We start from the raw sequence: 133,728 nt of genomic DNA, 5'->3' as shown, positions 1-133,728 counted from the left end.
CCTACCAGAACAACGACTATCTACCAAACCCTTTTTTAGGTCACATTCCTTTTCACGTTACCAATGACTTTTACTTAATGGAGAAGGGAACATATAATTCATTATTTAAGGTTAAATCGAGGTTAAATTCGATATTCCAATAGGATTGCGAGATCTGTGACATACATCTAATACATGTATATATGTATGCATGCATGCATACATACATGAAATTTATAATATACTTACATACTCGACGACACCTACGTACTGGCCGAGTTTAATAAATTGTCTCCATATACAATTTCCCTTTTTGTTTTTTTATTTTTTACGAATAAAACACAACCACTTTAGCTAATGAAAAAAAAGAGTATATACTGAACAAACAATTAAAATTACCCGTGTGGAATGTGTCTATTAGTATATGATTAATATTCAGGAAAAAAAAAGAAGAAAAAACAACTCTCTGGGTTCCTGGGTTCCTGGGTTCCTGGGTTCCACGTGTTATCTTTCTTTGTTTTACCTTATTTCTATTTTCTTTTATTATTATCTTCTTCTTCTTTTTTTTTTTTGCTTGTTCCTTCTTCCTTCTTTTTATTTATTTTTATCATAGTATCCCTTTTCGATAAGTAAAACAAGTTAATGAGCATTGTATTCTATTGAAGATATCGAATGTACGAAACAATGAAGGGTACATTTGATTCATTGGACAGGATAGAAATGTTCATTTTACATAAGAATAGCTCTCGATAGTTACAATGGAAGCTAAAATTATCAATACGACCAGTTTACATGTAGATGTGTTTGTGTGTGTTGATTTCTTTAAAAAATTGTTTCATATCCTTATCAATGTAACCACATTCGAAAATTCTGTTTCATCCACCGTGTATCGTGTACTGTCGGTAATGAAGATTCATGTTATATCGATAAATATGTCTACTTTTTGTAATGTTATTATTTTTTATTGATAAGATCATTTCAATCGACATTCGTTATTATTAGGTTCTTTCATTATTATTAATGATACTTTTACTTTTGTGAAGATTGATTTGAATTTAATTTGTATGTTAAATATACTTCTTCATCATATTTTAACTTCAAAGCTCCCTTTTTTTTTTTGAATCTCATTACGATCATTAATTTTCACTTTGAAAGATTCATAAGCTCAATTAATTTCTTCCAACCTTTTGACAAAATTTGTCCTCTCAATTTGAATTTCTTTGAAAAACTTGAAAAATAATAAATTTACATTTTCATTTAATTGAAAGAAGTTCAAAGTGAGACGAACAGATGGAGCTAGTTGTCATTTTGATTAATAAATTAATTAACCAATAGAAAATAATTATCCCACTTTGTTATATACATTTGTCACCAGATGGTAGCACTATTAACATTAAACGTTGATTATAATCTTTTATAATTACCTTTTTATAAGTAATAATTAATAGCTCATAATAAAAAATAAAAAGAAAATGTTTAATAATATTACAATTATATTTTTTGTTGTTATTTAAAGATCTTACATTTCACTATGATTTAATTTAATTGTTTGGATCTCTTCGCGTATGAAAATAAATTGAATTGTATGCATCTTAAAAGGCGCCTGTTACTTAAACCCTCAGAATTAATATTCGGTCTGTTGGTAATGGGAAAAGCGACAGAAGCTGCCACTGTTTCCAACTCTCTCCCTTGTATATCTTTTAAGCTGCAATGGAATGCGTGATGCGTCACGTACATATGTATGTATGGAACCACATGTAACACGTAATCGTTTTTCATCTAACGATGGTGTCATTTCGCTCTGACATGACAGACTCACAAAAAAAAAAAGAAAAAAAAAACGAGTAGAGAATTTGAATTCCCATAAAAATTTATAAAAACTTAAATATTATACGTTATTTGTATTTTCTACATTTTTATGGAAAAAATAAATATTTATATTATATTAATTATAATTAGTATAATTATATAATTATAAATTATTATTTAGTATTTATTATATATTTATTATTATTTTATTATTATATATAATATTTAAAATTATTATTATATAAAATTAATATTATAATTAATTACAATTTTTCTCTATTAAATTAATCAAAACAATAACTTTTACTACGTGATTCAAACTTCAACTCGCATTATTATTATTTATCCTTCGTAAAACGTTCCTGAACATATAGTCTAACGAAATACCCATTTATTGATTTTTCCTTTCTTATTTGCTAGCCAATAATACTATACTTTGTAAGATATGGGGTATTTTGGAATTCACGTTGCCAGCTAGTAAATTTGAATTCTACAAGAAAGTTTACCACAAGAACGTGAAGACGATATAATCCAGGCAGATAAACGACATGCTAGCCCCTCTCCTCATACTCTCCTCCCCCTCTTCCGCGACATCTCACCACGTTGACCTTTTTCTTATCGACGTTAAACTTCCCACCCCCATGAAACTCTCTTAAGTTGTTAGAACAAACTCCTCATTAAACTTTGACGTTCTATTTTTAATTATCTTCGTGGAATAAAACGCGTTTGACAAATTATAGGTTATAAATAGATCGTTCCTTGTAACTGTGGTCTTACATCCTTCTCGTACAAAAGTTACATTATGATCATTATTTTTTTTTTTTAATAATAACATATATAGATATATTCTAATCAGAATGGTTAAGTAAGATATTATTCTAACTTAATAATGTCGGATTTTTTATAAATGTTATACAATTAACTAAATTCAAGATTATTTACGAGTCAATTCAGGATTTAATCTGGGTTCGTGTCTCGTAAATCAATTTTATTTTTATTCGTTCTCTTGGTAATTGAAGAAAGTTCAGATAAAAATGATCTCATTATTTTGGTAAAGAAAAAAAAATATAATTTCGATTTTATCATTAAAGATATATATATATATATATATATATATATATATATATATATATATATATATATATATATATATATATATAACCTCACTTTTCCCTGATGGTCTTGAAATTTTGACACAATTTTACATTCGCATACAACTAGGTTTTTATTACATTAAATTATTTATAAAATTATTAATTATTTCAAAAAAGAAAGAAAAAGATACATATGTAAGTTCAACACCATCTATTGGTCATAGATTTTGATGAATGCGCGAAAAATTTGAACATAACCTAACTTGTATCTATATGAGCCACATTTTGGCTCACATGATTTACAGTAACGCGTGGTGGGGCACATATATATGTATATTTTGTTGTTGTGCTTTATTCAAATTTCATAAATCTCTAATACATTCAAATATATATATATATATATATATATATATATATATATATATATATATATATGTATTCTTACGAACGTGGGAAAAAAAGTGTTTTGCAAACTCTTCGAAACAAACGATTTATGATAATTACGAAATTTAGTTTAATAATTATTTCCGAGATTATCAATGAGAATTTACTAATTAATCTGTTTCACAATAGCAAAAAATAAAAAAATAAAAAAGAATTACGTAGTAGTATACAACGTAGATCAAAAGTAGAACGTAATCGCAATTTTAAGCCGAACGTAATGTACGATTTCAATTATATTATAAATTATTTGATGTTAGCTAATATTTTAGGAACGTTATCGTATTCGAGAACACCTGTTACATTGTTATCAATTCTACATTCCTCAAAATATGATGTTCTTTCAACGACACGATTAATGAAAAGACACTTGTACATACTCAAACGTTTTCACAATTCTCATTATACTATTATATTTTTATCTTCATTATACACAAATGAACAAGACTATTTTTTTTTAAGATGTTACAAGAAATAGCTTACATGTTTCTATAGTTATGGTTTTTTAAGGATGAGTTTATGAACATTTAATCGAAATATTACATACATAAAATAATGAAAGGTTCAAACTACGAAAATTTAGTAATTTATTCATTAATGTCTAATTTTTTATTTTCTAGAATCAATGTGTTCGTAGTTATACCTTTTTCTATATATTAAAAATCAATATTCTATTACTCTTTTCTATCGTATCTATAATCAAGGAATGATATTTCAATTTCCTACATAACCTATTAATCTTTCGTCAATTCTTATATTACATTATAATAGTTACTTTATTTTATAGTTTAATAGATCAATATAATTATTTTATATATATTTGAATTATTATTTTTACAGAAGAAACCAGATTTTTATTAATATCTGATAATTTATATTAATTAATAATTAATATAATTATATTGGGTTAGCAATTAATTCATTCGTGGTTTTAAAAGGCCACCTATCGACAAAATTTGCAAACATTTATTTGCCAATCTAATATTATATTAATTAATTAATAAGTTACAATAATATATAATATAATTTTATTTATAATTTTATTACATATTTTAATATATATATTTATTATTAATTAAATTATTAATAATTTATATTATTAATAAATAAAAATACATATATATATATATATATATATATATATATATATATATATGTATTTTTTATATACATACATGTATATTGTAATATATTTCAATAATGTGAAATCGTATTTCATTAAAAAAAAAAAAAAAAAAAAGACAAATAAAAGAAAAAAAGAAAGAAAAATCGATGACAATGAACGGAAACCTAAAAAAAATGCGTAAGCTTGTAAATCGTTATGTTAATATCGTCCGATAGCACGGAGTTCGGTGGGGTCGTCGGGTCGTTGTGACGTCAGCGGATACGGTGACCTCGTCCAAAGGCGAGAATCGCAACAACATGCGTGTTCAAGCACGGTTCATGTTGAACGTTACGAGTTCACAGGTCGTCCTCATCATCCTCGTTGTCCTTCTCCTCCTCCTCCTTCTCCTCCTCTTTCTTCCTCTTACACCACCTCCAACCACCTACTCTTCTTACCCTCCTCTCACTTCTTCCACTCATTTTCGTTAAAAATGTTCGTCAAATCTATGTTCATCATTTATATGTATATATATATAGATATGTTTTATTTTTCTTGTAAAAGAAAATGGCGTTGGAATCCTATGAATAGAAGAAAAAAAAATATGAAAAAACATATGCGATAAGAAAATATCTCTCATATGAATTTGAACGAAATAGATTCTTCTAATCGTTGAACTTATTTGGTCGTAATGTCGCAACAGATATTTCACACACATAAATACTGTTATATAATCTTTCTCCAAAAAAAAGAGGGATAAAAATGTAAGAAGTGGATGATAACGAACGATGTTTTTGAAAAGGGGGAAAAAACATCTTCTGATTATAAAATTTAATATTCTAATGGAACAAGGACGTCCTTTTTATATAAAAAAAAAAACCGTATGCGAATAATTTTTGAACGAATTTTCTTCTCCCTCTCCATCCTCCACTACGCTAGTCAGTTATTACTTAATCAAAGTAGAAACTTTAGGTTCTCTTTTTTTTTGTTTTTGCTAAATCTCGTGAAATTTGAAAACTTTTATGGGAGATTCTTTTTTTTTTTTTTTAAACTTTCGTTAGATTATCAAAACTCGTACAGTACGGGAAATTGACTACGTAAAAAGGAGTAAAAAGATATCAATCCTAAATGATCAAATTATTTTTCGCTTGGTATGTCCTTGTTTTTTTTCTTTTTCTTCTTCTTTTTTTTTTATTGGATATAATCAAAAGATAATGTTAATTCGTACTAATATTAAGTGGACCAGAGAAAGTAATGTCGTTTTCAAACAAGTTTTTTTATTATTAACCAATAATTAAATTAATTAATCACGTTATCAACAACCTTTTTCTATCTGGTATACAAAATTTGTAAATGTCGTAACGATAAAAATCTATAATCGTTTTTTTGATTAAAATATTAATATCATAATTTAACATGCGTAGTAACGACATTACTTTTCGGTTTCCCTTAATAAAATAATTTGATGTACGTATAATATCGTTGAATTTGAAAAAAATTTTATGGAAGATAATAAAATTTTTCTTTATGTTCTTTATATATATCACGTATTGACATGTTACAATTTTGAACAAAAAATTAAGAAAATAAAAGTCAATTGATGATGACATATAATACATTGTATATATATATATATATATATATATATATATATATATATATATATATATATATATATAATACATATATGCCTATCTGCGATGAAATGTTGTACATTTGCCAATGGGAGTCTTTAAATTTTTCCCCCATAACAGATCTCATTTCTATTCGAAGATTGAAAAGAGAACGTGAGTATTGAGTGAACTTCGTGTCCCCCTTAAAAAAAAATATCGTCGACTTTACGACGCCCTAAGTTAACCTAACCTAATATAATACTTTACTTTTTTCTTTTTTCTTTATTTTCTTGTTCGTATCTCGAAAGATAGGGAATGAGAAAGAAAGAAAAATAGAAAAGAAAAAAGAGAGAAACAAACAGACAGACAGACAGACAGACTGCCAAACAGACAGATAGATAGAAAAAGAGAGAGAGAGAGAGAGAATGAAGATGGGTATCGATAAGTTTTGGTCGTAATATAAATATTCACAAGGGACATGTGCACTATTAATATATACATCTATTTACATATATTAATTTACATAAATGAATCGTATCTTAATATAATTTTATTTCACATTATACTCGTCAACGAATTACAATTATCTTGCATACTATTTCTCTTTATTAAAACTATCGATACTATTGTTTATTTGAAAAATAAATATATTTTCATGCTTACGTGTTTAATTATAATAATAATTATAATAACGTTGTTATATTTATCAGTCATATAAATAGAAATTGTGAGTTATACTCGCATATTTAAATTTATCTATTTAATTAATCTTTCAAAAGATTTAATATATAAATAATATAATATAATAAATATATATATAATATAAATAAAATATAAATAAAATATGAATATAAATTTTTATATATAAATAAAATTATATAGAATTTTGTATAAATTTATTTATATTATATATATATATATGTAATAAAAATGAGCCTATAATTTAAAGTTGGATGTTAAGTTGGGTAAATCGAGAAAAATCCACCGGTTCCCCTGTGATGACCCGTGAACCGACTTGATCTTTCATAGTTAGTTACTACTCCCTTACTCTCTTTCTCTTTCTCTACAAGTTGACTCCTGGAAACCGATAACCCGAGATATCGTGACAGACACATACGACTCGTCTCGATATCGTTCTCTCATAATAAATTACTGCTCGTGTTGCCAACCGAGTTGTGTGCTCCGGTTCGGTTTTATCGTCTTTTCCCTTTTCTTTGAATATTTTAATATTCTTTCATATTTCTCTTCTTTTCTTTCTTGAAATTTACTTTTTATTTCGTTTTTTCATAAAAAAAAGAAACGTATATATTTTGTTTAGAATAAATGCAAGAGAGAGGAAGAGAAGTAAACAAAAATGTATGTAGGTCGAAGTTGTTTAGAAATAAAAGAGAGAAAGAAAAATGCCAGTAAAGTTGAATATTGAAAGTAAAATAAGAAAATATAAATGTGATTTCATGCTTGAAAATTTTCAAAGAGATTAGAAATACCATAAGAATAATATTAGGATTTAATAAGTTTGTATACATTGTTTAATAAGATTTAAAATATTTTGAGATAGTAATTTAGTTAACTAAGTTTATTAATAATTAAATAAACTATCAAAAAGTATTTGTAAAAATTAATAAGTATTATTGTAATAGATTTAAAATATATTAAGATGGTAATTTAGTTAAATAAGTTTATTAAAAATTAAATAAATTATCAAAAAGTATTTGCAAAAATTAAAAAGTATAATTTTAAAAAATAAATGATTAAATAAATTAGTAAATTTGTAATAATAACGAAAAATTAAATTAAATTAAATTATTCCAATATAAAATTAAATTATAAAAATTCGAATAAAATAAAATTATTTCGAATATGTTCCTAAATATGGTAATAAATATATAATTATTATTATTACCATTATTATTATAAAAAAAAAAATATATATATATATATATATATATATATATATATATATATATATATATTTATATAATATAAGATAAAAAATTGTATCTTCCACAAAAATAATTTATAAAAAAATATACACACTTACAACATTCGTACATAAATAAAAATTTAAATAAATAAATAAATAAATATTAGATATCGTATTATACGAATGATAAAAAATTTGTTTTATTACTTTTTATTATTTTAATCTTTAGAAATTATTTTCAAATTTTTTATTTTTCTTTAAAATTATATTACCCCTTCTTGAAAAATAGTATTATTATATTTTAGATAAGAGGAATCTTGGAATAAACCTAATAAATTTGACAACAAAGTGATATCGAAATCAAACTGAAATGGCGTAAACACAGTTCAGCAATGTTGAGAAAGAAGAAACGATCATATTCGCGGGAAAACATTTAAAAAAAATGATCTGGTACGACGATATGTTTGTTCGACCCTAAACCTGATCCGAGAGAAATGACGCAAGATTATGTAAAACTTATGATTCAAGGGGAATTAAGGGGTTAGGGGAAAACGAGAAAGAGATATACATAACATTTCAGAGATATATACATATAAGATTTGATAGATACAAATAACAATATTATATGTAATTCTGTCTTTACTTTTTTATATGTAATCTTCAATTTTTCACACAGTGTTTTCCTTCTTTTTGTATTTTTATTACGCGGCGTAGCAATTCGACCTATCTACTCTAATTTTGAATTTAGCCACCAGATAGCATACACAAGTGCTAGAGATCCCAGTATATTTTAATTATATATTAAAAATAATAAATATATTATTTGATATATTACAATAATTAACTAATATTATTATAATATTAATAATATAATTATAATAATTATTAAATTATCTGAAAAGTTCGTGCCGATTGTCGATAGATGGCATAAAGTTTGTTTTCTGAAAAAAACCTGAGAAATTTTGACGAGACAAAATTTTTAATTTACAACGAATCGTCGTTGTTTCCCCTTGTTATTGATCAGTTTAGAAAAGAAGAAAGAATATTTTTGTGAATTGTAACGGCAGGGTATAGACTAATGAGAAAAAAGCTCGGATGACTTTATCGTCGTCCCCGGTTAGCTTTGCGCGGGTAAAACTATACCATCGTCGACCAAAGGGGATGGTACGTTGCTGACAAATATGGGTGCGCCGTGAAAAAAAGGAAAAAAAAAAGAAAAAAAAAGAAGAAAAAAAGGAGAGAAAGAGAAAGAGAGAGGGAGAGAAAGAGAAAAAAAAAGGAGAAACAGGAGGAGAAAAATACGACCTAACCGTCGATCCTTTTCTACCGTGTTACACGCATTCTGCTCTATTTCTATCTAGGCGTGGCAAATGTGTTCCTTTATGAGCCAAGTGTCAGACTTCCGGTATACGTATTACAGAAATCAGATACTTCTGCAACGACAAAACGTGCGATATATGCAGGACTTCTTAGGGACTCGAGCCATGCTTGCTATTTTTTTTTTTTGTAAAATGAACATTTCTTTAGAATTGGGGTAACTTGAAAAAAGGTATAAGACGAAAAAGCGACCTAGTGCGATAAAAATAACAAATGAACTCAAGGAAACGAAAATATGACATTGTCGTATAGATTAAAGTTAAGTTATGTTCAAAATTTTCACGCAGTTACCGAAATCTATGGTCAACAGATGGCGTTGGACTTACATGCATCTTTTTCTACTTTTTTTAATTAATTAATTATTTTATCAATAAATTAATGTAATAAAAAAATTATAAATAGTATATTTAACATAAATAGTATATTTTTTAATATAATAATATTTAATATAATATATTAATATAATAAATATATTAAATTAAATTATTTTATAATATAAAATAATACAATAAATATATTATATTATATTAATAAATACAAATATTATATTACTAAATTTTAAAAATCAAAAAAACAATATTAATAATTACATTAAAGATTGCAGATGATAAGAGAGATAAAAATAGAAAGAGAAAACAATGTTTGTAACGGTAGCACAAAATAAGAATAGATTTAGGATCTCGAGAAAAGGTTTACGATGATAAACCTAACCAAGCAAGCAACCAACCAACAAACTGCGTGACACAAAAGCGAACCACGAGACGGGGGTATGACGATGTATGGCGAGCCGCACCTAAATGCGTCCGTAAAGTACTTCTCTAAATGCGACCTTAACGACCACCGCGAAGGATAAAGAGAACGGGGAACGGCTCTTGCATGGATTCGGGCGCGGTCAATGTCGTTTAGAGATGGTGGCTATTACTATAAGTCTTTTTTCTTTTCTTTCTCTTTTTCTCACTCTCACTCTAACTCTCCCTTTTTTTCTCTTCTTTCTCTCTTTCTCTTTCTTTTTCTCAACTCTTTGATATTTTTGTCGGTAACCTACTAATATACTACGTGAACAATTTTACTACAATGTTACTTACTACGTGAACAATTTCACTACAATATTACTGTGTGAACATTTGAACAACTTTTTTTTTTAAATTCAAAAATAAATTTGTCAAAAATTTTATAAAATGTGTAATTCCATTTGAAAAAATATAAACAAATAGAAAGAAATATACAACAATTATTATAATATAATTATTATAATTATTATATATTATATTTATTAATTATATTATAAATAATATATATATTAATAAATAGATATACTATATATTTAATTATATTATATTATAACTATTATAACTAATAAAAAGAATATTATTATATATAATAATATATAATATATATATGCAAATAGTATATATTTTTTATTATTATAATATATTTATTTGCAAAAATATATGTTATATATTATATATTATATATATGCAAATATATACAATATATATAATATAATTATATATATGTGCAAATAGATATTTAAAATATTTTAATTATTGTCAAAGAATATTTGTGAAAAATTTATATAAAATATGAAATTCCATTAAAAAAGAAAAAATATTAAAAAATAAACAACAATATGCAAATTACATATTGCAAAAAAACAATCCACAACAAGGCAAATCGTATTCGTTGAATTACAATATTTTCTTAATTCACTTCTATTCATTATTATCATTTGAACTTTACTTATTAGTTCGATTGTGTTTGACTTCTTCGATGTCGGACCTTCACTCCTCCCCTCCCCCTCAGTCCAACTATTTCCTTTTCTTTATTTTTTTCCTCATTTTTATTCTTATTTGTTTTTTCTGTTCTTTTTCTTATGTTTAACGTTGAATATTTTCCTCTATCGATTGATGCATTTATACAATTGCCTTCATAACATTTACACATATTTACACACACATATAGATAATGGAACGTGAAAAATTACTCTTCCAGGGATTTATTAATAAATATAACATCGTTCTAATACTATTTTATTATTAGTCTGTTCTATGTTTATAAAACATTACTTCGATTTTTATTTCTAACGCAAAAAATCAAGAATTGTAACGAGTCACGATGGTTGGAAAAAAAAAGAAATAAAGTAAAGAAGTGATTTCTAAGTAAGCTTTATACGATTCATTTGATTTAAAAAAGAAAATAGAAAAAGAAAAAAATTTTTTAATTCATAATGAAGAATAATAGGAATAAAAAAAATGTCTAATTATCGATATAATATATTTATATATTATGGGAATGCGAGTGGTAAACATACGATATGGACTAATTAAATATTCATTAAAATGATACGTAACTAAAAATTCATTTATTCTATCCTTCGATATATTCAAAAAAGATTCATTTGCATAGGAAGTATTATTTTTTTCAATTCAAACATATTCGTAATCAATATATATACATAAATATAATTAACATCTTTTTTTTTACGTACAATTTTTTCTTTTATATAATTTACCAATGTTTTTTTTTAAATTGAATATCCATGTGTGTTTATAATTAAACATTTATTTTATTTTATTTTATTTTATTTTATTATAATTAAACATTTATTTTATTTTGTTTTGTTTTATATTCTATTTTTTTTTGCAAAATCATGTTAAAAATTGGACATACAAAAATTTTACGCGATAAGAACGCCATTGTCTTTTGTCTACTCCGAAGGGACGTACCTACGCCCTTTCTCATCCTTCGAAACAGAATGGACTTTTTCATTAGTGTAATTAACTTTAGAAATATAAATAACGTATCGTGAGATATTAATCTGAAATGAATTCTATTTTATCCATTATACCGATCATTATGTAATCAAAAGAATTTTCTCGAATAAATATCATTTTTAAATATTTTAATCTATTTGTGAGTCTTAAAATATCAAGTTCCTCCACCCTATTTCTGTTATTTCGAAATTTCTTTAGAGATTACACCGCATTGATAATGCAAGTTACAATTTTTGGAATATAGAACATGAGAAAATATAGGGTCGACAGGGTCATAGTAAATGATAAGATTAATAGTAACATTGGTTGTGTAAGCAAGATGATTGTGTAAATGATACCAATAGTATGGAGAACCGAAAGAAATTTCATTTTATATAATAGTAATTACATATTATTATAATAATTAAATTATTATAATTATTTAATTATTATATAATTTTATTATAATATTATAAAATATTAATAAATTTGTATATAGTAATATTATATAAGTAATATAATAATATTATAACTATAATTCTAAAAATTAATAATATTAAATATTAATTTTTATAATTATTAAGAATATATTATTAAATATATTTTTATAATAATTATATAAATAATATATTATTTTATGCATATATATTTTATATTTTATGCATATTATTAATTATAATTAATAATATTATGCACTCTTTAATATTAACATTTACCTATTAATTTTTAATAAATTAAATTTTAATAAAAAGAAAAAGAAAATATGAAAATGTCATATCATAATCTTGCAACGATGTTCTTCTTAATTAATCTTATTTTGATTATAATATCAATGTGGTTATTTTCATTCTATGATAATAAAACTATAAGAAAATAGAATACGATATTATTCTAATTTAGAATTTATAATACGATCAAAATGTAGCATGCGCTTAAAATATTAAGTAACCACAAATTTGTTGACTCATCAGCTCATTATTGATGGATACAGTATTATCGTAATATTGTTGCGTTGGAAGGAACGAATCAAAGTATCAATAGGAACCTACGTGGCAATTGAAGCTGATTGGTTGAAATAGTTCGGTATAAACCAATTACGTATGCCATGCAAAGGCGCGCACTACACTTCTTATTGAACGCATGTATAAATAGTATAAATATACTATTTTATACATCAACAATAATTTATATTAGAATGAATTTTAAGAGATGAATTTATTTAGAAATAATAATTAAAAAATTCAATATAAAAATGTATTTTTGTAAAAACAAATAATCAACAAGTTCATTCCGTTATTTCTTTTTTTAACGCTAGATAAACCAGAACAGACGTTTTGACTGCTCGGGCCATTTCAATTGAAAATTTCTACTTCATGTAACATTTGATTTCTGTAAATAATTAAACGTTTTGTTATTTAAAAATGTCTATAAATCCATTTATCCATTAAAATTATTATTGTTAAACATTTTTTGTTATTTTTTAAGAGTAAATAAAGACTGGAAGTCTCAAAAAGCATTTTTTTATACACTAGTCATTTTGACTAGTGTGATAGAAATAAGTATACTGAAAATAGTGGTATATCTAGTGTTAAATTTTATCTATTTCTTCATTAACTCCCTGATTTGACTTTTAAATATATTCAATCAGTATTCCATTTTCTTAAAGACATTCTGTGTACGATATAGTTTTGGTCTAAGTAACTTTTCAATATTCAGAGTCAATAAAGTAGTATCTTAGAATGTATTACTTTATGCTTTGCTACCTGCATTCTCTGACCTCGGTTGCACGTTTTTTTTCCAACATCTTTTTATCTATTTTTTGTATGCATGTATATAGTAAAGTAAACATTACCTGTATTATCTATTTTTTTCATATTTTACTATTTTTACATTCATTCGCAGGTAAGTAAAAAATGCTTCTATTGTTTTCCCAATTAATTTTTAAATAAATGAAAAACATGATTTTAATATTCGTATATGAAAATCATATTACTTTTGTAATGTGTATCTTTAGCTAATAATATTTGTTAATGCTATTTTTTTTGTAGTTTTGCATAATTTTGCAACATTTACTACGAAAATATAACATAGAATAAGTAAGAATAGAGAAAGGTAAATGTTCCTACTTCGTAACGCCATCTGGTGAGTAAATGATGATAATACTAATTCAAATTCGTTTACGATTTTTCCAATCTAAAGGATCGTATTCATGGACATGAAAATTATTTTTGAATTATCTTATTAAAAGATTTTATAAAATTAATTGAAACATTTGATTAAACGTTGTAAAATTATCTTTTTTTTTGTTTAATCCTTTTGACACGAACATTATCTTTTTTCTATTTATTAAAAAAAAGAAACATCTAGTATCAATTAAATGAATGTATAAGAAAATAATCATAAGTTTTGATTTATTGAATAGAATTAAATGAAACTTCTTGTATCAATAAATTAAATTATATATAATGAGTATTTTTTTTAACAATAGTCACGTTAATACTTATTTATAATTTACATCTTACGAGATTTCGTGAATATCGAATAATTACAAAACGTGTGTTAGTATCTAAAAATAAATAAAATGAAATAATTTCTCGGTGAAGAGCAATTTGCGCATTTTATCGTTCTGTGATCATCAATCGTCATACTAAAGATCTCTTGTGTGGAATTTCAAGCGGTGGCGCTAAAAAAAGGGTGGAAGGTTAGGATGGGGAGAGGGGATCGGACAAGAGGGGTGGTGTCGACAACACGTCTTGGTTTCGTGCACGACACGATCAATGCGAAATGAGTCTCTCGGTTCGCGTGGCTGACTGGTTGGCTGTCTGCCTTTTTGGTATCGCGATCCGAGAAATTTTTCTTCGTACGTGCGTGAGGCTTCGATGACATGGTTCGTACCGGAAATACGTTTTACGAGACGATTCGTTTTCCCTCCATCGACCGTTAAACCTTAATAGAGGGACAATTAACGGTAAAGCGAGGAGTTATTCCGATTAATTACTGCGTCGGTGATGCCGCTGCGTGGAGGACGCAGTCATCGTCCGATCTCGCCACCTGCACCATCGTCGGTTTCGTCCTCGTCGTTTACGCCCACTTTCTATCTCTCTCTTTCTCTCTTTCTTTCTGTATTTCATGATCGCGCCCTACTCGCGTTGCTGCGGTCGTCGCAAGAGAACGTTATCCCCCCTCGATGAACTTTACCAACTCCCTCCACGTTGCGAACAAGTCTAAGGAACGCGGTAACCCGTTGCTCTTCGGCACCAGGGCAACGCGAATAATATCCCCACTTAACCCGTTCTACCCACCACTATCAATCTTATCGGCTTATCGCTAACCCGATTGGCTATTCGTGACTGCAACGCGCGCAGCAACGGCGACTCAACCAGAATCTCCCCGGTAATTTCCACGCAGTTCAGTTCACATCGTTCCTTTTATCGGGTTGGTTCTGTTCGCGTGTGCATTTTCACATCCAACCTGTTCTTCTTCTTTTTTTTTTCAAATTCATATTATAAAATGTAACGAGATTGTTCGTTTAGATTACATCGTGTTTCATTTTCTTTTGCATTTTTTTTTCTATTAATATTAACGCGGTAGATGTAACTGTTGATTAATTTCTTTTTTTTTTTAGTTTTTTAATTTTCGAGAACAACCTTTTTTTTTGAAATACGTTTTAAAAAATTTGTCATGTTCTTCTACCATTTGGGAATCCGGTCGACCTCGTCCATATATTTCCATGACGGACCTTCTTGTCACGTAAGTGTTGTTACATCGAGAGAGGAAGAAAATCGACCTTCGTACTCATGCAACTTTTTCCCCCCCGTCCTTCGTCCCTCTCTCTCTCTCTCTGAACTTTTTTTTTCTCTTTTTCATTTTATCTTGTTTGCACGTATAGAACTCGCGCGCGTGCGTTCTCTCCCTCCTTTCTCTTCTCTAGCACCTTACCTCGGACGACCACCCCACCAACACCACCACCTCCACTATTACCACCACAACCATCCCACTACCACCCAGAATCACCATCTTCTACTTAACTTCTTTACTCCTTCTCCCTTCTCTTCTTCGTCTTACCACCCATTCTCTCTCCCCACCCTTCTTGTCTTTAACCCTTTCCCCTTCTACCTCGTCCTTTTTCTCCTCGATCATGTCCACGCTTCCGGCTGACAGTGCGGTTTTTGAGCCGTGCGAATTAGGGGTATGTTCCTTCTTTCTCTCCCGCAAGTTTCTCAGTGAACATCGCGAGCACTTGTCGGCCACACCAAATATGGTAGGAAGTCTCGAATTGTGTGTAACTATCTATGGAAAAGATTCTCCTTCTCATATTTAAACGCCCTTTTATATATATATCTTTTTAAATGGCTGTTCACGTTAATCGTTTTCGCGGATCATTTCCTATCTTGCCCCATACCCTGAGAATACTTTTGAAGATCATCGATCGAGAGATACTGCGGGTATGGTGATGTATTTTCATTTTAATTGGAAGCCAATTATGGGTAAGCAACAAAATAATATTATTTGTAATAATATACTTGTAATATCTAATATCTTATAATACATTAACGGTCTTTACCCTCCAAGCGCATCCGCTCAGTATCCGTTCAAACCGGATTTTACCGCCCCCTTCGTCCGGCGACTGGCAAATTCGTGCGTTCCTTATTTTAATAAAATGCAAGACATTCAACAAAAATTTCCTCGTTCCTGATAACGACTAAATATAATAATACCCCCTAATAGTTCGAATTGGAACATTATGTAACCCGCGCGATTTGAACATGGACGCCACGTGTCCGCCTCGCTTCTGAGAGCATTGTACTTCCGATAGTCGCTAAGCGACCAAGAAGGTAGGATGGGAATAAAAAGAAAAGGAAAAAGGAGATAGGATAGGGATGGGTATGAGTAAGGGTAAGGGTAAGGGTAAAGGATTGATGGAAAAAAAAGCTTTCCGGTTTTCTACCTTGACGCGTTTATTTATTAATTTTTTTTTGTATCTCTGCTCTCATTTTTACTTTTCTTTTTTTCTATAGCAACCCGTTCGCGCTTACTTTTTTTAAATTCTTTTTTTGCAATATCTACCAACGTAATGGCAGCTATCGGACGGGTTAACGTGAAGGGAACCAACACGAAACGACACAAGACGGGTATATGGGCGGGTGTCGTCGCTGCGGCGGACACGCCCATTGGTTCGTTTTGGTCGTTGCGACCGGCCATACGTTTCTCCGCGTGCTCGATCAAATTGAATTCCGTCTCTCTCTCTCTCTCTTATTTGCTGTTTTTCTTTTTCTATTTATCTCTGTCTCTCTTTTTCACTTGCATGCACGGTGGTGGTTTTCTGAGGTAGTAGCCTCGCTTTTCTCGTCACGCCATATTTGGCGCTCGCAAACGGTGTTCCGTTCTTATCCCTCTCTTTCTCCTTCGCACACTCCGTTTCTCGTTCCATGAGCCATTTCGCTCTCATGATACCTTATTCTCACAAGCAGAACGGTGGGCACACACGCGCGCGCCCGTTTGTTCGCTTGCTTGCTATTCGATGGTAGTCAAATTGGTTGGTAGCTATTATTGGACTTTGTACGCATCCTCCTCTTCTTCTTTACTGAACTGACGATGACGATGAATCCGAGGACGAGGACGAGGACGTCGACGACGACGACGATGCGGCGGCAGCGTGGCGCGAAGCGTGGCTCTTGCGCGTGAAAGTTCGTGTCGATGTGGCTTACCCGTTGGTGGCGGGAAAGAGAGGAAGGTCGTGGGACACCAAGGGAGAGCGGGAACCGGGCATTCGAAATTTATCGTGCGCGTTCGGCATGGTTCGTTGTCCCCCGTACTCCACCCCTCAAACGACATCACCCGATTGCAGACGATCAACGCTCTCCTCCTCGTCGTCGTCGTCATCGTCATCGTTCACTTGCGACCCGCAAAGCGCGCGCGGATGCGCGCCACGCCGTTGCATGGCGCCCGCATGCGTGCGTGCAATGCGTGCGTACGTTTGCGCGCGTTCATACGAACCATAGAAAAAAAGACCTGCGCGCGTAACGAGCGTAACTGCAAGAAATAAAAACCGAGAAAAATCGAACAAGGTTTAAAAGGTAGGATGGGTGGAAGATTGCTCGCGTGCCCAAGAAACCTCGGCATTTTCCAAAAGGATTGATGGTTCACTCGACATTTGCATAAATATATGTATATATACGTTATACAAGTATTATGTTTTATATATATATATATATATAGCGAGCAATAAATTAACAAGCCCCCGACATTGGAATGTGCGCAAACTAGCCTAGCTAGCTAGCTAACTTTTCGTTTTTCTCTTTTTCATGTCTATAATCTCTTGATGATCGCGAACGCGATGAGGATAGGTTTATTTTAAAATCCATTCAACCAAGTAAAGAATTACAACACGAAATGTTGAAAAAGAGGAGCCCTGCCTTATCTTATTCTGCGTTTCAGACATCCTCGGACGTATAGAAAGAGAGAGAAAGATAGAGAGAGAAGGCCATCGGATATATAGATGGGTAACACACACGGAACGTGTTCTCCTTCTCGACACATCAGGAAATAACTGGCGGTCGCATTGGTGGAAGGTTTGGGGCAGACGCAAGACGGGTTCCGCTCAATTTTCTTCTTTTGCGTCGTTGCTGTATCGATGCATGTCTTCTCTCTCTCTCTCTCTCTCTCTCTCTCTCTCTCTCTCTCTCTCTCTCTCTCTCTCTCTCTATCATGCCTTTGAACTTTGAACAAACGAACAAGAAAGGCTTCTTTACGTTTTGCTGCATCGGATATACAACATATATATACATGTATATATAGGTACATAGTAACATCTCTTTCGTTCGCTCGTTATCTCTCAATGAACTCTTGAAAAGTCATAGCTTGACGATGAATGTATATTTACGATTCGCATTTACCTATATGTTTCTCTTCTTCCCCTACCCCCACCTTTCTCTTCCTATCCAGTAAAATGTAAGAAAATTTTCCAAAGATACAAAGAGGTAGATTTATCTCTTTTTCGATAGGAGGAGGAGGAAACACAGCTGCAAGATATTTTTGTCGAATACTATATTAACAATAAGAACATGGTTGGTTACATGTAACCAATCCATACAATTTGATCGTTTCGTTAAAACACTAGATGCGCATTCCTCATCCTACGCAAGTTCTTTCGATCTATTTCACAACCTGCTTGTTGCTGGCGCTAAGAAAAGAATATTAAAACGTTTGCCACACGATGATTCAGGTTGTTTGTCTTGTTTGCTAGACCTTAACATACCTAGATACTGATTTTTTTTTCTTTGTAACAAAAAAACTTAATTTCATATTTCACTCTTGTATTTTGCATTGCAAATGTCTTCCCTTGCTTGCCAACCAAACCTCGCTGCATTTTATCAAAAAGTGTATTATTTTCTTCTTTGATAAATCCAAAAAATACAAAATAAAAATGAAGCACAATGGACGAAAGGATTTCAAGTAAATATAATATAATATATACCTTTTTGACTACCAACGAGAATCCGTTTTATTCTGAAGATACTCAAGAGAGATAGCATCCATTTAGTAAAACAGGGTTGTATAAAACAAAAAACGTTTCGTCCTTCGATTATTTTATTCCTAAAAACTTACTGTGACGACTTTATACTATCTTCATCGTTATTTATATTTATTTTTTCTTTAGTTTTTTTATTTTTCTATTTCTTATCTTTTATCTTTTATCTGTTTCATCGGCATAGCAACCAAATCAAGCATGTTGTGTATTAATTTTATCATTAATATTTGTATGTAGGAAACTATCGAAAATTAGTGAGGGTGGGAGGAGGGAAGAAGAAAAAAATAATTAAAAATTTATTTATTAAGTTAGCAACTAAGAGTCATTGCTGATTTTAACACTAGTCATTTTGACTGGTCAAATTCCAAATTTCAACTTCATGTAACATTTGATTTCTGTAAATAATTAAGCGTTTTGTTATTTAAAAATATCTATAAATCCATTTATCTATTAAAATTATTATTGTTCAACATTTTTTGTTATTTTTTTAAGAGTAAATAAAGACTGGAAGACTCTCAAAACTCTTTTTTTTTATACACCAGTCATTTTGACTAGTGTGGTAGAAATAAATATATTGAAAATGGTGGTATATTTAGTGTTAAAAAGCCACCTATCGACAAAATCCGATATCATTTACTTGCCAACCCTATAGTATGGCAAGTTATCTCTCTCTCTCTCTCTCTCTCTCTCTCTCTCTTTGAGAAACGGATGGAAGTTACGGGAGAACGTAATAAGTTTAGATTTAATTTTACTAAGGTCGCGGGAGCGTTCTATTGGACACGTTCGCAAGCAAGAACTGAATAACTATGCACGCAAGTTTATGCGTTAGAAGAGAATGACGTTATTAAAATATGGCGTGAAAATATATCGCAATAATATTTCATCTTCCTTATACTCAAGTTTGTCTTACGATGACGATGAAGATGAACATGAACTCTGTTCTAAAAACGTATTTAAATTCTTCGATTATAGAGTCATGGGATGAAGGGTAGAAGAGGAGGAAAACCGTTAACCCATTAACGAAGAAGAGTCTCTCTTATAAATCAGAGTTCGTTCGCAAAAAAAAAATAAAAACGAACGAGAGAGTCCCACTTCCGTGACTATAGACACTACACCACTACTACTTCAAATTTATATTGGGTTGGCAATTAAGTGATTGCGGATTGAATGAAAATTCCAAATTTTTGCTTAAAAAAATATAAACTTTGGTTTATAAGTATAAATTATAATGTCATGTTCATAAAATTTCTGATCTTTGCTATCAAAAAACTGAATGAGGTGTAAAACAAAATCCTCAATGACTTAGTTACCAACCCAATACTCTGTTTCGTATTTCGAGTAGAATAGGTGGAAGTAAAAATGTTAAAAGAAAGGGTGGGGGGTGTATAGAAAATATCTATTACAATAATATTTTTCATTCCCTTTTTTTTTAAGTTCGCGGGAACACAATGCAAGTGATTTTAAGTTAGTCATTGGTCGTGAGTTTAGGGTTCCTTTACAAGCAGCGAATTTTCGACGATTATTCGTCGTCGTTGTCGGGGACTTCAAACTTTTTTTGTCCTTTTTCCACGAATAAGAAGGAAGAAAAAAAGGGTGAGACGAAACAAAACGAAACGAAACGAAACGAAACGAGACGGGACGGGACGCGACGCGACGCGACACCGGGTGCCAGTACGAGTATCTTTTCCCGTGAAAGGAGGTCTGAGATACGCCGGCCATCTTTGGAGAGCAGATTAAGCCTCGTTATGGATATTAGTCTTTGCCGATTTGCATAAAGGCGGAGATGTTGATACGTAACGAGTATAATCGTATGATAACGAACGTGAAAAAGAATCGATGAAACCAACTTACTCGGGAAATGAACTTTTATTTTACTATATTTTATTTTACTAAACTTCTTTTTCTTCTACTTCTTTTTTATTTTTCTTTCTCACTCTTCTCTATTTATTTATATTTATTCATCCATTTCCATTTATAAGGACTGTTAAGTTTCAAAGATTAAAAAGAAATTGCAGATCCTGTATATAAAACGAGAGTGAGGAGTAGGGGAAATGAAAAGTAGTGGTGGTGGGGGATCGTTTTACTAGTATAATACAAAACGATCGAAGAATTCTTTTTCTATCTTGTTCTAACCTCATTGATTTCAACTCAGTTTCCTTCATCATTATTAGTAGTCGTATAAAACGATTTTCAACGTTCATTGGAGGATCTTTTCTCTTTCTCTCTCTCTCTCTCTTCCTCTCCTCCTCTTTCGTTTTCTTCTTCTTCTTTTTCCCCCTCTATTACGCTCAATAATTCATTCCAGTTTTCTTGTTGCTCTTTTAATTCGCACCGCTTCGTTCGATAATTAGGATCTCTTCTCGTTTAAATTTACGATCATCATCATCATCTCTCTCTATCTCTCTCTTTCTCTCTTTCTATGATAGAGAGAAATTGCGTCCCACCGATAATATTTTATAGGTAAAATCGTTTTGCTTGAACATTTTTCTTCTTCTTTTTTTCTTTTTTTTTCTTCGTATCCATGAGGAGGAGGTGGAGGAGTGAGGGGAGTTGGGAGGATACGCGTTTCTCTTCGAAGACGACGACGGTCATCGTCGTCGTTTCTCTGGAAACATTTTCTCAAACAAATTTTTCTACCAATATCGAAGAGAAGAAGAAGAAGAAGAACCTCGATGAGAGGAGAGTTCGCTTCGCAAAACCGGTTACGTTGAAACTTACAAGAGAAGAAGAAGAAGAAGAAGAAGAAGGACGTGCAAACTCATTTCGAGGACGGTTTCGAAGCTACGCGAAATAAAAAAAAATAAAAAAAGAGGTCGTGGGTCTGTCTCCTCGTTTCGATTCGAATTGAAATTTCGAAAAGTTCAATCTTTACTTTGAAAATACATTTTACGAGGTGAAGAAATATGTTCACAAAAAGAAGAAGAAGAAGAAGTACCATACTATACCATAACCATAAGTTTTACGGTTTTCTCAAAGTAAAAAAGGGTAGAAGTATCGACATTGTTATCGACAGAATTTTGGAAAAATAAAAATATAAGAAAAGGGGTTATAGGGTTATATAAATTAATTATATAATTTTAAATATTAATTATATAAATTTAGGGTTAGGGGTTAGCATTGACATTATTACCGACGGAGTTTTGAAAAAAAAAGATAAAATAAAAAAGGGGTTATAGGGTTATATAAAATAATTATATATATATTAATTATATAAATTTAGGATTAGGAGTTATATAAATAAGATAAAAAACTATCTATAACATCAATAATCGATTAACCATAAAACCAATTCAAAAGAAAATCAAACTTTTATGTATGTGGGGTTCTACCAATTCAACATTTTACTCTAAAACAGTCAAATTAGATCAATGTTGTAATCAATATTGCATGTTAACTATTTTAAAGTAAAATGAAACAAAAAACAATAGGGGGAAGTGGAATACATAGATAAATTTAAAATTGAATGATATCTATCTATCTCTTTTTATCTACTTCTTATCTTTCTCTCTATCTCTCTCTTTCTATCTTCTTCTTCTTCTTTTGATTTAGTTGCCTTCTTAGACTCACAGATACATTTCATCTAAAGAAGCTCCCGTGGTATGTGCCTTCTCGACAAAACGAATGACTCAATTAAGTGTTCCGGCCATTAAACATTTATAAATAAACATATGAACTGACGAAGACCTAGGAGAGAGAGAGAGCCTAAGCATCGTTATCGCCTAATTGCAACGCGTTAGTACTGCTTTTCACGTTAAGTAAACTCAGTCTTAACACACTCACACACATATTGCATTTACTAAGTAAAATTCTGTTCATCGGTTGAACAAACATTAATGAATACAAATTTCGATGGTTAGTAGTCACGCGAGAGTAACAGGATCTCGGAGATAAAAATAATAAGAGAAAATATAAATAAGAATAAGAATTAGGAGCCATTTTTCTGATTAACGTAGTAAAATTCTTGTATGAAAGATTTAAATATCAGCAGGAGAGGAGGAATGTTCACGAATTATCCTAAAACTCGTTAACCCTTCGACTGCCATGTTGAAATCATATTTGCCTAGGACGCCATGGTATTATTTTTATTATTCAAAGAATATAATTGCAAAATAATAATAAATTGATGTTAATAAAAAATTGTAATTATTCAGTAGGGCAATTTTTATTTCTTAGTATAAGAAATATAAGTATAATAGAATAATATTAAATATATATAATAAAATAATACTAAGTATTTATAAATAAAATAAAATAATACTAAGTAATATAATAAAATAATATAAGTATCTTCTATATATCGGTCTTATTCTAATACACTAACTTTCAATTTTCATTTAATTTTTTTACAATTCTTAAAATTTCATACACTTTAGTCTCCAATGACACCACTGTGGTATCTCAGAAGAAACCGTGACCAACATAGCAGTCAAAGTGTTAAATTCTTTCTATTCACGTTTACCTATAATTAGAATTATTTATTTTTTTATTCATTTATTTATTTTTCAACTTACCCGTTATAGCATTTGCTATTTCACTCTCAATATACTTGTTGAAGAAGAAGAAGTTGCATTGAGACTCGTTAGGAATGTGAAAAATTTCGCTAAGTTCTGTAACTATCATGAAGTATAAAAGAAAGGATTCCCTTCTCACACCTGTTTTATATTCCACACGGTTGACTTTCGACACACGTCTGCTTCGTTAAAAGGAAGAAATAAAGAAGAAGAAGAAGAAGAAGAAGAAGAAGAAGAAGAAGAAAAAAAGATTCATAACGTTATTTATCGACTGAAAATAAAAAAGATAAAAGATCAAGGGTAGGGGTAGGAGGTAGGAATGGGGGAAGAGAAAAAAAAGAACCCAAGAAAAGACGGCAAACGACCTTAGACTTGCAGGTACCTACTTACATACACACACACACACACATATATGTATATATACATACTACTTCTTAACCCTCTAGCAGATACGAAGATATTTTAGGATCTGCAGTTTACTGATCCCCAGCGTCAATAGCAACGATAATAACTCTACGTGTAAACGGAAGCCGCCGGTTGGTGGATAAAACTTGGAATTGTCAAGTCTGAATAAAGAAATAAAAATAGAAATAGAAAAAAGGGAAATAGGAGAATAGAAACATAGATATATATATATATGTTTCTATATGTTCTATAGAACAAAATAACTCTTTCTTTTTTTTATACAATAAATAAAACAACACACACACACACATGTTTTTAACCAAATAATATTTCAGTAGCACCACCATGACTTAAGTAGATGGTGAATCGAGTTTCTTCTTGAGAATTCATTTTATGTTTTTTTTTTTTTAATTAATGACTTGACTATCCACCAAAATCCGCTTAGGAAGGAAGGGTAGAGGAGGGGGAAGGTTTCACAGCTGGTCTTCTTTTAAATCGACGAACCCATTCCACCTTTAATTTTGTTGAATTCTTAACGGCCATAAAATTTTTCTATGGGAAACATTTTTGGAAGATCGTATTGTGTTGTGTTGTTGTTGTTAGTAGCATATAAATATCATTTGAAATCTTTTCTGAAATATTATTTCTCGGATTAGTCGGTTTATATTTTTGTTTTTATTTTTTTTTACTTTTCTTTCCTTTTCTTATTTTGGTAACGGGTTAGTTTTCGAACGGTTCACAAAACGGGGATTGATTTCATTTTATCGTTGAGTTCTTCAATATTATTTTGTATTTAATAAATAAAAGTTTCGTTTTCTTTTCTTTTTTTTATGTTTATACATAAATAATATTTTAATAGCATTGATAAATATCATTTATAATAAATGATATTCATTTTTGTTTATTTTGAAAAAATATTATTTTACACGGATTTAAAAAAAATGATCTCATAGATCGTTTTTCTTTACATGTATGACGTATGACTTTATGAATAATAATTATTTATGTCTTTTTTTTTATTGTTATTTTGTTGTTGTTATATAACCACAATGATATCAATACAGTAAAAATAAAATTAATCGAAATTGTTTTGTAAAAAGATTTCTTTTTTTTCATAAACTTACGCGTTATATGTATATATACATGGGGTAATATATTACATAATAATATATATATATATATATTATGTAAAATAATATAATATAATATAATAGTATATATTAAATAGTAAATATAATAATAAATAGTATACATATATTACATATATACTATTAAATTACTATATATATTTATATAGTAATATTATATATAGTAATATACATATAAATAGTATTATAATAGTATATATATATATATATATATATATATATATATATTATTACTATTATATATATATATAGTATATATATATATACTATTTGATTACGTTGCACATAAGTATACAAGTTAGAGTGTTACTACTTATGTTAAATAATAAAATGCGTATTCACGTTATGGAAAACATATTGCACTGTGTTTGCATATCTAATAACTATGAATCGTTAATGCATCTTAATATTCTTATACGATGACAATGAGGATTACAAGGTGAAGAAATAATACAAGTAGGATTTTCATTAAGCAGTCTGTTCGCATTTTTGTTGTTGTTGCTGTTGTGTTGTTGTTGGTTAGTTGAATAAGTAATATGTATTTGTTGTTTCTATATTAATGCAAGAGTGCGAGAAAGACAAAAAATGATTATGATAGAGTTTATATAAATATGCGTTTGTTCATAAATAATATACACTACTTGATTTGTCCTTCGTATTTCAAGTACCTTAAGTAACGATCTTAAGACAATAATTCAATAATAAATAATAAATATATATATTATACAGTAGGAATCATTTAAGTATGCAAATCACTTGAGATCATCACCTTTACTCTCTACCTTCACTCTCTCACCACTTCTACTTCCCTTTCCCCTTCTCCCTTTAATTTAAAATTAAAATACATTTATTCTTTTTTGTTTTTTTTTCTTTGTCACGCTTTCATTCTATATAGATACACGACGTTAGTAACGTGCAACGAAAATAAACCGAGTGGTAATGGTGAATCGGTAAAGGAAAAGGGTGGATGGAGGGGATGAATAATAACGATTGGTCGTACGACATTTGACACGTGTCGAATTTGAAAACAAAATGAAGTTATTATATATATATATATATATATATATATATATATATAAATATAATATTTTCTTATTATATATATATATATATATATATAAATATAATATTTTCTTATTATATATATATAATAACTTCTTTTTAAAATAATAAATATAAAATTTATAAAATAATAAATAATAATAAATAATAATAATAAGATAATAATTAATAATAATAATATAAATATTAATATTAATATTTCATATATATATATATATTTTTTTATTATATTATTTGATAAATTTGTGATATATATATATATAATAATATAATATATTAATATAATATATTATTTAAATATATTCTTTATATATATTATTATTATTTATATATTTTATTTATAAAATATAATTTTTATAAATAATAGAATGATAATATTTTAATTTATACAATATTAAAATGAGAATTGAAACGAAAGTTTTCTAAAGAAACGAAACTTAACCTAAAATTTTGAAAATCTTTTTTTCTATATCTTTTTGCTTGTCCTTCTCTCCAGGGATTATGACAAGGTCCTCTTGTCACTTACGTGATAGATATCTCTCGTTATAAAGGTACCAACCTAACCGTCGTTTTGCCATATTGAAAACATGATTCAACTTGATTCGACGTATATAAAAGGTATATACAACTAACAAGAACTCGTTATGTACAAACTTAACTCTAAGGTTATTTTTATGTTTTAGGTTTTTCTTTTCTTTTTTGCTATTTTTTTTTCTTGTTACAATATATTCCATAAAAAGTGAATCGTTGTAGTAAATTGACCATAGAAGGTAATAAAAGGACATAGAGCAAGTTTAGTTCATTTCTACAACGAACTTTTGTAGAATATTATCGACGCCATTTGTTAAAACATTTTGAGAACCATGAAGTTTTTTTATTATTATTATTATTTAAAAAAATCATTCAAAAAAAAATGGTTACAAGATATGCAGGGTGATGCTATAGTGGTGACCCCTTAAAAATTAGCAAATTTTTTTTTGTTTCCATTAGAATCTAACTTAACCTAACTTTTTTTTTAACTCTCACGCCATTCTTATCTACGATTAATGAAAAAAACAAAAAAACAAAAAACCACAGACGCGCGTGTCTTCTTGCTTATAATCTATTGCGTCCAACGATCTAAAGTACGAAGTCTTGAAAGTATTAAAAGCATCGGGTTATCGTTCTAGTCATGAACTTTGCAAAAGATAATCGGTATCGAGAGAAAGAGAGAGAGAGAGAGAGAGAGAGAAAACGAATGCTCGTATCTATCAACGCGAGTATAAAAATAATTCTATAGTATATATATATATATATATATGAAGTTATATACGCCATTATATTCAGATTGCTCACGACTGTTTTTCAACTCGTACCTTCGAAACTTTTAAAAACAAATTCTCTTCATACAATATCATTTATTTTTGTTTTTACATCCTTCTTTCTCTAATTTGTCTATCTACAATCCCTAACCCACATATTTATATTTATATTTATATTTATATTTATATTTATATTTATATTTATATATTTATATTTTTATATATTTTATTTTATATATTTTATTTTATATATATAATATATATAATATATATACTACGCCATTATATTACTCCATTATACTACGCCATTATACTACGCCAATATACTACGTCAATATCATTTCTTTTTATTTTTACATCCTTCTTTCTCTAATTTTTCTATCTACAATCCTTAACACACATATTTATATTTACATATTTTATTTTTACAGAAAATAAAAAGAACTGGATATGAAGAAATAAAACAAAACCGAGAGAACGAAAAAGAAATAAATGGCGACGATTCGTCGTTGATAAGGATAATAAAATAAAAAAAAAACGAAATTGGAAAACCTGATGGCAAAGAAAGTAAAGACGAGTATTTACGCAGGTGAATGAACGACGACGAGGACGGGTTGTGATCGAGCGAAATGTGTAAGGGCTAAGGCGAACCACGACGACTAAACCGGGTGGTGGTTGGTGTCCCCAGTGAATGTCCTTGGATAAAAGGTGTCATCGTACGGAGTATCTGTTCACATCTTACCGGGCAGCATTGGATTGCAGTTGAATTTTCTAATACTGTCAGGTAAAGATGTCGTCAGGATTCCGAAATCAACATATGCCACAACTACATAATCCTAAACTATTACTACTATTACAACTATGTTTATCAACTACGATACCAACACAAGGTGTACACAAGGATAAGAAGAAGGATAATAATGAGAGTCGAACGAGTAAATGTTCTTTTAAAAGAACTTTTTATCCATGGCGGATCTTATATGCTGTTAAGACATACGATGGATAATATTACATTTTATTACGACATAAGTTCGTAATTTTTTAAATAATTTTTTTTTAACACTAAGCCTATACCGATACCTATTTCTATCTTGAGTGGTCAAATGACCGCTTTTAACAAAATGTATGTATATATTGGGTTGGCAAGAAAGTAATTTCAACTTGCACCAATAGATAGATGTTTGTTTCGTTATTTTTTCTGTTAATATTAGAATTTTTTTCTTTTAAGATTTGGTAGTTGACACTTTTAGGTTTTCCGTGTAATTTTATTTACAACTGTTAATTTAGAAACAATTGAGTTTTATTTCACACTAGAAAACCGAAATTACTTTCTTGCCAACCCAATATATGTATCTTCATGCAGAATGAGATTTTAGCGGTTCAAATATTGAATATATTATATTTTCTTTTATTTAAAAAAATTAATGTAATTAATTGTATATTTCTCATGCGTTTTCAATGCATTTTTTTTTACAAAATTACATGTGAAATATGCAGCCATTTTACCACACATTGTTGCTGTAGGTTTAGTGTTAAGTAAGCGATCATAACTTTTTTTGTGTTATATATTTACATATATAAATATACAGATAAATATAAGTATATATGTAGAGATATGTATGGTAAATGGTAATACGATAATTCTTATCCGTACAACATATATATTGAACCACGGAAAGTTCTTTTCGTATATTTTCCAGGTAGAAATGATGATTGCTTTTAGGATCACATAAATTTTAGTATAATATTAATTGAATCTGCCAATAATTCGAATACATTTAAAAACCGTACATATAGAATAATAATTAAAAACAAAATTGTAATATTTGTTTATTCTGTCAAAAATTATTAACACATTCGCGACCGCTGACGTAAATTCACGTCTTTTCAAGTTCTATTCCTAGTTGCCGCTGACGTGATTCACGTTATTTTAAATTTTGAAAGTTTTATAAAAATAAATTTATATATTTATGTAAATTTTATAATATAAATATATGGTATTTTGCGCTTATGGACGGGAACCATGGCGAGATTTGGTATTTGCGGCAATGAACTTCCGAGTTCCTAATGCCAATTAATAATAATAATAATAATAATAATAATAATAATAATAATAATAATAATAATAATAATAATAATAATAAAATATATAATATTTAATTTTTAATATATAATATTAATTTAAATATATAATATTTAATATTTATATACTTAGTATATAATATTTATAATAATATATAATATTTAAATAATTATATTTTATTATATATTATTATATTTTATTATTTAAATATAAATTTAAATAATTCATTATTTTTGCCGATACTCAGTATTAAAAAAGGAAAAAATATGCCGGCAGCGAATGTGTTAACTGTGTTTTGAAAAATGAATGAAAATAAAAAAGAAAATAATTCGATTATATGATACAAATTAAAAATTATAATATATTATTCTTATTTTCTTTAATATTATATACTATTACTACTACTACTACCATACCTGATGGTTAAATAATTCATTTACAAACGGGGCAAGAAAATTATTGAAATTAAATTTATCAGCATTTAATTAGTTTTTATCCAATTAAAAATTTTATCGTCAATGATAATGCGGAAGATATGACATGATGTGCGGTGGATGAAAAAAAGGGAATGTAACGTTTAAATATGCATCATGTATATATATATGTATATATATATACCTGTAAGTAAGTTCTCCCCGCTTGAAGAAAGATGCGTTCGTGTAGATTCAAAAGTACCTTCTTACTTTTCATTTTTTTTTTCTTTTTAGAAAGAAACCTGTATATACTGAGGGGCCGTCTCCCTTCGACAAATGCGATCGCATCGACGATCTTCGAAAACGTCGCGACATCGAGAGGTGCATCGTAATGAGCTCCTCGCGCCTTTACCTGTTTACTTGTGTCTCTATGCATATATATACAGTATATGTGTATGTATTTGCTGTATATAACATTTTCTGCTCTCCCGTGACAACATAATCCCCGTCTCAAGTTAAACGTATCTGTGTATGGTGTATATGTGTGGTGATGATATGAGAGTACTGAAGAAAATGTTCAGAACGAGGAAAAGAAGATCCAAGCGGAAGTCCAACATATATATATAATCTTTTTCTCTCAATTTACCCTTCTCATTTATCATTTGTAATGTATTTATAAATAAAATTCTATTTTTATCTCTTTATATATATTTTTTCTTTTTCTCTCTATCTTTTTTGTATTTCTCTTGTAACATATAGTACCGGTTTACTGTAAATATTTTCCCTCAAGTTTTTATAGCAAAAAGTCTCCTTGAAAAAAAGGATTGAAAGTTTCTCTCTCTTTCTCTATCTCTCTTTGGAATTTCGTGAACCGACAACAGCGCGATACGCGTATTTTCGGTTGATCGTGGTGGCTCGCGTGATTCTTGTTGCAGTGGCGGGGGTTTTCAAGAAAGAAGAAAAGAGAAAGATAGAAGATGGCGGGCGGTAAAGTGAGGGGTCGGGGAGAATCAGCAGCTTCGAGAGAGGAAAAGAACGAGGACGATAAATAAGGTGGTCGCTGTCTGCAGGCGCGCCAAGCACTATGTGCGCACGTTCATACATATATATATATATATATATATATATATATATATATATATATATATATATATGTATACAATATATGTATTCATGTAGATACATCTCTAAAGGGGACACATATAAGTTTTAACATATGTACATTGCTATATACACACGTATACATTTGTATGAATGTATATAATATACATGTAAGATATACTAGGTACCTACAGCATGCTCGTTCGCTCGCTCACATGCTGAGGAAGAGAAAGAGAAAGAAAAGAAAGACAATCTTGCAAGCCGAACGAAACGTTTTCTGCACACAGAAAACCCAAGCAACAAGGCAGCAGCAGGAGGGTTCTACAATCCTGCTGTATAGTTGTGTTGCTTCGGTAGGAGGTAGAGAAACTCTGCAAAAGCTCTCTTCTCTTCTCTCTCCTACACAGAGTCATGTTGTATAGTAGTCTTCTTGCTTGTATGATGCCTCGAAGCTTGCCTTCGGAACGGCAAGGAACGAGTAGGCGCGTCAGGAATGTAACGCCTCAAAAACGATGCCACGATCGTCGTAAAGCATTGCGTGGGTCCGCCTTGCGACGTGAAAATGAATACGCCAGTTAGTATAGTAAAATTAAGAATGATCGAAAAATAGATGATGGAAATTGCGAAAGAAATTGCATGGCTACGTTTGATTCTATCTTTTTTTCTTTCTCTTTCTTTAGCGCGGGCTTTTTACATTGTTTTTCTTTTATATTCATTTGTTTCTTTTTCTTTCTTTCTTTTTAAGAAGACATTAAGAACCAGTTTAAACACTAGCAATAAATTGTAGAAATTGTTTGTCACTAATTGCTAATAATTTATTCTATTTCTCTTTATCAGTTTTGTTTTTTTATGTAATGTTTTTTGGGGAAGAAAAATATGAGAACGCGTAAAATGATATTTCGCACTATTTTGCAATTCATTTGTTGTACACTATGAAGAAGTTATGTTCGTACGTTAGCAAGGTGTATTTTATATTTATCTATCTGCTGTTATAAATTGGGTTATATCATTAAAATAGAGAAAAATGATATATATATATATACGGTAGCTAAATGATGAGTGTATGATAAGAGAGCGATAAAGGTAGAGGTAAATAGGTATGAGATATTTCGAAGTTAACTTCTGTATCAATGTTTGCTACACTTTTTATCATTATTTAAGTGTTATTTTTTTACTTTTTTCAGATATTTGAAATTATTTTTTGCGAACGTCTTTAACTTGTTTTTTTCTTTTTTATGTAATATGCAATAATATATTTACAGGTCTCTGTTTTGTGATGATTGTATTTTTATTTTCACTTCTTCAAAGAATAAATATTTTCATAATAAATAATATCAATTATTTATTCTTAATATTAATTGTTGTTTCATTTTATCACTTGACTTTTTATTATCACTTTTCACGTTATTGTTTTGAGACTTTTACTTTCTATACAAAAATTTTGTATATAAGATTTTAAATAAAAATAAGCTAACTAAATCAGTATTGTTATTCTTCTTTAAACAAAAAATTATATTACATTAAAATATTATTTAATTGTATTAAATCGAGTATTGCAGTAGCTAGCATTAGTTTTTTTTTGACTAGTAGCCAATATTTGGAATATCATAATAAAACTTGAGATTTACCATTTTGCAAGTTTAAACTCCATTAATATCAAAATCTTGCTCTTAATTAACATATCATAATTAGAGAGATGATAATACCTATTAAATATAAATACATACACTGTAATTACAATCTTTTGTTATACAAAAATATGATATTTAACTATATAATATTTCTTTTCTTCTAATGATTTTTTATATTTACATGAAAATTAGTCCAGTGAAATAAACTTAGATCTATATTCGTGTTTGTTATTTTAATCTTTCTTTTTTTTTAGTCATTTTCAATTTGTTTAAAAATATTTCAATGCAAATATTCATTATAATTCGTTTCATCGTGAATTTTAATTGAATTTCTACTGTACTTACATTAGAATTAGAATCAAACTATGTACGCGGCAGCTTTTTGGCCAATCTTTTCTCTACAAATAGGACATTGATCAACAATACCATTCGCACAATCTTCGCATAAACAGACATGCCCACATGGTAATAAAATTATTTCTCGAGGATTTGATCGGCAAACAACACACAATTGATCTTCTCTAAGATCCGAATCTCTTACGAATTGTCGTCTCTGTCTACGAGATTCTGCAAGACTTTCTCTCAATTGTTCAGCTGATCTTCTTTCTTGTCTAGTTTTCCAAAAACGTCGAGCTACCACACCACTAAGTAATATTATAATTGCACCAAATATGAAGCACAACCATCTAAAAGATAAATATTATTTCATTTATTATTACTTTAATTCATGTTTCATTAATAAATATAAAATGAAACTTACTTATACGTTCTTTTACGTTCATCTAGCCTTTTAAGTAAGGAAGTAATAGACATAGTTGTTAAGTAAAATGGAGAACCATCGGTTGGAGGTTGTAATATTAATGAATTTTGTTTATTTACTAATGAAATTTCTCCAATTCCTGTTATAACAACACCTTCACGAAGCATTTCTTCTGTACTTTGTAAACCACGTTGACGTACTCCTATAAGTAAGATTTAATTATTACCAAAATTTGTTAATACTTTAAATTAGATGAGTAAAAATAATAAAACTCACCCGTGAAAAAACCCCATAAATGATCAGAGAAAGAAGATACATTAGGTTCAAAATAATCTGAAATTACATCCATGTCTAAAATATCTGCTGATAATGGATCATGAACTTCTACTTTATACCGGCTATTTTGCAAGACAAATGGTATTGTATTGTATATCTTTTGCATTGTGCGTTCTTGGTTGGACCTATATAATAGATAATATAATTGTTATAGTTTCTTTGAGTAAAAAATAATACATATTAAAATAAAGTATCTTATACAATATTATTAATTGTTTTATATGATTACTCTCTAATTAAATAATACTATACCAAAAGCCTGCTGTAGTTCTGGCGACCACATGTTCCTTGATACTAAGTTTTTGTAAAACTCCAGTTATGTCTTTTCTGTTAATACTATGCAGTGGTTTGCCCAAAGACTTGACTGTACCCCTGACAGCAATGTATCCTATTCTGTTGTCAGGAGAATTACTTACAGCTTCTTCCAAAGATGAACCTACTTCATAGAAATCTGCTTTCTATAACAAATTATTTTAAGTAAGTTTATATCAAATTAAATTATGTTTATAGAAATAGATTTTGCAACAAAGAACTATATAGATGACTTTGACATAATAATGAATGTAATTTCAAATGTAAAAGATTAAAATGTATTTTAATGTAAATAATAATTACCTTTACAGCAGTAATAGCATTTTTGCAATACAAATACTGTTTCAAACAAATACCAAAAATGATACTATCAATACCGAGTGTTATTAGTTCACCCACATACTCCATGGTTAGGTTAGATTTTTAAAACTCAACATCAAATCTTGATCCATGTATAAATTATTTCCATTCTTCTTATACAAATCTATTTGACGTTAGACCATTTATAACTTGTATTATAATTAGACATCAAAGATAAAACATTACGTTTATTTTATTTTAAAACGTTCAATTGAATTTATAGTTAATGTGATCGAATCATAAGCAACTACCAATGGTGCTTCGTAAAAATGCATATAAATATATAACCTATAAACGTATGTCCAACCGCACGGTTTATAATTTTGATGATAACATTGGATAACACCTTTGCAGCCAATGGTAAAACAATTTTAGTTTTATCAACTAATAGTGGTTTAACAGTGACATTCTAAAGATGATATAATGTTAATTAGTGTTGAAAAAGATTATTGACATTTCTGTGTACTTTGTAAGGCGCAATATCCAATGAAACAAAGATTCGAAATGCATATATTTAATGATTTTATATCGCATTTTGGAAATATAAAATGTTGGCAATGAAAAGATTACATTTCTTTTAATTGTGAATGCAATGTAACAAATAGTGCACAGGATTCAAATGCGATGAAGTTGTCAATCACGGATTAATGAATGTTGTGCCGAAATTAACAATTAATAGATGTATGTAATTTTTATTTTTATTATTAGAATTTCTGTTATATTATTTAAAGGTAAATATTGATGACAATTTATTAACAATGCATTGTTATTTATGTTTCAGATTATTTCTAAATTTTCATTTTACATTGAATTACATTTACGCAGGACAAACATGTGGGAAGAAGGATTTAAAACTGTTATACTGCCAACATTATCTACTATGTTAGTTTTTGTATTAGTTATTAATTTTTTTAGACGTATTACAGAAGAGACATATATTCATATAAGAGATGTTACTCAAGAACATAATTGGAAACCCATAAGAAAAGTAACTAAGGTATATAATATAATATAATATTTATATTATAAATCAACTTTACACAACAAAATTGTTTAATAGTAATGAAAATATTTAAGTGTATATTTCTTAAAAATTTGATTTCTATTGTAGGCATATTACTGCAGTATTTGTGAAAGTTTATTATTAAATATCAATGGTTTGTTATGTGATTCATGTGGAGTATGTGCAGATCTTGGATGTGTCAAAACAGCAAATAAAATACTTCGTTGTAAAGCTATTACTATGGAAAATGATGAACAATTGTTACACCATTGGATTAAAGGTATAATTGTTTTCATTATAAGAAAGTATTATTTGTGTTGCTACTGACACTACTAAAGAGTATTTCTTTATAATAATCATAATCATAAATATTTTTCATTTCCTGATAAATAAAAGGTAATTTACCAGTAGTAGCAATGTGTGCTATTTGTAATGAAGAATGTGACACAGAACTCGGCCTTATGGATTGGTGGTGTTGTTGGTGTCAAAGAAGTGTTCATGATTCTTGTAAACTTTCAATATCTGAGGTAGAATTTGCAAATATGTATCTTTGTATTTATTTATTTTTTTGTTAAACACGAATTTCTCATTAAATAATTTTATATCGTAGGTATGTGACTTTGGTAGATTTAGATTAATGATAATTCCACCTCAAAGCTTAAAAGCTATAAGTAAGCGCAGAAGAATGAGACGCAAATTAGTACTGCATTCAGTTATAAAACCTGATTGGAATGGTTGGAATCCTCTTATTGTTGTTGGTAACTAACTAATGTAGTTATAAACATTTGTATTGTTGCATCTTATTGCTTTGTACTAAATTGTTTGGTCACTAATCTTATTGAATAAAATAAAAGATATGTAATATATAATGTTATTTTATAGGAAACAGGAAATCTGGTAATAATGATGGGGAAGAAATTTTATCATTGTTTAGAGGATTATTAAATCCTGCACAAGTTATGGATTTAGCAGAGCAAGATCCAACCGCAATATTTATGTGGTGTCGTCTACTTGGAAATACTCCCTGTACAGTTCTTGTTGCAGGTGGTGATGGAACTATTGCTTGGTTGCTTAATATTATTCATAAATTACAATTAAAGGTAAATTTAGTAAACTTATAATAAATCAGTCAAAATTCAAAAAATATTATTTTATCTAGCCAGTTCCAGCCGTTGCAATACTTCCTTTAGGAACAGGAAATGATTTGTCGAGAGTATTGGGATGGGGCAAGGAGCATGATTCTAATTTAGATCCTAGTGAAATTTTACAAAAGATACAACTTGCTGAAAAGGTCAACTTTGATAGGTGATTTGAGTGATTATATTTTAATTATATATTTTAACTCTTTGCACTATAATTTATTTTTTAACTCTGATCATGAATTAAACAAAAATATATCAGCGATGATTTTATAATGCGAAGAGTTCATTTTATATTTATTTTATTTTAAATGTCTATTATATATAGATGGGCTGTAACAGTTAAACCACAAAATGGATCTGCAGGATCGCAACAAAATCTTTTTATGTATAATTATCTAAGCGTAGGAGTGGACGCTCAAGTAACATTAGATTTTCATCGCACAAGGCAAAGTCGTTTTTATTTATTCAGTCATAGAATTTTTAATAAGGTATCATATTTAATTTATTGCAAACTTTTGATTATTATAAGTGTATAGATAAGAATTTTATAGCTATGTACTTTTTACAGTTATTATATATATGTTTTGGTACACAACAAGTTATGGAAAGAGAATGCAAAAATCTTGACAAGAATTTAGAAGTTTATTTAAATGATGAAAGAGTAGATTTACCTTCCATAGAAAGCATAGTTATACTTAACATTCCATCATGGGCTGCTGGTGTTGACCTCTGGAATATAGGATTGGAAGGTTCTCCTCCTTTAGCTACTTTTTTGCTTGCGTTCTCTCTTTTTCATTATTAAACAAATCTCATAAAATTGATTAGGTGGACAAAACGAAGTAGGAGTGCAAAAAATTGATGATAAAAAATTAGAGGTTTGCGCTCTTTACTCATCTTTTCACATGGCTCAATTACAAGTTGGTTATTCTCAACCACATCGATTGGGACAAGCTAGTGTTGTCAAAGTACAGTATAATTTATACATATTTATTATTTAATTTCGTTTAATTGAAGAGTTAATAAGTCAAAATACTTTGTTATGCGTATTTAGGTGAAATTATTGAAATCATGTGCCATACAAATCGATGGTGAACCATGGTATCAAAATCCTTGTGAGTTAACCATTACTTTCTGCAATCAAGCTTTGATGTTGGAGAACAAACTGTAAGCTTACTCTTTTACATGCATTACGGGTATAAAGATGCATTTAGTTACATATATGTAAAAATCAGTATTTAATTGATATTTCAAGTAAATGTTCAAAAAATGTATTAAAAGAAATCTAGTTGACAATATTTTAAGAAATAATTTAAAACATATTGTTAAATATTAATGTTTGGAATGCATTTCTTGAATGATGATGCATTTCTTGAAAGATGATATAAATGTGTTGACAAATAGGTTATAAAATATTAATAAATGTATATAATGAAGAAAAATTAATTATCGATTTATTATTTATCCAAGAATTTATAGATCCCTAGATTTATTTTTACAATTTTTGATCATTTAAATAGAAATACCTATATGTATACAGTTACTGTAGTTTAAAAAGATAAAATTGAGATGAAGCGTCATCTATAAGTTAGATACAAAAAAGTAACAATATGACATATCAAGATTCTATTTGATTTATCTTATACAAGTATAATAGAAACAAAAAAGCTAGTGGCGCCATCTTCAATATGATTGTTTCGTATGTTTAGTGTTTCGCTGTCATTATACATGGGTTGTCAACATTATCTTGCAAACTTGGCGAGAATGAATAATTTAAAGAGTGAACATTGCATTAATACATATTGATATGGATCTTGTTGCAATATGCAATGTCTGAAAAAAAGGTTAAATGTTTAACATGGTTAATTTTACTGAAAGCTATGTTTAGCTTTCAAGGATAACGAGACTGTATTTAGAGCATTACATTTTGTAAGTACAATATTATTTCGTTTAAATATACTAATAAATATAAATAACGTTAAAAATAATAATACAAATGATGAATAATGTTATTAATTATTTCTTAGCCTTAGACTTCAAGTTACATCATTACTTCATTTCTATCAGCACAATGATTAGAAAAACATTTCTTGTTATATTATGTATAACAAGTTTCTTTTACATTTTTTTCGTTCTACGTAAATTGATATATTTCCTTTCCAATTCTAATGAACATCAGAAAACTCAACTTGTGTCCACCGAAGGTAAATTGATATAAAAGATGATTGTCAATATTTAATAAAGTAAACTGATGAGACTATCAAGTAATATGTATATAAATCTATTTACAGATGGAAATCTAAATTTGTCTACGTTATGGTCATTATTAATAGATTCATGTTTATTAAGTCTTTTCATATTGCAACATTCGCTTATGGCTAATGACACTGTGAAAAATTTCTTGAAAAAGTTATACATTGATGAAATAGAAAGAAGTTTGTATAATACGTGCAGCGCAGCTGTTCTTTCCTTTTTACTGGACAATTGGCAAATAATACCATGGATAAATATTTGGAATATTGATATATCTAATAATAATATATTATGGTCGATATTTACACTTATACATATCTTTGGTTGGTTTGTCATATACAGCGGATGCTTAACAATGGACATTTCAGAATTGATCGGTTTCAGACAAGTTTATTATAAGATTACAGCAAGGCCTAGTCCTATGAGTACAAAATCTAAAGAATTACGACGATATTATTCACATATGAGACATCCCAGTTTCATTGGTTTTCTTATAATTTTATGGATACATCCATTTATGAGGTAAAATTAATATTGCTATAATGTCACAGGTAATATTATCATATCTTGTTTATAATTCAAATTTATTTATAATAATTTCAATGTTTTATAGTCTTGACAGATTTCTACTGGCTTCGATACTTACTATTTATATGCTATTAAGATGGTCTATAGATAAAGAAGATTATCAGTATCATGCTCATGTATTAAGATGTAAACAAAGAGAATTTATTTTCTAATATTCTTATATACTAAAACAAAACATGAGCAAGTGCCTTAAAAACGCTTTAATTTAATAAAAGTAGATCTAATATTAACTTTATGTTAAGTATATATATGTATTAACTATCGTACTAACTATGTCTGTGTATATTTATATTTATTTATTATAAAACAAAAACAAGTAAATTAAATAATTACTTTAATTAAAAGAAAAAAATAATTGTTATTTTATTAGAATATTAAATTAGAACTGTAATGAATCTCATAGATAATTAGTTTGGTATTTCGATTAGTAATGCTGTTCCTTTCAATATCCAATATGATTGTTGTTGTACCGATGGAAGTAATAGAGGTAAAACAAAGTTTGTACTATGACCTGTTGTAGATAAAACTCCTGCACGTAGACTAGTTTTGTATAATGGACAAATGTATCTTAAATCTTGTTCAGGTAATTGTAAAACTGGATTCACATGTGTAACTGGAAGCGAAGGATACATTTCACCTATAATAATTATTATAACATGGAATTAGAATTCATTAAACTAACATTTTTAATTCTTATTACTAGTTACCTATATTTGCATCGACTAAAATTTTGAATTGAAAATCCCATCTACCAGCATCAATAAATAAACCATGTATAAATACTCCATCTTGTGGAACTTCTAAGCCCTTATATGCTTCTGGTACCTGTAAAGTAGAAACTTAAGTATTTATATAACAGCACATATGTATATCTACTTCTTTATTTGCTTCTTTATGTGCAGTTTCGATATCTTCTTGATCTAGAACAACGTCAGTGACTTGAAAATCCAATTTTAATTGATCAATTGGAGTATTATACTTCCTTGCATAAGTTTGTAATATGCCAGTTATGAAACCTTGTGGAAATGATAGTCCAGATATCCAAAAAGACAATGGCGTAGAATGTAATAACCACATCTATTCATAAAAAGAAAATTGAAAATGTGTTGTAGGCTATTTAAATGGGCGTTGATAAAAATCTACTTCTATGAAATCAATACGAAGTTCCAAGTTCCTTGTCCAACTTCCTAGGGTTTTTAAAGATGGATATACATTAACGTTGTGCCACAATTGCGGTACCTAATTTTAATAATTTATTTTTATTTATATACTTTTAATATTTGTAAATATTTACATTTATTTAATTATCAACATTTACTTGATTATTTATTAAAGCAGTAAAGACAGTTTCAAGTTCTTCTGACATAACAACAAATCCTTTAATAGCTCGTTGTAAATTTTCCATCGAGGCATGTATTTTTGCTAAAAGTTTATTATATCTATCTACTTCTTGTAAAAGAACGGTAGTAAAGGATGGTATTCTACCTTTTGCATCTACCTACAAATTAGAAATATTGTAAAAGTATTTAAATATTTTATTTATATATTATGATAAAATTTGATTTTAATTTACTGTAAAATGTGAAGAGTGACACAATTGAGAATCTATGTTTAAATGTATTCTATCCATAATCATATCTGCCATTTCATATGCTATATCTGTTGTAGATTTAATATCTGATACCATACTTTCTTTAGGTTCTGCTTCCAATATAGTATTTATAATAAATTGAGTCTCGTTCAGCTATAGTTCATTTTAAAGTAGTCAATTGAATAATATATTATATATATACATATTGATAGAATTATTTTAGTAAATTAATTGCATTCTTACCTGGTAGGCTATATTTGCATTCTCATGCATCCCAAAAATTTCAGAATCTTCAACAATTGGAAAAATATCAATAAAATCAATGTATTCTTTAAGTTTTTCATATTTTGGACAATAGTATATACCAGATGCTGAATAAATATAATCTGAAAATATATTTAAATCGAACATTAATAATTTTATATAACATAATTTAAGTATTTTTCTTCAATAATAAATATTTACCAATATCTAAAGTTTTAGGGGAGAAAAATATATTTAAAATAGTTTTTAAAAGACGAAGATCCCAAAAATCTGTTACTCTTCCTCCATATGTAATCTCAGCTAAAAAATATATATTTAATATATTTTAATTATTCAATATCAATATTATGATTATACAAAAAATTCACCTGTGATATATGTTAACGCATCCCATGGTATTGTACCACTTTCACAAAAAATTTGCAAGTTTAATAAACAACATTCTCGATCACTATCACTAAATTCGTAAAGTATATTCCAACCTAAGGGACCGAATTTTTTTCTTTCTTGAATAATTCCATGGAAGAAACATATACCAAATATCATTCTACGCCAACTTTCATTCAGAACTATATATAAACATTAAACAAAAAAAAATATATATAATAAATCAAATAACATTACTGTCCTTTGTTCATAGTATGTGTATTTTATAAGTCCAATGGGACGAGACATGTGTTATCAACTTTAATGTCCAAAATTTATCACCTTATCTTACGTTACACTTTAAATATTTAATAGTATAAGTGCTTTTACTGTAAAACTAATGAGATACTTTTTTACTGGTCTACAAAAGATATAAAGTCTTACCATTATCCTCGAAAAAATCCTCATGTAAATCTAAAAGTGCCCTTTTGAGATTAGCTTTCAATCCTTTTGGTGGTTCATTTGTAACTTTAACTGTATTTTGTAAAATAGAAACTGGAAAGGCAGTGCTCGGCATTGAGCTTAAAAATAGTCGAAAATCTTTATGCAATTCATTGTCAGGTATTTCAGATATATCAGCAACAATTTTTTCCAAATTGATCAACCACGAAACAGCCAAGTGACAATTTTGTAAAAATACCCATCTGCCTTCGTTCATGCCATTTTTAATTAATTTTTCAGCGATAGGACCTTGACCTTGTCCTAATGATATGGAATCGAATCTATCGAAGTATTCTATTTCTATAGCGAATCTTTGAAAAGCACTGAAGGGATCGGATCCGGTAGTGAGTACAAATATTAATGGTATTTTGTTAGATGTGTCTGGAAAACTTGTAAAACGAATAGAAATTATTATATATATTATGTAATTTGTTAATTATGACAATGGAATGAGTTAAAACATAATGTAAAAATTGATTTTATAAATATTCGTAAATTAAAATCAATTTTTGTAATTTTTTGATTTATTTCAGTGTCATAATTATTGGCATATTTAGATTGATGTGGGTCAATAAATTTGAATAAAAATGTTAACACATTTTATCCGTACAGTGAATGGAGACTTGCTGCTGGTGATTCTACGAATTTGGGACCAAGATGTTTCGATACGTAAGCAGTAAATCCAAAGATAAGACATTCTTCTTTAAGACACTTTAATAACATCAATTTTTCAATATCACTTAATAAATTATTCCAATCGTAGGTCGCTTTAATCACATTTTTGGGATTTACATTAATTTCCTATAGATAAAGTATATTAAATTAATTTGTATTTATGTAAAATAAGTAATATATATTACCTCTTCTAAATAATCGAGTTTCAAGTTGATCTTTTTTAATACATCTTTTAAAATATTAGCAAATTTTTCCGAAGTACTAACAAGATAATTAACATTGTTCCACATAATATCCGTCAATGTTGGACAATCCGGTTTTTTATTCTATTAAAAAAATATATATATATATCTAATTTTGATCATATTTTTTATCGTTCTTATATTAATCAACTTACAACTTTGATGTGAGTTCCTCCACGTAAAATAAAATTCCACTCTGATTGATTGATAATTCCTGCGTCTAATTGTATCGCTATGTTCATCATAAGACTAAATATTAATTTGTGTTTTTCAAAAAGACCACGAGCAACGTTTGTATAAATTGCAATGGTGATATTTTTGTTCAATACAATAAGACGTTCTTGAAGTGTCGTAGTTTTTTCGCTACTTTCAATCACAGAATTAAATATCTAAAAATGAATAATATAAATTGTCAAGATTTATCTATAAAAAAAAAAAATAAATAAATAATATTCTATGTAGACGTTATATTGAAAATATTAAAACCTGATTAAAATATTTTAACGAGAATTGATACATAGGATCAATATCAGTTAAATCGGCAACAACAAAGTACAAAACAGAACCACGATTTGCAACACTTTGATATTTGTTACGTTCAATCGATATTTGTTCTTCCGTAGCTTCAGTTTCGATCAATCGCGTAGCAATAATTGCTGAAGTTTCTTTGCTTTCGTTAAGAGTTTCTATAAGATCTTCATTATCTAAAATATCATCACCTGATCCATAAAGTAACGTTAGTATTTTATCCTCGATACTTTGCAATTGTCCTTTATCCGAATTGATTTTAGCAATCAATTCGTTTCGAATTTCTTCAAGATCGGGTCTTTCAAGTCGTACAACGTCACTGTTAACATTTAAATATTTCTCTTTTAAAATTTATATTATTCATTTTTAAAATTGTATTAAAATAATATTATGAATTATTAAATAGAACAGTACTAACGCTAGTAATTGTTCCTGAAGACCGTGAGAAGTAACAGTAAAATTAACTATTGTCACTTTAATACAAATTTCTGGTAAATAATGTGGATTAGCAAGTTTCGTTGTTATGTATAATCGAAAATTTTTATCATATTCAATATCGCTATCACCCAACCTTATCAAAGTTCTTCCACCCTATAATAAAATATATATAATTAATAATTACTAATGCAAACAAATTTATAGATAACGAACTTATATATCTATATGTATCTACCTGTACATATAATTGTCTAAGCAAAACAGGTTCTAAACTTGGATCTAAAGTTTCAGTGACTTCCTCTAATAATACAGGTGCTCCAATTCTTATACATGCTTCTAAAATTCTCATGAAATTATGATCCGTTAATTTGCATATTTTTATATCATTTTCCTTTTCCATATTTCGTATCCATCTATTAGCCTAATAATAAAAAAATACAAAATACAGTAAGTGTTCCTTTAAAATTGAACACAGTTAAGTTTACTGTATTTTTATTTAAAAATTATTGCTATGTCATTTTTGGGATGAAATAAATTTAATTATTATACAATAATTATATATTTAATAAGTTTTATTTGAATATTTAGTAATAGTTATATTTATATTATATTTATATTTATTATATAAATAGTAAATAATAAATATAAATAGTTATAAATAGTTATATTTATATATAATATATAATATATATAATTATAAAAAGATGAATTACATATATAATGAAAAGTGATTAAATTTATTACTATTCAAGAATATTAAAACAAATGTATTTTAATTTAAACAAAGGAAAATATTAATACAGTACAGTACTGTGTTCGATTTATCTTAATTAATTGTTAATTAATCGAAAGAAATGTATATTGTAATCTAAAAACGTGTATTTACCTTTCGATGTACCATCCTCTTCAAAATTCATCGTTAGACTAGCACGTTGTCATCTGTGAAAGTTTTTTTATTTACTGTTGTTTATATGACTGTTCATATAAGGAAATTCTATGAATTATGAATACTATCACAGTTATAAGCATGTGTAACGTTTAGAAAGTCATATAAACAACATTTAACATAAGAATTTTCATAGAAGTCAACGGACCAGTCTGAAGGTGAATTTCGAGGAGGACGGTACTCCGAACATATACACGGTACTTTTAAACATTAATACACATTTCTTTCATTTAATTAACAATTATTTTGATACTCTAATACATTCTTTTTATATTACAACACAATTTGACTCTCGTAGTCATCACTGCGCATGAGCAATAAAATAATTACATTAGATTGTAAAAAAAGGTAAAATTAGACCTTTATAATCTTAAATTCTATTAATTAGGTGAATTATATATGCACATGCGCAACGTTCCGAAAGTCATATAAACAACATTGAATAAGTGCAGTTTCATAGATGATCACTTGTCAGTCTGAAAGTGAATCTCGAAGAGGACGGTACGTCAAATTTATATTACGTATATTTAGATAACAATACACATTTCTTTTAATTAATTATTAATTAATAAAAGTATCAAATCGTAATTGTTTATTCGAAGTATATATAATTATTATAAATTGTTTCTACATTTTTAAATATTGATATACATTACCTGTTCTTGTGGATCAATCATAAGAGGCCATCTATTAGCTTGCATAACAATAATAGCATTTTCAGTACTAATTTTATCCCTCGGTAATCCATGAACATTCCATAAACGAATTTCATAAGGATCGGCAAGTATGTTGATCAAATTATAATTCGTAGTTGTTTTTATTTTTAAATCGTTACACCTTGATATCCACGTTTCCATTAATTCTTCTCTGTATATGTTTGTAAATGCACCGAGATAAGCCAATGCACCGGATGCGATCAAAGTATCACCAGTTATGTTTAATATTTGTTTATCAAATTCCTTTGAAAAGAAATAATTTTAATTAACACGAATGAAAAGTTACGAAAAAATGTTACATTTAACAAATTTGATATAAATATTTTAATTATATTTTTGTTTGTTTGTTTGTTTGTTACCTCGGTCATGGTTTGCCATCTTTGTTTTTCATCTCTAAGAGCTGAAGTTAATCTCCCAGATCTATTCAATCTAGCTTCAGCAAGTGTCATTTCATTTTCCAAATAATTTAAATTATCAACAGCAGCATCATATTGTTTTTGCAATAATTGTATTTTTCTTTCAACATCTGCCAATTCTTTTTGTTTCTTAGCCAACAGACTCTCAATCGTCCATAATTCATTTTGAGCTTCCTTCAATCTGAATGAAAAAAATGAAATAGTAACATTAATTACAAAATGAAATTGTAAATGTAATTCTCATAACTAACCTATTTCGTTTAGGTTCAACCACTCTATAAATTTTGGCATAACTGTCCATTGCTCTTACCCATACACACATCGATTTACATACTTTACTTTGTTTTTCAACAAGTTCTGGCTTAAAATCTGGATGATTTACATATTTTTGTAAATTTTCTAATAATTTGTCACTAATTTCATCTTTAGGATATGCAATTAATCGATCCAGAAAATGTAGGTCACTTAAAACTAATTTAGCTGTGGGCCAATCAGTTCTATTTAACAAAAAATATCAACAACTATTAACTTTTCTTTGTGTAATCATTTATATAATAATGAATAAATATAAATATTATACTTTTCTCCTAATAATAAATTGACAGCTTCCATGACAAAACGAACCAGACGTGGTGGTTGATTGAAAACTCTGATCTCGTTAATGTCATTTTTGTTAAGTGCTTTTAATGCTTGTTCAGCTTCTTCTAAAGCTGGTATCACAGCTTCCAGGTCTTGTCTAGCATCAACTTCTAATGCTGCAGTTTCTTCAGCTTTTATCTGTTATAATTAAGAGTATCATATTTAATTTAAAACAAATAAATTCATTGATATATGTTTCCATAATTATGAAAGTGGTCTAATTGTAAATCATATTTCTGTAAATGAATTTTATATAATATTGAAATAATAAACACTGATGATTTTGATGATCTGATAATTCATTTTTGACAATATCGTGAAAATTTAAGTAGTTTAAAATAATGTTGTGTGAAGTAACCGATAATTTCATTTTTTATTTTGATTTAGACTACTTTCATAATTATGGGCACATATATGTTCGAATTTGATTTCATTCAAATAGAATAATTTTAATTCATACTTTAGCAGAAGCTTCGTCAGCTATTACAATTCGTTTAACTTTGTCACATTCAATTTGTTCCTTTGCTATTATTTTCACTAATTGCGACACTTCCTCAGTACTTATTTTAAGTTTTGGTGCAAGTACTATTAATTGTTCTTTCATTACACTTACCATTTCCTTAGTCTCGTTTAATTTCTAAGATAAATTAAATAATATGATATAAATATATAATGTGTCTTTTTTTTATAGATACATACATTCAAACCATTCATAATTTTTTTCTTTAACGTTAAAATTTCTTGTTTCTTTTTGTGCAACGTTTTTTCATAAAGTTTCAATAATTCCAAGTAACTACTTGGTGTCGTATAATATCTTCGACGCATTTCCAAAAAATATCGAGTTGTTGCATCTTCCACCATCTGTATAATATTGTATAAATATATAAAACAATATTGTATATAATAATATATGTAAATATTAGCACATTGTTAATTGATAATTAATATTAATACGTTGAGCGCTACGCGAATTCTTAGGGAAATCCCCGTACAAATTCTTAGGGAAATCCCCGTCAGCCACAGGCGTTACTTTGTATTGAAAAAACAGTTGAACGTGTCAGTCACTGGTGACAGACTTGGCCTAAAATTTTTTGTTAGTGTCAGTCAGCCGATGACTAATGTTCAAATTCTTCCGTTTAGGCCACGTCCATCATAGGTGACTGACAAATTCAATTGTTTTTTCAATACAAAGTAACGCCCGTGGCCTGACGGGGATTTCCCTAAGAATTCACGTGACATTCAACGTGTTAACACCTGTATATTTGTGATCTGTCAATTTATTAAATTAATTATAATAATTTGTATTAAACTATTGAATACCTCGTGCATCAAAACACAAATTGAACAAAGTGATGACAAAGTTTCTTCATTATCAGGTACTATTTTTATTATAGAACTTTCTGCAACAGAAAGAAGAGCGTCTCTCGGCCATTTTGTGAACCAATCAATCGTGCAACAATTAACCAACGAAGGAAACATACGACAACGTCGTCTATAGGAAAATTTTTAATAAATTTTGATTAACAATAAAATTGTGTAAGTATAATTAATATGTTTATGAGATAGTTACCTGAATGCATCACCAATAGGACTCATGCAAATCATAAGATGTAAAAAGTTTCTAACTCTTTCGATAAAAAATTGATAAATGGCGTCTCTGTCACTCTCATTGATACCATTTTGTTTAGCTGCAGGTCTTGTTGCTATTATTACTTTTTCTAATTCGTCTGCTTCATATAAATTTGGAACCTCACCTGTGTAACATTAATTAATTAAAATTTTACATATATATATATATATATATGTATTTATTTTTAAATCATAAATTAATGTATATCGTAGAAAATATTTAGAATATTTTTTTAAATATTTTTCATTTAATTTGTAATATTGTATTATTTATAAATTTAATTTTATTTTTTATATATTATATATATATATATATATATATATATATATTTTAATTTAATTTTAATTTAATTTTGTATTTATATTAAATTTAAATTTATATTTAATATATAAATATAAATATTGTAATATTTATATATTTAAACGAGTATTTTTAGTTTTTTTTTGTTTATATCTAATTACTAGTAATTACCAGTATTTAGGGTGTTATTAATATCTTCCAAAAATTCTTCCAATACTATCTGAGTATCCGTGAATATAAATGTTGTATGTTGTCCTTCTGTTCCTGGTTTAAAATAAAATTTACGAAGATCTTCGAACCATGAATTTTTATCATAATTACGTGTAACTTCGATTTGATGACACCTAACAAAATGAAACAAGAAAATAATTTTTTTGTTCATATATTCATCAGATAAAGCATAGATTTTTAAAAATATGATTTTACTGATAAAAATTTAAATAAGATGCTAATCTCGTTAAACTTTGTTTTCCCATTCCACCCATTCCAACCAATAATCCATTACCCCTTTCCGATCTAAGAATTCTTGCAAGTCTACAAACGTGTTCTATGGCATCCATGAAGAATATTATTCCAATTTCTTGTCCTATACTTAATGAATAATCATCCAAATAATCCTATGAAAAAACGATATTGTTTATCATATATATTATTTAAAAAAAATATACAAAATGATTTTTATCGTATCAAAAATAAATTGAATATGAACAACAACAACTTTTTTCTAAACCTGCAAAACCGATTTGATTTTATTCATGTCTGTAATTTCTTCATAAATTCGTTGTTCCACTGGTACACCATAAGAAATAAAATCACCAAAGAGTAATATTGGAGGTTTTTCTATAAGTTTTTCATCAGGAGGTAATGGTACAACTTGATCACCAAATGTATTGAGACAAATATTTGACAAAAGTCGATAAAAATAATTTTTGTCTTCCAGATTTATCAATCTGTCATGAAACACACGTAGACATTCGTGATAAAATAATCTACAATAATAATAATAATAATCATAATAAATATATGTATATATTTTTTTATCTTCAAAAATAATTATACAAAATAATATACAAAAATACCTTAACATTTGTTTAGGTTCTCTGATAACGGACGGATTGACCTGCATCATACCTTGCACGCATTTTGATAAATCACGTAAGTTAAAAATGTAATGATTTTTTTCTGGTGTTGGTAAAAGATCAATAGAAATTTTTTTATAAACTTCTACGGTAGCATTTATTATTTTATCACCTAGATCAATTATTGGTTCTACAAAATCACTGAGAAATCCTCTCATGATTGATCTTTAAATGAAAATGAAATTAATTTGGAATGATTTTGTTATTCGATAAAAATACACAGATATAGTTAATTATGAGAGTGAACTGATCGAAGTTTAAAAATTGAACAAATTGATATAATAATTTTGTTTTTTTTTTAGTAATAGAAAAAATTGTAATATAAAATAAAATAAAATATAAAATTGTAATTTTTAGACTTTGTTCATCATCGTTAATTATTGTCACATCTGTAAGATCATACTTTTGACAATATATACTAACTTAAATATAGCTCTGAGAGATTCTTCAGTAGGTGATGGTATAAATAACATTGCAAAGTGTCTTACGAATCTCTGTGTAAGAGGATTTCTACCACCCCCAGGTGGTGCACAAGCAGCCGTAATTACAACGTCTTCTATATCCTTCCAAAATAATTTCTCACGGTCGTACATACCACCATAATCTAAAATTTGTCTATACTTTGACCCATAATTATATAATTTAAATATAACACGATCAAAATTTATTTATTAATATTAATAAGAATTAAAATATAAAATTACCGTAATAATTCGATAGGTGGTTGAGAACCGTAAGTATCCAATTTAGGCATATTAACATCATCGACAAAAATGCAAACTCTTTTTCCAATGGGTGCACCTAAAAGTGCTTTCTTTCTTCTTTCTAATTTAAGTTCGATTATTTCCTGTGTACGTCCACTATTAGTTTGGGCAGAAAAAATCAATGTTATTGGTACCCAAAGACTAGTTTCTTGAAGTGTGTTTAACACAATTTTCGTTATTATCGATTTTCCTACTCCTGTTTTAAATAAAAAAAGTTTTTTTTTTTTATTAAAATCGAACAATATTATATTTTATAAAAGTTACAAAATTAATTTAGAATATATTTAAAATATAATATTTTATAAAAAAGAAAACAAAATTAATTTAAAATAAATTTCTAAAATTAATTTATAATATAAATTAAATTAGATTATAATTTATTAATATTTTATTATAAAATATAAAAACCTGTTAAACACAATTAATTCATAATATATTTAAAATACAATATTTTATAAAAAACAAAAATTAATTTAAAATAAATTTCTAAAATTAATTTTTAATATAATTTAAATTATATTATAATTTTAGAAACATTTAAAATATTTTATTATAAAATATTAACCTGTAGCACCGGTAAATAAAACTGGCATATTAATCATAATAAGTTTTTGCATTATATAACCATATCTAATAGTATTAATAGTTGGTACAATAATATCAAAAAATGGTACTTCTGGGTCATATGTGAATACTGGCGTTATTTTAACCCATAAATCTAATCTACGTATTTGCATGTTCATATAAAGATTCCATAAATCAGCTGCTGGTAATCTGTGTAAATAAAAATACTAAATTTCAATCTTCAAAATTATTTCTAATGTAAAAAATTAAAAATGTTATATTCAACCGTGCATCTGGATGCATATCAAATTGTTCTTTAATAAAAACTTCGAAAAATTCGCGATAAGCATCAACGATATTTCCACCAATCGACCATAAAAGTGAAAAAATGAAAGATTGGGTGATAAATGTTTTTATTCTTGATCTTTCCGTTGTTTTATCAATAGCATTTGGTTCGAGTATTATACTTTCCATTATACCACAAGCCATATTGGCTTTACTGATATCAACCTAATAAAACAGATAACAAATTTTAATGAAATATTTAAAACAATGAAAATGAAAATGAAATTTAATGAAAAATTAAATAATAATAATTATTTAAAATATACTTGTGCAATGGCATGATCGCAATTTCTTTTGAAAAAGATCAATCCATTTTCGAAATATCCTTCGAAAAGATCAATTATTAATTTTTTATATTCCAACGTGAATGTTTCATCAGGTAACTTTTGTACCCATGTTTTTACAAGTGGCAACCATTTTAATTCGGCAGGATCAACGTAAACCATTCCTACATTTAAAAAAATATATTATGTTAAATTGTACTTCAGGGTATTTTACAATTTACATTATTATAAAAAAAATATTATATATATATACATTTATATTTTATATTTATTAAATTATTTATTTTATATTTATTTTATATTTATTAAATTATTTATTTTATATTTATTTTATATTTATTTTATATTTATTAATTACATAATTATATTAAATATTATTATTTTAATATATTAATATGTTATTCTTTTATATTAAATTTAATATATTATATTAAATTATAATATATATACACATACCACATCGACTAACAGTTGCTGGTGAAGCTTGTGCAAGATCCATAACTTCAAAAATCATGTGAACATATGGTGTAAACTTAATTCTCTCAGAATTAGCTAAACACAACATTTTATTATCATCCAAAACCGTATTCATATTTTCAATCCAAATAGCATCGACAGGACCATCGCATACAACCCATTGGTGATCCTCAGTTTGAAACTACATAGAAAAATTATTAGAACAATTATTTTTCATCCAATTACGAAACTTAGGTATAATTGATAATCTTCATTTGAATTTACTAACAGAACATGCATGACGTATTATAACACCTAATAAACCATCACGCCATTCATTAGTCAATGTATCCACTTCCCCATATAATTCACCAATGGTAACTGCTTTTGGATTAAGTCTGTACATATGTACAGGTTGATAATATTGTCCTTCAACACCCATTTCATGAAGACGTGTATAAGTTTTACATAAAGTCTGAAATATTCATTTGAAATATAATTTATAAATATATTTACATTAAATTGTAATTTAATTTATATTTTTACATTAAGAACAGTAGATTTGCCAGATCCAGTTGGTCCTACCAACATTACACCATGCCTGACCACCATAGTTTCATGCAACTGAATAGCTTTTTTTATGGTACATTGTTCTGGTTGTTTACCACTATCTACCAACGTCTTGTTAATAATTAATTCATATTTTTTTAACATCGTTTTTATATATCAATAATAAATAGTTAATGTGTTAAATGGTTTTATTTTATTGTTATTACCGTAATTGCTGTTTCTTCGAAAATACCATAATCTTCTATGGGTATTATGATATCTGGAAAAAGATCACTGACAATACCTTGAAATAATTTTGCATCTTCGCTCAAAAATTTTGGAATGTTACTGTCACGTAATGCTTTTATTAAAACAACGTCTTCAGATTTATCAGGATTATTACGTTTTAATGATCCTGCCATTACTAAGACACTTTTGACAGCTCTTTAAAAAAATTATATTTGTTAAAAGTAGAAATAAATATTAATATACAGGGTGATTGACCAGTTCTTGCTACCTGAATTGCCGGCCTGAATTTTTCATGCAACTTTTTGTTTAGCCACTTTTCTGCTACTGTCACACTTTCGGTGCTATTTAGGTGGCAAGTTCTGGTGAATCACCCTATATAGTATTTATATTATTGTCAAAATATTTTTATTATATTTTATTTAATTCATACCTCATTCCAAAATCATAATGATCTTGTTGAGACAATTGTTCACTACATAATGTATACATAAGTGTCATTTTTTTGGACAACACATTGGACATTTCAAATCCTTCTGAATATAACGTTACTTCTGCAATTAATTCTGTAAAACAATATTTTAATTTATTAAATCAACAATTTAGTTATGTTAAATTATTAATACTCGCTAGAATAATTAAAGTCAAGCAACATTGACCATGTTAATATTATGGTGAACTGTAAAGTAATGTCGTTTTCTAACCTCAAATTCAAACAAATACATTTTTGTCTAACAAGTTTATATTTTTAATTAATAATGTAATCACCATCCTTTGTTATCAACAACCTTTTTTCATCTAGTATCCAAAATTTTTAGTACCAAATTGATCAAAATCAATCAATTTTTGATAAAAATATAAAAAATGGGACATTTGTAGAAACGACATTATTTTAATAAAATGGATGAATGACTTGTTCGAAAAAAACAAAATATATGTTAATTTTATTTATCATATTTATCCTATTTAATTATAAATTATAAATGATTATTATATTTTTACTATAATCAGGAACCATCATTGCAAATGGTCGGAACAATGATTTTAAATTGTCTGGTAATTCAGTACGTCCAGCGTATCCAGGATTCATAGTAATGAAAGTTGAACATGACATAACTAATTTGATCATACGACCTTCGAACATGAATCTGTATAATAAATAAAAATATATATATATATACTCATATTTACTTTTTGTTAAAAAAAAAAAAAACACTCACTCAGTAGCTCTGATGAGTTTTGCATTTCTTATAGTAATTAATTGTTGAGCTATTACTGAAAGTACTTCGATATCAATTCGATTAAATTCATCGAAGCAACACCATGCACCAGATGTTGCTAATCCAGAAAAAAATCTACCCATAATCTAATAATATAAATAATATACAATAACAAATTATATTTAAAATAATAGCAAATAATTTGGTACTGAATTTTATGATACTTTGTAATCCAATCCTTCAGAACAATTAAAAACAACGCATTGTACAGCAAAAGCTTTTGCAAGATCTTTAGTAGTTTCTGTTTTACCAGTACCAGCTGGTCCAGCTGGAGCACCACCTAAATAAAACAAGCATGTTTAACACGTTCCCTGCCAAACCATTTTTGCCCAACTTGTGATACAGGCAATTAGATTTTCAGCGCATTGAATGAATATGTTAACATGTACCATTTATGGTACACGTGGCCTAATGGTCAAGTTTAACGTGTACCATAAATAATACATGTGGCATAGAAAGTGTTAATCAAAAATATTGATAATAAATTATTCCATAAATTTACCTAAATCTAATTGTAATGCACCCATTAAACAAAGATAACAATTATCAGTTAATGGCGTTATGACGAGTCTTCTTTGTGCACCAAGATATTCATAACCATACAAATATTCCGAAATACTCATTTTTGCTAAACAATTATCAATTTCATCGTCCCAATAATAACGTAATACTTTAACCCAATCAAAACTTGTACTGTAATATTAATATTTTAATTATTATTATATATATTAGCTCGAGTCATAAATAACTTCCGTTTTTTATGAGACAAAGAATGGCGTTTCTGCGACTGATAAGTGCAAGACACCTTTCATGGAGTTTTTTTTTGCACTCAATTGGATTTTGGTCTAATACTACCTTTAAAAGGTTCGTCAAAGTCGGAAATACGTCCTGCACTCGGTTCATCTTTTAAGATCGTATCTCCAGAATGGAATTTTACAAACCAATTTCTGACTGCCCTATCAGTTATCAGTTCTGCACTGTATACACTGCATATTTTTTCAGTTGCCACTTTAGTGCTATTGTCTTGTTTCAATTCCTAAAGCATTACATGTCGAATATGCACTTTTTACTATCCATTTCAGTGGTTAAGAAAAACGGTTAAATGTAACATTGACTGCATAAAAAAGTTAACAGAAGACTAACTGAATCCTCATCTATATAGTGATATTGAAAATCCGTTTGTTTCGGTAACTTATAGTAGGTAAATACGAAAAATAGATTCTACATAGCCGCATCGGAAGTTACTTATGACTCGACCTAATATTATTACTTTAATTCTAATTGTTTAAATATATTAAAAGTCTTACGTAGAATCAATTTTATTTTCAACCAAAATGTTGATAATATCACGAGCGTGTACGTCAATGGTAATTAAATTAATTATAACCTCGCGTATTAATTTTGGTAATTCACCTCTAACCATAGCTGCTAGTTGATTCAGGTCCTATAAGTTCATTAAACGATCAATTAATTATTAATTAAAAATAATGTTAAAATAAATAATCAAATAACTTCTATGATTTCTATGATACTTAACTGAATAACACTTTTGTTGAAATGATTGTATCGAATTAAAAATATTATTTTTCGAATCCAAAATAAGGTGAACGTTACGAGCCCATAATATTTGTGATACAGTTAGTACAATCTGATTTAGGTAGTTAGGAGAGAAGGATGATTATAAAAAATCAAAAAAATATTAGGGATACCAAAAAGTAATTAAAATTTCTTCGATGAATACACTCACATTTAATTTGTGCTAATAAAAAATCGAAAGACTTTTTAAAAAGGGAATTAAACAATTTCTTTTATGTAAGGCAAAAAGTGTTAGAAAATGATGAACAAATTTTTGGTTGATTAGCATTTCAAATTTCTTTAATAAATAAATATTTTTCGCAAGCAAAAAAAAATTTTTGATTACTTTTTGGTTCCCCCAATATATTTCAATATTCAATTTCATTTTATTACGATATGATAATAATTTATTTTATATTTAGTACACACCTGTGATGGATGAGCAAAAAGAAACAATTCTCTTCCTCGTGATTCTAAATCAATGATGGCTAATTTCATTCTTTTTCTTAAAGTTATGAACATTGATTCTTCCACTTTACCAAGCCAATCTTCTACGTTTCCTCTTGCTCGTAAGCCCCTACCAAGAGCAACCTTTTCACCCTCGGGTGATATCATAGCAATAATATCATTGGTAACAACTGTTGATATTACTTCACCTTGTTCATTTTCTTTCGTAGTTATTGCAAATTCCAAACGATGTATAGCATCGAAACATTTTTGCAAATGTACTTGAACGGCATGAGGATTTTTTGTCTATATATATATTTTGTTTGTTTGCATTCATTTTGAATTAGGTTCAATTCTAATTCGCAATGTTGGTTTTATATTTGTTACCTGTGCCAATATTTCCAATAATTCGTCGTTCGATAAGAAAAAAATCGTGGAAATGCAATACGTTTGGTTTCTAAATATGCTTCTAAACATTTCATTACTTGATCAAGATTATTATTGTTTTCATTTAGTTGTTCTAATATACCAGGTTGTGTACAAACTTCCATTGCTAGTGGCATCTGAAAATATTATATACGAATATGTATATTGACCTTTTGTACTCGAGCCGGCGCCGATACGGCGCCTGGCTGATTTGAAGTCTTTTATTACTATATCTGCTTATTTACTGTTAAATTTTAATATTTGTATACGTTTGTTTGTTTATAAATGACTTTAAATACATGCAAAATGTATCCCTAATTTAGTCGAAATCGTCTCGAGTTGTTGGTTAGTGCAAGTGAAAAAGGTGTTGAATGCAAGGCGTTGATAAATGCAACAAAATAGTTAACAATTTTTTGAAATATGATTTTTTGATTTTGTTTTATAATAAATTGATAATTACTTTAGCTGTACGTCTCATTATATCTTTCCAAGATCTGTCAACTTGTAAAAATAATTTAGCTTCGATAGGTAATTGTCTTTGAATGTCAGGTGCTGAAAATATTGCTTCTAAATATAACCATTGTTGTTGACAATATTGCCATGCATCCTGTTGGAGAAAAATATTATTATTTTCAAGATAATATCAATTATTATTGTATTTATTTATTTTGTACCAGAGTCGTTGTAAAAAGATTCAATTTTTCCATCCAATCATCAACTTTCGGTTTTATCGGACCAACGTGTCGAGATGCTGCTATTGTTTGTATATTAATATTACTTTCATCCAAGGCCAATTGAATTTCTTCCAAACCTCCTAATATAAAAACATCTTTTGCATCTTTATAAGGTAAAATAATAAACTCTAAATTTGTCCATAAATCTTCAACTTTGCTTATCATTCCTTCCAAATTAGCTTCTGAACTAGCAGCAGCTGCAATTTCCATGAATTCATTTGGATAAAGAAATGCTCCAAGATTTTCCAATAAATTCCAAGTTAATGGTTCGTCAGGTTTAAATCTATAATTCAACATTCCTTCGATTTTAATCCAATGACGTTTTTTCAAAAATGGATTACGTAAATATCCCAATATCGGTAATTTATTTTTAATCAATTCCACGTCTTCTTTCAATTTTGGTAAAACGTTGTTAGAAGGTAAACCTTTTTCCATTTGAACGATATTTTTTAAAATTTGCATAGTTAAACTTGTAATATCTTCTACATTAAGGGTATCAAAGTCAGCAAATTGCCATTGTTCAACTGCATTTGCCCAGGATGTAACACTGTCCCAAAGTAAAGTACGCAATCTTAATTCATTTTTTACCAAATCAATCATTTCAAATCTCGTAACTTCGACCTACAATAAAACTGTCTTGTATCATGTGAAATAAACAAATTATACTTTAAATAATTCTATTTCAAGTTTTAATATACTTTAAATGCTTTTTGATGTGATCGATATTCATCTGCAGTTGCAACACATGAATTCAATCGTTCAGTTAAATCCTTCAATGTTTCTAAACATTCATCTACATTACTTTCAGCTTCCAATAACCACGTTTGCTGCAATTTCAATGATCATTAATAATATAATAATAATTTTACATTGAATAACGTTAATATATTTTTACCATAACTTCGTCATTTATTTCAGATACTTTATTTGTCAATGATACAATATCTTTTTGAAGTTGTGCATTAAACTTTGCTATTAATTTTCCTCGTTCTTCCAATTTCTTATCAACTTCTAAACGCAATGTTGTAAAATGTACGCTTATACCCTAAAACAAAAAAAGAATAATAAATTATTCGTTAAATATTTTTCTTTATTTCATTTTGTTTACCAAATAATTTGCTATATCATCAGGTGGCACGTTTATTTGAAATTCTTCCATGGTATCGTACAATTCTTTAACATAATCAAGTACACTTTCCATCATATCAACTTCGTGTTGTGCTTTATCAACGAATTGTATATAAGAAACAAAATCATCAGTTGTTATTGGCTCGGATTGTAAATAATTCAATGATTCGATTGCTTTACTCAATAAATCATTCACTCTACTTTTACCAATTCTATAAAAAAACAATTTATAAAATGTAACATTTGCAAAAATGTTACCAAAATAAATATTTTATATTACCCTGGCATAACAACTTCAATAACAACCCTTTTACTTTTAGGTGCTTGTGCAACTGCTTCTTTAAAACGTTCCAATCTAATATAAAAAATACCTAATGGTTGATAATCAACTATTTTATTAATAATTTTCAATTCGTTTTGATAACGAAGACACCATTGACGAAAAAAATCACATCTTAGATTATCTCGAATAATATTTTCATCAAATTCAATGTCTTCTACATAAAAATCGTGTATCATTTGAAAACGTTTTGAATAACGTTTAACAGAATTAATATTATCGTTTAAAATTTTGGATAATTCTTCTTTTAATTGTTCCAATGATTTATCCATGCTCAAAACTGTAAGAATTTCTGGTGGTTCACCGCAAATCTTTTTTTCTATCTTACGATTTATCATTGGTCTTGTATTGAAAAGAAAACAATATGATTTTTAAAATAATATTAATTTTAATAATTAATGAAAAGATTTTTTTTAGTGTTTACCTGGTAAATGTGTAAAAAAATGGATCAGAAAGTAAAGGTTTGATGGCGTGTAAATTTTCTTCCCAAGTTATTCGTAAAGTTTTAAACATTTGTTGAAAAGTAAGTTCAGATGGGTCCATAATTATTCCATCCTTTAGGGATATTAATAAATCTACGATAAAATATGGTTCCTAAATAAAAATAATAAAATAAAATTCTTTATTATTATCTATTGGAATAATATTTATTTAATTTTATATTTAATTAATTATTTAATTTTAAAATAATATAATTATTATTATTAGATTATTTAGATATTAATTTATTATTATATTTTAATTAATATTATATTTATATAATAATATTTTAGATTATTTTATATAGATATTATTTTTTTTTATTTTAATTTTTTTATTTTAATACTAATTATTTATATTATTTATATATAAATTATTTATATATAATATAATAAAATTATTATAATAATTAAAGTAATACAATAGCAGAATCATTTAAAAACTTATTAAATATTTAATTTATTATAAATAATTCGATACCTGAGTACGAGGTAATGGAGATTCTAATACAACATCGATTAAATTATTTTCCAAAGATTCATCATCGGGTAAATAAATTGAATGACTTTTAAATACTTCTACAAGACTTTTGTAAGTATTATACATAAGACATTGCATCATGTTCGTTTGTATGAAATCAATGAGATGAATAAAACTGCAAAAGTATTTGAACAAAAATAAATCAAATTTATTATACATATATAATAATAATAATAATAATAATAATAATAATAATAATAATAATAATAATAAATTAATCATGTTAATAATCTACTTATGTTAAAGTATTTTTTTGTTTAATTTACCAAGAAAGACGATAACATTTGTCACGTTTCCGAGCTTGTTCGATGTAACTCATCTTCAAAACCCCATCTTTCGGCATTTTAAATTTCATTCCAGTAAACGGGACTGTAAAAAAAAATGTAAATTACAAACAAATATGTACAATTATTAATTTGTTATATAAATTATTACTTAATTTTCCAAATGCAGTTTGTTCAATTGTAATATTCGAATCGTCAGGTGTATAACCAGCTTCAAGAAGTGTTTTTAAACATGCATTATTAACAATATCCTTTGTCAAACTTCTAAATTCATCTAATTGTTTACGAATATCTTCCAATTTTCTAAACTATTTATAATTAAAATGTTATTATTAAACTTTTCTTGCTTTTTATTTTTAGAAGAAATGTAGAGATTTTTTTATTTAAATAAATTATTTACCTGCATTTCTGTAAAATCAAAGAGAGACAATTTTTCTATGACAGAAACGTCGTGAAAACTTAAATTAAAAAACACAGAACACATTGCTTTGATTTCTAACAACGCTTTGCTGAGTATCGGATCAGATATAAAAAGATTTTGTTTGATGTAATTACTAACTTTAGTAAATTTTCTAATAGATATTTGTTTTCTCCATATGTAAAAAGCTTTCCACATTCGAAAAATCACAAAAGTTCTTATCTGAAAGTACCAATAATTAATAATAAGTAATATAATTATCTACCATTAATCATCAATCTATCATATATAAACGTTAATTACGATAGTGGACTAACAATAAATAAAAAAATTAGAAAACATATATTTTATAACCTATTTTTGAAAATATAAATAAATTGTTTATAATTTAAAATAAACTGTGTGTAATTAATTTTTTCTAGTTAAATTTAAAATTATTTAAATAAATTTTAAATTTATGTTAGAGACCACTGTTAGTCACTGAGTGTCACTTATGTTGACACTCATGTGTAGATAAATTTTTAATAAAAATATTTAATATATTACTTTCATTAATTTCACGTAAAACACGTATTCTCTTTTCCATAATTCAATTGGTGTAAATGTAATATCTTCAGGACTGTATTGTGTTACACCATCTGTACTAATAGTTAAATATGCATTACCAGTTTCTTTATATTCAACGACCCTGCAATGCAATTGATTTATCATTAAAATAAAATCATTTAGAAATATAATATTTTTGTATTTAAATAAATTGAATGTATTTTTTGTTTTACTTTAAAGCATATGGTGTAAAATATTCAGATGTTTGATCAACAGCATAAACCATATAATAAAATACATGTTCAGGATCATTTTGTAATTTTTCAATCAATTCTAATTGATTTACTATAATTGGTGGTTGAGATTTTGATTTATAATATGATTCATCGATGATTAAACGTTTAGGTTTTACCTGTACTGTTTAAAAATAATTAAAATATCATTTTTCATAAAATATTTAATTATATTCACATAAATATTTGATATAATTATTAAATAACAAAATCTTACTAATACGAGTTTTAGTTTTTACATCATTTATTGTTTGCAATTGTGAAAGACTAGGTTTCAATACTCTTTTATTAATTTCTTCTTGTTGTTTAGCAAAACCTGTCTACAAAATTATATCTCGTTTTATTTTTATATTCACAATTTTTTTATTTTTTTTATTTAAATATAAAATTGAACAGAAGACTCACCAATGGTTCACGCGTTTGTTCTTTACTTTCTATTTTTTCGAGTACTTTCTTATGGGGTATGTAATATAATATTTCATCCGGATCGCTAAAGTATAACGTATTCTTTAAAAATATATATATTGATTATTATTTAAATAAAATCTAAGAACAAAAAAAATGTGATTTAAATTTAAATTATCTGATAATAATGTTTTTGTTTACCTTTTGCAAACTTTTGCTGACACTTGACAAATTCTAGAAGCAAGAAATTCGTTAATATTTTGATTTATTTTTGAATATTTTATAATTGTATCTTCATCACTGTTTTTTAAATCAGTATAAATATTCGAAATTTCGGAATCACTTATTTCTTCTTCTTCTTCTTCTTGTTTCATGTTGTTTTTTTTTTAATTATCTACTATCAAAAGTTTTTCAATATCTGTACAATAAAATTATAAAATGCAATCACTAAATATATTTATGCACTTTGAATTCATTAACAGAATTGTGCAATGAATAAATTTTTTTTTTTTTTTAAATATCGATCAAACAAATGAATTTAATTTACCTAGGAGATGATTCGAATCAATATGAAGTTAGAACAGATAATAGATAATTAGATAATATTTGATAATATAAATCTGCATTACCGACGTATACAAATTTTATCATTTTCAAAAATAAATGTAATGTATAAATGTATTTCCTTTTCTAAAAAAAAAAAATGGGTTAATTTAAAAAGAAAATAATATCAAAATTTAAATATTACCGACACGGTAGTCAAAATAAGTATCTATTGAGAATTTGATTGGTAGATGGTGTTGAGTATCAAAACTAACATAACAGACATCTCTTGAAAGTGTGATGGAAAGTTGTCATTTTATCATAACAGTGTATTTATAATTAATATTGTCAAATAAAATGTATTTCAAATTATTTCATATATTATTAAATAATTAATTTCTATTTAATTGAATTAATATTAAAATTGACATTTTTGTTTAGTTTCATTTAATAATCAGAGACATCATATAACCGATGTATCGACAAAAGAACGTGTCGTTTCTTTCGCGAATTTTTATCTTTGTGGATCGTTTTGTTAATAATAAAAACGTTAATTATACATTTTATCAATATATTTCATTTTTATATTCTATTTCAATATGAATAGCGTTATGAAAATCGACGAACGTGAACGTCAAGGAACATCTACAAGTTTGAAAAAAGAAGACACATCATTAACAGTGTTAATAACAGAACCATGTCCGGAAATAAAACCAGTAATGGACTCTAAAAGTCAACAAATTCGTATTGTTCGTGGTAATAAAAGGTTTAAAGTAGATAATACTGACTGTACAAATTGTAGTGAAAAAAAAGGTTAGTTTTCTATACTTATTATTTTACATTAGACACATATTTATTAATTATATATTTAACACATAATTAAGATTAATTTATTGTAACATTATAAAGCATTCTCTTTTGTTAAATTTTAGATTTGAAGGAAGATGACAACACAGAAGCAAAAGTTAAGTCTTTAAAGCGGTCTTGTGAACTGTGGTCAATGGAAGACAAGAATACATTTTTTAAAGCACTTAATGAATATGGCAAAGATTTTGATGCTCTACAAAACTATTTTCAATTACAAGGCAAAAGAAGAGGTCTATCTGATATTATGATTAAGAACAAAGAACAAATAAGGCATTTTTATTACCGCACATGGTTAAAGATATCAAAGCATCTTAAATTTTCAGAAGGTTAGCTTACGCTGACTAATTTTGTTATTTTCAATGCTTTATAATAAAAAAATATAAAAGTATCATTAAAAATATAGATAGAATGATATGTAAAATTACAGATGTAAAGAAAACCTCTCAAGAGTTGTATGGTCTGATAAACTATGGTGAGCTTCGAAGAAAGTTGCCCCGTATACATGAGAAGGTACATTTAAAGTTAAATGAATTAATCTATTGGGGATCAACACAAGTAAGACTTCGTGGGAAAACAATGAGGATAAAGACACCGATATGCAAAGTCTTAAGAAAATTGAATCAGTTGGAAGGTAAGTCGATATGATACACTAATCATTACCTTTATGTCGAAGCATGTTGAAGTCTAACCAATAAGAGCCTAACCAAGTAAGTATTACAAATAAATAAAAATTTAGCTATTATATTGTTTGCATGAATTAATTTAATGAAACTATGCATATAATTATAATATATGGATAATTGAATAATCTCAAAAACAACTTCCCTATGAATAAACACAAATAAATAAAGGATAAAACAAAAAATACATATACATTGAATAAAATAATGAGTAAACGTTTATGATCACCACAATTGTTTTAAAACAAACCTTATCATGCATTGAATGTGTTTGCTTTTATTAAGACTTTTTTAATTAGTATAACATCTGTGATAGTAGTCATAATATGTTTGCACTGTAGTGGATTTACATAAGGTCTGGTAGTACTTTAAATAATCTGTTGCTAATAAGTACTATATGATATTACTTTCATGTGCATATCATTTAGAATAGAAACTCTCAAAGTTAGTTGTATGTTGCATCAGTTTATAAAAATTCGATTTAGAATCCACATATGATTTGGTAGATGTTAATATGGTAATCTAACTTTTGCTATACCTTTCCTAACATATCCCTTGTTTGAATTCCTCTACATCATATGACAAAGATGGTATGTACATGCAATCCTTTATATATTCCTATAAAAAGTTACACGTATATATGTACAAATGTTAATATGGAAATGATGGGTGAGGTATCAACCATTGCTGCAACATATCCAAGTATGAATGTTCTATCACATTGGTTTGGAAGAATGAAATTCTATTAAATTTACATCCCAACAGTATGATATCGAATGATCTGCAATAGTTATTTTTATTGATATTATTTTCATTTGTGTGAAATGTCATTTAGATGTTGAAAATTAATTGGTTCACTAAAACATCATCCTTCTGTGTCTATTGTTGCAACAAATAAGAACATTCAAAACTGTAGTATATGTTTTTCAAAGGAATATGCATGTGAGAGTGATATCGTAGTTCTTGTGCAATGAACCTCATTTAAAGTATTATTAGAATTTATATAAATTTGTTTATTACATTTCAATGAAATAATAGATAAAAGGATAATAATAGTAATAATGTTTTGATAAAAAAAATAATAATAATTCACGAGTTATCATTTGATCATCAAAATCAAGAAACAAATAATAATGAAATCTTTAAAAATAAATATTTGACACCTTTACTTTTATCCTTAATCGCCGATCTATCCTAGCACCCGATCCTTATCCATGCCCAACTGCAAGTTATCCTGGAATGAAGAAAATGAAAGTAAGAAGATCATCGATTTCGTAGATTGGCAGGAAGAAATAAAGCTACCCTCTAGGGTGACCGTAGAATTAAGGCCTCGCAATAACATGGCATGGTGGAAGGTTCAGGCGTCTGCCATGAATCCAAGGGTACGTACCCTTCTCCCAATACAAAAACGTCTCTCTAGTTTGCTAATATTCTTGCAACAACGATGGCAACCTTCGAAATACAAAACTGTATCCTTTCAACTTTCTTATGTACGAGGTTTGATCGTGATTGATAGCTTCATTAATTTGAAGATAGCTTAATTATTTTTTTTTTTTTTAATGAAAATAAAGTATCCTCGGTAAATGGTAAATGAATCCTTACATGAAAAATCTTCTAGTATATCAACACTTTGAACGTAAACGTGGAGGATGCAAAAGATGTTGATCTTTTGCGCGTTGCACCATTGGAAGGTTGTAAAATTGCATTGCCTAAGGTCAATCTAGGCGAGTATTTGACAAGTAATAGTGTTAGTTTGAACTCTTACGAAAAACGTCTCGGATTGAAAAGTTCGCGAACCGAGTTGTTGGGTGCGGTACAACACTTGAAAGGTGTCAGTAAAAAAGGAATAAAGAGATGCAGATTGGACAAAAGATGTTTAGAGAGGACAACGAGCGATCAATGTACAGCAAACGATAACAATAGTGACATTGATCTTACCGATTCGGCTGGGAGTGTATACGACAAATCCGCGATTTTAAATAATGAAAAGAAAGCTTCTATAGAACAGGAAGTCGAACCAGATAGATTTCCAGGTAGAGAAACAATTGACAGGATTCGTAGAGGCTGGAATATTGAAGAAGCGAATACGATGACGATGGGTGATCTATTTCTTATGGTACTGATCAAAAAAACAAATAAACAAATTCATTTTATTCTTTCCTATAGGCTTCTTTCGTTAAATTCTTTCTATTTTTTTTTATATTGTTTTTCCTTTAACTCTTCAGTGATTTATTTCTATGATCAGATTTTAGCCACATTTGGTAATTGATAATTTTTAATTATACGTTTAAATAAAAATTAAGACAACAAGCATAATTATCAAAGAAACCACTGAAGGGTTAAATACAATTATTAAACTCGTCAAAGAAAAGCATTTTTCTAATTCACCAAACTCGACAGTTTGGACGCGAATCAAAAATAACTTTAGAATATTGGTGGGACTCGCAACAACCATGGAGAGAACACAATGCAGAAACGTCGTTAGGAGTTACGCAAGATGATAGTCTTTGTATGGCGTTACAAAAACTTTTATCTTTGGCAAAACACAATTATGGAATAAATAAAGTAAGGACATGTTCTAATCATCTCGAATATCATTCGCGATTGGAGTTAAATGAATTTAAATTAAAATGATGTTTCTATCTTCTCTTTCTTTCTCTTTTTCTTTCATTCTCTTTATATAGGTCTACGATAATGCGTCAGGAAGTAATGAGACCGTGATCTCATCGCGAGTACTTTCTAGCAAAGAATCGGCTTTTAGGAGGCCACTGATACCACAAACTTATCACAAAATCGGAGCACCTGATGCTTTTAAAACGCAACTCGATGTAAGTTTCCCTTTACCTTCTTCCTTTTGCATTAAAGTTCTATTCTCTTTCTCGTTAAATCCTCGAATCTTTGACTATTATTTTTGGTGTCTTTTTATTTTCCATCCTATTTTCATATAGAAATTTAAAACGCGTTTCTCTAAGAGAGGCAGAACAGTCAGGCAAAAGAATCTTATAGTTCAAAGGGTATTACCAATAACACTTAATGGCAACGTTCAATCGGAAAATGTGATTTTGCCTGATACACCAACGACCAGTCAAAGTAATAATAATAGTAATAATAGTAATAATAACAATAATAATAACAATCAATCGGCGGACGGCAGCGTTATACAGGATGACAAAATAACAGAGGTAGATGAGCAAAGAAATAAACATTTCTTACCTATGGATAGCATCGAACCAGAATCTAATCCGAAACCAACGAATTCTATTATAACCAGTGCTACGCAAATACTTAAAGAGGGTGAATGGTTGAATAGCGAGGTCAGTATTCATGGAATAATACTCGAAATACTTTCAAATGGTTTGAAATATATATATACTTTACTTACTTTTTATCTACAATACTTGTAATTTATTTTATCTCTTATAAAAATCATAAAAATTCGACCAAGTTCGATCGTTCGTGGCCAAGTGAAATTCGGGTAAGAAATTATGAGATTTCGATGGGTTACTTTAGAGGATCAAATTTACATTTAGTTGATTTTAAATGTCGATAACATTTACATGTCCTGAGGCTTTCTGTTTAAAAACCTTTTTTACTCTGCAAATATATATGTATATTAGTACATTAACAATTTTTCGATATACGCGAGTTAATAATATTTTTTTTTTATATAAAGAATGTTGAGATTCATTGACCAATGCAATTAAAATATACGATTACTATTTAAGGAAAAACATTTGGCGTACATATGTTTTTTTACGCGTTTACATAAAAAAAATATTATATTGTCACATTATAGTCCTCTTCCGTATCGTATGACCTTTTGTAAATTTTAAGTTTGTTCATATCTCTAAAAAAAAAAAAAAAAAAAAATACGGAAATATTGAAGGTGATCAAAATTATTACCTTTTCGTTTATGTGTCGATAATTTTGAAAATGGATTAAATTATAAAAAGAAACAAATTGACAAAATTCATTGAACGATTTATTTTATAAAATGAAAATAATTTATATTATATTAAATTTTAATTAATTTACTTTATTTATTATTTAATTTATTATATTAATAAATACTTATAATTACATTTTAATTAAATATTTAATATAATATAAATTATTTTAATTTTATAAAATAAATCATGAACTGATTATTAATTTAGTAAATTGATAATTAACGTACACGTGCGTGTGTAATACAACTAGAGACACGCGTAGAATTGATTATTGCGAGTTATGATTTTATTGAACGATTTCAGGTCGCCGATTTTTCGTTAAGTAGCTTTCTAGGACAACTAGAATCACCGTTAAAAGCCTCTCAAAGAAGTCAAGTTGAAGGACATACCGTCGAGGACGTACGACCCTCTTCAGACGTAATTACTATTGAAATGAAATAAAATGAGAACTTATGCATTTTTTATTAAAAATAAAAAACAAAATTAATTCCCATATCGGGTATCGTTTTAGGTTGTATCACATATGCAATGTTTGATGGCCGAAAACAGTGTAGATTATATGGCAAAGTTTGCTAATCTTGCATCACAAATAGCGGATGATGAACATAAAGCCCAAATATTATAAACAGAAATTTTAACAAATGGTACCTGACTTGTGACAACTTTAGTGTTATAACTAATTGATTTGATCATATTATTCTCACATTTTTTATATATATAAATATGCAGACATAAGTACATAAAAATAATTATAATTATAATTGTAGGTATATAAATATAATGTGTATATTAGACGCATATCTTATTGTAAAAGTATAATAAATGTTATTTATTCCACTTTTATATTACTTTTTTTTATATTATTGAGTTTTCTTTTTATCCTTTTTAATTATTTACAATAATTTTATATTTCTTTTTTGTATTTATTGAATGCAATAAAATATTTCTAATTGCATAACATAATTTTGATGAATATATTATACCCATTTTCAATCGTTGTTATATGGTTAGATAGTTATAATAGTGGACTAAATAAAAAAGTAACTATTAATAAAAATTTATTTTATAATATAAATAATGTAATTAATTTTTATAATTATTATTACTTTTTTAATGTAATGAAATATTCCTAATTGCATAACATAATTTTGATGAATACACTATACCAATTTTTGATCGTTGACATATAGTTCGAAAAATAATAATAATATAAGTAAATATAAAGTAATAATATAATAATATACAAATAAAATAATAAATTTAATTATTATAATAAATTATAATAAAGTATTATATTATATATAAATAATATAATCAATTATTATTATTATTATTATTTTTTTATTTCTAAGAGTTTTAAAAAGAAATAAATAATAAAAAAATGTATAAATTAATATAATTTTATTACTACTATCAATTCAATTAAAAATTGTGAATAGCATCAACTAAAGACAATTTCTTAAAGTTGTTTGATTATATAAAAAAAGAAACCTAAAATTTAAATCTACATCTCAAGGAAAATATTTAAATTTATTGATAAAAATGTATGATATTTAATAAGAATCTTTTTAGTATTTTTATTATGCTGAGTCATGATTGAGTTAAGGGTGACAAGATGTACGAGTAAGGTTTAGAGTCCGTTCCAAATAGGCTTTTCACGGGTCTCGATACATCCCGTCAACTTCTTACCTTTCACTTTGCTGGATGCTGATCTGTCCAAACGCTTCAGAACTGCTTCGCTCAGGCTCGTCAGAACTTGATATAGATCTTATTGTTAAAAGTACAAGATTTCTTGCGTGCGTTTACAATAGCATCTATACTTTATATACCTACATTTACATCTACATCTCACATACACACCCAGCCATAGATATCTCTGTGAATATACAAATGGTAAAAACAAAAATGTGTTGCTGCTTTAGATTTTTGATTCCAGTTTTAATAAAATCTAACGCATCATTCGTTTTTTTTGTTTTCGTATTTATTTTAATTTTTTATTGTGCCGTTTAGATAAGAGCAACGCGCACCCACTTTTTTTATTTCTTCTTTTTTATTATTATTATTTATTTATTTAACGTTTATCGCATATTCACAGAATCGATATTCTTTTAATAGATATTTCGGACGATCAATTTGTTATAAATTTAGATGAAAATTGGGTCACTTTAGGATTACGATATTCAATGATTATGATGCGTTCCCTTTTTATTTTTTTTTTCTTTGTCACGTTATTCGTGCGACATCGATAAAAGTGCGAATCATAATCTCAATCCATCTATCTATCTCTATCTCTTTCTCTTTCTATACAATAAATAGATTTCTGATCAAATTTACTCGAAATTAAAGGCTTTACAACTAAGTCACTTATAGCATAGTAGTTAAAAGTTTATTCGTTTGTTAAGAGAATGAGAGAGAGAGAGAGAGAGAGAGAGAGAGAGAGAGAGAGAGAGAATCCACGGAATTATTGGATACATTTTTTTTTACTCGAAAAGTTAACTTCACGTTTAAGCTTACGTTCGATGATAGGTTTTGCGATATTGAAGGATACTACCCCCCAAATCGAACAATGTCTTTAACGGGCTTCAACTTTTTTTTATCAACTTTCATTAGATTTTGTTTTATTATTATATTTTGTAAAAAGAAAAATAATCATAATAATACAAAAGACAACTAATAATTAAGAAGAACATTTTGTCTTTTAAAAGTAATGACAAAATTAATAATTAAAATAATAATAATAGTAATTAGAATAATGAGAATAACTCTTTTGAATCTTTTATATAAAAAATAATATATATATGTATTCCTAGAGATGTGGGGGTATTAGAAAAACATACAATAAAAATAACAACAACAATAAATAATAATAATAATAATAATAATAATAATAATAATAATAATAATAATTAAGAGAAGTTAAGAACAAGTTATAGATTAAGTTAATTTAATTTATTTTTGAATCTTTTATGTATAAAAATAAAAAAGTAAATAAATTCTATGATTTTATTTAGAAAATTTATAGAAAAAGGGGGATGTGAGGGAGTTTGAAGAACATACAACGAAAATAACAACAACAATAAATAATAATAATAATAATAATAATAATAATAATAATAATTAAGAGAAGTTAAGAACAAGTTATAGATTAAGTTAATTTGATTCATTTATATATATGTAAAATTTAAATATTATTTTTTAAAAACATATGTTGGTTTTTAGTTATATGATGAAATATTAATTCCTCCCTTCTACTCAACCCTTTGTTTCAAACAATGTTTTGTAAATTCATTAAAAAATAATTGAACGAAACATTTGTAAAAGTAGTGTTAATAAAATAATGAACTTTTAAGGAAAAGTTCAAAAAATATAAATTGTTGTTGGAAGTTTATTAGATTAACGTTCAAATAATGTACGTGTTTGAGAAAAATTATTGTAGAAGGTGTACAAAGAAGAATAAAAATAAAATAAAATAAAATAAAATAAAATAAAATTAAATTAAATTAAATAGAATAAAAATAAAATAGAATAAAATAAAATATTGGGCTGGCAACTAAGTAATTGCCGATTTCAGTTATAGATCTCTCTCACTCCCATTTTTATTTTTTTATTTTTTTTCTAATTTTTTTATGTCATCCTAACCTAGCTTTACAAATTCATTGCGTAGATATTTTCTTAAAGATTTTTTTACCTCAATATTAAAAAGAAATCTTTTATTTCATTGAACAAATCGGCAATTACTTACTTGCCAACCCAATAAAATAAAAATAAAATAAAAGAAACAGATTATTTTGAATAGATTTTTTATTATCTCAGTTATGATCGAAAGAAAAAGACTATGACGACGATTAACATCAGCACCAACACCAGCACCAGCATCAGCACCAGCATCAGCATCAGCTCATCTCGAATGCGTGCCAAGGTATCACGAAAAATAAAAGAAGGGATAAAATGAACGATTGAAGTAAAGAAAGACAGAAAGAAAGAAAGAAGGAAAGAAGGAACGTACGAACAAAGTGCGCGAAGCTTAGAAGGCCGATCTGCGCAAGCACAGGTGGTGCAAGTTCGAGGGTATAAAGAGCCGAAGCTCGATCTGTTAGTGCGCATTTTGTGCTTCATGTGTCCCTTATACGGATCGTATATAATTATTATTTTCATCGATTTCTGATCTAACCGGTTAGTATAATAATATTCCTTAATTTTCATAGATAAACATAGATAGATTTTATCTTTTAATCGATTTTTTAATTCTTTTACATAGTAACGTTCAAACGCGATCATCATAGTTCGAAACTCGTTGTTCGTGATCTTGTTTACTGATTTTTAAATAAATAATAAGAAAAAGATCCGCGTGATAAAACAACGTCACCCTTCAATTTCTGATTCTTCTGCTTCTGTTTGGTGAGTACATCAAATTTGTTATTTAAAATCTTTTTTTTTTAATTATAAGTGATTTCTAGGTGTTATAATAAATAAAGTAAATAATAAAAAAGAGATGAGAGAATATGTAGAATGAAATAGGGGTTAGTTCACTCGGTTTTTTAGTTTTCTTTTTTTATTTTTGTTTCATAAATTCAATTAAACTTTCGAATTTTTTTTATCAGTTTGTCTGTACCCACTTTATTATCCAGAAATAATAAAATGATGGCTTAACCCCTTTTCCATGTTACCACAAAGTAGAAAATAATTTACTTTATCATTTTCTTTCGAGTAACCCTTTTTACGGTGGTCCCTTTGATCCACTTTTAGATAATACGATGATCATTTTAAATATATATATATAACACTTTTTAATTAATTTTCTTATAACTTGTAATTAATATCGTGTATTAAAAGTAAAACAATACAAAACAAAACAAAAATAAAATAAAACAAAGTAAAAATAAAAGAACAATATTATTTTTTTTATAATAAAAAAAAACACACACACACACAATGTTCTTTAAAAAAGAAATAAATCTGATTCATCAAACGTGGTAAATTGCTTATTTTTCATTTATATTATAAAAAAATGTATCTTTGTTTAGTTCTCGTTATTAAATTATTATCTTACTGATGATATTGTCTTCGAAGAAAGATAGACTAAAGAGAAAAGAACAAAATAATAACTTCAACGTCATACTTCGGTCAAGTAATAATTATTAATATATGATTGTTCTCGTACTACGATTAGATTCGATTGAATCGACCCGATAACATCGCCTACATTAGATATATGAACTCGTAATGCAGTAATTAATCTCCCTTTTTTAAGTTACATCGTTGATTCACCGACTACGACGACCATGATCAATCATTGATTATCTTATTTTTTGTTGTTGTTGTTGTTGTTGCTGTTGTTCAATGCCGATCACATTTTCTATTTGTTTTTTCTCTTTCAATGATAGTAAGTCAAGTAAAAAGGTCTTTTTTTATTCAATTTTATTCTTTCATCGTTAATGATCATCGTCAGCAAGTAAATTGAATGATTTGGATTTTGAGGTTAACCCATTCGACATTTTCTTTTGTACAACATTTTTTTAATCGTCATTCGCGTTTAGGTTGAATAAACATAAGTTCTTTTTAATTTATCAAAAGAATTTCAATTAATTTACCATTTTAAAAGGGGGATGAGAAAAATTAAAGTTAATGTAAAAGAATTGTGAACGTATTTATCGATCCAATCGATTTTTGTTTTCAAATCCTTTCGAATTATCCCGCTAAAATATTCCTATATATTTTCATGATACAAGTACAAATTGAAATCAAATATAAACACCTTTTCTTTTCATTTAACCCCTATCATTTTTTTAAGGACTCGTTTTAACTCCCCCAAAAAAGAATGAATTTTTAAAATTTGTCTTTCTTATCAAAGTTAAAAAAAAAAGCTACGATCCTTCTTATGAGGTTATGGGTAGGGTGCTGAGGGTTCGAATGAACAAGTATAATAATCATAAAATTTGATTTTGATGTAATCTGAGGTAACCCTCGTCCCTTGAAGGTTTTTTTAATAATAAAAAAAAATGACAAGGATTATCACGTGGGTGTGTTCATTTATTTTATAGATTATTTTGAGCAATAATTAAAAATCAAAGTACCAAAAATATAAAATTCATTCTTTTTTTTACGTTTTCCTATTGCTGCGAATGAAAGGAAGATTATTATCTTTTATTATTGAATACAATAAATCTAAGCTTTGAAGAAAAAGGAAAATAAAGAAAAGAAAGAAAAAAAATCGGATTCTTTTGTATCGTTTCTCATAGGTTATGTTTATTCAATGTCTTGGGGAATATTCACCCTCTTTTTCTAAGAAGATCATAATGTTACGTCAAATTTTATTCCGCACAAATCTAAAGAAAATTTATCGAATAAAACGAAGAATCATGTGATTTGGAATTTTTTTTTCTTGATAGGTTCAATTCTTTGATGCTTTTTGTAGATGATGATTGAAAAGATTATACATTTTTAGAATTTCAAATTTCCTTTTCATAATAAGACCTTTTTCCATTGTCAATAAGAAAAATGGATTATGCTGGTACCTTTTATAACCATCGTTTACCATCATTTTTATTGACATAAGATCATCATTTAAATTACAATTATTAAAATTAATCAAAATAACCCATTCAGAAATAAATGGGTGTTTACATTATTTTTTGTTTGTTTGAAATTAATAAACATTCGGATAAAGATTAAATAAATTATATATTAATTATTAAAATATATTAAATAAATTATATAATTAAAGATAAATTGTTAATATTTATCTATGATTTAATTAATTTAATTCTAACCTTACCACGATAATAAGAAAATGTAATAATTTTTGTACTATGTTATAATATAAAAATAAATAAATAAAAAATAAAAATAATATAAATATAATAATACAATAATAAAAATAATAAAATAAAAAAAAATAAAAAAAAAAATAAAAATAATAATAAAAATAATAATAAAAATAAAAATAAAAAAATAAGTAAAAAAATATAATAAACAAATTAAATTAAACAAAATGCAATTAAATTAATTAAACAATTTATTTTTTAATTTAAAACTAGAACAACAATCAATTTGACGAAATTTCTTTCTATTCGAATACCTTGCAAAATGATTTTCTCCAAATGAATTTTCCGATTCTTATTGATACAATTAAAATAGAAACAAATCGAGAACGTATAATTATTGCAATTATTAGAACAACTGTATATATACATAGTATTCACAGAAACGTATTAACAATCCTATACAGATAATATCTTATTTTCTTATTGGTGTTAAACCAAAATGGTTGCTTTACGAATATTATGACTAGGCTTTTATCAGGTATTGGTTGAGAATTAAATGGTGCTGCAGTAATAAAGCATCATTCTAGTTGGTCTTAAACCGTGAGGCACTTAACAATTTTATTGTCTCGTTAATTCTGAGGTAGATGTGAGTACTGAATTTCAAAGATAATCTCTCTCTTTCTCTCTCTCTCTCTCTCTCTCTCTCTCATTCTCTAATTCTTTCTATTTCATTCTCTTTCTTTTCGTATGACAGGACACACCTAACGACATGCACTTTACGATCAACGCATATCCGATTGACTCGATCATATTATAAGGAGTAAAGTTAATCGATAAATAAATAAATAAATAAAAAATAAAAAACAAGCCCCGTTAATATCCAAGCTGACCCTCTGTCCTCCTGACCTTTTCTCAATAATAAAAAAAAAAAATAAAAAAATAAAAAAATCAAGCATGCCAATGATAAAGGATCATTAATGATGATAATGATGATGATAATGATGATGATGATGATGATGGTGATGATGATTATGATCACATAAATTTCTTGACATGTCCTGACGTTTACCATATGACATCATAATGACGATTAGAAGAATATAAGATTAACTTGGCAGCTATTATATTATATCATGCACAAAGTTAATCCAATCAAGCCTTACAATAAGCTATCCTGAACGGCAAATTGATAGTAATCCTCACATGTATGAGCATGTGTGTGCATGCGTAGGTATGTGTATATATTGCGTGGCCTAAATCTGATATTAAATTATAACTATTGAGAAATGTCTTAACTATTTACGAATAAAAACACACATTTTATTTATTATAATATAATATTTATAATATATTATTTTGTTTATTTTATTTATTATAATATATTATAAAATAATATTTTGTTTATTTTATTTATTATAATATTTATTAGAATATAGTATTTTATTTATTATAATATATATTATAATATAGTATTTTGTTTATTTTATTTTATTATAACATAATATATCATAAAATTATAATCTAATTGTCGAAACTTAAAATAAAAAAACAAAATTAAAAAGAATTATTTCAAATATTATTATTATTATTATTATTATTATTATTATTATTATTATTATTATTATTATTATTATTATTATTATTATTATTATTATTATTACTATTATTATTATATTTAATTTTCTTTTATCATCTTATTCAGTCTTTGTTCTATCATTTTCCTTTCTTTATCTTAATTTGTTTTATTTTCTTAATACACCCCTACAAACAGAAAGAGAGTCGATCGATCACTTGACGTTCCTTTGTGAGTGAACAATTTTTTTTTCTTCCCTTTTCTTTTCTTTTCTTTTCTTTTTTCTTTTCTCTCAAGCGCAAGCATTTTGAAGGAAAAAAAAGCCACATATTTTTTTTTCTTTTTTTTTTTTTTTTTTACCACAACCATCTTTAGAATATATACAACCTTCGAAGTATATCTACTTGAAATAGGTTACATAGCCGAAGATGGTTTATCTTTGAAATTCCCGGTTAATTTGAAGGTCCGAACGCTAGATCACTCGAGTAAGCTAATAAATATCCTTCGGATCGATTTTAAAGGGCAGGGACCTCCATCATAGTGTCACCTTCGTGTTTCTTTTATCAACAATGTGCATATGTACATATTTTTCATTCTAAACCTGTTCCTCCCTCCATACTCCTACTCCTACTCCCACTCCTTTTCTCTCACTACGTAAATCAATGTGTCAATTTTTTAATTTATTCAACAAAATTATTTTTTATACAGAAACTTTCAAGAATATGTACAAATTTATTATTTATAAAAAATTAGTTAATAAACTACAATTTAACAACATTTTATTTCAAATTGATCGATGTACGAAAACTTTTTACACCCACTGTATATATATATATATATATATTTTGGGTTTATTGTAAGTATATGTATATTTGTATATGAATTCAAATAATTCACTTGAAGTTACTGAAAGATGTATACAATTTCCTCGCAGTTTCTCTCTCGATGGTAGGACCACTCGAATTCTAACCTAAGAATTTCGTTTGTCGATAAACAGTACCTAAAGTTTTTCTTTTTTTTTCAAGATACAGATAGAAAATAAAGGTAAAGGGATAAAATTGATCGATATATATATATCTTTGGAAGATTGTCGAAAGGGAAAATTCATTTGTGCTTCGTCGATCGTGTATAGTTTGTTCTTGAACCATCATCAACGTCAAAACCTTTTCTCATCTTGAAAAAAAATCTTTGTAAAAGGTATTGATGTATATAATATGTTCGAAGAATATTAGTTAGTCTTAAAGTTATATATATATATTTATGTGGGGGTATGTGTGTATTTACTGTAACGTTAACATCACAAAAAAAAATGGTAAAAGAATATTTTTACTTTCATTTTAATGCAGTTATTACACTCACGACGAACAATTTTGCTTAGAGAAGAGAAAAAAAAAGAAGAAAAAACAAAAGAACATTTTAAACGTAATTCCTTTTTTTAGGATTTATTAATGTAATTGCAGTTTGTAGCAGAACGTTGGTGGTTTAAAACAAGAGACGATGCGTAGGATAATGCACGAATTCGTTTCTACGTTAAAAAAGAAAAAAAGTAAAAAAAAAGATGGTTTAAAAAAGTAGTACAACAAAATAAGTTATATTTTTTTTATTAATCCTTTAGTTTACTCCAGGGATTTGACCAACGCGTGTGGTGTTTTGTAAAAAGGTTTCACGTATTATAACGAGAATGTATTATAAAATAAGATTGTTCTTTTAATAATAAAACTAAATTATAATAGAAATGTGATATACTTTAATATACATTGGATAAAAAAGATAATATAATAAATTTAATTAATAAATGAAATTATAATTATTTAAATAATATAATACATCAAGGAATAGATTAATGACGAAAATTTATAGGTTATATTTATTTATCATGCTTGGTTCTCAATCAATGTTTAATAAAACAAGACCATGCTTGTCAAGTTGAAATATCATCTTAAAAAAATAATAAAGTGATTGATTTTATTGTTTTGTTATCAAATAAAACAAATTTTGGACAAAATTAAAAAATGCTAAAGAATTAATAGAATTTAATATATTTTATAATATATTTATTTTATTTTACTTTTACTTATTTATTATATTATTATTATCATTATTATTATTATTATTATTATTATTATTATTATTATTATTATTATTATTATTATTATTATTATTATTATTACTATTATTATTATTATGTTAATATTTATTATATTAATAAATATTAACATAATAATAAATATAATAAATATTATATAATATAATATTATTATATTAATATTATATTATATATTATTATTTATTTTAATATTTATTTTATAATATATTGTAAACTATTAATATAATTTTTTTGTTACCAAATATAACAAATTTTGAACAAAATAAAAAAAAATACAAAAGAATTACAATTATAATAATAATAATAAAAAAAAGAATAATCGTATAAAATTAATTGAAATTATAATTCGTTGCTAGTAGAGTAGTAGTTAAATTTTTCGTTAGCATAAGCCATGAATAATTCTGAGCATCAACTGAGAGTTAGACTACGTTGAAAGTAGAAATGGCAAGAGTAAACAGCACGTGCGTTTGTTCATTCATTCATTGGGCCTGGGATAGTATCTGTAAGGGACTCGTAAATATACGGCATGAGATTCAAATGAAACTTCCGGCTTTGTTTATATCGTCCGATGTCAATTCGCTTTTGCATACACTTACTCTAGATGCTCCATTTAGAGTCAATCGTCGTTTCTTCTCCTATATCCATACGTATCTCAATGCCTTCAATGGACTTTAATTACTTTCCGCGAACGACAACCTGTCATACGTAAGTCCATCCTACGTCACTATACCCCCTCTCTTTAAAGGATAAAATACATTGATTGGTAAAAATTAGACTAAATTACTAAATTATTTTCTTTCATAATCTATTATAGCACATTTAAAAATAAATATATATAAATATAATAAATAAATTAAATAAGTAAATAAGTTAAATAACTAAATAATACTATAATATATAATAAATATATAATATATATATATATAATTATAAATAATAATAATTAGTAATAACTAAATAAATAAATAAATATATATATATATATATATATATATATACTTATAATATAGGTATATATATATAGGTGGTGAGTAATTTTTCATATTTTGGTTTTTATTTATTTTTTGATTAAATATAATATTTATTAATAAATCAATATTTATTAAATATATTAATGTTATATTTAAAATAAAAAATTACATTGTCAGAAATTATTTTGTAATTATTTTGATATTATTTATTATGTTGTATTTTGTAATATAATTTAATAATGGCAAACTATAATAAAATCCTTAAACATATATATTACTTTGCATATTAAAATAATTATATATCATATTTAATTTTGTAATCATAGATGCATTTTTAAAAGACTTGAATAAGATAAAATTAGAATACAATTTGAACCCAATCAAGTGTTTTGTTTTTCTTTTATTAGAGCTTCTCAATATTATCTTACTTTTTAAAGATATAATAGATATTATCAATTAATGTCAAGAGGTAATAATAATAATAATTTAAAGTGAAATCCATATTTTTGCAAGTTACCTTCGCATAACCTAAAATAATCGATAAAATGGCGAATACAAAACGAAAATGACAAAGTAGTTAATTTAAAGTAAGAGAAATATTCAAAAGTAGAATTCGATAGAATGTTATTCTACAATGTTCAAGAGGAAATTGAATCTCTCACATTTACTTTTACTATTATTGCTAGTGTTATTATTATTATTATTATTTTGTTTTATTTAATCGTCGTGTCATTTGGTCGAATATAAATGGTGTTTTTGGATATTCACTTTGGATCAACTAAATTGTTTTCAAAAACCATTCTATTTTTCATTAAAAGCTTTGTTTGACCGCACGTATTTTATCCATAAATAATTCTCAATACGCACCTGAGGATTTACGATGGTTGACACATAAAATCAAATGAAATCAATAATTTCATATAAATTTTAAAAATCACAATACGAAAAAGGACTTTTATCATTTTTCATCTAATTATTTTTTTTCATGGGTAATTTAATACTAAAGTAATCGCAATTTGTTGTCAAATAAATTTCCTATTAAATTTATCCAAAAAAACATAACTATATTACTTGGCCCTTATTAAAATTGACTTGTATAATTAAACTAATCTATTTAAATTGTTGTAAATGAACAATTGATGAAACATTAATCGAACATTGATTATTATTTCAAGATCAAACACAGACGCAACAATTACAAATATTATTCCATTATTCGTTCTTACACCGATTTATTTAATATTTAAATTATGAAATTCCTTAAAGAGATTTATATAAAAAATACTCTTTTTAAGTGTCCTTTGTAATAAATCAATAAGTTACTAGTTTTTCTTTTATATCCAATTATATTTCCTTTACCGATGGAATTACTTTTAGAAGTGATTGAAACTGATTGAAGAAAGATACAAAACTGTAAGTAAAGTTAAATGGAAAAATTGTAGTCACCTAATATATAATTATAATATTGTAAGTGTAAGGATTTGAAAAGCTTGACTATAACAGAATCATCTAATGTAAGTGAATCAAAGTGAGAATTCTCATCTCATCTCCTCACTTCTCCTCTTCTATATATCTATTCTGCATCTCGGTCTCTAATACGTCATTGAGAATGGCCAGGTTACTATGCTTGCATGATTATTCGGCCGAATGAGTATTTCCATGTCCCGGTAACATCATCACTTGACCTGATCGGCTAGCTCGACCATAACTTCATCGATTAATTCACATGCGTTAAAGCTCGCGCTCCCATCTTCAATTCTTGTTTCTCTTTCCTTTCTCTTTCATCTATTATTTATTTTTATTTTTTTTTTATATCGATTTTAATATTTTATTAATTGTAACGTGTATTATGATTGGACATATTAAATTTTGTTAATAACAATTTTTCGTGCTTTCTATATTTTATTATAATTATATATATTAAATTTATTTATATATTTATTATTATATATTAAATTATTAATATTTAAAATATTATGTATTAAATTAAATATATTAAATTATAATTAATAAATAAAATAAAATAATATAATATAATATATATAATACACTTAATTATAATATATATTATAATTATTTAATATATAATTTATATAATATATTATATTAATTTTTTTTTCGCGACTTGTAGGAGGATTCGATCGTACGATCCCATGATCACTAATCGATTACTTTACCAACTGAGCTATTACGCTTGCATATTAAATTAATATATTAATATTTTAAATCATTATAAAATTTACCAATTATTGCAATATATATTTTATTTAAATAAATATTTGATTTCATGAATTATATTATAAATAAATATACATAAAAAAATGTATTATTCTATACAGAACATCCTTTTAAATTTTTTATTTTTTTTTCTAATCGTTTAACGAAAAAATTGTAATGGACCTAACGACGAACAAAATTACGGTTAAAGTTAACATAACCTAAAAAGAAACAAACAATAAATGAATTTACCCGATAAACGAATACATTTTTTTGCTCTTCTTCGTCGTTGAAATTTTTTTTGTCGAAGTGCATAAAGAATTTAAAAAAGAAAAAAGTTATTAAATAATAATATTGCATTTTCTAACAAGTAAAAGATGGTTAAAGAGGACTGTCACGAGGGTACATTAGTTCCATTAAGTGAGCAAGGACGAACTATATTTATCGGACGCTAACACGTATAATACTAACTTGTCTCGTTCCTCGGATTTTCTTTTCTCCATTTTTACGATACAAGAGAGCCTCTTGTTCCTGCATTTCTCTTTTTTTTTCTCTTTTTCTTCTCTTTTACTTTCTCGCTTGTCGTACTTTATATTTCAAAAATTATTCTCACTACTCATAAGAGACTAAAAATTACGTTTTCACTAGGCTTTTCTCTGTTCATATCATCATGCGAACATATCATCATGATGATAGCTGGTTCATTTTTAATGCAACAGTCTCGACTACGATGGAAAATGGAAGAAAAGTAAATGAAATATTAAAAGCGTTGATGCGCAACAAGTAGGACGTGCATTGTATATTTATAAGGGAATATGTCAATAACTGATCGTACGTTGATAATAATATAAATTTAATTTGTTATTTAACGTCTAATCAAAATTACATATATATATATATATATATATATAATAAAAACATAATAATAATAATATAATAAAAAATACTATATTATAAAATTTATATAATATAATATAATAATTTTAATATATTTAATATACATTAATTTTATAATAATTAATTTTATATATATATATAATTAAAGTATAATATATATATGTTATATATAGATAATATATATATATCTAGGTATACAATTATATTTTACATATTTTAAATATATATACATATATAGATATAATTAGTGAAGATCGTTGTGGTAATCTACACAAGTACGTATATATTACGTTTTTACTAGTAGTACGAATTTCTATATACTCACATTTATACGAACACATATATTTAAGTGTATATGTACGTATATACTTGAAGTATGTTGAATGGGGTAAGTCGTCCATTAGGAAGCTTCACGATCTGCTGTTGAGAACAACGTCGTGTGCAAGAACAGAAGTACTTGGCAGTTATAATATAAGAAAAACCTAATTCACAAATCTCTCGAGCCAAATTTTCAATTCAAAATGGCTGCCTTCACGCCTCTGACATTTCCAGAATTTGTTGTTTTGCTCGTAAAAATTCTCCATTTATTTCGCGTTTAATCGTAAAATTTTTTTAAGTAGTAAAATAAAGAATAGAAATCCTTATTGATCTTTTATATAATCTTATATGGTATAATATTATACATAGGTTATGTGTCATAAGCAGGTTGAAGATCAACCATCTTTTGTTTCATCTTTTAAAATGGCGAACTATTCGTAGTAGAAAAAAAAAGAAAAGAAAAGAAATGAAAGAAAGTAGAAAATCTTGTCAAGTGTAATCCACTTGTTTAAAAATTTTATATCTTATGCGTTTATGTTGATATCTTTAATGGTTTCGAGATTGACTCTTATAAATCATGTTATATTTTATGACCTGTGACGGGGAAGGATAGACGTTTCGCATTTCAAATCTTCACGCCTGTAATTTTCCTTTACACAATGGAAGTACTCCTTGAGATTTTATTTTCTGATTTTCATTTCTCTCTTCTACCATACATAAATACATTAATTTTATATATTATTCGATAAAATATTTTAAGCAAAATACAATATACATATATATATATATAATATTTTATTATATTATTATATTATATTATTATATTATTATGAACATATCAAATCTTATTTTTCATATTTAACATTTTAACAACCAGTGAAATAAAATTCATAAAAATTTTTTTTGTTATTATTATTGAAAAAAAATTCGGAGAATCTCCCAACTTATCATCATCATCATCATCATCTTGAAATATACCACTCGTTCTGAAAAATAATTCATAAAATTTATTTAATCGAGCGTATTTATGAATAATCGATAAAAACGAGAACGATGACTCTAAGTGTTGAAGGAGACCTTTCAGATTTTTTCGTCCTATAAAAATGTAAATAATTATTCATGATTTTATACATTAATGTTATTCGTCACCTCGAAGTTTAATAATGATTATATTAAAAAAAAAAAAAAAAAAAAAAAGATGAGAACAGAGATAGTTTTGAAAGATGAGAGATTATCCAGACAATTTTAATTATTTAAAATTGTATGCATTGTTATTTGATAAAGAACATCCTGTTTAATTTAACGATAAAATAATGAAAAAAATATGACGATGATAATTATCGTGATATGACGCATTTGGAATATCTTAAAATAATTTTTTCTCTTTCTTAGAAAATACTTACAAAATTTGACTAATACCGTTAAAAATAGTGATACACCTGCGTCAGATTTGCGTCATTAACGAGATACGAATCTTTTATCAAACCGGATAGTAGAACTCTCGGTACATTATTATATAAATCATTGTCATCATTATCAAGACAACAGTGTTCACTTTCGCACGAACATTGAAAATTGAAATACGTGTAAGAACTTTCTATTAATCAACTAAATCATTAATTATAATTATAATCAAATAATAATCATCAAATTTTATCTTTAAGGGACCAAATTTTTATAGTTGTAACAAATAAGCTATATAAAAAAATAAAATAAATATAATCAAAAGAAACTACGAAATAATAGATAAAATTATAATATTAATTAATATTAATATTAATTAATTATATAATGTAAATATATAAAATAACAATATTAATATAAATATATAAAATTATAATATTAATATATAATATTAATTAATAATATTAATTTAATTTAAAATATTGTAATAAATAAGCTATTTAAATGGAAAAAAAATTTAAACAAACTACAAAATAATTTACACAAACAATTATAATATTAATTTAATTTTTCTATTATATGTTGCAGAATTAGAAAAAGAAAAACCTAAATTATCTCCAAGATGCCTCTATCGGAATTTCGCAAGAAGAAGTTGCTTTACGTCTTCAACGCCTTTTTCGGTGAGTAAATTCTGACAGTTGGTTATGGCATCCATTGGCAGATAGTCGAATTAGTAGTAGTACCCTTGAGAATTTTTCTCGACTCATCGAAAGTCACGTTTTACTCGCATAGTCTTTTTTCCACCTTACCTTTTATATACTAACTCCAAAAACTTACGGCCGAAATAACAAACGGTCTTCTCCTTCGATGAACCATTTCTCTCTATCTCTTACTTACACATACACATACACTAACTCAGATTCATTCTTTCAACGAGTACTTTGATATTACGCGAGATATATCGTCATTTCCTTCTTTCCTTCACGAACACATCTTTATATTCTCTAAACGATTCTATTTCATTCTACCTCATCTCTTTTTTTCTCTCATTCTCACCTTGGATAATCTTTAACACGAGCAAAGGCCTCCATTCGTCGTTTCTACATCGAAAGAAAACGTTAAAAGACTGTGAGAGAAGAAAAAGAAAAAAAAGGAAAAGGAAAGAAGATGATAATAAAAGAGTAAGATGAAGAAGTAAAGATGGGTTTTTCCCCTTATTCTAGGATAGGGGGAGGGGACGGGAAAAAACTGTTTTACAGCCCTATGCGAATCTCTTGAGGCTCCTTTTGGGTTCTCTGAAAGTGGAATCAAGGCTATATAGAGTGAGAGAGAAAGATAGAAGGGTGTTTTGTACAGCACCTACTAGGTGTTCGTTGAGATAGACCGTACCCGCCTATTTATGGTATCAACCAGGAGGAGATAAACAATGGACGCGTTGGGTCTGGATAAGAGGGTCGCCTTGCCATGATAGAATTATTTCTGCGAATGTGTATACCTAACATATACATGTGAACACATATATACACACATAGAAAGAGTATAGCTTTGTAATCCTTCTTTCTCTGGGTCTTCATTTGTGTGTATGTTATACTACATATATATGTGTGTATGTGTATGTGTAGCATCAACGTGTCTTTATTAACGTTTACCCATACCAGTTAAGAATATGTGTATATGTTTATATGTTAGGGCACGAAAGGGAGAAGCACGATGATATTACAACACACACATACACACATAGATATTTTCTCGTATATGAATCATGGAGGTCACAGGCGTGTACACGCCTGATAGATCTCGTTAGTCCCTCACTTTCTTCGCCTCTTTGACCGTCGCGATTGGCCGCTAAACATATCCTACGATCGTTCTCCATCGTCGATTTATCGACACATTATTCCAGCATGGCCGATGGTGCAACAAGGGACTTATTACTCGTCCTGGACACACGAGTGGTTTTTACGTTCTTTTCCTTTACTTTTTTTTCTAGATTTTCCTTTTTGTCCGAGAATTATTACCGTAATCAAAGAGTCAGTGGAAAATTCGAGATGGGACCACTAACTCGATGATGCATCGACTAAGATCAATTTGATCCAGTGTTGTACTTTCCTCTTATTCACTCACTCACTCTCTTTCCCTCTCTCTTTCTATCTATCTATCTATCTATCTATCTATCTATCTATCTATCTATCTATCTAGCTATTTATCTTTATTGAAACGAAACTTGATTCATAATCTGGCACGTACACGCTGTGTGAAGTTTATTCAAAATTGGATATCAATTTTGGAAGCAATCACTTGACTATTATAATATAAATAAAGTATATATAATTAAAGTATCGATACATAGATAGTTTTATGTATAAGAGTATTATGTATAAGAATTGACTAATTAATTAAAAAGTATAAGCTATGACAGCAATATTTTTTTGTTAGTATGTATATACTAGTATTCGTTTTATATACTACTTTTCCTTTTAGTTGCAAAGTATTATGTCACCAATGCATATCGTAAATGTGGTATTTATCTGACGATTATGATAATTACTACACTCAAAGTCAACTGTAATGGAATATCGTTGGTTTTTTTTTGGTGTATTTTTCGTTTCACATTATCGTCCCATAAAACTCTGATGATTGATCACTGAACTGACTTTGAAAGTCTAATGTAAAATGAAAAGATGACTAAAAAGTGATTAAACAGTTAAGTCAGAAAAATTCAACACATCCTATGTCTACTTATATCGAGAAAGTTAATTAATTCGAACTTTACAAATATAATATCAACGATGTATATATAAAGACCTTGAAATCATTTTTAGTCATAGAATTTCCTTTAGCTAGTTACTAACACAAGACTGATGTTATGTTACAGATGTTAACCAAAGCGGTGCCATCGATAAGAAAGATTTCGATCTGGCTGTACAGGTATGATTTATTTTATGACGTTAATAAATTGTAATGTATCATTGGATAATACTAAGAAACAAAAATCTGTGTTCTCCAATCTCTCATCGTAATTCCCACCTATATTAATTACAATCCTTGACTAATATTACACAATCTTGGTATCTTTTTTTTTAGCGGATCTGCAATTCCAGACATTGGAGTGCCGATAATCCGAAAACAACGCAAACGAAGGATACCTTGTTGAAAATATGGGAAAGTTTGCAACAACGAGCCGATTCCGATCAAGATGGACAAGTAACAATAATAACAACAAAATATATTTATATACAAGTAAATGATTAAAAATAAAAATTGAAATTAAATTGAATATTATTTTTATAGATCAGTCGAGACGAGTGGTATTCTATGTGGGAAGATTACGCTAAGGATCCAGCAAACGCACATGATTGGCAACAAACTTACATGAAATTTATGTTTGATCTGGAAGATTCCTCAGGTATGTTAATTAATAACGAGAATAATAATTTAATATAAAACAACGATGACAACAACAACAACAACAACAAGTGACAGAATGATGAAAGAAAAAGATATATCCCAAGACAATTAATCCCACTCGATAGCTTCTAGGAAAAAGCCCTTTTATTTTTTCCCAAGCCCTTACATCGAGAATATTCTATTTAAAGATTTTCGAAGTACATTTTATCCCCCTTATAATGAACTTTAACAGGTGACGGATCAATCGATGAGAACGAGTTTAGCAACGTTTGTCACAGTCATGGAGTACAGGAGGCTGAAGCTCGTGATGCTTTCAAAAAAATGGGGGTGGTAAGTAGTGACAAATTCATGAATAAAAGATCCCTATAAAGGAGGGTATATAAAAAGACTATTTTTATAAATTAAATATTGGTTAAGTTATTTTTTATAAAATATATTATCTTTTTTTTCATATTTATTTTTTTTACAGGGTAATGAAGTAACACGAGACAAGTTTTATGAGCTTTGGAAACAATACTTCACCTCTGACGATCCCAACGCACCTGGAAACTTTATATTCGGAAAGACCTCGTTCTAACCGTCCTTTCGCTTCGGATTTGTTACACGACATTTATTATTATTATTATTATTATTATTATTATTATTATTATTATTATCTTTTCGTTATCAGCACGCCGAAATATGTACGCTATCAATAATTAATTGAGTAATTAGTTTTTTTTTATACGCGATATGACTCGCGTAGTACATAAGTTTGGTTTGAATTTCTTTTTTCTCTCTTTCTCTTTCTCTATCTCTTTCGCTCTTTTTTTCTTTTTTTTTTCTTTTTCTTTTTTTTTAGATTGCATAGAGCTGAAAGATATCTCTCGTATGAGAAAAAGGATGGTAATGAGGAAAAAAAAATAAGAAAAGAAAAAAAATTCATTATGATCATAATAATTGTTAATATCTCGTTGTTTAATTGGTAATAATCGTTAATAACGCTATTAATCATCGTTAACACCGAAAATAATTATTGCGTAATGTTCTATAACGTGTTGTTGTAAATTTAGTTAAAAACGATTTCGTTTCAATGCGAATCGTTCTGTGTAATGTCGTAAAAACAAAAACCAAAAAAAACGTATTAAGAGTTTTAATAGTTTCTATATGTTTGAATAAACTCATTTAATTCAACATATACATACGACTATTGATTGTACCTTTTTATAATTATTAATTATTAATTAATAATTAATATATATAAGCTGATAATTATGATAATGAAATTAGTTAAAAGAAAAACAAAATATATTAGAAAAAAATTGATTTTTTTTTAAATAATATATAAAATAAATTGTAAAATTAATTAAATTATTGTAATTATCAGCACAAGTAAAAATCTTTAATTAAATAATTAAATAAACCTTCCTCTTTCTGATCAACGACCTTGAATTTTTTTTCTATACATTAATTGCATATCTTACGATATGGCGCTGCAGTTGTTGCATAAATTTATAATTTTAAATAATTGTATCGTTGTTACTCTTTTTTAGTTTTCTTTTTAATTTATTTAACTAATTATTATTAATATAAATTGACATAATTTTCTAAAAATTATTTTAAAAGAATAAAAATTGCAAACTCGCATAATGTCAAATAAGTATAATACATGAGTGAATATAATTAAATAATTATTTAAATATTTGTATAATAATTTATACGGTTGAAGTACTATCGTTGGTAATATGAGCGATAATATGATCACACCTGTGAAATTTAACCGCTTTAATATCATTTTATACAGAGAGTACGTAAATTAAAGGTTATCCGGTGAAATACATCCATGTAAACACGTTTGGAAAGATAATGCAGGTAAATTCAGTAAAATTATTGTACGTATTTAATATTCATTAATATTCTAGAGTTTCATAACACTTGGGTGTGTGTGATCTTATAAATTTTCCGAATAATATTATATAATTCATTCTAACCTCAAAGTATAAAAATCTATTTCATATAATCATCATTTAAGTAGATAACGTAGGTATTAACGTTCACTCGTATTATCCATATCTTATCATACTCAAGACTTTTAACTTTATACTGTTCGAATTTTCATACTTTAACGTTAGTAATAACGTTATAGTCATTTCAAATTCTTAATCCAGTATCACATTCTTTTATATAAAGCGTGTTACTTTCTACATTTAGTATTATCTACAAATGTGTTTTATAGTTGCAGCTGAAATAGGGGTGAACAGTATTAATAGGTACGTTGATTAAAAATTTACATTATTTTAGATGACTATTCTATTACATTTATATATTTCATTTTTTATGAACATATGGTATAACATACTTATATAAAGTATAAGATAATTTATTACATTTTAGGTTGGATCTATGGGATGAGTTAATATTGTTAGCAATAAGGATTGGTGGTCGAGGTGGAAAAGGTTAACATAATCAAAGGAATAACCATGACTTCCCTTGGGAAATTAATCTTTATAGATATACACTCTAGGAATCCAAAAGTTTCATTTTCCAATGATTTGCAAACTAGTTATGTTGAATCTTTGTCCTTCGCATTTCAAAATCTATTTCATATGCCATTCGATATTATTGAAAATTATGGAAACACAATACACACTTTAGATATTAGTCATAATAAATTCTGTAGGTGAGTACACTATATATAGTTCATTCTTTAGATAACTTTAATTATATCCATTAAGTTGTTATATTGATTCCTTTCTAGAAATTTACAATTTCTATCGGAGTTTGAAAACCTTACGTCTCTCAATTTGGATTATAATAATATAGATGACTTTACGGTTTTCCCATATATGCCGAAACTTCAATTATTATGGATTAATCATAATAAGATAGATCAATTATATCCATTTATTAAGAATCTCTATGAGAGTATGCCTAATTTGAAATATTTGAGTCTTATGGGAAATAAGGCTGCGCCTAGTTATCTCAATGGTGGAACATTCTATGATTACCTACAGTATAGGTAAGATATATTACACAGACAAATATGTTTCATTATATTTTCCAAAGCTTTATATATGATTACATTACTATTACATTACTACTTTCTTTATAAAGATTGTTTATCATATCATGGTTTCCACATCTTGTACATTTGGATGATCGAACAATTACTGTTGAACAATATGAAGAAGCTAAAAGACTGTTTAAGAGGCCATTTTTAGAAAGTTTATCTGAGAATGCTCCATTACCAGACTGTCTTAAGTATTTGCATAAAAAATTAGCAAATATGTTTTTTAAGCCAATCTTGCCTAATAAACAACAAAGTAGGGGTACGAATTTTGTTATTTGAAAGATTTGTAAGTGAAATGAAGGTATGAGAGCAGCTCTAGAGAATTTATAATGTTTTTAAAGACATAATAAGTATATAAAAATTCTCTTAGACTTTTAAAACAACCAATAACTGCCTTACAATTGATATCATATATAGTAATTATTATTGTATTATTTCTAAGTAAATATATAGAAGAATTAAGGATTTTAGATATGTTATGAATAACATTACCTTTGTCCTAACTTATTTGTTACATGCAAATGTTTATGCAAATATGACAACTATTTTGGGACAAATAGTAGAAAATTGGGACAAATAGACAAAAAATACTATTTACAATACATCATGGAAATACAATTTGTTTATCACGGTTATAGTTTAAAAATTAACAAAATCTAATTAACTAATAGCAATAATTTATATTGAAATATTTTGTTATTTGTTATATAATGTAATCTATTATGTTCTTATTCTCCTTTTATACCTAATTGCTTCATTTTTATATATAGTTTTATGAATAACCTGTTATTTTTAAATTATCATTTATTATTGCTTCTTTATATACTTAAATAAAATTCATATATGAGATTATTTATATATCTTTATGAGATTATTATGATATTTATGTAATTAAATATATATATATATATATATATATATATATATATATATATATATATATTATGATATTAATACTTGATAAATGGAAATTTTTAAAGTAACGAACAATAAGTTGTAAAAGGTATTATAATTATAATACAGAATAAATACATTTTCTTATGCATTGTTTTTTTGTACACATTAATTCATTTATACATTGATACATTAATTAATATTTTCATAACACCATTTATATATATATATATATATATTAATTCATATACATATACACATAACTAAATACTTTCTATTTCATTTTTTTTACAACGAAAATAAAACATTTCCAATAATTTTCATTATAAGTTTATTAAAGCCTTAGCATAGTTGTTTTATTTTTATTATTTAAGCAGAAACCTATTTCCTTATTGTTATTTATTTTTAATAATACGAACTTTAAAGTTGCAATATATACGAACTAACCGATATATTTGCAAGAAATATGAACTAATAACAATTAATAAATCTTATTTTCTATTTTACGAAGATACATTATAATTCAGATAGAACTTCCCCATAGATAAAGAACTTGAAGTGCAAATGTCATCTATAACAAATATAAACAAATAGATCAAATGACAAATGATAACATTTGCAACTAATTTAAATGCATTTTAAGGATTTTGTTTCGTATTAATTTGATAAAGACATAGTACCACATCTAAAAATTGTTTTACGACGTAAAATATCCTAGTATTTGGCATTGTATCAATAGAATTTCTGATAACATATATAAGGCCGCCATTTCGTTGTATCCCTTCGCATGTTATTCCATTAATTGTTATCGTACATGGTAAAGTACTACGTAAAAGTTTGTCTATTAAATGATTCGTCGTGTATTCAAAATTTGCAACGGAATGGATGATCTTTTTCAGGTACAGTCATCAATCTAGGGCCTATTACTGGAACACTTTTTAATAATAATGCTATTGATACTAAATCTCTAATTAGTGCATCATCCTGATGAATATCAACGTCTCTTGAGTCCATTGGTCCTCTAGCTTAAAAAACAATAATATAATAATATATAAAATACAATAATATATATAATAATACAATACATAATACAATATATAATATATAATACAATTTATACAATATATAATACAATAATATATATAAACAATAATAATAATAAATAAAAATACATTTAATATATATAATAATAATAATAAAATAATATTTTTTGTATAACAATTATATATTACATCATATTCTATAAAATATTTATTTTATTTTTTTATTATTATATATTAAATATTTTAACAAAATATTTTTATATCTATAATACATTGTTTATTAAAAAATTATAATATTACTTACCAATTACAGCACTGGAACATACATTGATACAAATTAAACAGGAAAAAATAACAGCGAAATATTGATATTTTTGTTTTATCATGTTGCTTCGTATTTTTTCACAAATAATAATTTTAGAAAATAATTGTGATGCAAAGTACCTATTGTTTTATTTCAATGCTGTCAATAAGAAACGTTCCAGTCTTAGAACGTTTGACTAACTTACAAAAGAGTCTAATGAAATATTCATTACTGTAAAAATATGCGTTGTCATTTTAAAATAATAATCCAACTGATGCATGTATCTTATCGTGTAATTTGTTATTTTTAAAGTTAACAATTAGAATAATTTTAGCATTGAATATCTTCACGTGGTGTTTATAATTATTGTTTCTTTGTATTTTATTTTTAACGAGCATTGTCATACAATTTCAAGGTTTTTTTAAAAATTTATTGTTGTTGATATTCTTTTTATATAATATCAATGTGTGTGTTTTTATATTAATTGATATTAGAACATTTATATCGTTACTTTCTAGTTAACAAATTAATTTCTGTTTCTTTTTATATATTTGATGCTTAATATGCATGTATATATTATATATAACATAAAAGATATAATATATACTATTTATTAATATTTATAATAATTTTATAATAATTAATTAACTATTATTATTAAAAATAAATTTAATAATATTATAATATTATTTATTATAATATTATATATATTATATTTAATTATATTATAATATAATAAAATAAATATTAAATTATATTAAATTTATTAATAATTAATTAACTATTAAAATATAATATAAATATATATTTATAATAATTAATAATATTTAATAATTACTGACCACTACAATGCAATATATTTGTATAATAATATACAGTAATTTTTCTATTTTACATTTGTTTGTATGTTTATAACTTTATTCAAGGCTCGAAATAATTATTATCGTAAAAAACGTAAATTACTTTTATCTATATTTGAACGTATGAATGTTACACATAGAATAACTTTTGTTTTAGTTTGTTTGTTTAGTTTTACAATACACACTTGTTAATAAATTCCTTATATAAAAATAATATTTATATATTTTTTTTAATCATATTTATATACAAATTTATTTATTATCATCTACAATATCACTTGAATAACCAATAAAGAAAAATTGGTTATTTGGTGATAATGATTTTACATAAAAATAAATTTTTCAATTGTTTAAATTCTTAATTTCTGGAGCATAATCTTTCCATAATGATAAATCCATGTCAGGTAGATCTTTGCAATCAACCAGTGGATTTCTGAAAATACGAATAGAATTAAGAAGAAGAACGTAATTGTTCTGACATAATCGTTAAATATAAATTGAATACTTACGATTCGGAAATAAGTTCGAAACCTTTGGGTTGCATTAATTTAATATTATCACCATTGTCACAGAATAATTTGGATATTGTCGATTTTCGTATTTCTCTCAATTGTTCTAAAAGTACAGTTTATTATTTAATTTTGATGTAAAGAAAGAAAAAAAGAAAAAAAGAAGAAAATTATTTAAGGATAATTATAATTAGTTTCATTATTTTTTATAATAAAAATAATATTATAATTAATTATACATTTAAATTATCAAATATGAAATTATTATATTATTATATTATCTATTATATTATAATATAATTTAATATAAATTAAATTATAAATTTAGTTATTCATTTATATTTAATATATATTTTAATATGAATTATATTAAAATATTATATTAACTATATTATTATTATTTCTATTATTATTATTATTATTATTATATATATAATACTGACCTCTGGTAAATGCTAGTTCATGATCACCAGTTTCGTACCAGAATCGATCACCAACTCTAGTTCGATAAAATTGTCTAAGAAGAATGCAAAGGAAGGTTGGACCAGTAAGAGTACCTGGCACGTGTTCTTCCAAAGAACCACCAACAGTTAAATCTACGTCATCAGGATAGGAATAGAGACTCGCTAATTTTTTAATATTCTACAAAAAAAAAGCAAATACTTAAACAATACAACACAACATAAAAATATTCTTTCGAAGAGAATCATTTGAATGAATAAAAATGTCTTCATACTTCTGGTGATATGTAATCGCTGAAATCATTCCAATGTACAGCTTTTTTCAAATGACAATATTCACGAAAATCATTATACGATGCTAAACCATGATCACGATTTCTTTGTATATCCGTGGCACGTAAATCTATGCCAAATTGTTCTTGACGTTTAAACAAGTATAACGTTGTCTAAAATAACAAAGGAAAAATTACATTTATCATAATTATCATAATGAATTAAATAACAAAAATTGAAAACAAGAGACATATTTTATAAAATAAATCATAAGAATAATATTCTTTATTTTGCTTTGATTTAATTCATTTTTGAAGGTAAATATATAATAAATTAACCCATTACTCGACAATGGCCTTATTTTGAAACGCATTTTAAAATTTTAGTTTTTTTTAATAAGTGCAACTTTAGAATGAGATATTAAAAATTATGAAAATATTAGAAGTTTTTACTATTTTATTTTAAATCAATAATTAATGATATAAAATTATTTTTACAATTAAAATATTATATTATTTAATAATGTTTATATTAATATCATTATACAAGTATTACAGTATTTATATACTTCAGTAATACTATATATATTAGTAATTTATGTATTTATTATAGTATTTAATATATATTAGTAATTATATTAGTGTAATATATAGTAATATATTATAAATTATATAATAATACTATATATATACTATAATATATACTAAGTATATAAAATATACGTTGGTTGAAACTTAAATAATGGCAACTCTTTATTCACAACCGATACAAAAGAGTTACATGTTTGCACCTGTTACTGTCCTTCAAAGTAGTCACCAGCGTTGTGTAGAACCCGTTGTCAGCGATGTGGAAGGCGTAGTATACCGTCAGCAGAGCTTGTTCTGTTAATGGTGCGAATAGAGCTCAATGGAGCGGTCTACTGCTATGTCTCATCCAGTGTTACGATACGGCGTAAGAAAGCCTCTCATTCGGGCTCATAGCTCTCCAAGTTCGTTTGAACAGCTTCGCAACGCATCCATTTCTGCATTTCCATTAATTCATGCGGAACCCATCGTGGCATTCGCTTCAGAACTGTTCCAGAGATTCGACAGGTAGTAGACCGCTCCATTCGCACCATCAACAGAGCAGGCTCTGCTAACAGTATACTAAGTCTTCCAAATTGCTGGCAACGGGTTCTACACAATGCTGGTGACTTCTTTAAAAGACAGTAATAGGAGAACACATGTAACTTTTTCGTATCAATTTTGAATAAATAGTTGCCACTATTTAAGTTCCAACCTACGTAATGTAGTATAGTATTATAATATATATATATATATATATATATATATATATTCTATAATAGTTATAGTATTAATATTATTATGCAAGTATTTTAATTTTCTTTTTTTGCATTTTCGTATTGTTTTCGGTAATAGGTTAATTAAAAAAAAATAAAGATATACAATAAAAAATATATATACTTCTTCGTCGAAAAATTGATCACTGGCTAATTCGTGTTGACACGACAAACCTCTTGTAAGACTATCCATATTATCACCACGTTCAATAACTTCAGGTTTATTAGTCCAATCATTTAATCTTAATGGTTGTGCAACTGAATGCCTTGCTTCGTTTATTAATCTAATTTGTATTAACAAAAATGAAATCATTTTTAATTTATAACAAAATAATATAATCAATTTGAAATAAAGTGAATTGTAACATTGATATAAATCATGTGGTTAAATACTAACTTGAGATATCCAGCAATAAGAGAATGGAAATATTTGAATGCTGCAGTAGAATGTTCATTAAGAACACTTGGATCAACGTGAGAATTATAATCATTAACATAATCATCTGTATGGTAAAGTATTTTATTTTCATAAATCTGCTTTTCACCTGTATATTTAAAGGATTAAATAGTAAACACACACAAAGTATTTTTTAATGCTTTTTTTAAGTTGTATGTGTGAATGACATACAACTTTTTTCACGTTATATGAGTAAAATATATTTTTATTTACATATAACTACCATATATTATATTACCGCAATAAATATACATAAAAATATATTTTAAGATGAGAATTATCGAAAATGGTAAGGAATTTTCGAAAACAATAAAATCCAAGGAAATAACGATATATATTTATTTTATGCGCGAAGGAAGGACGTGCATGAAAAACGAGGACAATGAATAGTTAAGTAGTTAAGTATAAATTTATCTTGGTTAAGAATTAGGTCTTATTAAAATAACATAAACACTATGAGAGTATTAATGTCAAAGAATATTGAAAAAGTTATAAGAAAGTTTGAATTAAATAAAAATAAAAATAATTCATACCAAGGAATAATGGTAGCCATTCGTAATATGATATATGTTGATGTTTGGCAATAAGAATACGCCTGGTTTCTTGATAAGTCATTTCATCTGACCAATGTGGATTTAAACGTGCAAGTATTCCTGCTATACGATTGTGTTCTCTAAGTAACAATATCTGCAATACCGTTAATTGGGTATTTTGATTTACACGAGTATCACCTATAAAAATAAAATTTTATTTTATTAAATAATTAGTAACAGATAGAAACATAAAATTATTATTAATTCAACTTATTATTTAATTATTATATAATTTCATTTTATTCTAATATTATTAATTTTAAAAATATATTAAATTTTATAGTTTAATTAAATAATTAATTAAATTACGCCTAAAAGTAGGCATTATTCCATTCAGTGTCGATAAATTGGAAATCTACATTTAGTTTCATAATGATATACTAAAACATTTATAACTTTTCGTACTAACAGATGTCTCTAGTAAGTCACATTTTATTTATTTAATATTTATTAAAATAATTCAAATCTTTTTGTATAAAACATGTATTGATATTTCAATTATATTTCAATAAATTTAATTTATTTTTATTATTGAATCCAACAAATCCAAACAAGTATTGCGTTATTTTTAATGCAACATTTGGTTGAAATAAAAATATGATTTGTTAGTTATTTAATAAATAAAATAATAAAAATATAAAAAGAATATTACCAGCTGCGTAACATATTTCGTTTTGATGATCTAGATTGCAAATAGTCGATTTATTTTCCGCTGCTGGAAGCCATTCTTTATTATTACGGATGTCTACTCTCAAACGTCCAGCAATTCTGGAACGGACACTGTTTGCAACTTGATCGGTTGATCCATAAACGATCGAAAGATCCAAATAATGTGTAACTGCAGTTAACTATAATATGTAAAATGTATTTATAATAAATTAATTTATCGTAAGTACAAACAATAATGATTAAATTTAAAAATCAAATATACAATCGATTCTAAAATCATAAACTTTTAATTTTAATTATTATTACTATTGATAAAAATATTGAATAAAAATAATACAGTATTGTAAATTCATTTTTACTACTGTATTTATGAGATAGATATTTTCGTCACAATTGTGCAGCTGTTGTTTAGAAAATAAACACTACGTAAGTTGTTTTATTCTTACTATACTTGTAAACCTTTTTATATATGGTATTCCGTTTATCATCTGTTATACATACTAAAATAATTTTAATCAATAAGGCAAATTGCAATTAATGAAAAACAATAGGAAAAAGTTAATAAAAACTAAATTTATAATTTATTTTTTTGTTCTCTTAAATATTATTTTATAAAAAATATAAAGAGAGTTTGTGAAAATCGAATAAAAAGACAAAAAAGTTAATTTATTATCATTTTAATGTATCGAAGTAAAATCTAAATTTAAATTGACAATTTATTATTGCAATATTATTTTTTCTGTAATAATTTAATTAATTAAAACAATTGAAAAATTGATGTGAACATTTTTGGATAAAATTATTGTATTATTAAAAAGTATTAAAGTTTTGTTTGATAGCAAGAATATTAACATAATAGATCTATAAGAAATTACAAAAGGATATTACATGAGAAAGTAACTAACCTGTTCTGCAGCGGGTTTGTTTCGTAAGTTACAATGACGGTCAAGATCAGTAATACTACGAACGAAGTTCATACATTCAATTGAATTGATGTACGGATCATTATAAGGTATTATGATGGGATAACATTTCGGATCAGAAAATTCTCTAGGTGTGAAATAACCCTCGTTTGTACAGCATTGTATCGTATGGGGATCTATTTTCGTAAAAAAAAAATATATATACACAAAAATAATAAAAATAAAAATTTATATTATTATAATTTTATAAATTAATTTATTAACATAATATTAAAATAAATCAATTAATTTAATATTATAATAATAATAAAATATAATATTATAATATTATAAAACAAATTAACTATTATATTATATATAATTATAATAATAATTAATTTATTATATTCCTATATTTATAAATTAATTTTTTTCATATTAGAGATAACAAAAAATTTTAATCTTATTTTTTTTATCTACAAAATAATTTTAATGCCATATAGAAAACTTATAAACAAAAAAAAATTATTTGTATATGTTAGGCTCAAAACTTTTCAACCCATTCACGATGTTTAAATACTTCAATGTGTTTCTTAATTAACTCAAATGTTAAATTGGTTAATCATTACAACTATGGTTATTCTAACATTGATTGAATATATTTTAATTTATTAACTTATTTTTATTCGATGTATGTTAGAATAAATACGTAAATATACTTTCTGGTAATTCTAATATTATACTATATTAACTAACTATATTAAACTATCGTTATATGTGACATTAAATGAGTTTCACTTGATGAATATGTTATTTAGAACCTGTACACTATTATGGCAGGAAATGGCATGATTGAAAAGAAAAAAAAGAACTCGTTTCTTGCAATGTTATCCAATATCAAGATTGAGTAAAATCAATAAGATTATTGACATACTATTGCCTTGTCTCGAGAATGATACCTTTTTTGTATAGCATTAACACTAGGTTTACGGGACTCGTCAATTTGACGTATTTCAAACTTTGAAATGAAACACGCAATAAACCATAGTATTAATCTTAACTACTTTGAATCTTAAATTTATAATTTCATTAAAAGAGTTTATACACACAATCATTATTTTCTTCAGCCTTATAAATTTTGAAATTTGTTTGTGGTATACCTATTTCTACGAGACCCGTCAAATTGACGGGTTAGCTGATTACGTAAACAATCCTTATATATTTGCTTCGTTTGTAAAATTATTTCTCCAATAGTAAATATAAGAGTGAAAGAAACGTCTAAGATGCCCCCAACTCATTATCTAAATAGCGCCTTGATAAGTGACATAAAGCGAATTGTGTGGCCCGGGTGTCATGATACTTCACATTGAATGAAATCGCTTACCAGAGTGATCTTCGTGTTATTCGAAACTCAAAGCATACAGTAGACTAAATTTCGTATCGAAAAGACATTCGGTTCATGTGTTGGTGCAAACATAACACACACACAAGCAATTTTCACAGCCGACGATCGCCGACGTTAGGCTGCGATATGCTTTGAGTTTCGTATACCGCAAGTATCGGTTTGTAACGATCTTCGAAGATATCTCTAAGGCACGAGCCTGTCTTCAGTATACATAGTTGCTGCAGTGACAGTGGTAAGAACATTCAACAAGTAGTTGATAGTCAAGTTCAACAATAATACTACTATACTTGACTGTACAACAACATTCTACAATTGTATTCAGTTGAAATGTGACGTTCGTTCGAACAATACGTTAAACCTTCAGTGATAAGAAGGAAACAAAAAAAAAGTTTGGTTAGAATTTTAAATAATTGATTCTTTTTTTACTTTAAAAGTGCACATACACACAAATATTGATTTTTATTCTGAATAATGACAGATACTCCTACAAGTACGTACAATTTATATCTATATATATATATATATAGCTTGAAAAAATAATAATAATAAAAAAAACATTATAATTATATAATAAATTAATTATGAAATATCAAGAATAAAATATATATATATATATATATATATATATATATATATATATATATATATATATATATAATTAATGCATTAATATATTAATAATAATTAATATATTAAATTATTAATATATTATTATTAAATTAAAAATTAATAAATTATAAATTAATTAATTATTATTAATTATAATAAATTAATTATTATATTTTAACAAAATTTAAACAAATTTTGTTAAAATTCGTAATAAAATTCGTAAATTGTATTTTAAAATTTGAAAAAAAAATGTATAAAATAATACTTACATGATTGTGTTGTTCCTTCGATCAAAGTCATATCATGGGTTATAATTTGACCCCATTGCATAGCAGCTAATGTATGTTTGTTGTCCTTGATAGGTATGCTGGGAAATAATGTATAACTTATCACCCTTGATAAAGGTAATTCTTCTCCCGTAATTGATTTAGTTGGTTCTTGGATTCCTAAATAAATGAAATATTAATTAAACGTTCCGCATCGTTGAAATGTGAATAATAAATATTATCAGTTATGTATTAATTTCGTGTATAATGTACATTACTGATAAATGATTATGCAATCGTTTAAAAGTCGGTCGAGTTATAAACGTGCTTTCGATTATTAAACTCACGTTTATGGTAATGAACGTTTAAGTAAGCTACGATATGACTCATTTTAATTTATAAACAAAATTTAATTCATGGAAATGGATTATTTAATAAATCGGGTCATTATTTAATCTTCTTATTAATAATTGTTTATTATCTTTTTTTTTTGATCAGATCCTTTATTTGAACTAATTAATTATTATTTTTATATATGTTTGAAATAAATTGTAAAGATTCTAAAACTTCACTTCGTGATTCTTAAAATAAACTATTTATGAATATATATATTATATTATATTATATTATATTATAATTTGGTATTATTAATACAAATAATAATTATAATTTTTATTATTATTTTGATATTAAATTTAAGATATTTTAAAGACTAACAATTTTAAAGCAAATTCAAAAACTAATTCAAAACCTAAATGTCTACTTTCTTTTTGTAATAAAATAAAATATAAAATTTTTAAAATTATATTAAATATAATTGTAATATATATATAATTATATTAATTTTAATATATATATATATATATTAGGGTGGGTCAAAAAAATTAATTATTTTTTTTTTCAAGTGCCACGGAAAAATTGGTTGCTAGACACTTTGAAACAATTCTCACCAAATATGAGCTCTTAATTTTAATAGGAAGATCCTCCACATCGCAGTTTTTTATTTTTTCTCAGTCCAATAGGATAAAATTCATACCTCATCATTAATTGATTGTACAGAAAAATGTTCTAGACGAATTTTTTAGGAAATTTAATGCTCTACAAAAAAAGTATGTTATATTTTTTCTGCAAACCTCACCATTTGAATGATATTGAAGATTTAAATTTGATGATTTTTAGACAAATTTCATTTTTGTTTATGAATTTTATAACTCGACAATAAATGACTATTATAAAATGAGCAATACAAATTGTTCAATCATGAAACTTTCATGTGTACTGATTTCTGTCTCTGAATATCTTTTGAACGCTTAATTTAATCGCCAAAACATAAGACACCATTTTTATAGAGCAGTTAATTTCCTACAAAATTTGTAATGCGCATTTTATAATAGTCATTTATTATCGAGTTATAAAATTCACAAAAAAAAAATGAAATTTGTCTTGAAATAATCAAACTTTAATCTTCAATATCATTCAAATGGTGAGGTTTCCGAGGAAATAAGGAAATCCGTAAATTTAAATATAAATTTTGTCGTTCGAAAATGTTTTGGTATATGCATCATATCTTATCTTATCTTATGTCTTATGTTTCATGTTAGTTTATGCGTTACGTCTTATGTTTTATGTTAGTTTAATAAATAAAACTTGTGAGTGAGTGTTCGTTTGTATGTGAATATTTCGTTGGTCGAGGATGACCAAAAATGTCAGTATGGCCGAGCTGTAGGAAAAAACTAGTATTACGTTCTTTTCGTTATATTTTATTTTCTGCAAAGGAAAACTCTCTATTCAGAAACTAAAGGGAAAGTTTAGGAGGGCCATAAAACCATAAACAAACATTCCGATGTTCCAGATCAAGTTTCTTTATTCATAGTTTCCACTACCAAAAACTATAGGCTGTACCCATCGGTGGACTATGGGGTGGATCCTTATGTTATTGGTCCATAAGATTTATAATCTCCTTCCCTCTCCAAAGGGGTGTAGCTCATTTCTGATATAAATTTGTGGAAAAAAGTAAGAAAGTGTCCTTAGTCTTCAATTCTCAGTTAGTCCGTCTGTGTCTGTCCTTGGTCTTCGGTCCTCAGTTGGTCCGTCTGTGTCTGTCCTTGGTCTTCAGTCCTTAGTCAGTCCTTAGTCAGTCCTTAGTGCTCAGTCTGTATCTGTCATTAGTTAGTCAGTCTTTAGTCTTCAGTATCTGTCTGTGTGTTATATCTGTAACTCTTTTGCATTCTGTATTTCTGTAACCACGCCACTTTGTGTAAACTTATGTAAATACCGCTCGACATTATTTTTGACAATATAGTGAAAATTACATTGAATTGTTTTAGTTTAAAATAATGTGATGCGTAATAACTAATAAACTCATTTTTTTTAATTTTGACTTAGACCATTTTCTTAATTATGGGTACATATATCTATACGTGTGTATGTATAATTTATTTTGAAGAATGTTAATAATAATAATAAAAAAAAGTATATCGTTTCTGAGAAAGCGGAAGTTGTTAAAAGTTAACGACGGGATTATAAGTTGCGTGAACAAACGAAATAAGTAAAAAACAAATGGAGGAAAGGGAAAAGAAAAAAAACATTTTTTACGACAATTAGAGACATTCGCATAGTTGGACAAGTATTGCATAATAATGATAAACGATATACACCAATAATTATATGACATGATTGTATACCTTACAGAAGTAATCAATTATATTTAGTCGTAAAAAAAATGTTCTAAATTGTTCTACTTTGTACTAAAAAAAAAAAATATGATCAGTACTGATAGTAAATATGATATAAATTGATTAAAATTGTTATTGGGTTTTTGATTTGGTTTGGTTTTATTATTTTATATTATTGGTTTGGTTTTTTTATTTTTTATTATTGATTAAAATTATTATTGCTATTGGTTTTAATGCAATAATAATTTAGATACTTTTATTGCATCATTTTTCATAGTAACTTTAGTATTTGTTTATATTATATTAATATTGGAATTTAGTATTGGGTATTGTTGTAAGGTTAATTATATGAAGGTTAATTATCATGAAATAATTTAAAAATTGTTTTTAGGAATAGTGATTAATTATAAAACAATTAATTAAATAAATTACTTACCATCCCCATATTTGGGTGGAAGGAGACGTCCATATCGTGTGTTAGCAGAACCCCATGTAGGGTTGTAAATGTTGTTACAGGTTCCATCTATAGTACGATATCTATTTTTGGGACATTGTCCATTGAACGTATCACCGCAATTCGTTTGTCTGTAAAAATGATAAAAATATTATTATTATTATTTGTTATAATATATAAAATACTACTAATATTATTATAATGATATATAATTAATATATATATAATATATATATAATATATATATATATATATATATATATATATATTTTTGTAATGCTATAATATATTTAGTAGTATTTTATAATAATAATATTAGTATTATTTTATATATTAATATAAAATATTTAATAATAATTATAATTATATTATCATATTTATATTATTTTAATATTTGATCTAATTTTAATTTTACTTTTTTATTTCACCAATATAACTTGCACACATATATTTGTATATTTTATAATTTATATTCTAATTATTATTCTTTGTGTTAATTTGTATTTGAATAAACAAAAGAATAGATTAAGAACAAAATGAACAATAAATTTGATAATCTTACGTTTGTATAGGAGAAAAATTGATTACATTTGGTAACGTGGTGAATCTATTGAACGTTGAACAAACATTGCTTTGTGGTGTGTAAAAATATTTAAATGGATGACTGAAAAAACTACTGTTAGTAGATTCTGAAGCTTCCAAATCTAAATTCTTCTTTGTTGCTTGATCTGTGAATTGTAAAAGAAGGTTTAGTTTTTTTATTAGAAATATTTTATGATCGTTTCAAATGAAAATAAATAATAAAAAAAAGGATACAAGATAAATATCAAGTGCAAGTGTTAGTCATACAGGTGTAATAAATCTTTACACGGAACTGACTAAATTCAACGAAAAACTAGTTATTCAAGATACTCGAGAAACGCGTAAATAAATAAAAAGATCTTTGACAAAGATACAATTTATATATTACTATTATGTGTGTGTGTGTGTGTGTGTGTGTGTGTTTGTGTAGTATAATATATAAGATATAATATATATTATGTTTTCTTTAAATTAGTTTTTTTTTTATTAAAATTAAATTTTATTAAATAATATATTTCAATTAAATTTTATAAAATAATTTTTTATATAAATGTGTTAAAATTTAATTTTATGAAATATATATTTTCATTAAATTTTATAAAATAAATTTTTAATTAATTTTTTTAAATTAAATTTTATTAAATATATATTTTAATTAAATTTTATAAAATAAAATAAAATAAATAATAGAGTACTGATTAAAAATCATTGACAACAACCACAACAACCATAACATGTTATTTAATTAGATTGAGACTGAGTGTCCTTGTTGTTGAAACGGAGTTATTTTATTTTATTTTTTTTTTTAATATACAGTCAGATAGAATAAACAATAGAAGTAAGGAGTGAACACCTTTCACTGCTTTCAACTGCTACCATAAATTTTCTTTGCTTTTTGTATACCAACATAGAACGCGATAATAATCGTTTTAAAGAATGACATATCTTACGATCTTGTAAACTTTGAGAATAGTATTACTGGTATCGGTAACATTACCGGACCCTCATTGGGTTTTAATAACTTTCACTTTTCTAATTAACATAAGTTTATAATTAGATTTTATTTAAATGTTATTCGATTTATTTTTTTTTTTACACTGATATCCTGTTAAGTATTACAAAATTAAATACTATCACAATAAGAACTAGTAAAGTTTGTTTTAAAAAAAAATTATGAGAATAAACTAAAACGTTATCAAATCCAGGACAAATTATGTGGTAAGTTATGAATCGATAAAATGAACAAATTGAATCAATTTATTTTAAATGAGATGGTAATCTCTTGTGTAACATGTGTAACAAAATGTAAATAATAATATTATTATTATTTCATAAAATTATAAAATATTAAATTATAATTATTCTACAGTTTTGTAGAATAATTATTTCTGTATTTTGTAACTCCTGCTTCCAAAGTTCAATTTTGGAACCTTGCTTAGCAACCGTAAAGTCGCGTATTCTCGTGATGGTTGTAACTATGTAGTCAGTGATCCCATTCGTACGATAATTATCGTACGCGTCACATAATTTGAAGCATTGTACGATCCAAAATTTAGCTTTTACGATCCAAAATTCAGCTTGTATGTAATTAACGATAATTCGATATGTAAATCTAATATTCGATAAGTTTTGATTTTGTTTTTGTTTCGCGATTCGGTTGTCGGTTGCAGCGCACCACCCTATCGTACACAGTTAGACAATTTTTTGGTGACTACAGCCAGGTAAGAAGTGAAAATAGCTCGCTATTAGCTCGGAAACCAATCAGAAGCCAGGGAAAACCAGGAAAATAGAAAAAAGAAAGAAACGGCCCTGTGTCGATCAGACAAGCTAAAGTCTCCGAGATCACTGTATGTAGTAACTATGGTTGTTACTATAGTAGCGTGCGGGAAAGTAGTCGGAGTCGAACTTCCCAACCGATTGACCGTGCGGGAATGAAAATTAATTACAAAAAATGTATACGATTCATAGAATGTATGTGTTCGCCACTACCACTACATTCAAACCATCAAGCGTACTGAGACTAATTCTAGCGCCTGTGCATGCCAAATAACCACTTATGAAAAGCAGCCTGTCGATCATGCGTTCAACTCTGTACAATTCCTAACCATAACTGCGTGTATTATTTATTTTATTTATAGTAATTTTTGATAACTAATATAGTTAGGCTAATTACAATATTTCTTTGTAAATGAATAATTTCTCTCTATTGAACTTTGAAAGTATTCGTTACAAAAAATATTGTTCGATACATATGTTCTAACTGAGGTATTTACAGGGCTTAATTGAGATACTTGCTTAATGGCACGTGGGGGTAGTCTGCGTACTCGGCTCCGTTGTAAACGCGCCCTTTCTTAGGTTCGTGTCTCAATTTTTGAGCCCTGGAAAGCCTCACTTCGCACATATGTATCGAAAAACTATTTATTTGATATTAACGATTATTGATTAAATTATGAGAGTAATGCGAAATAACATGACGTTTCAATTCTGAAAATAATTAACATTGTATAAATAATTAGAAAATGCTTTTTTTTTTTAAATTGTTAATTCTACAACGATAATCAAATTAAATTACCTGGTTGGTTTTTTCCTATTCCCACATCGAAGGTTTTGCAGAGGAAAATAAACCACAGTAGCCATATTTTTCTTCCAAGCATGTTTCTAAAATTTAAATAAAATTATTTTTTTCTTAAATAAATTAATTAAAAGATTACAAATATTCTTAATTGAAAACTTAAAAAATTTATATTATTTTCCATCTTTGTTTGAATTATTCGCCAAACGTAATATATTTTATAATATAAATGAATATAAATTATTTTCTAAGATATTTAATAAAAATGTGATGAATTAATTAATAATATAATACAAAATTGAAATGTTATTATATTATCGTTTAATAAATAACAATAAAAAAAGAAAATTGTTTTTATTGTTGTTTCTAGTTCGTTATACTGAAATTTTACATTTTAAATGATCACAGAATTAAATTTCATTTGTTAAGAGTACAATTATAATTAACATATGTAGGATTCTTATTTAAAATAAGATCTGTGGGAAATCCAATGACCGCGGGCCAAATAGCTAGTTACTGACCACCGTAACGACCAATGAGAAAGCCGGACTTGACAAGGGATTTCACCTTTTTATTTGTAATCTCTCAGAACAGATTTTATTTAACACGATACAGAATTTTTACACACACGCACAATGAGATACAGAATGATAAATTGATATGGAAGAGAGAGCAAGCGCAGTCGACTGATAAGCTTGGCGATTGATATCGAACTCTCATCGAGAAATCTGTTGGATTGATGATCTCCGAGAAGCGAGGAAATGAATCCGGGAGGTACGCCACTAGGCCCGACCAATCAGATTCCCAGGCGCAATTACGCTGCGAATTCTGACCAATCGGCCGCGTCTACATCATGGTCTGGTTACAAAGCCGAGGCAGAAAGTGTCGCTACTAAACACACGCATCTCTAGTAGTTTTTGGGTACGTCTGCCGAACTTAGCGCTGGCAGTCGCGAGATGTCGGCACTGTCCTGGTGCAAGACATCAGAGCTATGGAAAGTGAACCATGGGGAGTCAGCACCGAGCAGGTGCGGGACGCCACAGTCACTCCCCCTCTGGACCGGACGCCGGAGGCGGACGGAATTAGACTTGCGGAGAAGCTGAGCCGAAGTCCCTGGTTAGGCGGTTCGAAGTCGGAGGTGACGTAGGGTGACTGCGTGGCGACGGCTGTAGAGGGTGGCGGTGAGACGACGACGAGTCCTGTCACAGCAGGCGATGCTGGCACTACGGGCAGGGGTCCGGATGCAGCCGGAGGCCGAGAAGGCGAAGACTGCGATATCGTAAGAACTGGAGACGAGGCATGCAGCGACCGCTCCGGTGCTGCGAGCTAAGAGATGCGACAGCCGTGAAGTCGTCGAAGATGCCCAGGTACGTCGGTCTCTAGGCGTCCGTGGGTGGCCTCAAGGACGGCGGTGCAAAGAGAGCGAGGCCAAAAAGACCGAGCTCGGCCGCCGTGTATGTCGCAGATCACCTTGATTCCCTCACCGTTGAGGTGCTGGAGGTTGAGGGAGGTGGATACTGCGAGCGATGGAGAGCTCGTTGTCGCGTTGTCGCCCGTTGCATCTGCGACGGTCCTCGACCGAGAGCAGAAAGTAGGCTGATAGAGATGCAGGCTGAAATTGCCGCTGGACGGTCCGGGACGGGAGTGTCCTCCATAGTCTGGGAGAGGGCGTCGGCGACGACGCTAACCGCACCGGCTACATACTGAAACGAATAAGTCAGATTGCAGTAAAAAAGCGAGTCGCCGTTACTGTTAAGGTGAGGCCTTATCCGAGGGTTGGCGAGCTGCGTGAATCAGCGGCTAATGTCCGTCACCACTGTAAATGGATGTCCCTTGCGGATTCGCCAGGAGTGATGCACAGCCTAGAAGACGGCTAAGAGCTTCCGATTGTAAGTGTCGTAGCGAGCCTGTGATGATGGCAGCGTCTAGGAGAAGAAACCAACAGGTCGCCGTTTCTTTCGTCGACCAGCTGCAGCCACGCAGCGACAACGGCCAAACTGGACGCGTCGGTGGCGAGACGAAGTGGTACCGAAGGCGATAGGATAGCAATCTCTGCGGCTGCAGAGAGGCTGCGTCGGGCGCCTTCTCGAAGTTCTCGACGGTTAACAGGAAGCGGAAGTAAGCCTCCTGAAGAACCAGAGTGGAGAAGGTGTTGGGACGACGACACCCGTTGCCCGGAGTCCGTCCGAGAAGGAGAGGCTGGACCAAGGCTGGAAAACAGCCGGATGACTCAGTTGGACGAGGCGGTAGGAAGTAGACTTGGCCGAACGTTCACCGAAGAGGCGACGCGGGTGCACTGAGACGGCAGTGCAATCAGTCTAAAGCTTGGTTTGCCTCGAATTCCAAAGGCTCCCGGAGGCGTTCAGCGTTTTCCCGGAGCATCCTGTGAGAGCGGCCCCAGCGGGAGGACGCCGGCGCGGCGCGCGGCGGGGCTGAAGCAGTAGCCGGTAGACTAGACCACGGTGGTTGTAGCTCGAACAGGTTGCTGATAGCGGCAGACATCTCAAACAGCTGATCGGTGTTGCGATTTATCGCCACGACCAAAATGGCGAGCGTCGAGCGAACCGTCGCTAATTCCGCTGCGACGAAGTCAAGCATGGATCCGGGCACGTGCGAGGCAAAAGCTGGTGGAGAACCAGCAGCCAGCAGCGGGGCAGGAGGAATCTGCCGGACGGCAGAGACGTTACTAGGCAAGAACTCGATTAAGCTGTCAGCTGTGGCTGCGAGCTCGTCCAGATCAGCCGCTCGTAGAAACCGCAGTAGTTGGGAGACGTGAGGAGGCAGGAGGTCAAGCTACCGAACCCGGATGGCGTCGTCGCCGACGCTGTTGCCAGCGAGATAGCGCATCCGTCGAAGAAGCTGCGACGGTGTCCGGTCCTCCATGGTCAGCCCTGAGAAAAGCTTTTGAAGACGCTAAACCGTAGTATCGCCGAAGCGAGCGAGGATCTGCGCTCTAAGATGCTCATACCTCCCGGTGGGAGGAGGGTGGTAGAGCACGTCTTTTTATCTTCCAGTGTATCGAAGTCCAACCCCGCAACAGCCGAATGATACCGTTTGGAATCAGAACACATATCATGGCAGGAGAAGAGTGATTCCAATTGTAGGAACCACAACTCCGGGCTTCGACGCGGAAAGGGTGGCCAACGGCAGATGGACCGACGTCCGGCGTCGCCTGGAGCGGAGTTGTTGGCGTTAGTGTGAGCAGGAACCACGGTGGTGAAGGCTAGTACGACGGTCGGAGCCGTGACCGGTGCACGAGCCAGTACGGGAGCCCGTTGACTAACAAAGTCTTGCGCGGGCGAACTTCTCGCCGCAACTGCGTCCGGCTGGCCACCGGTAGCGTGTGGCGAAGCTTCGGCTCGCATGATCGGCATCTTCTCGAAAAGAAAAACACACACGAAGTAAGAAAAGTCAAGGAGCGTACTTACGAGAGTGGTGCAAGAGAGGAACAAAAAACGAAATGGCTGCCGTAGGAGATGCCGGAAGGAAGAAAATGGCCGTTCCACGAGGCGAAACCGAGAGAGAGAAGAAAAGCGAGAAAAACACGTGGTCGAACTGGTTCCGGAGATCACGTCGGGATCAGCAATGTGGAAATTCCAATGACCGCGGGCCGAATGGCTAGTTACTGACCACCGTAACGACCAATGAGAAAGCCGAACATGACAAGGGATTTCACCTTTTTATTTGTGATCTCTCAGAACAGATTTTATTTAACACGATACAGAATTTTTACACACACGCACAATGAGATACAGAATGATAAATTGATATGGAAGAGAGAGCAAGCGCAGTCGACTGATAAGCTTGGCGATTGATATCGAACTCTCATCGAGAAATCTGTTGGATCGATGATCTCCGAGGAGCGAGGAAATTGTGAGGTTTCCGGAAAAAATATAACATACCTTTTTTGTAGAGCATTAAATTTCCTAAAAAATTCGTCTAGAACATTTTTCTGTACAATCAATTAATGATGAGGTATGAATGTTGTTCTATTGGACTGAGAAAAAAATAAAAAACTGTGATGCGGAGGATCTTCCTATAAAAATTAAAAGCTCATATTTGGTAAGAATTCTTTTAAGGTGTCTAGCAACCCATTTTTCCGTGGCACTTGTAAAAAAAAAATAATTAATTTTTTTGACCTACCCTAATGTATATATTCTATATAACATAAAATATATAATATATACTATTTATTAATATTTATAATAATTTTATAATAATTATATAATAATAATTATTTAACTATTATTATTAATAATTAATTTAATTAAATTATAATTTTATATATTATAATAATTTTTATTATAATATTGTATATATTATATTCAATTATATTATAATAAAATAAAATAAATATTAAATTATATTAAATTTACTAATAATTATTATAACTATTAAAATATAATATAAATATATATTTATAATAATTAATAATATTTAATAATTACTGACCACTACAATGCAATATATTTGTATAATAATTTATAGTAATTTTTCTATTTTAGATTTGTTTGTATGTTTATAACTTTATTTAAGGCTCGAAATAATTATTTTCGTAAAAAACGTAAATTACTATTATCTATATTTGAACGTATGAATGTTACACATAGAATAACTTTTGTTTTAGTTTGTTTGTTTAGTTTTACAGTACACACTTGTTAATAAATTCCTTGTATAAGAATAATATTTATATATTTTTTTAATCATATTTATATACAAATTTATTTATTATCATCTACAATATCACTTGAATAACCAATAAAGAAAAATTGGTTATTTGGTGATAATGATTTTACTTAAGATAAATTGTTCAATTATTTAAATTCATTTTTTATAATACACAAAAATAGGATTATACTTAGACTTCTTAATTTCTGGAGCATAATCTTTCCATAATGATAAATCCATGTCAGGTAGATCTTTGCAATCAACCAGTGGATTTCTGAAAATACGAATAGAATTAAGAAGAAGAACGTAATTGTTCTGACATAATCGTTAAATATAAATTGAATACTTACGATTCGGAAATAAGTTCGAAACCTTTGGGTTGCATTAATTTAATATTATCACCATTGTCACAGAATAATTTGGATATTGTCGATTTTCGTATTTCTCTCAATTGTTCTAAAAGTACAGTTTATTATTTAATTTTGATGTAAAGAAAGAAAAAAAGAAAAAAGAAGAAAATTATTTAAGGATAATTATAATTAGTTTCATTATTTTTTATAATAAAAATAATATTATAATTAATTATACATTTAAATTATCAAATATGAAATTATTATATTATTATATTATCTATTATATTATAATATAATTTAATATAAATTAAATTATAAATTTAGTTATTCATTTATATTTAATATATATTTTAATATGAATTATATTAAAATATTATATTAACTATATTATTATTATTTCTATTATTATTATTATTATTATTATATATATAATACTGACCTCTGGTAAATGCTAGTTCATGATCACCAGTTTCGTACCAGAATCGATCACCAACTCTAGTTCGATAAAATTGTCTAAGAAGAATGCAAAGGAAGGTTGGACCAGTAAGAGTACCTGGCACGTGTTCTTCCAAAGAACCACCAACAGTTAAATCTACGTCATCAGGATAGGAATAGAGACTCGCTAATTTTTTAATATTCTACAAAAAAAGCAAATACTTAAACAATACAACACAACATAAAAATATTCTTTCGAAGAGAATCATTTGAATGAATAAAAATGTCTTCATACTTCTGGTGATATGTAATCGCTGAAATCATTCCAATGTACAGCTTTTTTCAAATGACAATATTCACGAAAATCATTATACGATGCTAAACCATGATCACGATTTCTTTGTATATCCGTGGCACGTAAATCTATGCCAAATTGTTCTTGACGTTTAAACAAGTATAACGTTGTCTAAAATAACAAAGGAAAAATTACATTTATCATAATTATCATAATGAATTAAATAACAAAAATTGAAAACAAGAGACATATTTTATAAAATAAATCATAAGTATTATAAATTATATAATAATACCATATATATATATATATATACTATAATATATACGTAGGTTGAAACTTAATTAATGGCAACTATTTTTTCACAACCGATACAAAAGAGTTACATGTTTGCACCTGTTACTGTCTTTCAAAGTAGTCACCAGCGTTGTGTAGAACCCGTTGCCAGCGATGTGGAAGGCGTAGTATACCGTCAGCAGAGCTTGTTCTGTTAATGGTGCGAATAGAGCTCAATGGAGCGGTCTACTGCTATGTCTCATCCAGTGTTACGATACGGCGTAAGAAAGCCTCTCATTCGGGCTCAAAGCGCTCCAAGTGCGTTTGAGCAGCTTCGCAACGCATCCATTTCTGCATTTCCATTAATTCATGCGGAACCCATCGTGGCATTCGCTTCAGAACTGTTCCAGAGATTCGACAGGTAGTAGACCGCTCCATTCGCACCATCAACAGAGCAGGCTCTGCTAACAGTATACTAAGTCTTCCAAATTGCGGGCAACGGGTTCTACACAATGCTGGTGACTTCTTTAAAAGACAGTAACAGGAGAACACATGTAACTCTTTCGTGTCGGTTGTGAATAAATAGTTGCCACTATTTAAGTTCCAACCTACGTAATATAGTATAGTATTATAATATATATATATATATAATATACTATAATAGTTATAGTATTAATATTATTATGCAAGTAATTTAATTTTCTTTTCTTTGAATTTTCGTATTGCTTTCGGTAATGGGTTAATAAAAAAAAATAAAGATATATAATAAAAAATATATATACTTCTGCGTCGAAAAATTGATCACTGGCTAATTCGTGTTGACACGACAAACCTCTTGTAAGACTATCCATATTATCACCATGTTCAATAACTTCAGGTTTATTAGTCCAATCACTTAATCTTAATGGTTGTGCAACTGAATGTCTTGCTTCGTTTATTAATCTAATTTTTATTAACAAAAATGAAATCATTTTTAATTTATAACAAAATAATATAATCAATTTGAAATAAAGTGAAATGTAACATTGATATAAATCATGTGGTTAAATACTAACTTGAGATATCCAGCAATAAGAGAATGGAAATATCTGAATGCTGCAGTAGAATGTTCATTAAGAACACTTGGATCAACGTGAGGATTATAATCATTAACATAATCATCCGTATGGTAAAGTATTTTATTTTCATAGGTCTGCTTTTCACCTGTATATTTAAAGGATTAAATAGTAAACACAAACAAAGTATTTTTTAATGCTTTTTTTAAGTTGTATGTGTGAATGACATACAACTTTTTTCACGTTATATGAGTAAAATATATTTTTATTTACATATAACTACCATATATTATATTACCGCAATAAATATACATAAAAATATATTTTAGGATGAGAATTATCGAAAATGGTAAGGAATTTTCGAAAACAATAAAATCCAAGTAAATAACGATATATATTTATTTTATGCGTGAAGGAAGGACGTGCATGAAAAACGAGGACAATGAATAGTTAAGTAGTTAAGTATAAATTTATCTTGGTTAAGAATTAGGTCTTATTAAAATAACATAAACACTATGAGAGTATTAATGTCAAAGAATATTGAAAAAGTTATAAGAAAGTTTGAATTAAATAAAAATAAAAATAATTCATACCAAGGAATAATGGTAGCCATTCGTAATATGATATATGTTGATGTTTGGCAATAAGAATACGTCTCGTTTCTTGATAAGTCATTTCATCTGACCAATGTGGATTTAAACGTGCAAGTATTCCTGCTATACGATTGTGTTCTCTAAGTAACAATATCTGCAATACCGTTAATTGGGTATTTTGATTTACACGAGTATCACCTATAAAAATAAAATTTTATTTTATTAAATAATTAGTAACAGATAGAAACATAAAATTATTATTAATTCAACTTATTATTTAATTATTATATAATTTCATTTTATTCTAATATTATTAATTTTAAAAATATATTAAATTTTATAGTTTAATTAAATAATTAATTAAATTACGCCTAAAAGTAGGCATTATTCCATTCAGTGTCGATAAATTGGAAATCTACATTTAGTTTCATAATGATATACTAAAACATTTATAACTTTTCGTACTAACAGATGTCTCTAGTAAGTCACATTTTATTTATTTAATATTTATTAAAATAATTCAAATCTTTTTGTATAAAACATGTATTGATATTTCAATTATATTTCAATAAATTTAATTTATTTTTATTATTGAATCCAACAAATCCAAACAAGTATTGCGTTATTTTTAATGCAACATTTGGTTGAAATAAAAATATGATTTGTTAGTTATTTAATAAATAAAATAATAAAAATATAAAAAGAATATTACCAGCTGCGTAACATATTTCGTTTTGATGATCTAGATTGCAAATAGTCGATTTATTTTCCGCTGCTGGAAGCCATTCTCTATTATTACGGATGTCTACTCTCAAACGTCCAGCAATTCTGGCACGGACACTGTTTGCAACTTGATCGGTTGATCCATAAACGATCGAAAGATCCAAATAATGTGTAACTGCAGTTAACTATAATATGTAAAATGTATTTATAATAAATCAATTTATCGTAAGTACAAACAATAATGATTAAATTTAAAAATCAAATATACAATCGATTCTAAAATCATAAACTTTTAATTTTAATTATTATTACTATTGATAAAAATATTGAATAAAAATAATACAGTATTGTAAATTCATTTTTACTACTGTATTTATGAGATAGATATTTTCGTCACAATTGTGCAGCTGTTGTTTAGAAAATAAACACTACGTAAGTTTTTTTATTCTTACTATACTTGTAAACCTTTTTATATATGGTATTCATATAAAATATTAATAAAATAATGAACTAACAAATCTTAATCTGTATAATTAAGATTTTTTAAATGATAATTGAACGTTTATCATCTGTTATACATACTAAAATAATTTTAATCAACAAGGCAAATTGCAATTAATGAAAAACAATAGGAAAAAGTTATTAAAAACTAAATTTATAATTTACTTTTTTGTTCTCTTAAATATTATTTTATAAAAAATATAAAGAGAGTTTGTGAAAATCGAATAAAAAGAAAAAAAAGTTAATTTATTATCATTTTAAAGTATCGAAATAAAATTGAAATTTAAATTGACAATTTATTATTGCATTATTATTTTATCTGTAATAATTTAATTAATTAAAACAATTGAAAAATTGATGTCAAAATTTTTGGATAAAATTATTGTATTATTAAAAAGTATTAAAGTTTTGTTTGATAGCAAGAATATTAACGTAATAGATCTATAAGAAGTTACAAAAGGATATTACATGAGAAAGTAACTAACCTGTTCTGCAGCGGGTTTGTTTCGTAAGTTGCAATGACGGTCAAGATCAGTAATACTACGAGTGAAGTTCATACATTCAATTGAATGTATGTACGGATCATTATAAGGTATTATGATGGGATAACATTTCGGATCAGAAAATTCTGCGGGTGTAAAATAACCGTCGTTTGTACAGCATTGTATCGCATGGGGAACTATTTTCGTAAAAAGAAATAAATATACACAAAAATAATATAAATTAAAATTAATATTATTATAATATTATAAATTAATTTAACAATTAATTTAATATTATAATAATAATAAAATATAATATTATAATATTATAAAACAAATTAACTATTATATTATATATAATTATAATAATAATTAATTTATTATATTCCTATATTTATAAATTAATTTTTTTCATATTAGAGATAACAAAAAATTTTAATCTTATTTTTTTTTATCTACAAAATAATTTTAATGCCATATAGAAAACTTATAAACAAAAAAAAATTATTTGTATATGTTAGGCTCAAAACTTTTCAACCCATTCACGATGTTTAAATACTTCAATGTGTTTCTTAATTAACTCAAATGTTAAATTGGTTAATCATTACAACTATGGTTATTCTAACATTGATTGAATATATTTTAATTTATTAACTTATTTTTATTCGATGTATGTTAGAATAAATACGTAAATATACTTTCTGGTAATTCTAATATTATACTATATTAACTAACTATATTAAACTATCGTTATATGTGACATTAAATGAGTTTCACTTGATGAATATGTTATTTAGAACCTGTACACTATTATGGCAGGAAATGGCATGATTGAAAAGAAAAAAAAGAACTCGTTTCTTGCAATGTTGTCCAATATCAAGTTTGAGTAAAATCAATAAGATTATTGACATAATATTACCTTGTCTCGAGAATGTTACAATTTTATGACTTCAGCATTATTTTTTTTCTTTTCGAATAAATCGTTTTATTTATGTGTGATGTAACACACTTGCATAGTATATATATATATATATACTGTTAATGAGCTATACGATTTATTTTTTCTTTTTTTAGAAACATATATTATGATGTTTTGGATTTTTTGTAAAGGTAATTAAAATAATTACCACACATACCATATAACTGTATTGAATTTTAATTATCTTTGTATTTTTCATAAGAATGTATGAAATGAATTCCAAGAAATATTTGTCAGAGTTATAATACGTTAATTATTTATTTTTATTTCATAATAAACTATTTTTATGTTATGTCTGCGATCATTTAGGTTAGATTTTGTTTTTCTTTAATAAGACAAATGGAAAGAAAAGAAAAGAAGAAAGGAAATAAACGATTAATGAATAAAACTAAATATTTACAATTAATAAATATTTTCTATTCAAGGATTATCGATAAATCTATAATATATAATTCAATTGAAACATTTCATGTTCATTTATAACCTTAACTAAACATAATTCAATTGAAACGTTTCGTGTTCATTTATAACAGGGATTCCCAAAGTCGGTGACACCTGGTGGGTGCTGCAGCAATTCAAGGGGTGGTAGAAACATTAATAAATGTACATTTTCTATTATATAATTGTTATTAAAATTTAATAAAAATTTTTTAATATATTATTTATATATTAAAAAATTATTTAATATATTTAATTATATTTTTTCTGGAAAAGGGGGCGGTAAGATAAAAAATTTTGGAAACCATTGATTTATAACTTCAATTAAACATTTTTAGACTATTTATAAGACTAAAACATTTATTTGATTTTGGTATGACAAATGATTTTGGTTTGTAAAAAAGTAATAAAGAAATTGCAAATATTTAATTTTGATCACATTTCTGTCCCATTGTTTAATTTCTTTTCTTTTTTTTTATAAAACATCTTTCCATTTTATCTTATCAATCAATCTCCTATCTCGTTAATTATTTCAAATCTTTAAAATTCAAGGAGTACAAAGGAAAACTTTTACAAAGACGAAGTGTTAAAACATTGAACCTTGAGGCCCTTGGTTTTGGATACTTTGATAGTTGAATCATCTATTGGCAGAGAGAAAAGAAACCAACTGTTTCCTACATGAATTTATAATTCAGTTGAAATGTGACGTTCGTTCGAACAACACGTTAAACCTTCGGTGATAAGAAGGAAAAAAAAAGTTTGGTTAGAATTTTAAATAATTGATTCTTTTTTTACTTTAAAAGTGCACATACACACAAATATTGATTTTTATTCTGGATAATGACAGATACTCCTACAAGTACGTACAATTTATATCTATATATATATATATACATATATACATATATATAGCTTGAAAAAATAATAATAATAAAAAAAACATTATAATTATATAATAAATTAATTATGAAATATCAAGAATAAAATATATATATATATATATATATATATATATATATATATATATATATATATATATATAAATTAATGCATTAATATATTAATAATAATTAATATATTAAATTATTAATATATTATTATTAAATTAAAAATTAATAAATTATAAATTAATTAATTATTATTAATTATAATAAATTGATTATTATATTTTAACAAAATTCGTTTAAATGTTGTTAAAATTCGTAATAAAATTCGTAAATTTTATTTTAAAATTTGAAAACAAAAATGTATAAAATAATACTTACATGATTGTGTTGTTCCTTCGATCAAGGCCATATCATGGGTTATAATTTGACCCCATTGCATAGCAGCTAATGTATGTTTGTTGTCCTTGATAGGTATGCTGGGAAATAATGTATAACTTACCACCCTTGATAAAGGTAATTCTTCTCCCGTAATTGATTTAGTTGGTTCTTGGATTCCTAAATAAATGAAATATTAATTAAACGTTCCGCATCGTTGAAATGTGAATAATAAATATTATCAGTTATGTATTAATTTCGTGTATAATGTACATTACTGATAAATGATTATGCAATCGTTTAAAAGTTGGTCGAGTTACAAACGTGCTTTCGATTATTAAACTCACGTTTATGGTAATGAACGTTTAAGTAAGCTACGATATGACTCATTTTAATTTATGAACAAAATTTAATTCATGGAAATGGATTATTTAATAAATCGGGTCATTATTTAATCTTCTTGTTAATAAATGTTTATTATCTTTTTTTTTTTGATCAGATCCTTTATTCAAACTAATTAATTATTATTTTTATATATGTTTGAAATAAATTGTAAAGATTCTAAAACTACACTTCGTGATTCTTAAAATAACTATTTATGAATATATATATTATATTATATTATATTATATTATATTATATTATATTATAATTTGGTATTATTAATACAAATAATAATTATAATTTTTATTATTATTTTGATATTAAATTTAAAGTATTTTAATGACTAATAATTTTAAATTAAATCCATAAACAAATTTGTAACACAAATGTCTTATTTCTTTTTGTAATAAAATAAAATATATAATTTTTAAAATTATATTAAATATATTTGTAATATATATAATTATTAATTTTAATATATCTATATATAATTATTTTAATGTTTTAAATAAAATATAAAATAATTAAAATAGATATTTTGATATTGAATTTAAAATATTTAAAGTAAAAATAAAATAAATATTTTTTTTATATAATTTTTAATTTTAATACATATATATAATTATTTTAACATTTTAAATAAAATATCGAATATTAGAAATAGGTATCACGTGTTATGACTTAATAATATTATTTTTACGTTTCATTAGAATTCTAATAGATATAAATATATATATATATCGAATTGAATTTGTTACGATTTCAAAAACCATTGTGAATAGTATTAATTTAAGCGGATGAGAAAGTGTTAAGTCAGGAAAGTATTACACCTAAGGCCGTAACGCACTAGAGCACAATTTAACGAAGTGTAACATAGTGAAAACATGATATTGAACCATAGTGATTTCATTCTGAAAAATTCTTTGATCAATAATGCATTAATTAATGTAAGAAGAAAAAAAAACAAGAACTATTTATTCAGTCTTCGGTATGAAACATTGATAACTTTATATTTAATTATTTGTCAGAAGTAATTAGTATTCTTGTTGCATTCTTCATCACAAGTGTAGATCGTGACATAATAAGAACAAAAGGGATACAAATTTTCCAATTATTAATTCTACACTGCGATCTAGTGCACGACAATAGTTTGAATATTTACTTTTAATTAGTATTGGTACATTAACCTTGACATAAGTATGTATCATGTTTGTGTTTGTGTCTGACAATGTTTTATAAACATTTATTCACAAAAATTTTTTATTAAAATATTTCATAAAAAATTTATCAAATAAATTATATATGTTATAATTATAAATGTTATATAATTTAATTAATAAATTCTTTATATTATTAAATATTTTTAAAAATTGTTAGAAAATAAAAAAACCAAAAATATAAGATTATAAAAATCTAATCCTTTTTTTGTTGATACGATTGTGGGTTAAAAAAAATAAAATTAAATATAAAATAATAAATTAAAAATAATAATATATAAATTAAAATAAAATATGCCTTTTTTAACAACAATATCGTTAAGTTTGTCCTTGTTTGTTATCACCACTTTAAAAAAAGTTTTCATTAATTTTGTCGTTCAAAATAGTGTAAAATAGTTTTTAGGTGTTTTTTATTACCTTTTTTTCATTAATTAGATTTCAAATAAATTTTTACAATATTTTATGCGTGAATGTATAATTTGTTAATTTATATTACACCTATACACGCCTATATATATACACAAAATGATTTAGAGTGAAAGGCACGTGTTTATCTTATCAGAGTACCATACTTTCGTAGTGATTTCTGGTTTTTCACCTACACGTATTAATGACTATCACGAAATTCGTAAAATTTAACTACCAGTTGTAAACTACTTAACTTTAATAATAACAAAATTATAAAATTTACGCTTCGTTGAATGATTTTCATTACTGGCAAATATTGAACCTAACATTTAGATATATTATATTGTTTACACGCAGTGACTGGAATAATACGCACGAATAATTCTGTCACGTTCGATTTACGCACGATAATCAAACCAAAAAATTGCATTATTATTATTAGTATTATTATTATTATAATTATTATAACATTTTTATAAAAAATAATCATAGAATTATTTAACCGAAAACTATTTCAATTATTTTACATCTAACACGTGCGTACATTATATGTGTACATTATACATATATACATATATGTGTATACGTGTGTATGTAAAATTTATTTTAAAGAATGATGATAATAATAATAATAATAATAAAAGTATATCGTTTCTGAGAAAGCGGAAGTTGTTAAAAGTTAACGACGGGATTGTAAGTTGGGTGAACAAACGAAATAAGAAAAAAACAAATGGAGGAAAGGAAAAAGAAAAAAAAACATTCTTTACGACAATTAGAGACATTCGCATAGTTGGACAAGTATTGCATAATAATGATAAACGATATATACCAATAATAATAATAAATATCAACCTTATATGCTTCAAGGTATCATTAATGAAGCATATATCCGATGGAATGATTTCTTTTTTTGTCCTCTCTATAGACTAATTCCTTACTTACATTAGTTATCAATTATATCTAGACGTAAAAAACATTGTTCTGAATTGTTTTACTTCGTACTAAAAGAAAAAAAATATGATCAGTACTGTTAGTAAATATGATATAAATTGATTAAAATTGTTATTGGGTTTTTGATTTGGTTTGGTTTTATTATTTTATATTATTGGTTTGGTTTTTTTTTTTTATTATTGATTAAAATTATTATTGCTATTGGTTTTAATGCAATAATAATTTAGATACTTTTATTGCATCATTTTTCATAGTAACTTTAGTATTTGTTTATATTATATTAATATTAGAATTTAGTATTGGGCTATGTTGTAAGGTTAATTATATGAAGGTTAATTATCATGAAATAATTTGAAAAAATGTTTTAAAGAATAGTGATTAATTATAAAACAATTAATTATTTAAATTACTTACCATCCCCATAATTGGGTGGAAGGAGACGTCCATATCGTGTGTTAGCAGAACCCCATGTAGGGTTGTAAATGTTGTTACAGGTTCCATCTATAGTACGATATCTATTTTTGGGACATTGTCCATTGAACGTATCACCGCAATTCGTTTGTCTGTAAAAATGATAAAAATATTATTATTATTATTTGTTATAATATATAAAATACTACTAATATTATTATAATGATATATTATTAATATATTAATAAATATAATTATATATATATATATTGTAATGTTATAATATATTTAGTAGTATTTTATAATAATAATATTAGTATTAATTTATATATTATTTTAATATTTGATCTAATTTTAATTTTCCTTTTTTATTTCACCAATATAACTTGCACATATATTTGTATATTTTATAATTTAATTAATTTTCTAATTATTATTCTTTGTGTTAATTTGTATTTGAATAAACAAAAGAATAGATTAAGAACAAAATGAACAATAAATTTGATAATACTTACGTTTGTACAGGAGAAAAATTGATTATGTTTGGTGACGTGGTAAAACTGTTGAACGTTGAATAAACATTGCTTTGTGGTGTGTAAAAATATTTAAATGGATGACTGAAAAAACTAGTGTAAGTAGATTCTGAAGCTTCCAAATCTAAATTCTTTTTCGTTGCTTGATCTGTGAATTGAAAAAGAAGGTTCCGTTTTTTTATTAGAAATATTTGAATGAATTTGAAATAAAAATAAATAATAAAAAAAAGGATACAAGATAAATATCAAGTGCAAGTGTTAGTTATACAGGTGTAATAAATCTTTACACGGAACTGACTAAATTCAACGAAAAACTAGTTATTATGGCAAATAGTTTTATGTTCTGTGTGTCAGAGACAAGACTATTACAGTATATATATTATTCTCGAAAGGGTGAGAAAGAAGATAGGGAGAAGGGTGATGGTGTTACGATATTCTCACGGAAAATATTCGAAAGTATAACGTTGCTATAGGATTTTCCATGGTCGTAGAAATATATTTTATCTTACATCTCGATTACATCATTTAAGATACTCGAGAAACGCATAAATAAATAAAAAGATCTTTGACAAAGATACAATTTATATATTACTATTATGTGTGTGTGTGTGTGTGTAGTATAGTATATAAGATATAATATATATTATGTTTTTTTCTTTAAATTAGTTTTTTTTTTATTAAAATTAAATTTTATTAAATAATATATTTCAATTAAATTTTATAAAATAATTTTTTATATTAATGTGTTAAAATAAACTTTTATTAAATATATATTTTCATTAAATTTTATAAAATAAAATAAAATAAATTATACAAACATTTAATTAAAGTTTATAAAATAAAATTTTATTTTGTGTGTGTGTGTGTTTGTGAAATTAAAAACAATCTGATATTTCGAAGAGAACAAAAAGAAAAAAATTATAGAGTTCTGATTAAAAATCATTGACAACAACCACAACAACCATAACATGTTATTTAATTAGATCGAGACTGAGTGTCCTTGTTGTTGAAACGGAGTTATTTTATTTTATTTTTTTTTTTAATATACAGTCAGATAGAATAAACAATAGAAGTAAGGAGTGAACACCTTTCACTGCTTTCAACTGCTACCATAAATTTTCTTTGCTTTTTGTATACCAACATAGAACGCGATAATAATCGTTTTAAAGAATGACATATCTTACGATCTTGTAAGCTTTGAGAATAGTATTACTGGTATCGGTAACATTACCGGACCCTCATTGGGTTTTAATAACTTTCACTTTTCTAATTAACATAAGTTTATAATTAGATTTTATTTAAATGTTATTCGATTTATTTTTTTTAAATTGATATCCTGTTAAGTATTACAAAATTAAATACTATCACAATAAGAACTAGTAAAATTTGTTTTAAAAAAATTATTAGAATAAAATAAAACGTTGTTTCAAATCTAGGACAAATTTTGTGGTAAGTTATGAATCGATAAAATGAACAAATTGAATCAATTTATTTTAAATGAGATGGTAATTTTTATAAAATAATAATAATATTATTACTTATATAAAATTATAAAATATTAAATTATAATTATTCTACAGTTCCATTTTGATAAACAAAAAATTAAAATATTAATATTTCTATAATTAAAAAATTATAAAATTATAAAATACTAAATTATAAAATTATAAAATACTAAATTATAAAATTATAAAATAATAAACTATAATTATAATAACATATAAATGTTAAATATAAAAATTATATAATATTAAATATTATATGATTATTCTATAGTTCCATTTTGTTTATCAAAGAAAGATCATGTTGCAAAAACACCTAATCGAGAAATACCAAATCCCTAAAGTTGAAACGTGTTTACCATTCGATTTATTGAATATATTTAATCGATTTACTACTATGTTTCAATACGGAACACTGTTTCGGTTCAATGATCGTATTTCAAAGGACACGGGATTGAAAAAATTTATAGGAAACATACCGCTTAAAGAAACATTCACTATTTCGATATATTGAAATGATTCGGTCTGTTTTGTAGGTTAGGTTGCTATACGTGTTGTGTTTTATATCTAATACGATCAAACATAATGTAAAATTCTATACGTCACGCTCGGATTTTTTTTCCTGTAAAATTTCTATCTCGTTCGTAAGTGGTATACAACCAAATAAACGAATAACCGGTTCAACTTTGGTAATATAATATTTTTTTATTGCTTGTGCAACTTTAAATGGTCTTACTTTGTGCGTTTACCTTTTTTTAGAAATACTTTTTATTCTAGGCGACTGTTTAAATTTGCATAGGGGTTTTTTCTTTTCAGATTTGTCATTGATCGTTTAAACAGGACACTAAGATAGTTATCTTGAACTACTTCTTTCCTTTTAACAAAGTTAAAATGAATTTCTTTTTTGTTTATCTTTTTTTTACAACTCTGTATTGGAATTTCTAGCACTTGAATAAGCTATCTGGTGGCTAAATTCACAATTAGAGTAGATAGGTCGAATTGCTACGCCACGCCCCTGCCAGAGATAAGATTATTTTTTCAATACATTTTTATATAGAAATTATCGAACTATTAATTTATTTAATTAATAATATAATATAATTATATTACTATTATTAATTAATACATTTAATTGTGATATTATATTAATTTTTAATTATATTTATAATCTAGGTATGTTTTAATATTAAAAGTTATTTTTAAATAATTTTTATTTAAAAATAATTGGAACATTATATTTAATTAAATTAAAATTATATTTAAATAATTAAATTGAAATTATTATATATTTAATTCAATTAAAATTATATTTAAATAATTTTTTTTAAATCTAATTTTTTTATTTAAATAATAAATTTATTTATTTTTATTCAAATTTATTTTAAATATTTGAAAAAAAAATATATATTTTATATTTTTTATTTATATTCTTATTTATTTCTTTTTATTAAAATAATAATTATTATTTTTATTATTAAATTAAAAAGTAAAATATATATGTTTTAATCGTTATATAAAAATGAAAGTAGTTTCTGCACTAATTATTATTTAATGATTTTGTTAGATACGTAGAAAACAATTATCAAAGGATTCAATGAATGAACTTTTTTTTTACAAGATCAGGTTCAACTTTCTGAGAAGATTACTTATAATGTCACTTTCGTTTATTTCTTTTTTTTATTTATTTTTTTTTTTTTTATCCTAGAGCAATCAATAACTTTCCTTATTTTAAAATCGTATATTATACACTTTTAATGTTCCACTTTCGCGTATGTGTGTAACTTATGAACACAAGAAATATTCTCTGAGACATTTACGAACCAATCTTTCTTTCTTTCTTTCCGTTGCTATGTTTTCCGAAAGAAAGATTTATCAATGAACGTATGTATTGTAAAAAAAAAAAAAAAAGAGAAATAACATCCCATTTCTAAATTAAATTAAATGAACCAACTTTTGTGACACGAATTTCTTAGTTTCTCATTTTGTTTTTGAAACATAAAAAACTATTTATTTGATTTTAACGAGCATTGATTAAATTATGAAAATAATGCGAAATAACATGACGTTTTAATTCTGAAAATAATTACAATGTTTAAATAATTAGAAAATGCTTTTTTTTCAAATTGTTAATTGTACAACGATAATCAAATTAAATTACCTGGTTGGTTTTTTCCTATTCCCACATCGAAGGTTTTGCAGAGGAAAATAAACCACAGTAGCCATATTTTTCTTCCAAGCATGTTTCTAAAATTTAAATAAAATTATTTTTTTCTTAAATAAATTAATTAAAAGATTACAAATATTCTTAATTGAAAACTTAAAAAATTTATATTATTTTCCATATTTGTTTGAATTATTCGTCTAACGTGATATATTTTATAATATAAATGAATATAAATTATTTTCTAAGATAATTAATAAAAATGTGATGAATTAATTAATAATATAATACAAAATTGAAATGTTATTATATTATCGTTTACTAAATAACAATAAAAAAAGAAAATTGTTTTTATTGTTGTTTCTAGTTCGTTATACTGAAATTTTACATTTTAAATGATCACAGAATTAAATTTTATTTGTTAAGAGCACAATTAAAATTAACATATGTAGGATTCTTATTTAAAATAAGATCTATGATCTTACTATAAAACATTTCATCTAATTAATTTATCTAACAATAAAAAGAACCACTTAAAATTGTACGCCTGAATAAAATCCGATAGAAATTTTGATTCGCTTTTGTTTAGAAATTAAAATCGAATATAATTTATTTCATTAAGATAATTATTATTCATTTTGTAACTTACGTAAGTTCATTTAATTATAAAAAAAAAAGGAACACCTCATGCAATAACAGAATCGCGTGTATCGTATTATTTCGATTAGCATTCGATAATTTCGTAGTAAATAATTATAATTATTTAAACATAAGATAACATTAAATTAAAACAAAAAGCAAAGAAAAGAAAAGTAGTACGCACGAAATGCAAAATTCATTGGTATGCAGATAAAAAAGAAATAAGAAACGAAAGTGATTTTTCTTTTTTAGTACTGTAATGAGTTGCGTTTTTCGTTGATTTCTTATCGCGCATATAATTAACTGTAAATATTTTTTCTTCTTTTGCAATGAGCAAAATATTTGTTTTTTTCTCTCTTTTTTTTATAATTGATATAACCTTATCGTTACAGTATCACATCTTAATAAAAAAGCCTATAATTATTCTTATGTTTCATGATAGTTTCTAAAGACATTGGTTAACAATAATTTATGCTTAATTAAATTGAAAATTATAAGATTTCATTTTAAATACAATAAATGAATAAAGTATATTCTTTTTTCTTGATGGTTAATGGTTATGTAACCTAAATCGGTAATGATATTAGATTACTCTATAATGATATTATATTATATTATTTAAATATAATATATATATAATTAAATTAATAAAAGAGAGAAAATTAATTTAATTAATTAAATTAATTACAAATTATATTAAAATTAAATTAATTACAAATTATATTAAAATTAAATTATATAAATAATATTATATTATATATTAATTTTATATTATTATAATAATATATTTACTATTAAATATATTAATATACTTACTTAACAATATAGTTATATTATTATTATTATTATTATTATATTGTCAAGAATACTTTTTCGAATATTTATATATTTAATAATAAATCTATAAATCATATTTATACAACATATTATCTATTAAAAAAATATTTACACCGGAATCTATCTGTATAATTAAATTTCATTGCATCCATCCTAATAAGGAAACGAATGCTAATATGTTAAACCATAAAAATTAGAAAAAAAGAAAACAAAATGATACGAGTGAAACTCACACAGAAACCATATTTCCATTAATGGTTTTAGAAATCAAATTATACGACTTCCCTGTGATCGATTTAATTTCTTAAAGAATCAATTAATAATACTTTAATGCATCAAGAGAAGGTGTGTAGAGTGATGGTGGAGTGGTATAGGTGACAATTTCAATATAAAGACAGAGAAAGTATCAATAAACATTTGACAAAGTTATAAACATTATAATATATCAACAATATATTCATATTCTTCGATACCATTATTTAATATATATAGTAAAAATATGTTGAACCGTTTCTAAAGCATAAATTTCACCTATCAACGTTAGTCAATCACTAAATTGCAAACGTTATATGATTGAATTTCTCTGGTAAACGAATGATAGTGAGAACGATAAAGGAACCGCAAAGAAATGAAGAAAAATTCAAAATAGCAATTTCACTAGATGATATGTTAACCATATATATATATGTATATTATTAAGAAATCTGTAGTAGATTTTGACTGCACTAATAATAAAAGTAATAAATTTCATGAAAAATGCAATCACATAACTTTCACCGTGTTCAAAGTCAAGGTACCTAGGATCATACTAAATCAAATTCCACAGAGAGACATAATCAAATATTTAAAATTGTTATTCGAATAATAAACTTATATGAAATCAACACGTTTATAAAAATTATTGAACAAATTGGCATTTATTGTATTAACTAATGAATCGATAATCGAAGCTATTACATTATGAGAAAAATGTGTATAAAAAAAACTTATAATTTAGAAAAAAATAAACTTTTAATTTTTTCTATGATATACAATTAAAAAAAATTACAAATAATCCTAGGTAAAATAATAAATACACCATGGTATACTAAAAAAAAAAAAAACCTAAAAATCTATGAGTTCCTTTTGATGCCAGGATACAATAAATTAATAAATAAATAAATACAAAAAAATGGAATATTAAAAAATTATTTGAAACCACTTGCCACTATTCTATATGAAAACTACTATTTTAGTAGCATATTTTTATTATTTTTCTGTATAATATATATATATATTACACATATACAGTATATAATTATACTATATATATATTAATATACATAAATTTATGCAAATGCATTTATGCAATTTTTTCTTTAGTCAATTTTTAAAAAGATATCTGTAATGAATACAAAATATGAATTACTATAATGTTGATAATAAGTTTAGTTTGATTTAAGTTAAAGTAAATCCCTTTCTCTCTCTTTTCATATATTCTAATAAATGAAAAATATAAAAATAATAAAAATAATAATTCAGTAAAACCTGTACACTGCTTGACTACAAAACACTGACTACTTTTTTAAATATTCTTTTCTTTCATTTATCTTGAAATATTTCATAGTTATTCTCGGTTGTTTAAATTATTGAGCTGCTACTCTACACCTCCCACCTTTTGAAGCATATGACATTTATTCTACCCACACATACTCAAATTTTATCTCATTTGTCTAATTAGACACCACATATATTATGTCATAAGATAAATAAACAAATAGGTAATTATTTTATCTTCAAATTACTATGCATAATGAGTCTTATTAATCAAAGATAAAAAGTTTCAAAATAACCTTTTCAAAATATATCCAAAAGTCAACACATGCATTTACCGTTTCCTATTATAAATATGATTATGTTAAAATTTATTTTTTACTGCAACTTAAACAAATGCATTCTCCGTGTGTTTTTAACAAAATAGATAAAAATTAATAAACACAAAATATATAGGGTGATTCACCAACACTTGCCACTTACCATAAATAGCTCAGAAAGTATAATTGCATCAGGAAAGTGGTTAAAAATAAAGTTGTATGAAAAATTCAGGACTACAATATGACCTTAGTATTTCTTGACTAGGTTGAATCATTTTTAAGATTTATTGATTAACTTTGTTTTTTTAAATACAATGTTATATTTTAATACTTATTTTCGGATAGCGGCTGACAAGACAAATCCAATGATGTGCGACATAATATTTTTGAAGATCAACGAGGTTCAAAACTGGCGAACAAGCAGACCACAATAAAACTCTTCCGCGTCAGGGTTGCATTAAGGTTGCGTCATCCTTTAGTTGTTCCGACAACGGACGAAACAGATATTTTCCGAATAGTTTTTATTAATTGTCAGATTTTGTATTTAACGTTGCTCATCATTGGATTCGTCTTGACAGCCGCTATCCGAAAATAAGTATTAAAATATAACATTGTATTTAAAAAAATTAAGTTGAACAATAAATCTTGAAAATGACTCAACCTAACAAAAAAATACTAATTTCATATTGTTCTCCTAAATTTTTCATGCATTTTTATTTTTAGCCACTTTCCTGATGCAATTATACTTTCGGAGCTATTTAGATGGCAATAGTTAGTGAATCACTCTGTATAATACAATGATCGAGCAACATATGAGATGTTTGAAGGACGAAACGATTATTTAACATTTTTTTTTATCAAAACCACATAAAGTCAAGACCACGTGGTCTATACTTAGTAAACTAAACGTGTTATTTTTTGAGTAATAAAGATTAGCATTACTATTTAGAAAAATATTGTAAATATTTTTTATTTCTTTAGACGTTTATAAAACTTGATAAAATTAATAGCATAATTATATTTTATATATTTTTTTTAAACAAAGCTCTAACGAACCCATAAAAAGTTGGATAGGTGAAAATAATTTGTTATGATTGTTTAATAAAATAATCAAATAAATACGAAAGAGAATTTTTGTTTTCTTGAATTTTATTTATTAATCCTTTGAGTGATATAGACGCATGTATGCGTTTGATAAAAATTGTTAGAATTGTCGTTCGACGAATATAAATATTTGCTAATATTAATGAAAAATATAAATAAAATATTAATGTAATAAAATGTAAATATATATTAATGTAAAATAATAGTGTTATAGTAATAATAAAATAAAATAAACTTTTATGTTAATTAAATTAAATTATATTTATAGAAACAAAAATTTTAATTATTAAATATATAATAATTTATTATTCAAATTTAGTTATTAATAAATTATTCCGTTTCTAGAAAACATTTTAGGTAAAAGTATTTAGCACTTAAAGGGTTGATTTAATTTATTTAATTAATTATTATGAAATTTATTAAATTATTATTTGATTCTTCTTTTTTTCCTCGTGTATTATTTTTTTCAATTTTTTATAATTGGCTATACAGATATCTTTTGTTTGTGAAGTTTAACGAGTTACGATTCAATGAACGCGAATGATTTCTTAACAAATGTCAGAGGAGCTGGGGTAAAAGTTATCATAATTATTTTCGTTGTATTAAATATTTTTTGTTCACTTATTTCATTTCGTAAACTATGGAGAAAATGATCGTGAAACATGCAACAACTATATTATTAAAAAAAAATATACATCGTTTTTATTTTTTTTTTTATGCGATCAACGTTAATTCCATTCGCAAAAACAAAGGTCAATTTAAACAAAGTGGTTAGGAAACTTTCTTTATGCTCTAATTCTATTCGATCGGTTTTTTATAATTAATATTTCCAAAGTTTTGTCTAATCCTATGTATGTATTTGTGTGTATGTGTGTGTGCATGTGATTTTCATGCGATTAATTTTATTCGACGTGAAATGCAATTTATATTTGAAAATTGTACGTAACATGATATTAAAAAAATTATTATTATCATATTATCGATAAGAGATGTTAAATTGTTATGAAAGATTATTTAAATTCGTTATAAATTATTTAAATTATATTTATAATTAATTATGTTATTTCATAATTGGTCTCTCGAAATTATAACTGTTAATTCAAAAGAAATGATATTAAGTTTAAAATAATTTAATTAATTTAATAAATAATTAAATTAAATTAATTAATTAGTTATATGTTAAATATTATTATATTTATTTAAATTTTAAATATTATTATTATTATTATTATTATTATATATATATATATATATATAATATTATATAATATTATAGTATATTATAAATTTAATATTATATATATATATAAGTAATTATTTAATTAATATATTATTTATTATAAATTTGGATTTAAATATAGTAATTTGAATTATATAAAATTATATAAGTAAATAAAATATATATAAATAAAAAATATTAATATACCAAACATAGTTAACGTTCTGATCAAGTTGGATTTCGATTTCAGACGTAATAAATAAAATCGATGGGTGGTGACCCATTTGGAAAAATAAAAACCATATACTATTGA

The 133,728-nt window shown here is 26.6% G+C and overlaps 9 protein-coding genes and 2 long non-coding RNA genes across 18 annotated transcripts; 6 read left to right on the top strand and 5 right to left on the bottom strand.

The window, feature by feature from the left end:
- Nucleotides 1-13,470: 13,470 nt before the first annotated feature.
- On the top strand, nt 13,471-31,250 carry LOC149031056 (uncharacterized). Its single transcript, XR_016178117.1, has 3 exons — nt 13,471-13,994; nt 14,141-16,579; nt 28,482-31,250. It is a non-coding gene; the product is annotated as an uncharacterized LOC149031056 (long non-coding RNA).
- Nucleotides 30,116-35,131, bottom strand: Mul1 (mitochondrial E3 ubiquitin protein ligase 1). Of its 2 annotated transcripts, XM_015324199.2 has the most exons (6): nt 34,990-35,131; nt 34,627-34,832; nt 34,315-34,499; nt 34,039-34,240; nt 33,624-33,964; nt 30,116-33,353 (listed from the first exon to the last, which is right to left on the bottom strand). In XM_015324199.2, the coding sequence occupies exons 1-5, from the start codon at nt 35,092-35,094 to the stop codon at nt 33,637-33,639; spliced, it is 1,026 nt and encodes a 341-aa protein (XP_015179685.2). In that variant the 5' UTR covers nt 35,095-35,131; the 3' UTR covers nt 30,116-33,353; nt 33,624-33,636. The 2 variants fall into 2 exon arrangements, with proteins under 2 accessions (XP_015179685.2, XP_089033143.1); XM_089177017.1 differs by lacking the exon at nt 30,116-33,353 and having other exon boundaries at nt 33,518-33,964.
- A 456-nt stretch (nt 35,132-35,587) lies between these two features.
- On the top strand, nt 35,588-39,038 carry Dgkepsilon (diacylglycerol kinase epsilon). Of its 2 annotated transcripts, XM_015324187.2 has the most exons (12): nt 35,588-35,727; nt 35,828-36,043; nt 36,158-36,329; nt 36,446-36,576; nt 36,660-36,807; nt 36,932-37,149; nt 37,209-37,354; nt 37,517-37,679; nt 37,760-37,940; nt 38,017-38,156; nt 38,243-38,355; nt 38,898-39,038. In XM_015324187.2, the coding sequence occupies exons 2-12, from the start codon at nt 35,879-35,881 to the stop codon at nt 38,992-38,994; spliced, it is 1,674 nt and encodes a 557-aa protein (XP_015179673.1). In that variant the 5' UTR covers nt 35,588-35,727; nt 35,828-35,878; the 3' UTR covers nt 38,995-39,038. The 2 variants fall into 2 exon arrangements, with proteins under 2 accessions (XP_015179673.1, XP_089033142.1); XM_089177016.1 differs by lacking the exon at nt 38,898-39,038 and having other exon boundaries at nt 38,243-38,634.
- Nucleotides 39,039-39,257: 219 nt separating this feature from the next.
- On the top strand, nt 39,258-40,539 carry LOC107068120 (nurim homolog). The gene is made up of 3 exons (XM_089177018.1): nt 39,258-39,392; nt 39,480-39,963; nt 40,055-40,539. Exons 1-3 carry the CDS (start codon nt 39,260-39,262, stop codon nt 40,179-40,181), a joined length of 744 nt encoding a protein of 247 aa, XP_089033144.1. The 5' UTR covers nt 39,258-39,259; the 3' UTR covers nt 40,182-40,539.
- Nucleotides 40,437-63,353, bottom strand: Dhc16F (Dynein heavy chain at 16F). The gene is given in 64 exon segments (XM_089177033.1): nt 40,437-40,666; nt 40,737-40,854; nt 40,906-41,106; nt 41,173-41,268; nt 41,348-41,527; nt 41,603-41,773; nt 41,864-42,006; nt 42,086-42,184; nt 42,253-42,453; nt 42,695-43,140; nt 43,362-43,552; nt 43,612-43,752; nt 43,824-44,057; nt 44,155-44,515; nt 44,615-44,787; nt 44,870-45,055; nt 46,237-46,539; nt 46,656-46,893; nt 46,964-47,209; nt 47,293-47,489; nt 47,812-47,988; nt 48,051-48,212; nt 48,672-48,843; nt 48,922-49,105; nt 49,453-49,625; nt 49,708-49,898; nt 50,012-50,270; nt 50,361-50,585; nt 50,844-51,035; nt 51,125-51,380; nt 51,750-51,958; nt 52,035-52,258; nt 52,360-52,541; nt 52,834-53,035; nt 53,123-53,308; nt 53,380-53,514; nt 53,610-53,826; nt 54,062-54,194; nt 54,631-54,776; nt 54,849-54,994; nt 55,073-55,188; nt 55,411-55,601; nt 56,216-56,352; nt 56,446-56,556; nt 56,913-57,236; nt 57,318-57,361; nt 57,364-57,493; nt 57,817-57,963; nt 58,031-58,711; nt 58,789-58,917; nt 58,986-59,135; nt 59,199-59,430; nt 59,499-59,900; nt 59,983-60,152; nt 60,519-60,693; nt 60,845-60,947; nt 61,014-61,170; nt 61,263-61,502; nt 61,827-61,968; nt 62,060-62,243; nt 62,337-62,439; nt 62,525-62,609; nt 62,726-62,758; nt 63,343-63,353. Coding segments are annotated over 64 exon segments (12,123 nt in total).
- Nucleotides 63,340-69,407, top strand: crm (cramped chromatin regulator). The gene is made up of 10 exons (XM_015324852.2): nt 63,340-63,880; nt 64,000-64,260; nt 64,362-64,565; nt 65,893-66,083; nt 66,233-66,730; nt 67,015-67,179; nt 67,299-67,442; nt 67,563-67,928; nt 68,868-68,981; nt 69,076-69,407. The coding sequence occupies exons 1-10, from the start codon at nt 63,667-63,669 to the stop codon at nt 69,187-69,189; spliced, it is 2,271 nt and encodes a 756-aa protein (XP_015180338.2). The 5' UTR covers nt 63,340-63,666; the 3' UTR covers nt 69,190-69,407.
- Nucleotides 69,408-72,577: 3,170 nt separating this feature from the next.
- Nucleotides 72,578-89,397, top strand: Scp2 (Sarcoplasmic calcium-binding protein 2). Its single transcript, XM_089176781.1, has 8 exons — nt 72,578-72,737; nt 72,823-72,962; nt 85,404-85,495; nt 87,688-87,740; nt 87,897-88,016; nt 88,104-88,218; nt 88,453-88,550; nt 88,690-89,397. The coding sequence occupies exons 3-8, from the start codon at nt 85,438-85,440 to the stop codon at nt 88,795-88,797; spliced, it is 552 nt and encodes a 183-aa protein (XP_089032907.1). The 5' UTR covers nt 72,578-72,737; nt 72,823-72,962; nt 85,404-85,437; the 3' UTR covers nt 88,798-89,397.
- Nucleotides 89,398-89,678: 281 nt separating this feature from the next.
- LOC107067736 (leucine-rich melanocyte differentiation-associated protein) lies at nt 89,679-91,734 on the top strand. Of its 4 annotated transcripts, none has more exons than XM_015323518.2 (5): nt 89,680-90,071; nt 90,436-90,469; nt 90,594-90,879; nt 90,958-91,218; nt 91,314-91,734. In XM_015323518.2, the coding sequence occupies exons 3-5, from the start codon at nt 90,680-90,682 to the stop codon at nt 91,546-91,548; spliced, it is 696 nt and encodes a 231-aa protein (XP_015179004.1). In that variant the 5' UTR covers nt 89,680-90,071; nt 90,436-90,469; nt 90,594-90,679; the 3' UTR covers nt 91,549-91,734. The 4 variants fall into 4 exon arrangements, with proteins under 4 accessions (XP_089032906.1, XP_015179004.1, XP_015179013.1 ...); XM_015323527.2 differs by lacking the exon at nt 89,680-90,071 and adding an exon at nt 90,121-90,239; XM_089176780.1 differs by lacking the exon at nt 90,436-90,469 and having other exon boundaries at nt 89,679-90,071.
- A 564-nt stretch (nt 91,735-92,298) lies between these two features.
- LOC107067745 (uncharacterized) lies at nt 92,299-93,904 on the bottom strand. Of its 2 annotated transcripts, XR_016178045.1 has the most exons (3): nt 93,511-93,904; nt 92,844-93,188; nt 92,299-92,734 (listed from the first exon to the last, which is right to left on the bottom strand). It is a non-coding gene; the product is annotated as an uncharacterized LOC107067745 (long non-coding RNA). The 2 variants fall into 2 exon arrangements; XR_016178046.1 differs by having other exon boundaries at nt 92,299-93,188.
- Nucleotides 93,905-94,347: 443 nt separating this feature from the next.
- On the bottom strand, nt 94,348-112,265 carry LOC107065685 (peroxidase). The gene is made up of 14 exons (XM_089176778.1): nt 108,704-112,265; nt 108,137-108,222; nt 105,545-105,710; nt 104,965-105,113; nt 101,857-102,033; nt 99,577-99,770; nt 98,655-98,850; nt 97,943-98,140; nt 97,350-97,497; nt 97,077-97,236; nt 95,616-95,786; nt 95,323-95,521; nt 94,880-94,985; nt 94,348-94,803 (listed from the first exon to the last, which is right to left on the bottom strand). The coding sequence occupies exons 2-14, from the start codon at nt 108,216-108,218 to the stop codon at nt 94,713-94,715; spliced, it is 2,037 nt and encodes a 678-aa protein (XP_089032904.1). The 5' UTR covers nt 108,219-108,222; nt 108,704-112,265; the 3' UTR covers nt 94,348-94,712.
- A 428-nt stretch (nt 112,266-112,693) lies between these two features.
- LOC107073623 (peroxidase) lies at nt 112,694-131,738 on the bottom strand. 2 transcript variants are annotated; one of them, XM_089177019.1, is made up of 15 exons: nt 130,767-131,410; nt 129,473-129,564; nt 127,761-127,846; nt 124,083-124,248; nt 123,571-123,719; nt 120,200-120,376; nt 117,521-117,714; nt 116,524-116,719; nt 115,812-116,009; nt 115,219-115,366; nt 114,946-115,105; nt 113,888-114,058; nt 113,597-113,795; nt 113,155-113,260; nt 112,694-113,078 (listed from the first exon to the last, which is right to left on the bottom strand). In XM_089177019.1, exons 2-15 carry the CDS (start codon nt 129,481-129,483, stop codon nt 112,961-112,963), a joined length of 2,079 nt encoding a protein of 692 aa, XP_089033145.1. In that variant the 5' UTR covers nt 129,484-129,564; nt 130,767-131,410; the 3' UTR covers nt 112,694-112,960. The 2 variants fall into 2 exon arrangements, with proteins under 2 accessions (XP_089033145.1, XP_089033146.1); XM_089177020.1 differs by lacking the exon at nt 129,473-129,564 and having other exon boundaries at nt 130,767-131,738.
- Nucleotides 131,739-133,728: the final 1,990 nt, after the last annotated feature.

Source organism: Polistes dominula, unplaced genomic scaffold (assembly GCF_049000335.1).
Source record: "Polistes dominula isolate Pdom_NZ unplaced genomic scaffold, Pdom_raw_medaka contig_12, whole genome shotgun sequence".
NCBI lineage: Eukaryota > Metazoa > Arthropoda > Insecta > Hymenoptera > Vespidae > Polistes > Polistes dominula.
The sequence above is the reverse complement of the archived record's forward strand: the minus strand, read 5'-3'. Positions and strand labels throughout refer to the sequence as shown.

Bases quoted from the DNA above. Each gene is read 5' to 3' on its own strand.
- Mul1 (XM_015324199.2), bottom strand. From the start codon at position 35,094: ATGGAGTATGTGGGTGAACTAATAACACTCGGTATTGATAGTATCATT. The intron at 34,500-34,626 runs GTATAGTATTAT...TCTATTATATAG, and splicing joins AGAACTACAGCAGGCTTTTG to GTCCAACCAAGAACGCACAA. The intron at 33,965-34,038 runs GTAAGTTTCATT...TTTATCTTTTAG, and splicing joins GAACGTAAAAGAACGTATAA to ATGGTTGTGCTTCATATTTG.
- Dgkepsilon (XM_015324187.2), top strand. From the start codon at position 35,879: ATGTGGGAAGAAGGATTTAAAACTGTTATACTGCCAACATTATCTACT. The intron at 37,355-37,516 runs GTGATTTGAGTG...TATTATATATAG, and splicing joins GAAAAGGTCAACTTTGATAG to ATGGGCTGTAACAGTTAAAC. The intron at 38,356-38,897 runs GTAAGCTTACTC...TCGTATGTTTAG, and splicing joins TTGATGTTGGAGAACAAACT to TGTTTCGCTGTCATTATACA.
- LOC107068120 (XM_089177018.1), top strand. From the start codon at position 39,260: ATGATTAGAAAAACATTTCTTGTTATATTATGTATAACAAGTTTCTTT. The intron at 39,393-39,479 runs GTAAATTGATAT...ATCTATTTACAG, and splicing joins TCAACTTGTGTCCACCGAAG to ATGGAAATCTAAATTTGTCT. The intron at 39,964-40,054 runs GTAAAATTAATA...AATGTTTTATAG, and splicing joins TGGATACATCCATTTATGAG to TCTTGACAGATTTCTACTGG.
- crm (XM_015324852.2), top strand. From the start codon at position 63,667: ATGAATAGCGTTATGAAAATCGACGAACGTGAACGTCAAGGAACATCT. The intron at 64,261-64,361 runs GTTAGCTTACGC...GTAAAATTACAG, and splicing joins GCATCTTAAATTTTCAGAAG to ATGTAAAGAAAACCTCTCAA. The intron at 67,180-67,298 runs GTAAGGACATGT...CTCTTTATATAG, and splicing joins ACAATTATGGAATAAATAAA to GTCTACGATAATGCGTCAGG.
- Scp2 (XM_089176781.1), top strand. From the start codon at position 85,438: ATGCCTCTATCGGAATTTCGCAAGAAGAAGTTGCTTTACGTCTTCAAC. The intron at 88,017-88,103 runs GTAACAATAATA...TTATTTTTATAG, and splicing joins ATTCCGATCAAGATGGACAA to ATCAGTCGAGACGAGTGGTA. The intron at 88,551-88,689 runs GTAAGTAGTGAC...TTTTTTTTACAG, and splicing joins CTTTCAAAAAAATGGGGGTG to GGTAATGAAGTAACACGAGA.
- LOC107067736 (XM_089176780.1), top strand. From the start codon at position 90,680: ATGACTTCCCTTGGGAAATTAATCTTTATAGATATACACTCTAGGAAT. The intron at 90,880-90,957 runs GTGAGTACACTA...ATTCCTTTCTAG, and splicing joins AGTCATAATAAATTCTGTAG to AAATTTACAATTTCTATCGG. The intron at 91,219-91,313 runs GTAAGATATATT...TTCTTTATAAAG, and splicing joins TATGATTACCTACAGTATAG to ATTGTTTATCATATCATGGT.
- LOC107065685 (XM_089176778.1), bottom strand. From the start codon at position 108,218: ATGCTTGGAAGAAAAATATGGCTACTGTGGTTTATTTTCCTCTGCAAA. The intron at 105,114-105,544 runs GTAAGATTATCA...TCATTTTTACAG, and splicing joins AATTTTTCTCCTATACAAAC to ACAAACGAATTGCGGTGATA. The intron at 99,771-101,856 runs GTAAGTATTATT...TTACGAAAATAG, and splicing joins CGAAGGAACAACACAATCAT to ATCCCCATACGATACAATGC.
- LOC107073623 (XM_089177019.1), bottom strand. The intron at 124,249-127,760 runs GTAATTTAATTT...TTCAATTCACAG, and splicing joins AATAGGAAAAAACCAACCAG to ATCAAGCAACGAAAAAGAAT. The intron at 114,059-114,945 runs GTATATATATTT...TTGTTATTTTAG, and splicing joins ATCAATTTTTCGACGCAGAA to ACAACGTTATACTTGTTTAA.